The sequence below is a fragment of the Bos indicus genome, chromosome 12 (assembly GCF_029378745.1).
Source record: "Bos indicus isolate NIAB-ARS_2022 breed Sahiwal x Tharparkar chromosome 12, NIAB-ARS_B.indTharparkar_mat_pri_1.0, whole genome shotgun sequence".
Taxonomy (NCBI): Eukaryota; Metazoa; Chordata; class Mammalia; order Artiodactyla; family Bovidae; genus Bos; species Bos indicus.
Window position 1 is genome coordinate 13857279 of NC_091771.1, and position 128190 is coordinate 13985468.

General features: G+C 42.2%; 1 protein-coding gene across 1 annotated transcript; it reads right to left on the reverse strand.

Annotated features, from left to right (window-relative positions):
• Window positions 1-25943: 25943 nt before the first annotated feature.
• On the reverse strand, window positions 25944-96820 carry LOC139186283 (transcription initiation factor TFIID subunit 4-like). Its single transcript, XM_070800564.1, has 3 exons — window positions 96816-96820; window positions 92782-93846; window positions 25944-26103 (listed from the first exon to the last, which is right to left on the reverse strand). The coding sequence occupies exons 1-3, from the start codon at window positions 96818-96820 to the stop codon at window positions 26028-26030; spliced, it is 1146 nt and encodes a 381-aa protein (XP_070656665.1). The 3' UTR covers window positions 25944-26027.
• Between the last annotated feature and the right edge of the window lie 31370 nt (window positions 96821-128190).

The window sequence follows — 128190 nt, forward strand, 5'->3', positions numbered from 1 at the left end:
TATATAGTCCATGGAATTCTCCAGGCCAGAATACTGGATTGGGTAGCCTTTCCCTTCTCCGGGGTATCTTCCCAACCCAGGGATTGAACCCAGGTCTCCCGCATTACAGGCAGATTCTTTACCAGCTGAGCCACAAGGGAAAGCCCAAGAATGCTAGAGTGGGTAGCCTATCCCTTCTCCAGTGGATCTTCCCAACCTAGGAATCAAACCAGGTTCTCCTGCATTGCTGGCAGATTCTTTACCAACTGAGCTATGAGGGAAAAGCTTGGGGACCCCTAATACCACGCTGTGCCTGCAGTGTAGAATGACTTGATGGAGGCATGCCACCTATGGAATGATCAACAAGCCATACAGACCACTTCTTATTTACATGCTGTGGCTTCCCACTCAGGGTTCTGATCCGGGGCTCTACAGAGGAACATATCCACTCCCCTGTTAGGGAAAAGCAATAAAGAGATTCGTTCTCATTCTCAGATGGAGAAAGTGCTCTGGTCCAATAGCAACTGCTTGAGGGGTGACAGTTTCCAGAGCTTTCTTAAAGTGACTCCTTTTCTGAATACTAAATAACTTTTCCCATGCTTTTTGAGTGAGCTGAAAAACCAGTTTTAGAAGATAAGATATTAAACCATTTCTATAGGGAATAAGAACACTGGAGATTATTTACTTTGCTGTAATTACTCCAGCACATAGGGAGATTAGCTTTCAAATACTACCAGGTTTGCATAGAGAGATTTCAATAATGAAGAAAAATTAGTGCATGTTTTGAATATTTAGGGGCTCGAAATATATATTACTGCTAAAGAGTGAACACTGGTTAATACCTGTGCAGTGAATAATAATTACCCAAACCATTCATTGCTCCCAAGTTTCTTTCCCCCCAAATAACAATTTGTTTTTTAAAAGCATCTTGATTTTTATTAGAGCCAACAGTACATTAGTAAATGAAATGTATTTGCACATCCAACAAATGAGTTTGAGCTTCACAAGTCTTGGATTTTAAATCAAGCAGCAAGGCAGTCAACACTCTCATTCAGTAAGGGCAGAAAAAAATCTGCTTTTGACTTAAAAAAAAAAAAAAAAACAATTTTCAGGAAGAGATAAATGGCTTTTAAAATTTCATTATTTACTAGGATATTTGGAGGGGATTTTCAAGATTATTGGTACCATGACTTTAGCTGGCATAAAATGTATTACTGCAAAAGTTCTCATAGCGTTCCCAGCTTTATAAGCTCTATGCAGCTACTTGTTATCTTTCAGGGGAGAAGTTGCTAAGATTAAATGAAAATGTTTACATAACTTTTTTTTTTTTTAACTGTTTACTTTGAAATAGTTATGGACTCACAGAAAATTAAAAAAAAATTTTACAGAGTTCTGTGTACTTTTAGCCCAGGTTCCCCCAAATGGTAACATGTTACATTATAATACAACATCAAATCAGATTTCCTGGTGATCCAGTGGTTTAGAATCCACTTGCCAATGCAGGACCAGGGTTCAATTCCTGGTTCAGGAAGATTCCACATGCCCAGGGGCAACTAATAAGCCCATGGACCATAACTACTGAGCCCATGTGCCGTAACTACTGAAGCCCAAATGCCCTAGAGCCCACGCTCTGCAACACGAAGAGCCACCAAAATGAGAAGGCCACGTACTGTAAATAGAAAGTAGCCCCCATTTGTTGCATCTAGAGAAAGCCCGCTTGCAGCAACTAAGATCCAGCACAGACAAAAAGAAACAATAAACCAATAAAATTTTTAAAAATATACATTAATCCAGGAAACGATATTGGTTCAATACTCTTATAAAAACTACAGGCTTTATTCAGATTTTACCCCTTTTACATGCATTCACGTCTGTGTCTGTGTGTCCACACACATGTATGCACTTCTATGTAATTGTATCCCCTATACAGATTCAGGTAACAACCATTTCAAACGAGAACCTCTCTTACCAAGGAATTCTTTCATGCCACTCCCTGCATCCCATCCCTGTCCTTGGTTACCACTAATGTGTACTTCATCTCTAGAACTCTGTCATTTCAAGAATGTTATACATTATGGAATCACATATTATGAAATCTCTTGAGATTGCCTTTTTTCCTACTCAGCATAATGCCCTTTAGATCTATCCAAGATGTTGCATGTGTTAATAGCTTGCTTGCACCCTTTTGGTGCTCTGAAATATTGCTAGCATTTTCATCATCATACAAATTGACTGGGCTCAAAAATATAATGGTGGATTTTACTGGATCAATAAATAATACTCCTCTCATGTTCCAAACAAAATAAGAAAGCAAATGAAGCAGTCATTCAGGGCCAGAGATATCAGTGTATTACTGTTCAACCTGATTGGAGAATGTGGCTTTTTATCTGCAGCCAAAAGCACTGGCTGACATTCTACTGCAGGATTAAACTTCTTCACTGGCATAAGCTGGAAAACCACTGGTAGATGGATCAGAAAGTTGGGGGCAAGCTCACTTCCTATTCCCCAACTCATCTCTCAAGAAAGTTCAGACACTCCAGAGGCTGAGGAGACACAGTAAAATAGGAAGTGTTCCTTCCATATGCTTCCTTCCTCGGGTGTACCATTCACATTTTCTCTTCCCCACAGAAACACAAAGATTATGGAATAATTATTCCACCCAACAATTTAGCTTTCTTCTCTTGTCCCATTCATAATCTTTTTTGCTTATCCCCTTCATTTATGGGTAACCAGAAATGTGACCATCTCCCTAAGCAGGGACTAGTTTTCAAGACTATAAATCTAGGCAGCTTCAGGCGGCATTTTCAGCTACCTCTTTTAGGACCTCTGGGAATGTCACACATCTATCCTCCTCCTATGATCGAAAGGCCCAGGGATGAGCCTATTCCTAAATTAGTTCTATACCGGGGTCCCCAGCCTCTGAGATCTAATGCCTGATAATCTGAGGTGGAGCTGATATAATAATAATAGAAACAAAGTGCACACTAAATGTAATGCATTTGAATCATCACAAAACCATCCCCTAATCCCTGGTCTGTGGAAAAACTGTCTTCCATGAAATCAGTTCCTGGTGCCAAAAAGGCTGGGGACTATGGCACTACAGACTATCTCAACACTATTTCTCAACAGTGGATTTTCACTCAGGAGCTGAAACAGTCAAGGCGAAATGTATAACCAAAAGGCAATACAGTAGGAGTTCAGAGAACTTAGCATAAATTCTGAATGAAAACTGTGTCTGTTTTGTTTTCCCCTTGTTTTTTCACAAGAAATGGCTAACTATAAAAAATATGCTATATTTACCAATTCTGTAGCAGTCTTCCTTAAGAAGCTATTTCCTTATTAGTGTCTCAAGTTTAACATTTTAAAGAAACAACCTTGTATCTAATGGAATATATTTTATTTTTTAAAATCACATGTGATGGATGGCAAAATGGTAAACTAGAACAGGTTGTTGTATCTCTTACTCGGGCAAAAATCTGGAGAAAATATCCCTTTTTAAAAAATCAAGTATAGTTGATTTACAATATTGTGTTAGTTTCTGGGGTACAGCAAATGATTCAGTTTTATATATATACATATATACATATATAAAATATATATATATATAATTTGAAGAAAATATCCTTAATAAAAAAGAACTAAAATTCTAACACACCCAAACGTCACAGATAAGGAATGACACCAAAGAGAGATGTACTCTTGTACTTTTCTTAATAGTGAAAAGACTGTGTTAAAAGACTATTCATGCTAGGACTAAAGTCAAAACCAAAACAGGCCTACATTAATGAAGCCTTACGCCAAGCCTCCACAAGTTTAATGTGATCACGACATAGTACAACTAGCTGCTACAACACAACACAAATATATTCAGAGCAAAGATAATCTAAAGCATCTACAACATATTATCCACAATATCAGCATGCAATAGAAGTTCACTAGATATAAAAATAGGAAAATGGGACACATAAACAGAAAATTCAGGCAATAGAAACAACTCTGATGTTGGCATTAGCAAACAAAATTATGGTAAAGATGTTATAAAATCTATATGAGAAATTTGGTCTAAAGAATGATTAGCTAGGGGATTTTAGGAAAGGTATAGAAACTGTAAAATTGGACACATGTAAATCCTAAACAGAATACATTATTTGAAATTGGAAATTTTAATGACTGAAACAATCAGCATATTGGCTACAAAAAAGAATCAGTAAACTTGAAGTGAGGTCAACAGAAAGCATCCAAACTAAAGCATAAAAATCAGAGAAATAGTCAAATTTACTATCATTATAGAGTCTCAATAAACTGAAGGATGTTACAAGGTAGTCTAACATACTTATAATTGGATACCTCAGAGGAGCAAAAAAGAAAACACACCCATACATATGCACACATATACATATATGGTTACATATGTTTAACTGAATCACCATATACCTGAAATTAACACAACACTGTAAATCAACTACACTTCAATTTCTAAAATGTCATTAAACATTAAGAAGAAAGTTCCAATAAGTTTAAGAAGGCTGATATATATCAAACACCTTTTCCAAGCACTATAGTATAAAACTAGAAATCAGTTATAAGAATGGAACATTCACAAATCTGTAATTAGACAAAATGCTACTGAACAATCAAAGAGTTAAAGAAAAAATCAAAAGGGAAATCAAAAAAATCTTCAGACAAACAAAAATAGAAACAATAGACCAAAATTTATGGAACATAACAGAACTAGGTTTATGCAGGAAGTTCATAAAAACCTCAAATAAACAACATAATTTTACACCTCAAGGAACTAGAAAAAAAGAACAAATGAAGCCCAAAGTTAATAAAAGAAAGGACATAACAAAGATCAGAGAGGAAATAAATGAAATAGAGACTAAAAAATCAATAGAAAAGATCAATGAAACTAAAAGCTGGTTTTTTGAAAAAAATTAAGCAAAATAGACAACACTTTAGCTAGACTCATCAAAAAGAAAAAGGACTCAAATACATGATAGAGGAGATATTATAACCAATACCACATAAATAAAAGTGTTGTAAGAGACTACTATGTAAAATTATATGTGAATAAATTGAAAAACCTAGAAGAAATGGATAAATTCCTAGAAAGACAACCTACCAAGACTGAATAAAGAAGATACAGAAAATCTAAATAGACCAATTACTAGGAAGAAGATTCAATCAGTAAACAAAGCTTCCCCCAAAACTAAAGTTCAAGACCAATTTCACTGTGAATTCTACCAAATATACAAAGAAAAATTAATATCAATTTTCCAAACCTTTCCAAAAAATAGAAGAGGAAGAAACACTGCCAAACTGACTTCACAAGGCAAGCATTACCCTGACACCAAACCAGACAAGGACACTACCGGAAAAAAATTAAAATTAAAAGCCAGTGTGCCTGATGCACGGACTTCCCTGAGGCTCAGATGGCGAAGAATCTGCCTGCAAATCCTGGTTCAATCTCTGGGTCAAGAAGATCTCCTGGAGAAGGACATGGCAACCCCCTCCAGTATTCTTGCCTGGAGAATTCCATGGACAGAGGGGCCTGGAGGGCTACAGTCCATGGGGTCACAAAGAGTGAGGCATAACTGAGCAACTAATACTATTAACCCGGATGCACACAGATGCAAAGATCTTCAGTGATATGTTAGCAAACTAAATTCAACACTGTATTAGAAAGATTCTATACAAAATGATCAAGAGGGATTCATTCCAGGTTAAAATGGTGGTTCAATATCTGCAAAACAATGCCATACATCACACTGACAAAATGAAGGATAAAAATCATATGATCATCTCAGTAGGTGCAGAAAAACCTGTTGAAAAAATTTAATATCCTTTCATGATTAAAAAAACAAAAACTTTAAACAGACTGAGTGTATCTCAGTATGTGTTATGTGTGCTAAATAGCTTCAGTCATGTCTGACTCTTTGTGACCCCATGGACTGTAGCCTGCCAGGCTCCTCTGTCTATGGGATTCTCTGGGCAAGAATAGGAGACATTCCTCACCCAGGGGTCAAACCTGCATCTCATATCACAGTATAATAAAGGCTATATACAATGAGCCTAAAGCTAACATTATAGTCAACAGTGAAGAGCTTCAAGCTTTTCCTATAAGATTATGTACAAGACAAGGATGCTCACTCTTACCATTTCTATTCAAAATTTTACTGGAAGTCCTAGAGAGAACAATTAAGGAAGAAGAAAAATAAAAGGCATTCAAATTGGAAAGGAAGAAGTAAAAATGCCTCCATCTGCAGGTGATGTAATATTATATATTAAAAAACTAAGGATTCTACCACAAAACTGTTAGAACTAAAAAAGCAAATTCAGCAAATTTCCAGGATACAAAATCAATACATAAAATCAGTGGCCTTTCTATACAGTAACAACAAAATACCAGAAAGATAAATTAAGAAAACAACGTCATTTATAGAACAAATAAAATACTTAGAAATAAACTTTACCAAGGAGATGAAAGATACCTACACTGAAAAGCACAAGATACTCATTAAAGAAACTGAAGAAGATACAAATACATGGTAAGATATTCCAAGCTCATGGAATGGAAGAAATAATATTGTTAAAATATCCATATACCCAAAGCATTCTATAGATTCAGGGCAACCCCTATCAAAATTCCAATGGCATTTTTCACGGAATTTTTTAAGAGTCAAAGTTTATATGGTACATTAAAAGGTTTTCAGCATAATGAATCCTCAGGGAAATGTAAATCAAAACCACACTGTAGTATCACCAAATAATCTTTAAAAAGAAGAACAAAATGGAAAGACAAAAGCTGGTTTTAAATTTTACAAAAATATAGTAATCAAGAAAATAAATACTGATATAACAGATGAATAAATCAAGGGACTAGAAAAAAGAAATGGGAAATATGTATGGACATATATGACCAACTCATTTTCAAAAAAGGCACAAAAATAATCCACTAGAGAAAGTATAATCTTTTAAACAAATGATGCTGAAACAACTGCAAATCTTTAATGATAAAATGTGTGCCTCAAAGCAGACAGAAAAAGTAACCCAAGATGGTTCACAGGCCTGAACATAAAAACTGAAACTGTCAAGCAGCTAGATGAAAACATAGGAAAATGCCTTTCTGTCCTAAAGATGGCAAAGATCTTTCTGCACACAAACCCACTAAGGGCTAGGCCAAAAAAAAAACCCTGATATCATTTGCCAAAATTAAAACTTCTGCTCTTCAAAGACGTCGTTTAGAAAATGAAAAGAAAAGACATAAATAGGAAGAAAATATTTGAAAGATACACACCTGACAAAGGACTTGTATTCACAATACTTTTATTCTATAATCTAATAATAAAGAAATAGAAAATAAAATAAAAAATAAACAAGCGTTAAATAGGACCTTCACACAAGAAGATACAAATGGTCAATTAGCACATGTAAGGATGTTCCATTAGACATCACTAGTTATCTAGGAAACAGAAAATTAAAACCAGAATGAGACCTACCTATCAGAATGGTGACCAAAAAGATGAGAATGTGGAGCATCGAGAGCTCTCAGACATCACTGACAGGAACAAAAAATGATAAGACTGCTTTAGAGAAGCACTGGCAGATTTTCATGTATCTATCCAGTGATGTAATAATTCCATTCCCAGGTATTTACACCTTCTGTCCCCTCATCCACCAAGAAAGGTATTGGACACAAATGTTTACAGCAGCTGTATATATACTAGTCAATTAATCAAAACAACTAAAAATCCCATCAGCTTCTTGATGGATAAACAAAGTGCGGGGTATCCATACAACAAAATTAGGGACGGCAATAAAAGAAATAAGCTGCTGATATTGACAACAATCTGAAGGAAATTTTTAAATATCATGTTATGCTGAAGACACCAGACACAAGTATATAATGTATCAGTTCAGTCCAGTCACTCAGTCGCGTCTGACTCTTTGCGACCCCATGGACCGCAGCACACCAGGCTTCCCTGTCCATCACCATCTCCCAGAGTTTACCCAAACTGATGTCCATTGAGTCAGTGATGCCATCTAACCATCTCATCCTCTGTCATCCCTTTCTCCTCCTGCCTTCAATCTTTCCCAGCATCAGAGTCTTTTCCAGTGAGTCAGTTCTTCACATCAGGTGGCCAAAGAACTGGAGTTTCAGGTTCAACATCAGTCCTTCCAATGAATATTCAGGACTGATTTCCTTTAGGATGGACTGGTTGGATCTCCTTGCAGTCCAAGGGACTCTCAAGAGTCTTCTCCAACACCACAGTTCAAAAGCATCAATTCTTTGGCGCTCAGCTTTCTTTATAGTCCAACTCTCATATCCACACATGACTAAAACCATAGCCTTGACAAGAGGGACCTTTGTTGGCAAGGTAATGTCTCTGCTTTTTAATATGCTGTCTAGGTTGGTCACAACTTTTCTTCCAAGGAGTGAGCGTCTTTTAATTTCATGGCAGCGGCCACCATCTGCAGTGATTTTGGAGCCCCCGAAAATAGTCTGTCATTGTTTCCACTGTTTCCCCATCTATTTCCCATGAAGTGATGGGACCGGATGCCTCAGTTCTCTGAATCTGAGTTTTAAGCCAACTTTTTCATTCTCCTCTTTCACTTTCATTAAGAGGCTCTTGAGTTCTTCTTTGCTTTCTGCCATAAGGGTGGTGTCATCTGCATATCTGAGATTATTGATATTTCCCCCAGCAATGTTGATTACAGCTTGTGCTTCATCCAGCCGAGCATTTCTCATGATGTACTTTGCATATAAGTTGAATAAGCAGAGTGACAATATTCAGCCTTGACGTACTCCTTTCCCGATATAATGGATAATTTAATTTCTATAAATTCCTACAACAGGTCAAACCAAGATGCATTGACAAACATCAGAAAAGCAATTGTATTTGTGCTTCAGAGAAGGATAAGGAAAGTGACTAGAAAAAGGTAAGAGGGCTTAATCTGGGAGATCAAAATTTCCATCCTTTGCTTGGAGTGGTAGTTACATAGGTATATACATTTGACAACTTCATCAAACCATACAGTTAAAATCAGTGCAATTTATACATGTCAGTTATACTGTCCCCGCCCAAAAGATACATATTTCCTAAATGATTCTAAAATGCAAGCAATATCTTGTTAACAAAAATAACATTTTAAAAGGGATATATAAGTACAGAAACAAAAGGATAAGAATATTTATATATCAGATATGAATGAACCAGCAGAGACCTAGCATAGCATTCTTAATAAGTGACAAAAAATAGAATTCAAGGAAAAATCATAAGGGACAAAGAAATCACATGTTAACAAATAGAAGAGGAATTTGAGAATATAAATCTATCATGTACATAAATGCACCTAACAATCTTGTCTCAGAATAAGGAGACAAGTGGATATATCTAAAATTGTAATTATGATATTAACTTACACTCTTGGAAACTGATGGATCACAAAGACAATAAAGTACCAAAACAATAGAATATAATAACACAGCGAATAAACTGAAACTAGTAGCTTTAGATAAGACTTTGCATTAAGGAGAGAAATGTGCTTAGAACACTCCTGAAAAATGATGATGTAACAGGCCATAAGAAACAATAAATTCCAAAGAATCGACATCATATAGAGGGACTTCTTGGTGGTCCAGTGGTTAGGACTCCGCACTTCCACTCCTGGGGGCATGGGATCACTATGGTCAGAGAACTAAGATCCCACGCTCTGCAACAGGGCCAAAAAAAAGTGATATAGAAAATGTCCATTGAAAAAAATGTCCTACGATTATAATACATAATAAACTCAGAAACCGATCACAACAGGGAAGCTAATCAACAACAAAAAGGACCTGTGTCTGGAAAATACATTGTTGTTCAGTCGCTCAGTCGTGTTCGAGTCTTTGCAACCCCACGGACTGCAGCACACCAGGCTTCCCTGTCCTTCACCAACTCCCGGAGCTTGCTCAACCTCAGGTCCATTGAGTCGGTGATGCCATCCAACCATCTCGTTCTCTGTTGCCCTCTTCTCCTCCTGCCTTCCATCTTTCCCATCATCAGGATCTTTTCCAATGAGTCCACTCTTCAAATCAGGTGGCCAAAGTATTGGAGCTTCAGCTTCAGCAGTCCCTCCAATGAACACCCAGGACTGACTTCCCTTAGGATGGACCGATTGGATCTCCTTGCAGTCCAAGGGACTCTAGTCTAGAGTCTTATCCAGCACCACAGTTGGAATGCATCATACCATACCACAAGAACAAAGACCGGGGGTGGGGGGATGTGGGCCAAGTGTGTAAAGGGAATGAAAATTACAAATTTATAACTGAAAAGTTATGAAATAAATAACTCATGGGGATGTAATGTATAACATGTTCACCATAAATAATACTATTATCTATAGCAATATCATATAGTATTTATTATGTTGAAATTTGCTATGAGACTAAAACTTAAAAGTTCTCATTACAAGAAAAATATTTTGTAATTATGTGTGGTGGCAAGTGTTAACCAGACTAATTGGGTGATCATTTCATAATATATAGAAATATCAAGTCATTACATTGTACATCTGAAACTAACATAATGTTATATGTCAGTTACACTTCAATAAATAAATATTAGTTAAAAAATAAAACCAGATACAATTACAAACATAAAATTTTAAATGAGAAAAGAATAACCATTAAACATTCCAAAAAACATTAAATATCAGAATTAAGATGAAGTATGAACCTTCATTAAACACAAAAAATTAGAAATTGTATAATGTATAAAAAATAGAAACTATAATAATGATTGTTTTATTTTGGGTGCACAACATGTGGGATCTTTGTTCCCTGACCAGGCACTGAACCCACACCCCTTGCCCTGGAAGCTTAAGAGTCTTAACCACTGGAGGGCCAAGGAAGTCCCACAGTAATTTACAAAATCTCTTCCACAACAAAAAAGATCAATCTCAGATCATGTTACCATCAAGCTGTACTTTTAAGGAATAGAAAATCCCTATTTCATACTCTTTGCCAACAAAGGTCCATCTAATCAAGGCTATGGTTTTTCCAGTAGTCATGTATGGATCTAAGAGTTGAACTGGGAAGAAAGCTGAGTGCCGAAGAGTTGATGCTTTTGAACTGTGGTGTTGGAGAAGACTCTTGAGAGTCCCTTGGACTGCAAGGAGATCCAACCAGTCCATTCTGAAGGAGATCAGCCCTGGGATTTCTTTGGAAGGAATGATGCTAAAGCTGAAACTCCAGTACTTTGGCCACCTCATGCGAAGAGTTGACTCATTGGAAAAGCCTCTGATGCTGGGAGGGATTGGGGGCAGGAGGAGAAGGGGACGACAGAGGATGAGATGTCTGGATGGCATCACTGACTCGATGGACGTGAGTCTGGGTGAACTCCGGGAGTTGGTGATGGACAGGGAGGCCTGGCATGCTGCAATTCATGGGGTCGCAAAGAGTCAAACATGACTGAGCAACTGAACTGAACTGATCTCATACTCTGACTAGTATACAGGAAAAGAAGAACAGCTGTCTAATATACTGGATGAGAACAGTGGTATCTTAATCATAAATCTTGATAAGGACAATGCAAGAAAATCTTATTAATTAACATAGATGCAAATACCCTAAAGTAAACATTAGCTGAAACTCCAATACTTCGGCCACCTGATGCGAAGAACTGACTCATTTGAAAAGACCCTGATGCTGGGAATGATTGAAGGTGGGAGGAGAAGGGGATGACAGAGGATGGGATGGTTGGATGGCATCACCGACTCGATGGACATGAGTTTGACCAAGCTCCAGGAGTTAGTGAAGGACAGGGAAGCCTGGTATGCTGCAGTCCATGGGGTTGCAAAGAGTCACACACGACTGAGCAACTGAACTGAACTGAACACTGGTGCACACAGGTGCACACACTCATTCACGTACACACGCACACACATGCATCCATGTTCACATGCTCAGAGTTAGGTGTGAGCACTGGTTTCCATGGCTTTGTCTGCTCTAGGCTGCCTCTCTGTCTGGAAGCTGAATTGTTCATGCAGTGACTGAGCATTCCGCCTCCCCCTGAATCCTCCCCAAACCAATGGAAACAACCAGTGGCTGGGAAACTATGAGATAAGGAGATTACAGGTGAAAGGAATGGAAACTATAAATGCTCCAAGTCCTAAGGCATTCATAGGCAAGACACATGATTCAAAACTTCATCTCAACATAAGGAATCAAAAGCAGCACCCACCAGAGAACCCAAATGCCGCTCACCAAGTATGGCCAGCCTTGGAACACGCAGTGGAGCAGCCAGAACTCTGAGAGACCAGCCAGAAAACTAAAAGGGTTTACTACACTATGGCCAGGCTTCCCAGGTGGCGCTAGGGGTAAAGAATTTGCCTGCTGATGCAGGAAATATAAGAGATTGTAGGTTTGATTCCTGGGTCGGGAAGATGCTCTGGAGGAGGGCATGGCAACCCACTCCAGTATTCTTGCCTGAAGAATCCCATGGACAGAGGAGCCTGGTAGGCTACAGTCCAAGGGGTCACAAAGAGTCAGACACAATTGAAGTGACTTAGGAGCAGCAGCAAACCCTTTGACCATGGACCAAATGGACCACATCACCTCCTAACCCCTAGCCTGTCCAGATGAATGGGTATCTTGCCCAATTCTGGCCTCCTGTCTCAGGTTACCAGAGAAGGTATCAGAACCCACAGGCTATCTCTGAGACATGATTAGGGCAATGTCTTTAAATTCACTGGGATTTTCACATATAAGGAAAAGAACTTACAGCCTGTTTACCTAATCCTTTCTTCAAGTACATATACTTGGAAAAAAAGTTCAAGATTTATATCTCTAACTGTAGTCATTTTAAAAGCAAGACAGAGAATTAATAGTGTTTCATTTTGAGGGGAAATTGTCTAAAGCTAATATAAATTACTTACATTATTATTGAAAAATCACATATATAAATCTGATGTTTCTCTCAGGATGATATTTGCAGATTTATAGATCCTATGCAATATAAATGAGAATAAGGAAGCCAGGATCTTATTCACTTTTCCTCATGCCACACAGAGTAAACGTTCTATAAACCTACCACGATGTCCTTGCCCAGGCCGCCCTGGACCATAGCTGTTCCTACACCTAATGGGTCCCTTACCCCATCTTCCATGCCGTGGCACAGGTTTTCCCTCATGTAGAAATCCTTTCAATGACTCTCTTTTTTTTAATTGAGATATAACTGACATGTAACATTGTATTATATTCAGGGATACAACATAATGGTTCAGTAATACAGCTTTTTTCTTGCGATGAGAACTTTTAAGATCTACTACTGTCTACTCCCTTGGTGGGTCAGATGGTAACAGACTCGCCTGCCAATGCAGGAGACCGGGGTTCAACCCCTAGATTAGGAAGATCCCCTGGAGAAGGAACTGGCAACCCACTCCAGTGTTCTTGCCAGGAGAATTCCATGGACAGAGGAGCCTGGTGGGCTACAATCCATGGGGCCTTAAAGAGTAGGACACGACTGAGTGACCAACACTTTCACTGTCTTAGCAGCTTTCAAAGATGCAATACAGCATCATAAACTACAGTCACTGCTTATCTTTATCAACAGCTTCCTCCAACAGCTACTCAACTTTATCTTCCCCTTGAAACTTTCCTGCCAGGCGTCCAAGCCCATAGGGCTGTCCTAATTACCATTCAGCCTTGCATTCAACTGACCTGTTTCTTCGCTGGGCAGGGCTGGCCTCATGGGGTCCCTAGGGGACCCATGAAGTGTGGGAGTTTGACAAGGCTCAAAGCCCAAGATAAGTACATTTATCACTGAGTAGCGAGTAGGTAGAGGCACTGAACGTCCCCAAAGGCCATGCTTTTCATTGGAACCAGAACCTGATCTGACTGCAGAAAGAAGGCAACAGGTCTAAACATTAGTCAACCATTTATGCTGAAAATAATGCCACAGAGAGAAAAAGAACGAGAGGGTAATCCATAGTCTGGTTTCCTCTCAGGACTTCTTTATTTATCAGTAAGAAAAGGTAGAAAGTGTGTTAGGTAGAATATGCACATGAGAAGCAAAATAAGCAACTGAGGTCGTTTTGTGCAGCGTTTCCACTGTTCCGGTAAGAATGAGACACACAGGACTTCTGTTCTTTCAGTGATTCCACATACAAGTTTAGTGCCCTTACATTTATATTTACAACCTGCATTGCATCACCAAAAAATGAATGGTAAAGTTCATGCTGAGTGTCGAAGAACTGATGCTTTTGAACTGTGGTGTTGGAGAAGACTCTTGAGAGTCCCTTGGACTGCAAGGAGATCCAACCAGTCCATCCTAAAGGAGATCAGTCCTGGGTGTTCATTGGAAGGACTGATGTTGAAGCTGAAACTCCAATACTTTGGCCACCTGATGCGAAGAGCTGATTCATCTGAAAAGACCCTGATACTGGGAAAGATTGAGGGCAGGAGGAGAAGGGGACGACAGAGGATGAGATGGTTGGATGGCATCACTGACTCGATGGCCATGGGTTTAGGTGGACTCTGGGAGTTGGTGATGGACAGGCAGGCCTGGCATGCTGCGGTTCATGGGGTCGCAAAGAGTCGGACATGACTGAGCAACTGAACTGAACCGAATAATTTACATTTTCAATTGTTCCTTACGTAGAATGACATTAAATAGCAAGTAAAAAAGAAAGAAAGAAACCACAAAAGAGAGCAAAAAAATTATATTTCATACCTTTAATGGCTTCTTTTTCCCCTGTTTTTGAACAAGCGGCCCCTCGTTTTCAGTTGCTCTGGACCCCGCAGCCAGCCCTGCCTCTAAAACTTACGTTCCCAGAGGGCAATGACTTCTCTTTATCCATGGCTGTATGACTGCAGTACCTCGGCCCCTACTTTTGAGTTCAGTAAGTATCTGTTGGATCTGGAATATGGTGGGTATAATAAAGAAAAAAGACCACAGGGTCCCAAACTAGGATAACAATAATCTGGCTCTCTGCTCTGAGCAGGACAGAACACACCTGGGATGTTAAGCCCAGTTCCAGGGGTCACATGTGAAGGGATCTGCCTGTGATGCTAGAGACCAGGGTTCAATCCCTGGGTTGGGAAGATCCCCTGGAGAAGGGAACTGCAACCCACTCCAGTATTCTGGCCTGGAGAATTCCACGGACAGAGGAGCCTGGCGGGCTACTAAGGTACGTAGGTACTAAGGTACACAGGGTCGCTAAGAGTCAGACACCACTGAGCAATTAACTTTGGTAACATATTACCTGCATGAACCAAAGGAAAATTAATTAACCGTTGGCAGCATCAGTTTTCTCTTTTGCAAAATAAGGATAATAAGGTGTTTTTAAAAAGATAAGAGGGGAACACAACCGCTGACTCCTAACCACTGAACGTCTGCTACTGAGAAAACAGAAGGTTTAAGAGTGACGTGTAAGAGCCCAGTAGAAGCCAACGGAAAGAAGCTTCTAAGAAGGCATAAAACCAATATGAAGAATTTACGAAGGCAAACATGAGCCTGCCTGGGGATACAGTAACTTCCTTGTCCTTTGAGAGAGGAGAGGAGTACTTGACAAAGTTTTAAGAAGCGTGCAATATCAGATAAAGACTAGGACAGAAAATCAGAGAAGGCAATGGCACCCCACTCCAGTACCTCTTGCTTGGAAAATCCCATGGACGGAGGAGCCTGGTAGGCTGCAATCCATGGGGTCGCTAAGAGTCAGACATGACTGAGCGACTTCACTTTCACTTTTCACTTTCATGCACTGGAGAAGGAAATGGCAGCCCACTCCAGTGTTCTTGCCTGGAGAATCCCAGGGACGGGGGAGCCTGGTGGGCTGCCATCTATGGGGTCGCACAGAGTCGGAAACGACTGAAGTGACTTAGCATAGCATAGCATAGGACAGAAAATAGTAACAATGATTACAGTAGACGTGGTTTCCCGGCAGATTCTAAGTGCCAGACGCTACAAGAGGTGCTTTACACATATTACCTTAGTGAATCATAACAAGCAATCCACGAGGTAGGCAATATTCCTCTTATTACTGTTATTCTTAGAGGATAAATAAGAAAATTTAATTAATTTATTCAAGTTCACCAAGCTAGTATATTATGAAGACAGCCACTTACCACCGAATTCTAATTCTGAGACTCCAAAACACTGGACAACATTCACCCACATGCTAAATGAAATAAGAATGATTACAAATCCTGTGTCTGAATGTGAAAGACTCCCCAGATGGTACCCTCAATGTCACACCAATATGACAGCACCCATCTGAATCATTATGAGGGAACCTACAAGATGCAAGAAACCGTCAAGGAGAATTACATCATTCTCAAGCAGAGCTTCAAAAACATCAAGGAGCCAGAAGGCGTTTTCTTCCCTGAACATCCACAGAGTTACTGAGTTTCCAGCCTGCCCCAAACTGTTGCTCCATCTACCAAAACAGCTGAGTGTCTGGAGCTCTATCACTACACATACGATTCCCAACGTTGTCCTCAGCCTCCATCTGCAGAGCAAGTGAGAGCGCAGGTCTGCCAGAAAGCAGCTTTGTCCCATTTTAAGATATGTGCTGCAGCTTTTTATACTCACACATCTTGAAAATCACCCTCGGAAAGCCATATTTGGGTGTTTGGGTACATGGTAGTCTAGCAGGTGTGAAATTACCACTTTGTGGGACATAATTCACTTTATCCGCCTTGTTTCCTACCACGAAAGCCCAGAACGTGGTTGAAACCAACATCTGTCGAAAGCAAAGCGGGGATGCTCATTTAAATGCTTCCCTTTCCAAAACGTGACTCAGGAGCCATGAAAGTGTTCTGGATTCTACCTGTTAGGATTGTTTTGAAATGACATCACCCCAAATTTCAACTGAAAATTCAGAAGTGGAAAACAGCCTACTCTATCTGCTATTCTTAAAAGGACTTTGAACTCCTAATCTTCTTATATTCATTTTTGGTAGTTAACAAAGCACTCTATGGGCTTCCCTGGTGGCTCAGCTGGTAAAGACTCTGCCTGCCATGTGGGAGACCTGGGTTCAATCCCTGGATTGGGAAGATCCCCTGGAGAAGGGAAAGGCTACCCACTCCAGTATTCTGGCCTGGAGGACTGCATGGACTGTATACTCCATGGGATCACAAAGAATCTGACATGACTGAGCGACTTTCACTTCACTTCACTATGAGTACAAGTGCATTTCTGGTGTACTTCTGCAAAAAGGGAAAGCCCACAACGAGAGTCACTGAAAACACTCAGGTTTAGAAGTGAGTTGACAACATAGCTGAAATGGGATCCAAGATTCTTTCTATCCAGGTGTTGCTCTCCATCAAATCGGTGGTAGCATTTTAAAAACCTATACAAATGCCTGAAAGAAAAAAGACAAAAAAAGAAAGAAAAATGTATATGAAAGAAAGAAGTCTTGGACCATATCCTCAAGCTACAAGTAGGAAAAGGGGAAACTAGACACCTGAATGTTTCATTAGGATAAAAATGTCCACATACCCACTCTGCCACTGAAAAGTTAGTCTGTGCTATCTAATCAGCAGTACAACACCTTATCTCTTCACATCACTAGGCTGTTTTTATATCTGAAACTACGCAATATATTACACTGTAATACCTATCTGCTTCAAACCACAGGAGAAAAGTACCTACACAGCATAAATCACACATGACATCACATTAGGACTTTTAAATAATGCTGTGAACACCAGGAAAAGATTCTAGGGGTCCATTTTTCATGTTCTTTTTGCCACTGCCCAAATGGAGGTGCTTACTTTGCCTCTCTACCAGTTCCTTTCAATTCAAGAAATCAAATGTGTACAAAGAACTTTCCATGTGTGAAAGGTACCAAATGCTGCCATACAAATAGGAACGCCACATCCATCCTCCGCAAGACCCAGAACGCTGAGTTCATAAACACCGAGTCTATCTTCGCGCTACCCGTCCTGATGAGTCTGATTCCTGCTTCTCCTTCCGTGCTCCTTTTGACACCTGATTTACCCAGACATCCAACTCATGGAAGGAAAGGGCAGGAGAGGGAATTCCCACAGCATCCACGCCTCCCTCTCTCCTTGGCAGCACGAATGTACCACATGGAGGAAATAATCTACTGTCTGAACCTGGGCTCAAGGACAATTTTATTCACTTGCGTACTTTCCTTGACTAGCACAATAGTGGAAACTCAGTCAACACCAAATGCATATGTAAAGATTAAACAAAGACCAGTCAAGTCTCTCTTTGAATTATAACCCTAGTAACAGGTTTTGGAGGAAATTCAACTAAAGAGTAAAATGAACTTCAAGATTCTGGATGGCTTCCAATCCGTATTTGACTAATTCACCCTTCCTCAAAAGAACACATTTTCTCTTTCTCTCCATCCCCTCCTTTTCTGTCCTTCCCCTTCCCCATCTCTCTGTTTCACACACCCAGCTTCTATTTAAACCTATCAAGAAATATACTTTTATATTATTCAGTTACCCTGCTTCCTCTTGCTGTGAAAGCAGCATATATGAGATAATGACAAAATAAAAATTATCTGACTCTATTATTCTCATCATGAGAGCACAGGGCCATTGAGAGAAAGGGAAGGCCAGAGCATGGCTGGCAGCATTGAATGCTCTGCTATTTAGCAGGACAAAGTGAAGGTAACATTTCTTGCATGTCAGGAATTCAAGCATTATTACATGGAATGTATGTTCCAACTTCCTTGATTATTAGGTTGTAATTCTAAAGCATCTGACCTTGGCAGGAGAGGATAAGCGAAGATTTTCTTGACTGCCATTAAGAAGGAGTGATGACTGCATTTTCAATTTTGTTTTTATGAGGAAACCAAACAGGAGCTCCTTTCCCACTGATTAAGCAATCATCAGCCAATCACTCTGAGCCTGAAAAGTTGACTGTAAACGCCGTTACTTCCCTAAAATGCTTGAATGTTAAGAGGTGAGGGTATGATTAATTGGGCCTTTATAATTACCAGAAATCTAAAGAGTAAGGAGAAAATGGTGATGTCAGAAGATCCTGAGCTTACCTCCTCCAATGGACACAATAAATCTACAACTATATATAGAATAAACCCTATGGAAATGGACCTGAAGACTGGATGAAAAGAAGGTAAAAGTGTCAGTCACTCAGTTTTGTCCAACTGTTTGACAATACATGGACTGTAGCTCACCAGGCTCCTCTGTCCATGGAATTCTCCAAGCAAGAATACTGGACTGGGTTGCCGTTTCCTACTCCAGGGGATCTTCCCCCAACCGCAGGGATCGAACCCAGGTCCTCTGCTTTACAGGCAGATTCTCTACCACCTGAGCCATAGCATTTACTTCCAATAAAAACAACCTCCAAATGAAGAGTAGAAGGACATTGAGATGGGGAGCAGAGGAAGAGAGAGAGTCTTATCAAAGGGAAACACACACCAGCCATGGTGATTCACAATTGGGAGGGATCACAAAGGTACTTTTTTACTCCTTTCCCCTAGGTTTTATACTTTTGATGACGTTTTACATTTTTAAGTTTTATACATACCTTAATAAATCATTGTTATTTTAGTTAATTAATTATGGTACCTTTATCTTTTAAACTTCATACTTGCTTTATAAGTGACTGATCCACTATATTTATTACATATTTCCTTTTCCAGATAAATTTTTAATTTTGTATGTTTTATTATTATTAAATAGTGGCAATTTTTCAGTTTCAGTTCAGTCGCTCACTCATGTTCAGCTCTTTGCGACCTCATGGACTGCAGCACGCCAGGCTTTCCTGTCCATCACCAACTCCCGGAGCTTATTCAAACTCATGTCCATCGAGTCAGTGATGCCATCCAACCATCTCATCCTCTGTCATTGTCGTCCCCTCCTCTTCTCGCCTTCAATCTTTTTCAGCATCAGAATCTTTTCCAATGAGTCAGTTCTTAGCATCAGTCAGTTCAGTTCAGTCGCTCAGTCGTGTCCGACTCTTTGCGACCCCATGAATTGCAGCACTCCAGGCCTCCCTGTCCATCACCAACTCCCGGAGTTCACTCAGACTCATGTCCATCGAGTCAGTGATGCCATCCAGACATCTCATCCTCTGTCGTCCCCTTCTCCTCCTGCCCCCAATCCCTCCCAGCATCAGAGTCTTTTCCAATGAGTCAACTCTTCGCATGAGGTGGCCAAAGTACTGGAGTTTCAGCTTTAGCATCATTCCTTCCAAAGGAATCCCAGGGCTGATCTCCTTCAGAATGGACTGGTTGGATCTCCTTGCAGTCCAAGGGACTCTCAAGAGTCTTCTCCAACACCACAGTTCAAAAGCATCAATTCTTCAGCGCTCAGCTTTCTTCACAGTCCAACTCTCACATCCATACACGACCACTGCAAAAACCACAGCTCTGACTAGACAGACCTTTGCTGGCAAAGTAATGTCTTTGGCTTTTAGCATCCTGTCTAGCTTGGTCATAGATTTTCTTCCAAGGAGCAAGTATCTTTTAATTTCATGGCTGCAGCCACCATCTGCAGTGATTTTGGAGCCCAACAAATAATCTCTCACTGTTTCCATTGTTTTTCCATCTATTTACCAGGAAGTGATGGAACCGAATGCCATGATCTTAGTTTTCTGAATACTGAGTTTTAAGCCAACTTTTTCACTCTCCTCTTTCACTTTCATCAAGAGCCTTTTTAGTTCTTCTTCTCTTTTTGCCATAAGGTGGTGTCTTTTGCATATCTGAGGTTATTGATATTTTTCCCAGCAATCTTGATTCCAGCTTATGCTTCATCCAGTCCGGCATTTCACATGATGTGCTCCACAAATAAGTTAAAAAGCAGGGTGACAATTTAGGTAAGTCCAATGAACATTTCTTGTAGTGATGGTTTAGTGATGATGAACCTCTCTATCTTTTGCTTATTTGAGCAAATCTTGATCTCTCCTGCATTTTGAGTGGTTATCTTTGCTGGGTAGAGAATTCTTAGTTGGAAGACTTTTTTTTTCTTCTTTTAGCACTTTGAATATTTAATGCCAGTGCCTTCTGGCCCACAAAGTTTTGCTGAGAGCGATGGCAAAAGGTAGTAAGATCAAGTTTTGGAATGTGTTCAAATTTAATTTGCTACCAACTTAAAACACCCTGCTATTTACATAGGATGCTATATTTGAACCTCACACTAACCACAAGAGAAAAACTTATAGTAAATCACAAAAGACAATGAGAAAGGAATCTAAAGATGACACTAAATAAAATCATTAGAAAACAAGGGAGGAGAGAAAGAAAAGAAAAACAGGAATTACAAAAATGCCTAGAAAACAATTAACATACTAGCAACAAGCATATACCTATCAATAATCAAAGTAAATGGACCATATTCACCAATCACAAGACACAGAGTGGCTCAATGGATACAAAAACAAGATCCATATATATCTGCCTACAAGAAGCTTATTTCAGGAGAAAAAAAAACACAGACTGAAAGTGAAGGGGTTAAAAAAGACACGCCATTCAAATGGAAATGAAAAGAAGGCTGGAGTATCTATATTCATATCAGAGAAAAAAGACTTTAAAGCAAGGACTGTACAGAAGACAAAGAAGGGCATTACATAAATGATAATAAGAGGAATCCAGCAAGAAGATAGAATGCTTATAAATGTACATGCACCCAGCACAGGAGTGCCAAGACATATAAAGTAATTGTTAGTGAACTGAAAGGGAGAAGTTGAAAGCAATACCTTAATGGTAAGGGATTTCAACATCCCACTTACATAAATGGATAGATCATCCAGACATAAAATCAATAAGGAAACACTGGCCTTAAATGACACATTAGGTTGGATAGATTTAATAGATATATGCAGAACATTCCATGCAAAATCGATAGAAAAGACATTCTTCTCAAGTGCACAGGAAATAGTCTCCTAGATAGGCTGCATGCTGGGACACAAAACAAGTCTCAGTCAATTCAGGAAAACTGAAACAATGCCATCCTCTCCAAATACAAAGGTACGAAAACTAAAAATCATCCACGAGGAAAAAACAGGAAAAAGCACAAAAGTATGGAGATTAAACAACGTTCTACTGAACAACCAGTGAGCCATATAAGAAAGAGAAACTTTTAAAATACCTAATGAGAAATGAAAACAGAAATGAAGTACAACATACAAAAAATTATAGGATGTAGCAAAGTCTTTTCTAAGATAGATATTCACAGAGACACAGGCCTACCTCAAAAAAAAATAAACAAAAAATCCCAAATAAACAATCTAACTTCATACTTAAAACACCAAGAAACAGAAGAACAAGTGCAGTGTAAAACTAATCAAGAGAAAGTAGATAATAAACATTAGAGAGGAAATAAATAGAGGCAACAGGAAAGACTGATGAAACTAAGAGCTGCTTCTTTGAAAAGAAATTAAATCAACAAAACTTTGGCTAGACTAACCAAGAAAAAGAATCAAAGAGGACTCAAAAATCAGAAATCAAAGAAAAAATGTATAACAGATAACACAAAAATACAAAGGATAAGAGACTACAACAAATAATTATACACAAACAAAATAGACAACTGATAAAAATGGTTAAAGTTCTACAAATGTACAATCTTCCAAGAATGAATCAGGAAGAAATAAAAAATCTGAATAGACTGAATACTAGCAAGGAGCTTAAGACCCCAAAATCTCCCAACAAACAAATGCCAGGACTAGATGGATTCACTTTTGAATTCTACAGATCACTCAAAGATCATCTATGGATCACTCTACAGATCATTTTCAAACTCTTCAAAAAATTGAAGAGGAATGAAGCCTTCCAAACATTTCATGAACCAGAATTTTCCTGATACCAAACCAGACAAGGACAATATAAGAAAAGAGAATTATAGGCAATATTCCTAATGAAAATAGACACAAAAATTTTCAACAAAATATTAGTAAACTGAATATAACAATATTTTAAAAGGATCATATATCATGATCATGTAGTATTTATTAGAGGGATGTGAAGATGGTTCAATATACACAAATCAATCAATATGATATTGTCACATTAACAAAAAGAAAGATAAAAATCATAAGATTATTTCAAGAGGTGCATAAGAAGCTTTAAAGAAAATTCAACATCCATTTATGATAAAAATTCTCAACAGTGCAGGTATAGAGCAGAATGTACCTCAATATAATAAAGGCCATATGTGATAAGCCCATAGTTAACATCATACTTAACAGTTAAAAGCTTAAAGCTTTTCCTCTAAGATCAGGAAGAAGACAGGGATGCCCATTCTCACCAGTTTTATTGAATATTGTATTGGAATTCCTAACCACAACAATTAGAGAAGAAAAAAATAGTAGGCATTCAAATTGGAAAGGAAGAAATAAAACTGTCACTAATTGCAGATGACCTGATACTGTATATATAAAACCCCAAAGATTTCATCAAAAACTGTTAGAAATAATAAATGAATTCAGTAAAGTAACAGGATAAAAAATTAATATAGAGTAAACTGTGACGTTTCTATGAGTGAGTGATGAGTGAGTGACGTCACTCAGTCATGTCCAACTCTTTGAGACCCCATGGACTGTAGCCTACCAGGCTTCTCCATCCATGGGATTTTCCAGGCAAGAGTACTGGAGTGGGTTGCCACTGCCTTCTCCAGAGGATCTTCCTGACCCAGGGATTGAACCCGGGTCTTCTGTATTGTAGGCAGACGCTTTTACCATCTGAGCTACCAGGGACATCCAGGATACAAAATTAATACAGAGTAATCTGTGATGTTACTACATACCAATAACAAACTAGCAGAAAGAGAAATTAAGAAAACAATCTCATTTTCAATTACACTGAAAAGAATAAAATATCTGGGAATAAATTTAACCAAGGAGGTGAAGGACATATACTTTGAAAACTGTAAGACACTGATGATAGAAACTGAAGAAGATACAAATAAATGGAAAGATGTTCTATGTTCATGGACTGAAAGAATATTGTTAAAATGTCCCTAGTACCCAAAACAAAGCAATCCAACACAATCCATATCAAAAATCTAATGGCATATTCCACAAAACTAAAACACATAATTATAAAATTTGTATGGAAATGCCAATGACCCCAAATAGTCAAAACTATTTAAGAAAGAACAAATCTGAAGTCACATTTCCTGATTTCAAACCAGAGCACAAAACTATGATAATGAAAATGGTATAGTACTAGCATAAAAGTGGACATACAGATCAGTGGACCAGAATTTAGAGCCCAGAAATAAACTCACACATACATGGACAAAGGATTTATGATAAAAGAGCAAAGAACATATAATGAAGAATGGATAGTTTCTTCAAAATATAGTTCTGGGAAAAGTGGACAGCCACATGCAAAAAATGAATCTAGATCACTATCATATACCATGCACAAAAATTAACTCAAAATGGAACACTTCAATGTAAGACCTGAAACCACAGGTGTCAGAAGAAAACATAGGTAGTAACCTCACTGTCATCAACCTTAGTGATGCTTTTGTGGATCTAACTCTGAGGACCAGGGAAACGAAAACAAATAGTACTATATCAAACTAAAAAGCTTCTGCACAGTGAAGGAAGATATCAAAATGAAAAGGAAACTATGGAATGTGAGAAGAAATTCTCAAACTATATATCCAGTATGGGGTTAATATCCAACATATGTGAAGAACTCATAGAACTCAACAGTAAAAAAATTAAAACCGCATTAAAAACAGGCAGGGGATTTGAATACACATATTTCCAAAGAAGACCTATGGATGAACAACAGGCAGAGGAAAAGGTATTCCACATCACTAATTATAAGGAAAATGCAAATCAAAACTACAATGAGATCACACCTGCTAAAATGGTTATTATCAAGAAGACAAGAACAAAATAATGTGGAGAAAAAGGACCCATCATACACCACTGGTGTGACTGTATATTGATACACCCACTGGAAAACAGTATGGAGGGTCATCAAAAACATTAAGACTAGAACTACCACATGGCCAATGTATCTACCCAAAGAATATGTAAACGTTAACTCAAAAAGATATCTGCACCCCTATGCTCACTGCAGCATTATTTACAGTAACCGATATATGGAAATAACCTGAGTGCCCATCAACAGACAAATGGATAAAGAAAATGTGAGACAGACATGGACACAATGGAATATTACTTAGCCGTAAAAAGAACGAAACCCTGCCATTTGCGATAACCTGGACAAAGGTATGCTATATGAAATAAGTCACACAGAGAAAGACAAATACCATGTGATTTCATTCATATGTGAAATCTAACAACAACAACAACAAAAAAACACATTAACAAACAAAAGAAAAGAAGAGATCAGGTACAGAGATCATGTACAGGTACAGAGATCAGGTTACTGGTTACCAGAGGGGAAGGGGCTGGCTGTGGGTAAAAACTGGGATAGGAGGAAAGCTGTGTTGTGATGAATGGCAACTAGACTGATGACGGTGATCGCCTGGCACTACATACAGGCATCAAACTAAAACACTGTATATGCAGTGCTGTGCTCAGTCCCTAAGTCCTGTCCAACTCTTTGGAACCCTTTGGACTGTAGCCCACCAGGCTCCTCTGTCCATGGGGGTTTCCAGGCAAGAATACTGGAGAGGGTTGCCATTTCCTCCTTCAGGGGATCTTCCTGACCCAGGGCTCAAATCTGGGTCTCTCTCGTCTCCTGCACTGCAGGTGGATCCTTTGCCACTGAGCCATCAGGAAAGCCCCGTGATGAACATGTAAAATATCATGTAAGAAACGAGTTGCCAGTCCAGGTTCGATGCACGATACTGGATGCTTGGGGCTAGTGCACTAGGACGACCCAGAGGGATGGTATGGGGAGGGAGGAGGGAGGAGGGTTCAGGATGGGGAACACATGTATACCTATGGCGGATTCATTTTGATATTTGGCAAAACTAATACAATTATGTAAAGTTTAAAAATAAAATTAAAAAAATAAATAAAACATATAAATGATAATAGTAATAATAAGTGAAGTATATGGAGGCTCACCAACTAGAGATGCTCTTCTCTTGCTCTGACGTGTCCCAATCAGAAGAGCTAACACATCGGCAGTCAAAGTCACGCTTCTCTCCCTGAGACCAGGCCAGACTCTTTGTCTCCAAGGTCAGGTTTACTTTCCACCAGTAAGAAATGCCTGCAGGAGCAGTAACTGCTGGTCACTGTTGCTGCATATTTTTACAGCCACCTTCTGCTCCGGGCCACCTATGAGCCACTTAAAGATAGTTTTGATGCTCCTAACTTTTTTGGTAACCAGACATGATCCAAAGAGGGCATGATGACATATTAGTTTTCAAAGCAAGCCACGTATTTACACAACAAGGGAACGGAAAAAAATGGTCATGCAACTGAAAAAAAAATGTAAAACCACAGAAAGGCACACACGGAAGGACAGAGAAGATCTCAAGCTTTTAACTCTACCTTTCATTATGCAACTCACGGTTCCAACTTTACTCATCCAGTGACCATCCCATCATCCGCATGAGATTAAAAAATGAACTACTAGGGAACACTAGAATCCGCCCCCAAAAAATATTCTTATGCTTTAAACAATCAAGGACAAGGCGAAGACCAGCCTTAATGGAGGAAGTAGAAATTCTCCTCTGGTCAGAATTCAGCTCCAAAGAGACTAAAGAAAACATATTGCTTCTTTTAGGCAAAAGCATTGGAACTTTGGCCTCAAGGGCAAAGTCTTACACCAAGAACATCCTGAATATTGTCTCAGTCCTTTCTTTCCTCTGTGCAAATGTTGGTTGTTGTTGCTGTTGAGTCACTAAGTCGTATCTGACTCTTTGCAACCCCACGAACTGCAGCACACCAGGATTCCCTGTCCTTCACTATCTCCCGGAGTTTGCTCAAACTCATGTGCACTGCAGAGAAGGCAATGGCAACCCCCTCCAGTACTCTTGCCTGGAAAATCCCACAGATGGAGGAGCCTGGTAGGCTGCCATCCATGGGGTCGCGAAGAGTCAGACACGACTGAAGCGACTTAGCAGCAGCAGCAGCAGCGTCCATTGAGTTGGCAATGCCATCCAACCATCTCATCCTCTGTCGCCCCTTTCTCCTACTGCCCTCAATCTTGCCCAGCATCAGAGTCTCTTCTAGTGAGCTGGCTCTTCACATCAGGTGGCCAAAGGATTGGTGCTTCAGCTTCAGCATCAGTCCTTCCAATGAATACTCACGCTTGACTTCCTTTAGCATTGACCAGTTTGACCTCCTCGCTGTCCAAGGGACCCTCCAGAGTCTTCTCCAGCACCACAGTTCTAAAGCATCTACTCTTTGGCTCTCAGCCTTCTTTATGGTCCAATTCCTACAGCCATACACGACTACTGATACTGACACCCCATCTCTTTCCTGGGGTCCTTCTTGCCATCTCAGACTCCAGAGTACAGGCTGAAGTCCCCCAGAGCACTTTCTGTTGTTGCTGTCGTTAATCTTGACAATGTTGTGCTGGTTTCTGCCATACAACAAAGCGAATCAGCCATAATGACACATATATCCCCTCCCTCCAGGTCATCACAGAGCATCACACTGGGCTCCCTGGGCTCCACAGTATGTTCTCACCAGCTACTTTAACAAACTCAAGTTACGTGGCTTTTTATGATCATTCTGTGGCTAATTTCTCACTACACATGTTCAACTGGATGGAAGTAAAGGAGTAACACCCACCTTCAGATCCAGCAATCATCCCCCTGCACACACACAACCAGTACAGGTCCTGCTTTGCAAGTGTGTTCATGGCTAGCTTTGCGACCCCATGGACTGTGGCCCACCAGTCTCCCCCGTCCATGGAAATCTCCAGGCAAGAATACTGGAGTGGGCTGCTATTTCCTTCTCGAGGGGATCTTCCTTACCCAGGGATCGAACCCAGGTCTCGAGCATTGCAGGTGGATTCTATACCATCTGAGCCACCACGGAAGCCCCAGAATTTTGCTTCCCTCACTCTTGGTAGACAATGTAGACGTAGATTAAAATTACTTCAATCTACGTCCTTTTCTATCCTTGGCTGGCAGGCAACCTAAGTAGACTGTCATTAAACAGTGGTTCTAGAAAGTTTGTGTTAGGCACGGGGTTCCCTGAAGTCAGGGGGCTCACCACAGGGACGGTGAAAGATGGTGGTGGAGTCCACGTGTGGCTGCTGCGGAGGAAGAGGGGAGGGAGAAGAGATCAGGCAGAAGTGTGCAGAAGCGCTGATCTGAATTAAACGCTGTGCGGCACAGCCAAGGGAAAGGCAGGATTCAACAGCCTCCCTCCCCCTCCTCCCCACCCCACCCTTTAGTCGAATGTAGGGAGCCATCTGAAAAACAGTATCAACTTTGAAGGTTTGTTTAATGCTAAAATCATTACCCTTATTTTAGGCATTTGATTACTGATTCTTTCATTTTAAAGAAATCAAATTTTCAGGTAAGCTGTAGGTACAAATTAGGCATTTTTGCACATCTGGTATAGACACTAGTATCACCAATCCACAGCAAGAAATCATTCTAGATTTAAAACAAAAGCCCCCGCTTAGCCTCCTTTCTATCACAGGAAATGTACAATAGTCTAAAATAGTCAAGGCCCTGCAACCAGCTGTGCGAATTTAGTACCCCTTGGGCTTTCATAAAACCAATTTCCCCTCCTTTTATTTCCCTTTACTTTTTTCTTTTGATCTTTTTTTTCTTCTTCCTTGAAGAGGTATGAAGAGACAAAAATGAGGTGGGGATGGGGCAAGAGACCTATGAATCAAACCAGACTGGATTTCACGAGTCAAGAGCACATTCTTTTCCTCGGGTAGTCCTCAGAATAAAAGAAAAAAGGGAAAACCTCAAATTCGTAAGTTTCAGTTCAATGCTATTGCTTCATGTGGAATTAAATACAATCCTAAGGGACATTAACCCTGAATACTCATTGGAAGGACTAACACTGAAGCTGAAGCTCCAATATTTTGGCCACCGGATGCGAATGGCTGACTCACTGGGAAAGACCCTGATGCTGGCAAAGACTGAGGGCAAGAGGAGAAGGGGGCGACAGAGGATGAGATGGTTGGATGGCATCACCGACTCAATGGATATGAACTTGGGCAAACTCCAGGAGATAGCAAAGGACAGGGAGGCCTGGCGTGCTGCAGTTCACGGGGTTGCAAAGAGTCGGACACGACTCAGCGACTGAACAACAGCAATGACAAAATACAGTCTGAACAAAATAGTATCATTTGTCAAGTTAAAGACTTTGAGGGGGTCAAAAGCATTTTGCTTATTTCTTCCTGTAGCTATTTGCCAGGCCATCTTAGATCGCAAGACTTCATGAGGTGGCGACATCCATCTGGGTCTAGTGTAGTGGCTCATCTCTCCAGCATTTAACACTCTGTCCCTTCAGTGGACATCTGGAGAGCTTGGGCAAATGCATCATTTTTTCCCATAAAGTGCACTGAGATCAAGGGCTCTCTGGGATGGTAACAGAGGCTGAGTAAAATAAGAATTTAATACATTCGTTTGAGAACATGAGTACTGGGTTAAGGGGGAAAAAAAGAAAAACTTCAACACATTTGCTCACAGCAGAACTTGCTGCAGAATGTGAGACGCAGTGGGAATTGCTAAGTGAGAGATACAGTGAGCCATATTTCCCAAGACTTACCTGGCCACTAAAACTCCTCGGGGCTGCATGTGTGCTAAGTTGCCTAGTCGTGTCTGACTCTTTGTAACCTTATGAACTGTAGCCCGCCAGGCTCCTCTGTCCATGAGATTCTCTAGGCAAGAATACTGGGGTGGGTTTCCATGCTCTCCTCCAGGGGATCTTCCCAACCCAGGGATCGAACCTGCATCTTTTACAACACCTGCATTGGCAAGTGGGTTCTTTATGACTAGTGCCACCTGGGAAGCCTCTTCTTGGGGTTACATGTCACTAATCAATGTTCTATAAAACATAAGTAGAAGGTAGAAAATGGACTACATATTTGCAACCCAATCATACATATTTACAAAATGGTTTGCCTAAGTTCGTAAACAGCAGCTGGAGGTGTGTGGATACCAAGAACCTGAGTGCCTGGGAGAGGAGGGTGGAGAGCAAGTTTCTGCCCTTTCTTTGGTCAGGTAAGCTGGGCACCCAGTTACCTTCCAACGCAAACCTGAGTCCCTCTCTCAGCTTTATTCATTCTTAGTTGTGGCATGGGGGATCCTTTTTTATTTTTCTCTTTAGTAGTAGGATGTGGGGTCCAGTTCCCCCAAAAGGGACTGAACCTGGGCCTCCTGCACTGGGAGTACAGGGTCTTAGCCACTAGACCACCAGGGAAGTCCCTCCCCTTCCCTGAATTTGCAGTCCCCTCTATCCACGGGAGTAGGGAATCTTTTCCACTCTCACAATTTTACCTACCATCCGTATGCCATGTGTTTACTCACTCAGTCATGCCCAATTCTTTGCAACCCTTTGGACTGTAGCCCACCAATTTCCTCTGTCCATAGGATTTTCCAAGCAAGAATACTGGTGTGGGTTACCATTTTCCTTTTTCAGGGGATCTTCCTGACCCAGGGATTGAACCCGTGTCTCTTGTGTCTCCTGCATTGCAGGCGGATTCTTTACCTGCTGATCCATCAGGGAAGAGCTGTATGCTAATGGATCCAAAATTGATAACTAGAGTTAGCCACCTTAAACACTTCTGAAGCAAAGAGAAGAAAAGAAAGGAAAAAAAAAAAAAACAGGGAGACAAAAGGAGAGAAGAGTGGACTCTCCAGGGCTGGCCGTGCAGCAGAGAAACTGTTCCTGTCCCATGGAACATCAAATCGGGCCTTGCCTCTTCCTTCTCCATAAACCTGATCCTCCACTTCTGCTCCCAGTTTCCTCTGTAGATGCCAGCACTCCTCTAGCTGCCCAAAGAAGAAATCTCAGACTCATTCTAGTTTCCACCGTTGCCCTCAGAACCTTCCATCCAGTTAAACTCCAAGCTGGGCTGCTTTTACCAACAAGATTCCAATTCTCCCTTTTAGCCTGGATAACCCCCAAAAATCTCCCTTTAAATAGTGTGCATGCCTCTGGCCATGTTCCACCCTCAAACCCATCCCCAGAGAACCTGGTGAAACACAAAACCGACTCCATCGAGTGTGTGTGCTCAGTCACTTCAGTCGTGTCTGACTCTTCGCAACCCCATGGACTGTAGCCCGCCAGGCTCCTCTGTCCATGGGATTCTCCAGGCGAGACTTCTGGAGTGGGTTGCCAGCTCACTCTCCAGGGGATCCTCCTGACCCAGGGACTGAACCTGAGTCTCTTACGCCTCCTGCATGGGCAGGCAGGTTCTTCACCACTAGCGCCCCCTGGGAAGCCCTGTCTCCATCACATCTGTAATCAAAACCCTTCATCAGCACCGTATCATCTAGAGGCCAAAGCCCCAACTCCCTAACTCAGGCTCCCATGTAGCCTCTGCCCAACGCCCAGCCTCACCATCAGGGGCCCGTACTTCACGTGGTCTGGAAACTGCTCCTGACTTCCTGCTGTGCCTGAGTTATTTCTGACCTTGGTACTTCTGTCCATGCTGTTCCCTCATCCTCAGCTTCACCCTGAAGCATTCAGCTCAGGCACCCTCTCCTCCAGGAAGCCTTCCCTGGCCCCAGCGAGTCTGGCAATCCATTCCCAGTACTTCTGTGATACTCTGTAACCTGCTACCTTCATAGGCTGCCTCACTCTTACTTATATATTTATTTTAAACTGAAGTATAGCTGATATATTTATTTTTAAGTGTTTTTAAATCTGGACCATTTCTAAAGTCTTCACTGAATTGGTTACTGTGGGAAAAAGTAATTATCTTATAATTAAAATAAATAACTTTTTTAGACGTGAAAGTAAAAATGTTAGTTGCTCAGTCATGTCTGACTGATTCTTTGTGACCCCATGGACTGCAGCCTGCCAGGCTCCTCTGTCCATGGGATTTGCCAGGCAAGAATACTAGAGTGGGAAGATTAGTATACTACCCAAAGCAATCTATAGATTCAATGCAATCCCTATCAAGCTACCAACGGTATTTTTCACAGAACTAGAACAAACAATTTTGCAATTTGTATGGAAATACAAAAAATCCTCGAATAGCCAAAGCAATCTTGAGAAAGAAGAATGGAACTAGAGGAATCAATGTGCCTGACTTCAGACTACACTACAAAGCTACAGTCATCAAGACAGTATGGTACTGGCACAGAGGCAGAAATATAGATGAATGGAACAAAACAGAAAGCCCAGAGATAAATCCACATACCTATGGACACCTTATCTTTGATAAAGAAGGCAAAAATATACAATGGAGAAAAGACAATCTCTTTAACAAATGGTGCTGGGAAAACTGGTCAAACGCCTGTAAAAGAATGAAACTAGAACACTTTCTAACACCATACACAAAAATAAACTCAAAATGGATTAAAGATCTAAATGTAAGACCAGAAACTATAAAACTCCTAGAGGAAAACATAGGCAGAACACCCTCTGACATAAATCACAGCAGGATCCTCTATGACCCACCTCCCAGAGTAATGGAAATAAAAGCAAAAATAAACAAATGGGATCTAATTAAACTTAAAAGCTTTTGCTCAATGAAGGAAACTATAAGCAAGGTGAAAAGACAGCCTTCAGAATGGGAGAAAATAATAGCAAACAAAGCAACTGACAAAGAATTAATCTCAAAAATACACTAGCAGATCATGCAGCTCAATACCAAAAAAATAAACAACCCAATCAAAAAATGGGCCAAAGAAGTAAACAGACATTTCTCCAAAAAAGACATACAGATGGCTAACAAACACATGAAAATCACTCAACATCACTCATTATCAGAGAAATACAAATCAAAACCACACTGAGGTACCATCTCACGCTGGTCAGAATGGCTTCGATCCAAAAGTCTACAAACAATACATGCTGGAGAGGGTGTGGAGCAAAGGAAACCCTCTTACACTATTGGTGGGAATGCAAACTAGTACAGCCACTGTAGAGAACAGTGTGGAGATTCCTTGAAAAAACTGGAAATAGAACTGCCATATGACCCAGCAATCCCACTGCTGGGCATACACATCGAGGAAACCAGAACTGAAAGAGACACGTGTACCCCAATGTTCATTGCAGCACTGTTTATAATAGCCAGGACATGGAAGCAACCTAGATGTCCATCAGCAGATGAATGGATAAGAAAGCTGTGGTACATATACACAATGGAGTATTACTCAACTATTAAAAAGAATACATTTGAATCAGTTTTAATGAGTTGAATGAAACTGGAGCCTATTATACAGAGTGAAGTAAGTCAGAAAGAGAAACGCCAGTATATTAACAGTATATATATTACAGTATATTAACACATATATATGGAATTTAGAAAGATGGTGATGATGACCCTATACGCAAGACAGCAAAAGAGACACAGATGTAAAGAACAGACTTTTGGACTCTGTGGGAAAAGGCAAGGGTGGGATGATTTGAAAGAATAGCATTGAAACATGTATATTGCCATATGTGAAATAGGAACAACAAAAAAAAAGAATACTATAGTGGGTTGCCATTTCCTCCTCCAGGGGATCTTCCTGACCCAGAGATCAAACCTGGGTCTCCTGCACTGGCAGATGGATTCTTTACCACTGAGCCACCAGGGAAGCCCTAGTTACTATATTGCTCCTGTTTTGTGTTTTGGTTTGCTGGCTAAGAGTTATATAGGACCTTAGCTCACTGACCAGGAATCAAACCTGCACCCCAAGCACTGGAAGGCGAAGTCTTAACCACAGGACCACCAGGGAAGTCCCCTTACTCTTCCTTGAGGGTGTGTCTCGTCCTTGAGGGCAGAAGCAATGTATTACCTCTGTATACTGTCACCCTGCTTATTTAACTTATGCAGAGTACATCATGCAAAAAGCTGAGCTGGATAAATTACAAGCTGGAATCAAGATTTCAGGGAGAAATATCAACAACCTCAGATATGTGGATGATGCCACTTTAATGGCAGAAAGTGAAGAGGAAGTAAAGAGCCTCTTAATGAGGGTGAAAGAAGAGAGTGAAAAAGCTGGCTTAAAACTCAACATTCAAAAAACTAAGATCATGGCATCGGGTCCCATCACTTCATGGCAAATAGATGGGGAAAAAGTGGACACAATGACAGATTTTATTTTCCTGGGCTCCAACATCACTGGGAATGATGACTGCAGCCATGAAATTAAAAGGCACTTGCTTCTTGAAAGGAAAACTATGACCAACCTAGACAGCATATTAAAAAGCAGAGACATTACTTTGTGATAAAGGTCTGTATAGTTAAAGCTATAGTTTTTCCAATAGTCATGTACAGATGTGAGAATTGGACCATAAAGAAGGCTGAGTGTCAAAGAATTGATGCTTTTGAACTGTGGTGTTAGAGAAGACTCTTGAGAGTCCCTTGGACAGTGAGGAGATCAAACCAGTCAATCCTAAAGGAAAAAAACCCTAATACTCAGTGTGAGGACTGATCATGAAGCTGAAGCTCCAATACTTTGGCCACTTGATATGAAGAGCCGACTCACTGGAAAAAACCCTGATGCTGGGAAAGATTGAAGGCGAAAGCAGAAGCGGGCAGCTGAAGATGAGATGGTTAGATAGCACCACTGACTCAATGGATATGAATCTGAGCAAACTCCAGGAGACAGCGAAGGAAGGGGAGCCTGGTGTGCTGCAGTCCGTGACGTCACAGAGAGTTGGACATGACTTAGCAAATGAACAACAGCAACAACCAAGTTCCGAGCACCGTGCCGATTACGTAAGAGGCGACCAACGACATGCCCACACCATAAGCAGCTATGACAAGCACAGACCCACTCACCCGACCTTGTCCCTGAGTTCCCGCCCACCTCTAAGAACCATGGCCAAGCTCTAGGTAAGAGCCATGGTAAGTCATATCAATTTGCCATACACAAGAGAGTACTCCAATATAAACGTCACTAATCTGGCTGGCCTTTCCAAGCTAGTCTTAACTAATGAAGTTTTATCTGTTGAGATGCTTCATAAAGAGCTTTTTGGACTGAATTATTCTGACGTGTGCCCCAGTTCTCTGTCACTTTTCATGGATGTAGCCTTCCATAAGAAATGACAGAGTTTACAATTTTTTCAAAGTTTGTGTTGAGGATATTTCTAGGCAGAATATTAGAGCCACCTGTTTTCACTCAATCATAACTCCCTTCCTCAGCCAAACTTATTTAAGCTTGGTCCCAGTCCTATTTTTTTTTTTTCTTTCTTTGGGAATAATTTGAGGGGGAAAAAAAAACCCATTTAGCCATTCTGGAGTGAGAGGAGATTTAAAATGATTAAAACATACTTTACATTGAAGGTGTAACTGCTTTTGGCTCAGAATAACCAACATAATTCAAAAATGCATTCCAACTACCTTTCAATTTAGTATCTAGCTTACTCTTCCTGATGAAATCACCGTCTAACCAGCTTAAAGCAAAATAAAATACTTTTCAGTTAAAAAAGGACTAAAGCTATCACTTCTGAGTGAAGGCAATCAGCATAGTATTTTAGCAGAACATCATGATTATTATAATACATAATAAAAATAAACACTTCTGCCATTGGGGTCCTTGACTCTGCAGAGGAAAGAACAGAGCTTGACCCATGGGCTTGAAATGTAAATTAAAAACACAATATGAGCCACACAAGTTTCACAGGTTAAAGTTAATTAACATTTTATCCCAAGCAAAGGAGGAAAAGGGAAAGAAAAATAAAATCAATATTAAGAGAATCAAAAATCACTTCCAACCTTATAGGAGGCATCTGTAATGTGAGTATAACTGAAAAGACATCACCAAGCCCTATCTGATACCCCCTCCTCCTGCCCCTACTCAGCCAACCCTTAACAACAGCATACGTGTGGTTGATTCAGCCTCACGAAGCCAATGGCAGACGTGCCAAGAGACACCAGATGGATCAGATGAATTCCAGGGACTCATCCCTGTTTTATGGCTGACTCTTCTCTCTTTTGCCTTCCCTTTATGACTAGGCATCCCAGGTCGGGCAGTGGTAAAGAATCCACCTGCCAATTCAGGAGATCAAAGGTTTGATCCCTGAATCTGGAAGATCTCCTGGAGGAGGAAATGGAAACCCACTCCAGTATTTTTACCTGGAAAATTCCATGGATAGAGGAACCTGGCAGGCTACAGTCCATAGAATCACAGAGAGTCAGACACAACTGAATGACTAAGTACACATGTACTCCTTAAAAGTATCTGATGACAGAAAATACACTGAACCTAGATTTATCACACACCGCATTTATCCTCTTTTTTTTAAATTGAAGTATAGTTGATTTATAGTATATTAGCTATAGGTATATGACATATGATTCAATATTTTTATAGATTAATTATACTCCATTTAAAGTTATTAAAAGTAAAGTCTATATTTCCTTGTTCTATGCAAGGATCCTTCTATGCAAGGATCCTTGTTGCTTATCTATTCCACACATGTACCTCAATGTTCACAGTCGCACTGCTTACAACAGACAAGAGATGGATGTAACCTGAGAGTCTACCGACAGATGAATGGATAAAGAAGATGTGGGATATACGCACATGGGATATTACTTAACATAAAAAATCAAATTTTGTCATTTGCAACAATATGGATGGACCTAGAGGATATTACACCCAGGGAAGTAAGTCAGAGAAAAACAAATACTCCATATTATCACTTACATATGGAATCTAAAAAGTAAAACGAATGTATGTAATGGAATAGAACAGACAGACTCACAGACAGAGAAAACAAACTGCTGCTGCTGCTGCTAAGTCGCTTCAGTCGTGTTTGTGCGACCCCATAGATGGCAGCCCACGAGGCTCCCCCGTCCCTGGGATTCTCCAGGCAAGAACACTGGAGTGGGTTGCCATTTCCTTCTCAAACAAAAAACCAAACTAGTGGTTATAAAACAAACTAGTGGTTACTAACAGGTAGAGAGAAGCAGAGAGGGGCAAGACAGGAATATGGGATGAAGAGATACACCATAGTTATTTTTATGTATGCACCCTCAATTCCTTTCAACCAAAGACCATTTGAAATTGATGTATAAACAATCCAGGGCTTCCCAAGTGGTGCTAGTGGTAAAGAACCCACCTGCAGGAGACATAAGAGACTTGGGTTCGAACCCCGGGGTCAGGAAGATCCCCTGGAGGTGGACATGGTGACCCACTCCAGTATTCTTGCCTGGAGAATCCCATGGACAGAGGAGCCTGGCGGGCTGTAGGGGTCGCAGAGAGCCAGACATGACTGAAGCAACTTAGCAAGCACACATAAACAACTTAGGCTTCTAGAATACACTTCTGTCCTCATAAAAATTAGCTATATCTTCTACCAAGTCACTGAAATACACATGCCAAATCAAGAATCAGGCCCTGTCAGCCTCCTACTATTTAAAAACATGCTTTTAAGTGAACTATCTGCTCCATACTGAAGAACTAATGAATGGAGTTAAAAAAAAAAGTGAAAAGAAGACAAAGTGCTAGTAAGTGAAAGAGTAATAAGATACATGTCTCTTAAACCTTGCTCCAAGATTTTCCTAAATGAGAATCCCCACAAGCATTAAGTTGGCAGATTCTAAAAGCTCAGACAGTGGAGCACGATTTGGGCATCACTACCTATGAACACTTTGGGCTCACTCACCACATTCTCTCTGGCCTTTCAGTCCCCCCCCCCAGGGAAGCAAGACAAAGCAAGCTCTCCACCTGCCCATCAGACTGCTCCGGGTGCGACAGAGGCCAGGCTGTACACGGTGACGGCTCACACCACAGACACAAATTACAACTAATCGCTCAGGGGCACACGCACAAAGTAAAAGACAGCCCGTGTCTGAGAGACCAGGCCCGTCCTAAGAGGCAGCTCAGTGTTATCAGTCCCTTTCCTGGAACCTTCCCTCCATCCCTGGTGTGGAGGGTAAAACTCTATCCAGGACATGCCTTCCCACCTGGATGTTCAGGCCCCATTTCTCACAAAAAGTGTATGTATCATGGGCGATGGGGAATAAAAATATAAGGATTTTACGTATCCAAAGTCAATCCTAAAGGAAATCAACCCTGAATATTCACTGGGAGGACTGCTGGCAAAGCTGAAGCTCCAATACTTTGACCACCTGATGTGAAAAGCCGATTCACTGGAAAAGACCCTGATGCTGGGAAACACTGAGAGCAAAGAGAAGCGGGCAACAGAGGATGAGATGGTTGAATAGCATTATTGATTAAATGGACGTGAGTTTGAGCAAACTCAGGGAGATAATGAAGGACAGGGAAACCAGTGTGAGGCAGTCCCTGGGGTTGCGAAGAGTCAGACATGACTTAGCGATTAAGCAACAAATAATCTTATATGATTCTTATTGGGGAACAGTAACAAACAGACACACACACACGTGTGTGTGTATTACAACACTGTATTTTATATAAATGGTACATAAAATACCTTCTACAGCAAGAGAAAAGACAAAGTGGTAATTGCTATGTGAAAGGCCCCATAACCATGTGAAGAACAGCATCGGCTCAGTTATTTCCCACACAAAGAACTGGAAGATAATAACCTCTATGCACAAACGAATCCGGGGCTTTACAAACATGTCAGAAGCATCAAAAGGCATTAACGTAAGCCACATCCAACGTGGCAATTTATCCTTAGACTTTGTCTCAATGCTCCCAAGTACCAAGACCCAGTTTCTCAATATACCAAAAGCACTGTCCTTTAAAAAGCTTTTTCATCTCTCTTTGTACCAGAGACTTGTTTTCTAAACACATCGTTCAGATTGCTGACCTGCAGGTTCAACCCCTCAAGAGGCTCCCTGCATCTTAGACATGGAAGGAAAAAAAGAGCTTTAGGGTTATGTCGGGGGGAACTGTGTCCCCCAAAATGGGACACTGAAGCCTCAAATCCAGTATTTGTGGATCCAAACTTATTTGGAAATAGATGTAATCAAGTGAAGATGAGACCATTACGGTGAGTCCTAATCCGATCTGACTGATAGATACCTTTATAGGAAGAAGGGAACAGATATTGACACACAAGTGTCCCCTGAGGACCAAGGCAGAGACTGAAGTGCCGCAACCCAGGCTAAGGGGCGCCAAGGTCTGCCTTCCGCTGTTGCCAGCAAGCCGCCGGAAACCAAGAAGGGACAAGGAAGGGCCACAACCCCCCAGCCCTGGCACCTGAGATGTCGGGGGAGCACGGCCCTGCCAAAACTTTAATTTCAGACTTCCGGACTTCAGAACTAGGAGCCAACAAGTTTGTGTTGATTTAAGTGATACTGTTTGTGGCACTTTCTTATGGCAACCCTTGGAAGCTAACACAAGGCACATCTTTCTTTTACCTCCCAAGCAGGACTTCATGAAAATTAATCCTGATAGGGGTCTAAGTCGAGCCCATAGAAGCTCCCTCCATAACCTACGCAAGTGTTAGTCGCTCAGTCGTGTCCGACCAACTGTTTGAGACTCACCAGGCTCCACTGTCCATGGAATTCTCCAGACAAGGATCCTGGAGTGGGCAGCTGATCCCTTCTCCAGGAGATCTTCCCAACTCAGGGATCGAACCCAGGTCTCCCAGATTGCCGGCAGATTCTTTACCACCTGGGCCACCAGGGGAGCTCCATAACCTATACCAGTGGATAAAACCCCCTGACACTAGAAATTCGTGTCTGTAACTAAGAGAGAAACTTGCTGCAAGCTGCCACCTTCAAGCCTGAAAGAATCTTTGGAAACTGCTGAGGTCACCCTGCCTTCCTATCCCCAGGGGACTCATCCTGGACCAGGCGATGAAGCAGATCTGGCAATCAACTTGTCACCTGTCATTTGCTTCTTCAGAACACCCAGCTCTAAAGAGCCCCTAGCAACCTGATGTTTTAACAGCCACAGGTATGAGCGCATAGAGGATGACAGCCCTGGATTATTCAATGAGATCACAGCGTGTAACACTAGCAAACGGGAACACTGAGCACTCGTGTTGGAGAGACGGTAATACTGTGTGATATGAAGGGGATGCCAGTTTGCTCTGTGTGGAACAAAGGCATGTGGGATGTATTCATTAGGACAGAGGACAGCTCCGGAGACACAGAAGCAGAGAACTCACTACGAGAGCCAGTTATGCTTTTAGAGGTCGCATCCTGTAATTTTACAGACGAGAAAAACCACGCTCAAGACACATCCTGAGGACTCCACTGCCAACCCTAGGCAGGCCTTGTGCCAGACTACTGTCTGTCTGCTTCTCAATCTCCAAAGAGTGGGGTGATGATGTCTTTTTTTTTGCAGGGGGGTGATGATGTCTCTCCATAATGTGCCTTTTTTTCCCCCTCCTTTTGAGTTTTTTAAAGCCTCAAACATATGCTTTGGTTTCTTTTAAGTTGGAAGATAATTGCTTTACAGTGATGTGCCGTTTCTGCTAGACAACAATGCAAATCAGCCATAAGTGTGTGTGTGTGTATTTACATATACACGTGTGTATACATATTTACATATACACGTGTGTGTATATTTACATATATGTGTTTGTGTGTATATTTATATATACATGTGTGTATATATATTTACATATGCGCGTGTGTTTACATATACACGTGTGTGTTTACATATACATGGGTGCGTGTGTTTTTACATATACACGTGTGTGTATATTTACGTATACATGTGTATATATTTACCTATACACGTGTGTGTTTACATATACACGTATGTGTGTTTACATATACACGTGTGTGTGTGTGTGTGTGTGTGTGTGTGTGTGTGTGTGTGTCCCCTCTCTCGAGTCCCCTCCCACCAGGTCAATACAGAGCACCAGGCTGGCGTACCTGTTATATAGCAACCTCCCACCTGCTGTCTGTCCTCTACATGGTAGCCTATATATGTCAGCACTGCTCTCTCAGTCTGCCCCACCCTCTCCTTCCCCTGCTGGGTCCACAAGTCAGTCCTCGACGTCTGTGTCTCTACTCCTGCCTGCAAATAGGTTCATCGGTACCATTTTAGATGCCCCAGTTAAAGCCAATTCTGTGCCCACAAAAAAAAAGGCAAAAACTCTTAATATTTTTAAGTGGAAAGTGGATTTGGGAAAATGGAAAAGATATTCCTATACAGTAAGTGTTAATCAAAATTCTCAGTGTTTAAACATATCAGAAAGCATGACATTTAAGGTAATAATCTAGTAGTTGGGGCTTTAAAGATCACAATTACAACTTGGCTTTTCTGAACAGACATTTAAAAAAAAGTCCTTTCTGCTACATGTTAAAAAATAATAATAATAATGTAATCAATAAACCACATTACAGTATTTACCAAATTGAAACAGGTGATATTTATTACCACTCTTCTTCAACCACACAAAGTACTCGGAGAATTAGGAAGGCGAATGAAAAAGGCAAATGTGGGGCAAAAAAAATCAAATGTGAAAGACGAAAGGCCACAGAGAAAAATAAGTCAAAAGCTAAGGATGGTTAACACACACAGATCGCATCAGACCAGAAGGCTGGTCAAGGTGAAGGCTTAAAACAACCCGGACCTCCCATTCAGCACTGACCACAGCACAATGATGGGAAGACGCCACGCTTCCTCAGATTTCCCATAAAAGGGCAACAGCAGAAGGAAAAGTGAGCAAAACACAATGACGACCAAAACCCATCTTCAGGACTAACTCCTTCCGTTTTCCTCCTTTTATTGATTTTTTTTTAAGCCTACTTTGCACTCTCCCAGGCAGCTTGGTTGCAGGGAACACCATTTAATGCATCTATTGATTCGATCGTACACATTTATACGTGTGTAGAAACTTCTGCTACAGTGCCTTTATTGATCTTTTAATTGGTAATTGAGGCCAAACAACCTGACAAGAGCCTTACTGCAAATATTTTTTATTTTCTCAAGTGAGGGCAAGAAAATCATCAAAAATGTTCAACAAATGAAGCACTGTGCTTTGCTTACCTTGGGTTATGTCTTAGAGATGCTGTCACTAAGAATTTTTTTTTTCTAAAGTCAAAATTACGTAAGACTGACTGAACAACTCATTTGGATGGAAATGTCTTTTTTTTTTTTTCAATTTCTAGAAATATTCCTGCTACTGCTGCTGCTAAGTTGCTTCAGTCGTGTCCGACTCTGTATGACCCCATAGATGGCAGCCCACCAGGCTTCCCTATCCCCGGGATTCTCCAGGCAAGAACACTGGAGTGGGTTGCCATTTCCTTCTCCAACGCATGAAAGTGAAAGTGAACTCGCTCAGTCGTGTCCGACTCTTAGCGACCCCATGGACTGCAGCCCACCAGGCTCCTCCGTCCATGGGATTTTCCAGGCAAGAGTACTGGAGTAGGGTGCCATTGCCTTCTCCATTCTGACCTGACTGGTCATTAATATTAACAGAGGGTCTACATATCTTGAGGTTTCTGGGCTGGCTCAGTGGTAAAGAATCCACCTGCTAATGCAGGAGATGCAGGTTCGCTCCCTGGCTTGAGAAGATCCTCTGGAGGAGGAAATGGCAACCCATTTCAGTATTCTTGCCTGCGAAGTTCCATAGAGAGAGGAGCCTGGAGGGCTACAGTTCATGGAGTTGCAAAAGAGTCCGACAGAACTACTGAACAACTTCGACACATATCCTGAAGTTCTTCTGGTAACTACCAGACAGCCTGGGCATGCGTCTGGTGCCTGATGCAGATTTCCTCCAGCAAACGATCTCTGGGAAATCTCTGCCTGTCTCAGCAGCGGCAGTGAACTGAACACGTGAACAGGCTGACAGGCTCCACTGTCTCCCACGCTCCCCGTTCCCGAGCATGACATGCTTCTTCCGTGTGGTTCAGATCTTCACTGAGTTCTTCTGGATAGATGGGAGCTCTTCCCCAGCACTGATCTCACTGACCAAGGACACCACCCAAACTTCTGCAAGTTATACACGTTGCCCAGAACGCCTAGTTAATGCACTTATATATCAACAGTGCACAGCAGAATAACATAGTCAAACAAGGAAGGAGACGAGGCCTGACCTTCCAGAGAGGCCCACCTGATTTAAGGCCTGGTATTCACAAATACCAGTGCTATTGAGCAAGGCGTAATTTGTGAACATCGCGACTATACCTTGACGTTTATTATTTAAAATTCATGTATAGCTAATTTGCCAATCTCACTGAACACACAACGGGCCCTCACATGGCAAACAGAACTAATAATATGGAATCTAATTCTTATGCAGCCCCACATCCCACACAGGGGATCAACCTCACTTGAACCAATTCTGACAGGAGAACAGGGGCTGTGATTTTAGGCCATTTTCCTCTTTTATTTTCTGCAGAATTCTTACTTTAAATTAAACCTATATCCATAACTGTAATTCGTTCCCTTGAAAATCTTCAGGATTTTTGAATTAAAATGTGTAGGAAAATATGATTATTCATAAGATGGTATTGTCCAAATATTATAAAGCATTGGAAATGCCATATTTTTTATTTTGTGATATGAAAACTTTCAAAAGCCCTTTTTATCCAGGCTCAAAGAGCACACAGTATATGATAAAACCTAGAGGAAAAGAATTTTATAAACTAATCATAGTTTTTTAAATATAATCTCTAATCAGTTTTTCAACATAACAAAATGTAGTTTTTACAGTCAAACGATCTAGTAATTTAAGGAAAAGCTCTGTGACATTAAGTGAAAAAAACAAAAAGATCTTACACCAAAAACATTCATTCTATAGTTAACTGCCTTTCTCTAGTGCAATGTATAGAATTACAATGGAATTAGTTCTTAAGTTATCAATTAAAAAGGTTAATTGGTAAAGATAATATTAACCCATTCTATTTAAATGGTCCATCTCTCATCCACATTTAAATACAAACAGTGCTTTCATTTGCTGCTTTTCAAAAAGAAGTGCCTTCCAAATAATAATCCTTTAATGGCATATCATTAGAGATGTTTCAAAAAAATAATAAAGACAGTTAATGTCTAATAGGCATACCAAGATGGCAACTGATTCCTCTTGGGTTATATTTGCTCAGTCCCTTTTCCTGTTACCTGACCATAACAAGCATCCTAAGCATAGATTAACAATTTTTGCCTAAAAAACTCTGAAACCATCTCATTTACTCATACTAGCTTTTTGTTGTTCAGTTGCTCAGTCGTGTCTCACTCTTTGCAACCCCACAGACCGCAGCCCGCCAAGCTCCTCTGTCTATGGGGATTTTTCAGGCAAGAATAGAGAAGTGGGTTGCCATTTCCTTCTACAAGGGATCTTCCTGACCCAGGAATCAAACCCACATCACCTGTGTCTCCTACATCGCAGGTGGATTCTTCACCGCTGAGCTACTGGGGAAGCCTTTGCTAATCAGCAACTCATTTTTACGAAGGCCCAACACCACCCTAACTAAAGCTGCAGAAGAGGCACTTTCTTTAACCCAGTCCTTTTGTGCTCTGGAGGTCATCCCATACCATGTCCTTGCTGAATCTTCTCAACTAGCAGCCGAGACCCTCACCCTCAACTATTCATGACTTCATAGGGTAGCCTCTTTATGGACAGTATTCCCAAATCTGGCCAATCTGCAAAGGCACAGTTTCTAAAAACCTATCCTTTCTCTCCTTTCTTCTGTCCGCTACCGTTTCCTAGGTTCCAACCATCTAATCAGATTGATGGCAATTTTTCACTAAGAATCTTGTACTGATCCATTCATTCAACAAGTGTCCACTGAGCACCAACTATGTGTCAGCATTCTTCTAGGTGCTAGGGGTATATCGATGGGTGGGATCAGATCAGGACGTTCACCTTCATGAGAGGCTAACACAATACATATGCGAATTAACTGATAATAAAGATAGATGTAGGTATGTATATATATATATTCCGTTAGATGTTTCTCAGAGAAATAAAGGAAAAGAACATAAAAGAAGAGCTGTGGTTGTGGGACTGCATTTTAAATAAGATGGTTACACAGGCGATTAGCTGCATAAAGGCCTGAAGAGGGGAGAAAGTCCCGTGGAGGGACATGGGGAAAGCGTTCCAGGCAAAGGACAGCAGACTCCTAAGTATCAAGTCTAATATTTCTGAGCAACAGAAAGGAGGCCAATGCGTCTCAACTGGGGTACATGAGGCGAAGTGTAGTTAGGGCAGGCACCAAGGACCGCTGTAAAGACTCTGCTTTTACTCTGAACGGGGAGGGAAGCTACTGGAGGGTTCTCAGCAAAGGAATACCATCACTTACTATTTTCAAAACATCTATACAGGAAGTCCCCGACATACAAACCTTCATTCAAGTCACGAGCTTTCAAGGATGCAGACCTGTGTTCCGTCGACGTCCTGCGGGATGAGACTGCCGCTCGCCCTCCGGGTCTATCACTGACGACTCTCAGCTGTATCATCTCCCGCTGCCTCTCTCGCCTCCACCCAGAAGCTCTTGCCTGTTCCCTCAGGGCCAGCACCTGGATGCCGGCTGCTGTCCTGCACAACTGTACTTTTCAAGGCACCGCACTGTCAGATTAAACACATTTCTTTATTTCTATGTTTGTTTTTATGTATTATTTGTATGGGAAGTATTATAAACCTATTATAGAACAGAATGATACGTTGAGTGCATTAGTTGGGTACCTAGGCTAACACTGCTGGACTTACAAACAAACTGGATTTAACAAATGTGCTCTCGGAATGGAACTCGCTTGTATGCGGGGAACTTACTGTATTGAGATACAACTGACAAACCATATGTTCTTCCATTTGTAAAGTGTACAATTCACTGGTCTTTAGTATATTCATGGAATTATGAAACCATCACCACAATCAACCCTAGAACATTTGCATCTCTCCAAAAAGAAACGCCATGCCCCTCAGCAGCACTCCCCAAGCCTCAAGCTCCTAGCCTAGGCAACTCCTCCGTAGACTTGCCTATTCCAGACACATCATATAAATGGCATCATGCAACACGTGCTCTTTTGTCACTGGCTTCTTTCACTTAGCATAATGTTTTTAAGGGTCGCTCTGGTTGTAGCATATACCAGTACTTCATTTCTTTTCACTGCGAAATAGCATTCCATTAAATGGATATACCACACATGGTTTATCCAGTCATCAGTTGACGGACATTTGGGTTGCTTCCATTGGGTAACTGTCACAAATAATGCTTTTAAGAACATTTGTATTGTAGTTTTTATACAGATGTGCGTGTGTGCTAAGTCACTTCAGTTGTGTTTGACTCTTCAAAAAGCTATGGCGTGAGCCCGCCAGGCTCCTCTGTCCATGGTATCTCCAGGCAAGAATACTGGAGTGGGTTGCCATGCCCTCTGCCAGTTTTATACAGACATGCATTGTCAGCTATCTTGGGTAAATATAATGCCTAAAAGTACACTTGCTGGGTCATATGCTTAACCTTTTGAGGAACTGCAAAGCTGTTTTCCAAAGTGGTTGAAATATTTTTACTTTCTACCAGTAGTGTGTGAGAGTTCCAACTTCTCCATATTCTCAACACTTGTAATTGTACCTGTCTTTTTGATCACAGCCACCTAAGCTGGTATAAAGTAGCATCTCATTGTGGTTTTCATTTGCATTTCACAGATGGCCAATAATATTGAGCATCTTTTTCTTCTTACAGGTCATTTGTACATCCTCTTTGGAAAATGCATATTCAGATCCTCCATTGTTTTTTTTTTTTTAATAGGGAAAGTCTTTTTATTACTGAGTTGTGAGAGTTCACTACATATTCTAGATAAAGGTCCCTCATCAAATATATGGTTTGCAAATACTTCCTATCATTTTTGTAAGCTGTCATTTCATTTTTTTATGATTTGCCATAAAACATTAGAGTTTTTAATTTTGATGAAATTCAAATTATCTATTTTTTCTTTCATTTTCTTGTGCTTTGGGGGGTCATATCTCAGATGACCCCATTGCTTAATCCAAGATTGTGAATTTTTATACTTTTGTCTCTTTCTCAGAGATTTATCATTTTAGCTCTTATTTTTACATCTTTAATTAATTTTTGTATACCGTGTGAGAGAAGGGTGTCTAACTTTATTCTTTTGTATGTAGAAACCACGTTTGTTTCAGCATCTTTTGAAAAGACTGTTGGTTCTCCACTTAATTACTGGCTCCCATGTCAAACTAAACTATACTTTAACAGGATTTGTCTGTTGCCCTTAAATTGGCCAGGTAAGAGATGATGGTGGCTCAACAAGGAGGGTGACATGGCAATGCTGAGAAGTGGTCAAATTCTGGATACGTTTTGAAAATTGAGCTGATGAGACTTGCTTAGAGATTGGATGTGGGTGCAAAAGGAAAAGAGGACTTAAAGTCAGCTCCAATATGTTTGCCTTGATGTCACACAGACTGTAATTCTGGTTTGGAAAAGAGTCACATGATCATCCAGGCTCCTCTGGCCATGGAATTCTCTGGGCAAGAATGCTGGAGAGGGCTGCCATTCCCTTCTCCAGGGGATCTTCCACACTAAGGACAGAACCCGGGTGTCCTGCATCTTCTGCATCACAGGTGGATTCTTTACTGCTGAGCCCCCGGGGAAGCCCCTTTATGAGAAAAGAGGTGGCTTAAATGCCCCTGTTCCGGATGAGAGCAGATGGACCATTCAGAAGGCTACAGTGATAATCCCTCTTTGAGGATTTATCTGAATTGTCCCTAGTCCTTCCTAGAGACACAGTGACTGACCTCTGACAAATAATTAGTTGTGAGAACTACAACTCTCACCATGGGGCAATGCAGAAGACGGTACAGGCTAGAAGGGATTTTTAGGCATCCTTCAAGTCACACTCCTGCAGAAAGTATCCACTGGAAGACAGGAGAGTTTCATTTCCTATTAACTCAAGCAGCTCTTGTAGCAGACCTGCTAATAGGCCCAGCCCTGCGGGTTCTCAGGCATTAATCTTCAAGTTCTATGAAAGCCCCTTGAGAAGATGGTCAAGGCACAACTCACACAGCTCACGTCTCCACACTGGTGAAAATAAGCAGCACATCTCTAGCGTTCCTTAAAGGGACTCGATCTCCCTCCCCTGGCCTCTGGAGCAGCAGGTCAAGCAGGACAAGGATGTGACACGCAGGGAGGGAGCAGGGGCATTTAAATCACCTCTTTCCTCATAAAGGGGATTCTCCGGGGGCTCAGCAGTAAAGAATCCACCTGCCATGCAGAAGACACAGGAGACCTGGGTTCGAGCCCTGGTCGGGAAGATCACTGAAGAAGGGAATGGGAACCCACGCCAGCATTCTTTCCTGGACAATTCCATGGACAGAGGAGCCTGTCGGGCTACAGTCCATGGGGTCACAGAGTCAGACACGACTAAAGTGACTTAGCACGCATGCACGTTCTTATTAAAAAAAAAAAAAAGGTGATTTTCTTCTGGATTTAGCATCCCTCCTCTCCCCTCTAGCCTAGCCAAGGTTTCCATTTCAGTGAAACTCTATGGAGTGCGGAGGGCACGAGGAAGAGCTAGTGCTCCTTTCAAGGGAAGGCTGGGAGGCATCTCTGAAAACCGGCTCTGGACAACCTTGAACTAGATCTGAGAACCTGCTCTACAGACAGACAAAGAGCCTCTGTTCAGGACCCTAATAAGTCCCTCAAGTCATTCCTTGTCAGTGAAGCAACAGCTAATGAGCAAGCAGTGCCTCTCAGCACTAGACACACTCAGAGGGAAGGAGGCCAGGCTAGCACGTCAAGGATTTCCAAGGCACACAAAGGAAAATGTAAATCTGTCCCCGGGCCTGGAGACAAGACAAAGACCAAATGGAATCGGAGAGGAGGTTGTTAAGCAGTTCGTTACAGATGCATGGGAGGCTTTCGATGGACCCCTCCAAGACGGACGTTAAAACAAACAACCCAAATGTAAATATGAAGACTGTTTGCTTCAATTAAGTCTAAGCTACAGGAGAGTGAACTTTCCTATTGCCTCCGTGCACCACTCTGCCAGTGCCTTCACCATTATTAAAGTGTGTTTACACAGGGTTTGGCTTTTCATCTATTATGGAAAAATTACATCTTGCCCACAGCACTACAGGGGCCTGAGCACAGTAAATCCCCCACTGACCTTGAACCCAAGCTACAACAAACAGTCACTCTCCTTGGTGCTGAACTGCCTAAATAATGCACTGCATACATGCCTATGAATATAAATTACAACTACAAGTCATCTTACCAACAGGGTTTTCCAGAATCCAGTGTTTGTAGAGGCACTTGGATGTAGACAAAATCCTTGGGGAGATAACTGGGAAGACGTTCCCTGGCAGAAGATGATCATGTATGTACTGAACACTAAGACTCTTGAGAGTCCCTTGGACTGCAAGGACATCAAACCAGTCCGTCCTAAAGGAGATAAGTCCTGAATACACACTGGAAGGGCTGATGCTGAAGCTGAAGCTCCAATACTTTGGCCACCTGATGCAAAGAACTGACTCATCAGAAAAGACCCTGATGCTGGAAAAGATTGAAGGTGGGAGGAGAAGGGGACAGCAGATGGTTGGATGGCATCACCAGCTTGAGGAGTTGGTGACAGACAGGGAGGCCTGGAGTGCTGCAGTCCATGCGGTTGCAAAGAGTCGGACACAACTGAGCAACGGAACTGAACTGAACTGAGGAGTGCTCAGTCATGTCCAACTCTTTGTGACCCCAGGGACTGTAGCCCGCCAGGCTCCTCTGTCCATGGAATTCTCCAGGCAAGAATACTGGAGAGGGTAGCTGTTCCTGTCTCCAGGGGATCTTCCCAACCCAGGGATCGAACCTGGGTCTCCTGCATTGCAGGCAGATTCTTTACCGTCTGAGCCACCAGGAAGCCCAAACACACACAAGAGTGTGCTGGGGTTGGAGCCCCACCAAGGAGGTGGTAAGACTGCAGCAGCCTCTGGTCAGAAGGCTTCACAACGGTGGAGGAAGAAGAAGTTGCAAGAGCAGAGGTAATTGCAAGGAAAAACTCAAACTGGCAAAGCATCGTGAGACGGGTAACAGGAAGCAAGAGTGAAAGAAGACAAAAAACATCAACCAGAATGTCAATCTCATGGAAAATGGCATTTCCATTAGAACCACCAAGAAAATGCATCCACACGGAAAAGTGCTTCTAAAATAACGTTAAATGAGAAAAGCAAGATATAAAACAGTGAATGCACTATGGTTGCAATCACGTATACAAAAGGTTGAAAGGTGGACGGGAATCTATCAATAGAAAATTCAAAACGACCAAACGACAGTGGTAGAATTATGGACAGATCAGTTTTCTTTTAAAATGACTTCTAATCTTATGGTAAAGACACATGTGTATACACTCACCATATTTTTATAGGCAATTAGAGTGTACGTAAATATTCACTGCAGGCCTGTAATGGTTTAAAAAATGGGAAGCGATTCAAACATCCGTCTATCAGGGACAGATCAAATAAATTCTGGCATATACAGAAAATGACTTCCTATGCCACTTAAAAACAGAGGTATATCTGTCTGTACTGACGTGCAGCTAAGTCTGTGAGATACAGCCAAGTAAAATTTTTAAAAGGCAAGATGCAGAAAAAGATGCATGATATAATAATATTTTTATTAAAATAAATAACTGCATTAGTATATGCTGGTATATATACAGGAAAGAAAGAGTTTGGAGTAACAGACATAAATGCAGGGAAAATTATGGGACTGCATGTTTTCATTTCCTACATTAATGTATGTCTCTGATGCTTTCACTTTTCACTTTCATGCATTGGAGAAGGAAATGGCAACCCACTCCAGTGTTCTTGCCTGGAGAATCCCAGAGATGGGGGAGCCTGGTGGGCTGCCGTCTATGGGGCTGCACAGAGTCGGACACGACTAAAGTGACTTAGCAGCAGCAGCAGCAGCTGATGCTTGAATTTTGTACAATATAAACTTATATGGGTCACAGTTTTAAAGAGTGAAAACTGAACCAAAATTTTTGACATCGACTAGCATCTGTGGGCTTCCCTTGTGGTTCAGTGTTAGAGAATCCGCCTGCAATTCAGGAGACACAGGAGATGCAGGTTCGATCCCTGGGTCAGGAAGATCCCTTGGAGAAGGAAATGGCAACCCACCCCAGTATTCTTGCCTGGAGAATCACCATGGACAGAGGAGCTGGCGGGCTACAGTCCATGGGGTCACGAGGAGTAGGACATGACTGAGCAACTAACACTTTTCACTACAACTTGAGAGTCCATGTGCTAAGATCTCACATCATGCAGCAAAGATCCCACGTGCTGCAACTAAGCCCCGATGCAGCCAAATAAATAAATAAATAACAAAGATATAAATTTCTTAAAAAAAGAAAAAAAAGAAGTCTATCCCAGGGTAATAAGTGGTAAAATCTAAGCACAGCTTTGAAGAGCAGAGGGTGGGTAGGGCTGCGGTGGCGCAGGGTACAGAGAGGCAGTGTAACTAAGGGAATGAAAAGCGGTGGTCACACTGAGCTCTGACCTGGGCAGGGAGCTAACCAGTTGCCCTGAGTTGAAGGGTAGGAGGAACGAGAAAACCCCCTGAACCAAAGGAGAAGGTACTTCACAGGGTACGAAGATCCACTGACCATTCACAGAGTCCCAAGGGGAAAAAAATGACAGGGAATTTCTGAAACGCAGAAGGAGGTGGCAAAAACATGGAAAAAGCAAGGCTGAGAATGACTGGGTAACAGTGAGTAAAACAGCTCAAAAGAATATCAAGAGGCGAGGAAACAGAATTTATGCGGGGACTCATAACATATGGCTGATTTACCAAAAGCTGGTCAGGCACCCAGTAAGCTGGCTGCAAACCCATGAACCTGAAATCTTCTTTCTTGCTTTCAAAAAGCAATCAGAACTTCAAAATGCAGTTTGTCTGCCCTTAACAAGTTCAGCAAATTTCAGCTGAAAATCACTGTTCCTTACAGATCCTGTTAGTCCGTGTCACCATGTCCCAGATGTTCCTAGGAATCGAAACAGCTAATTTGTTCAGTTACCAAGCCCTCCCATCCAGTAGGCGAGGAGAACTGACAAGAGGAAGCAGCATCCCTCAGTATAAACAGTAAAATGATAGGCTCGGCTCTACCTCTCACAGGCACATCTAAACCACCAGGTGCCTCAGGCTCCCAGTCTGAAAAATGGGTACACAGAATTGTGAGATTCAAATGATAGAAAAATGATAACTCAGTGTCCTGGACATAGCACAACACTCAAATGTTACTGAATGAACACATGAACCGAGGTAGCTTGGTGCTACAGGTACTATTATCTTGCGTAAAACAAAGGTATGGGAAAGGGTAACATTCTAGTGAATTCTCTCTTACTGAAGTAAGGACAAGTCACTTCCTTTTAACATCCAAGTCTTCCATCTACTGCTTCTACTACTGTTACTGCCCTTCCTGGGCATTTATAACACATCCTCAACATTGCAAAGGATTATTTCTGTGCTTTTTGGCTTTCCTCTTTAGAACCGTAAGATCTCAGATGGCGAGGGATGTGACTTCAGGATTCATGAGCAGGCAAATTACCAACGAACATTATAAAGCCACGCAGAGAAGTATGCATGTCCAAGCCTTCCTCAGGCCCAGGGCGGACCCTACGGTGCAAAGGTTTATGTGGTGGCAGTGAAGGGGACCCCAGATCCTTTGGCAACGCTGAGGTGAGGCAGTCTTCAGAGCACATCAAATGGGGTACCTTTCACTTGAAGGGCATTAGGATTAAGCAATACTCTCTAGGTTACGGGTTGTTAACTCTAGGTCCTTGGATTCCGAAGGGACTCACAGATGGAATTCACAGAGGTGCTGATACTCAACTGGGGAAAAAAGTCAGATCTTTATTTTTGCCAAAATAAACAACAAACAATTGATTAGCCACTAAGCTGCGGCTGACTCTTTAGCGACCCCATGGACTATACAGTCTGCCAGGTTCCTCCATCCATGGGATTTCCAGGCAAGAATACTGGAGCGGGTTACCATTTCCTTCTCCAGGGGATCTTTCTGACCCAGGGACTGAATCCATGTCTCCTGCATTGGCAGGCGGATTCTTTACCACTGAGCCACCTGGGAAGCATTTTTTATTTTTTCTTACCAATATCCAATTGAAATTTAGCATTTGCTTCAATTATGGATCTAGGCAACAAATCACAGTAGCATTAATGGGACTTGTACATTTGTCACCAACGGAAGCCATCAATGTTTTCAGATCTCATTGTAACTGACACCGATACCTGAAAACATCATGTACATTTACAATCAGCTTGAAATTACAGCAGTTACTATTCCCTCTGCCAGATCTAATATAAGCAAAGAGCACATGTGATATTACTACAAAACAGATTTGACTTAATACTTGATAACTATAATTAACATAATTGGTTCCTTATTATTCTATGTATTTCCTCTTACGTCTTTACATACTTTGCTCTGAGAAGCAAAAATAAATTCTGCCGTACTACCAAAGATGTCCATGACACTGAAAAAGTATAAGGAGCCCTGGACTGCACCGCCCAACAACTGCAAACACCATGCAGGCTTGAAACGATGCAAATGCAAAGGTGGAAACGTCTGAGACCTGTAATTATTCTGAGATGCGTGAGTTGCTTATGTTGACGAGAAAGTTCGAAATTGATGACAAGACTTACATAATAGAGCAGCCCATGCATGAGACAGTCCAATCTGAGTTCTTTTTATAACCTTTTTCCCTTTGGGTTAAAAAAAAAAAAAAAAACAAGCATCTGAGTCAAGCGCTTGGCTTTGAATTCTATCTCAAATTTACTGTCTGGCCTTGGGCAAGCCAGTAAACCTCTCTAAGCCTCATTTTTTCTCATCTATAAAATGTGAATGATAATACCTGTCTCAAAGCATTATTAAGAGGATTAAATAATACATGCAAAACACTAAATAATACATGCAAAGTACTTAGCACAGTACCTCACATAGTAAGTACTCAATAAATCAGAGCAATATCACTGCTTTGTCATTAATGGCATTTGAATCATAACTTATATTGAGACTTAAGATGATATCTTTAAAAGATTATACAATCAAGAGGCAATATAATACACTGCCTCAGAACACAGACTCTAAAGATAGACTGCTCACGTTTGAATGCTCCTCCACCACTTACAAGCTGTGTAATTCTGAGTAAGCACCTCAGTTTTTTTGAGATTGAGTTTCTAGATCTGTAAAATAGGGAAAATGGTCATATCCGCTTCATAGGATTGTTACAAAGGCCAAGTTACAGCCATATGCGAAGCCCACTACAAAGTGCCTGCTGCTGCTGCTAAGTCGCGTCAGTCGTGTCCGACTCTGTGCGACCCCATAGACGGCAGCCCACCAGGCTCCCCCGTCCCTGGGATTCTCCAGGCAAGAACACTGGAGTGGGTTGCCATTTCCTTCTCCAATGCATGAAAGTGAAAAGTGAAAGTGAAGTCATTCAGTCGTGCCCGACTCTGAGCGACCCCATGGACTGCAGCCTACCAGGCTCCTCCGTCTGTGGGATTTTCCAGGCAAGGGTACTGGAGTGGGGTGCCATTGCCTTCTCCGACAAAGCGCCTGGCAAACGGTAAATACTTGGTGATCATCAGCTATTGCTACATCATCAATAGTCATTATATAATGGTTTCACAACAGGCGACACAGAACTCTCTCTTCTTCCTCTCATCTTCATTTCAGTGATGAATGACCATAAATGAAGTGGAGAAGTCCCATTTCAACAAAACTATTTCCTGGAGAAGGGAATAGCAAGCCAGTCCAGTATTCTTGCCTGAAGAATTGCATGGACAGAGGAATTCAGCTGTAAACCTGGAGGGCTGCAGTCCGCAGGGTCACAAAGATGCGACTGAGACTAACACATTTACATGAATATATTTGGATGCTAATAAGAACAAGGCAGGGAGGAAATTCAGCTGCAGTTATTTCCTAGGAGGGATCAGAAAGGCCCCACTTCTCAGGGCTTTGTAACCAAGGCCAAGCTCACATAGAAAGATACTTTAAAAAGAAATGCTTCCCTCATGACCACAGATCTGTGTCGAAGAGGGACAAGCACAACTCTGCTTCTGTTCCTTTAAATAGGCACCGAGGGGGCCTCTGTGGCCCGGGCTGGAGCTCACCTTGGAGAAAGGAGCCATGGAGACTCGGGGCTCGGTGACAGCGAGGGCCACGTCAGCATCACGGGACAGAGGTGCACCTGTGCTCAGCAGGGGGCCGGCCCTACTCCTCACCCCGCAATTAGGAGGGTTTGGCTTAATTTAAAACCTGCACCTACCACTCATCTCTCAGAATGGGACTGAGGCTGTTTTCTGAACTGAGGGTCACAGTAAAAACAATAATCATGATGATAATAAACACATTCACTTCTCCTCATCTTTTAAGGGAGCTGAGTAATCAGTAACCCAGCAATTCACCATCACGGCAAAATCAGGAAACAAAACTATCCTCACCATCACTGTATTTCCTTGCTTTTTATTCATAAAAATCAAAAACTTTTACTCATAAGCTTTAGGAATTCAGGGTTCTCTGCTGTCTGTAATATTAACACTCTCGGCATATAGGGAGTAAATATTAAAATCAAATGATGATACGTAAGTACCATAATCCTGATAGATGATAAAATGAATGCTCATCGATCTCCCCAGTATGCCACAAAAATGCAAGGGTTGGATCTGCTTTTTATTACAAAATAACAATTAAAAGATTCCTAAGTCACCAGTTTGAAAGTCAGAAGCAGGAAATCTTTAGGTTTTCCCCAGCTGCATGCAGCGGTATTCCCTGGAGATTGAGTTTTCCAACACATATAGCTAAAGGTCCACACCAAGAAGGAAGGAAAACAAGAAGCTTTTCATACCAGGAAAGCAAAATTTGGCATACTCTGGGCTCAGTGGCCAAAGGTTATCGGGGAGTAAAAATATTTACAATGGAATCGGGGTCAGTTGGTAATTAGAGGGCTCTCCTCTTCGGGCTCAAGTCGTGCCAGTATTATTATTTCCAGCATCCCTTAACAGGAGCCACAGTAAAACATTCCAACTGAGGGATTAACAGTGCCCTTTCCATGCTGGCTTTCAGCACTGCAGGGGCGCTGCCAAGCACCCAGGGAGACGCAAGTCTGGGCTTCAGCGCCTGGACCACTGGAGCTCAATCACACCGAGATGCTTTCCAAATCTCCAGGCTGCTGAGTTTGGTTCTCAGCTCCGGGCTGATGCGATTCTGCGGCAGAGCAGGTTCACAATGAGGATTAAGGCAACATCTCGGATCTGGAATCTTCTGACAAAGCAGCCTTGGACCAAGACTGGCACATGTGCACTGTCAACAGATGGGGTGAGGGGAAGACAGGAGAGAAATCCAGGAATGGACGTCCACGGGTATGTGTCTGCAGAGTTGGCATTAAGTGCCAAATTTTCCACAGGACCCCGTTTTGGGGTGGGGGCCATTCAAAACACAATACCTATCCCAGGAAGTGATCATATGGGACCTTCATCAATGGAAATTTTTCTTATTTAGCTAAAATCCTGCATATCCTTAATTATCAGAGTTAAGCATTCATTCTAGGGTAAAAATAATCTTCCTTAAACACAGCCTCCTCCTCCCTCCTGCCCTAAATGTGAAGGAAATCTAAAAAAGAGGGGATATATGTATTCATACAGCAAGAAGACTAACATAACATTGTAAAGCAACTACACTCTAATAAAATTCATTAAAAAAAACACATGGCCTATTACTGCCCAGATTAAACAGCTTTGGTGGCTTTCCTGTACCTAGGAGCTAAAAATCCTAACACTGCAGAATGATGAGCAAGACCTCTATGGTCTGGTCCCTATCTACTTCTCTGCACCGCCTTTACCTCCAGGCTGCCAGGATGCTAAACCTCCCTGTGAGTCCTCAAAACTTCTGCCGCGCTCCTTCACACCTCCCAGCCCTCAATGAGCCCCTGTACTCTGTTCTGTCTTTGCAGCATTTCTGACAAATGCGTATCCACCTTTCCCAGCTCGGCGAAGATCACCTTCCCAGGAAAGACTGACCACCCCTTTCTTCGCACCCACGCCATGCCCTGTAACCTCCTGCCTGCCACAGCCCTGCACTACACTGGTTCTTCCTAGTTTTACGGAGGAGTAACTCAAATTCACTGCACATTTTAAGTGTACAGTTTCGTAAGGTTTAGCATAGGCTGTACCTGTGAAAATATGACCGCAATCAAGATCATGAACATAGCCCACACTAGCTTCAAAAGCTTTTCACGCCCTGCTGCCATCTCTCCCTGTCACCCGCTCCTGGCCTTTTCTCATCCTCAGGAAAAACTGATTTGCTTTCAGACACTATAAATTCACTCTCATTTTTAACAGTTTTAAATATACGGAGCTATACGGTATGTATTCTTTCAGTTGAGGACAGAGGACTTGTTCCTTTCATTCAGCATAATTACACTGAGATTCATCCATGCTGTTGCACGAATCAATAGTTCATGACCTTTTATTCCTGCGTCATTTCAGCACAGATAGGGAGACCCAGATTCGATCCCTGGGACAGGAAGATTCCCTGGAGAAGGAAATGGCAACCCACTACTCCAGTATTCTTGCCTGGGAAATCCCATGACAGAGGAGCCTGGAGGGCTAGACTCCCTGGGGTCACAAAAGAGTCAGACACAACTTGGCTACTGAACAGCAGCAGGAACAAAGGGCTGTGCTACAGTGAGCCTGCTCTCTCACCTACTGATGACCATTTGAGTTGTTTCAACATTTTGGCTATTGCAAACTCCACTGCTATGAACCATTCATCCGTAAGTCTCTGAGCAGACACATGTTGTTATTTTTTTCTCTTGAGTAAACATTTAGAAGTGGGAATGGATGAATCATACGCAAGATGTTTAATTTTCTTAAGGAACTATTTTAAGGAACCGCCAAACTATTTTCCCTAGTGGCTATTCCATTTTATATTCCCAGGAACAAAGTATGAAAGTTCATTTCCTCCAAAGCCTCATGGACATTTGATATGGTTAGCTGTTTTAATTATAGCCATTCTAATATGTCTTTGTGTTATTTCATTGGAGTTTTAATTTGCACTTTCCTCGTGATTCATGATGTTGAGCATCTTTCCATGTATTTATTTCTATTTCTTCCTTGGTGAAATATCTGTTCGTGTCACATGTCCATTATTTTAGTCGGTTGCTTATTTTCTTATTATTAAGTTTTGAGAATAATTCATATATTCTGGATACAAGTCCATTATCATATGTATTTGGAAATATTTTCTCCCAATCTGTTGCATTTTCTTAACAGTATCTTTTGAAGAGCAGAATTTTTAATTTTAGATGAAGTCTAATTTATCAATTTGTTCTTTTATGGATTGTAGTTTCTGATCTAAGAGCTAAGAAATCTTTTTGTTTTTTTCATGACTGTATTAAGTTTAATGTGTATTAAGCACAATGGTTTGATTTACATGTATTATGAAATGATGACAATAGATTTAACTAACATCCATAAAATCTAAGAAATCTTTGTCGATCCCAATGTCACAAAGACTTTTCCCTATGCTTTCTTCTATAAGATTTATAGTTTTATGTTCTCCTCATATGTCTATAATCTATTCTGTGTTCATTTTAATACATACTACAAGGCATTCTTCAGCGTTCATTTTTTCGCTTTTGGATGCTGAATGGTTTCAGAGTCATTTGTTGAAGAAACAATCCTAGAGTCAGTGAATGAATCTAGGATTCCTTTGTCTATAACACACATGCACGTGTAACTCTTTCTGTCTCTTTCTGCTGTTCTAGCACTCTATACGTTTACTAAATTAACAGCACCACACTCTCGGTTTCTAAGCTTTATAAGTCATTAAATCACCTAGTTTTTGTCTTTCAGTTTTGCTCATCTCTTCCAGAGTTGTTTTGGCTAGCTAGTCTAGTATCTCTGCATTTCTCTGTGACTTTTTAAGTTCATCTTTGCAATTTCAAAAACTACCAGCATTTTGATTGTGGGTGAATCTACAGATCAGTTTGGGGAAAATGGACATCATAACAATATTGAGACTTCTGACCATGTACAAAAACACACCTCTCCATTTATTTAGGTCTTCTTTAGTTTTTCTCAGTAACAACGTGTGCATTTTTAGCGTCTAGGTTTTGCACATCTCTCATCAGGTTTATTCATAAGTATTTCTGTCTTTGATGCTATTGTAAATGGCATTTATTTCAATTTCTGATTGCTCAGTGTTAGTATAAAACAACTATTTTTATGTATTGATATTGTATCCTAGAATCTTGATCACTGGAATTAAGTTGCCATCTCAATGCCTCAGGGGAGAAAGAAAGTTGATCACAACCACATTCAGGAAACTGTATGCTGTGGAGATATATTTCCTAGGGGAAAATAAAGGAAGTCAAATATCTCCTCAACATTCCTGTTTCTATATTTCTGACCTAGATGGTTCGAATGAGTCCTTGAGATCATGAGCCAAGTGCTTCGGAAAGAGTTCTAAGATTAAATGCACATGGTCCTTCCTAAACTGTTTCTGAAATGAGCAACAGTATAATCCCTCAGCACAGAAAAGGAACTCCAGGGAGCCCGTAATAGTAGAGCTTCACCAACCTATTGGCCCTGATTCCTTCAGGGTGGTTTCTGCTCTTTTCCTCACCCTTTTATGACCAGGTTTTCTCAGTGGGAATCTAGCCCTTCCATTTCAGAACTGGGCCATAAATTGGAGGTTTTCCTCTATGAATCTACTTGCATGATGAATGATTAGTCTTGAGTTCCTGATTCTGAATTCTACGTATGAATACACGTCTACAGCCTGTGTAACTGAATCCACTTACGTGCTTATTGACCCCGCATCCATAAATAGGATGCCTGCTTCCCAGTGCAACATATCCTGTTTGCTGCATTGATTCTCCACAAGAGAAAATTCTGAGGTCACGTGTTCTACCATCCTTCACATCCCCAGAATTCTATCTGCTTGGGGCATAAAAGAAAGGACACCATTGTTACAAACCCCAGAACACAAAACCACTTCTCCATCCCACACTGCACAGGGAACGTCAAAGCATGCTCCTGAACTGAAAGGATGGGGGGTAGAATGCGAGCATCTCCAGCTATATCCACGTCTCCAGATGGCTATCACTGTCAGAAGCAGCACCCTTGAGTATGAATGGCACAAGCTATGAACACTAGAGCTCAATGGAGACGCCCGGGGAGAAACATACAGAATTAACATCAAAGAACGAAATCTGGTCAAAACTCCCTCAACCTGCTTCCTATCTTTCTGCGTTAATGTAACAGTTATTCAGGAGGCCTCTGCTGCTGTCTTAATCAGGGTCTCGCATACCTGGGAAGCTCTAATGCCTGTCCCTCCCATTCTCTTTTTCTGGTTATAAAGCATTACCTGTGGGCCATGAATTTCTCTCATATTAAAAAAAAAAAAACAAACTTTGTACAACCATCATACACTTTACAGTATAAATTACAAAACACAATGAAGCCAAAATAAGAAAACAAATCATCATTAAACTAGCCAGCAAGAAATCACCACTCCTAACATCTGGTATATATTCTCTCAAACTTTTCTTCCTTGTTACAACATTTTCAAAACAAATGAAATCAGAAAGCTATCCACAGTGATCTTCTAAGTTGTCGAGGAGGTAAGCATGGCAGGAACACATGTTGATTATTTTTTGCTGCGATTTTACCGAGAGAAGTAAACGTCACAGAGAGTGTTAAAACCTCCAACAAAAGCCGTAAAATAATTATGGTGTGACGCCTGTACTCCCTCCGGCCACCTGTGGTTCATTACTAAAATGAGCAGAATTAACTAGCAAATGGAGAAATCCCTCACTAATTAGAACACCGTACTCGGAACACTGTCACTCAGCCAGGTAGCACAGACAGAGCTCTGGACAGCCCGGGTGCGTAGGACCGCACACTGGGGGGCGGGAAATGGGGAAAAGATGAGGGCCATGTCGCTGCTGCTGAGAAGGAAAGAAATTTAATAAATGCAAGAGACCCAAAAAAAAAAAAAGTGTATATGAAGTGGGAGATACAAGCTGCTACTTGGCACTGTTCTGTACACCCATTTCTCTCACTGGGCTGGAAGTCCTCAGCAGGTGTGTGTATATATATACACTTTTTATATATGAAGTGTATACATATATTTGGCTATACCCCTTAGCATGCAGGAGCTTAGTCCCCTAACCAAGGAGGGGATCCAAGTCCCTGGCAGTGCAAGCACCAAGTCTTAACCACTGGAATGCTGGGGAAGTCCCCTTAGCAGGTATATTAATCGTCTTTTTTGTATCCCTCATGCATGGCCCTTAGTTAAGATTTGCTAGATGAATTTAGGACTGCCCTAGAAGCAGCTGAGTTAAAACTGGAAGGGAAGAAATTAGCCTACAAAACATACTACAAAAAAAGATGAAGATATAATCTTCTTTAATTATAACTGTCCCATTCTGATTTTGGCAGAAGTCAACCCTGCATGTGTTAAAGGTAAATGCTTATAAATAAGCTGGATAAAATTAAGGCCCTAGGCATCTTTAATCCAATTTCTTAACACACACATACACACACACACACAGGTTTTCCAACTCCTAGGCAAATATACAGGGCTTCCCAAGTGGCTCGGTGGTAAAGAATCCACCTGCGAATGCAGGAGACTCGCATTTGATTCCGGTGTTGGGAAGATCCCCTGGGGAAGGAAATGGCAACCCACTCCAGTATTCTTGCCTGGAAAATCCCATGGACAGAAGAGCCTGGCAGGCAACAGTCCATGGGGTCACAAAGAGTCAGACACAACTGAGCGACTTAGCATGATGACTAGTCAAATATACTTTCACAAGTACACTACTTGTGTATTATAAAATAAAAATGAGAGTTGGACCATAAAGAAGGCTGAGAACTGAAGAACTGATGCTTTCAAACTGTGGTGCTGGAGAAGACTCTTGAGAGTCCCTTGGACTGCAAGGAGATCAAACCAGTCCATCCTAAAGGAAATCAGTCCTGATTAGTCATTGGAAGGACTGATTCTGAAGTTGAAGCTCCAATGCTTTGGCCACCTGATGCGAAGAACTGAATCTTGGAAAAGACCCTGATGCTGTGCAAGACTAAAGGCACCAGGTGAAGGGGATGACAGAGGATGAGGTGGTTGGATGGCATCACCAACTCAATGGATATGAGTTTGAGCAAGCTCTGGGGAGTTGTTGATGGACAGGGAAGTCTGGCATGCTACAGTCCATGGGGTCGCAAAGATCCAGACATGAATGAGCAACTGAACTGAACCGAAAATAAAAATGGGTGGAAGATAATTATACAAGATACCTGATGTGGTATGTTAATTGCAAAATGGCCCTCAATTCTCTGTTACTCTCTGTATCCATACTCTTGGATATTTGATTTTGCAATTTCTCCCTTCAAGAGGTAGATGGTCTATTTTCTTGCTTCTCGAGTCATGGCTGGCCTTGTGACTTGCTGTGATTAATATAATACAAGGGAAGTGAAGGTGTGCCAGGTCCAAGTTGTTGTCTTGTTGTTCAGTAGCTAAGTCACGTCTGACTCTTTGTGACCTCATGGACTGCAGCATGTCAGGCCTCCCTGTCCTTCACCATTTCCCAGAGCTTGCTCAAACTCATGTCCATTGAGTTGATGATGCCATCCAACCATCTCATCCTCTGGCGCCCTCTTCTCCTTCTGCCTTCAATCTTTCCCAGCATCAGGGCCTTTCCCAAAGAGTCGGCTGTTCGCATCAGGTGGTAAAGTATTGGAGCTTAGACTTATGACTCAAAAGACCTGGAGGACCTCCACTCTCTCAGAACCCTGCCCGGTCACCAGACTGGCCTGTTGGATGAAGGCAGACAAGAGGGATGTGGCCCCATCACTCCTGCCGACAGAGAGCCGACCACCAGACTTGGGGCTGCCCAGGCCTGAGCCATGTGGCAATGTGCAGACAGAGGCAGATGAAACCCACCCTGAGATAACACTAAAAACCCACCAAGGTGGCTAAATAAAAAATAAGGATCACACCACGTGTTGGTAAGGAGGCAGCAAAACTGGATCACACAATTGTCGCTGGTGAGGGTGTGAAATGGGATAGCCATTGTGGAAAATAGTTTGGCAGTTTCTTATAAAACGAAGGCTCAGATGGTAAAGAATCTGCTTGCAATGTGGGAGATCCAGGTTCGATTCTTGGGTCAGGAAGATTCCCTGAAGAAGGAAATGGCAACACACTCCAGTATTCTGGCCTAGAGAATCCCATGGACAGGGGAACCTGGTGGGCTACAGTCCCTAGGGTCACAAAGAGTCAGACATGTCTGAGTGACTAATACTTTCATTTTCCGCTATAAAAAGAAACATGAGGGAATTCCCTAGTGGTCTGGTGTTTGGGAGGCTGCCTGCTATTGAAGGGGGTGAAGGTTCAATCCCTGATCAGGAAATTAAGATCCCACATGCTGCAGGGTATGGCCAAAAATTAAAATAAATAAAACCTGAAAAAAATCCTTTAAAAAAAAAATGAAACTACCCACCACTCATACTCTTGGGCATTTATCCTAGAGAAGTAATATGTTCAAAACAAAAAACCTACACACATGTCCACAGCAATTTTATTCTTAGCAGCTGAAAACCTGAAACAACCGTTTTTTAACATGCTTAAAAGCAGTCCAGTTTTTTAACATGCTTAAAAAACTGGACTGCTCCTCAACAACGAGTGTGCTAAGTCGCTTCAGTTGTGTCCAACTTTGTGCGACCCCATGGACTGTAGCTGTAGCCTGCCAGGCTCCTCCGTCCATGGGATTTTCCCAGGCAAGAATATTGGAGTGGGTTGCCATTTCCTGCTCCAACTATAAGACGTAACAAACTCTTGGCACACATCAATTCATGTGGTCAAGGTGCTCACTAGTGAACAGAGCCTACAGCAAGGCAAAGGAGACCTTATCTGCTCAAGGACCGGGAAACTTAGCTAACTCCATTTAGAAAAAGCTGTAGAATGGAACAAAGAAAATGTGTGTCAAACAGCTGGGTAAATGAAAACCTAGGCTGGAAATGGATAAGTCGCTATAATACACCTAAAGAGATGTAATTAAACACATATCCTGAGAGTCACAAGATCTTGCAGTCAAACTTATTTCCTTTTAAACTTTCAACCCCTCAAGCTATGATCCACAATGCCTAATGAGAAAGTATCTCCCTTTAAAAAAAAAGTAAAGGAGATGCTGACCAGGCCAGTATCTTTCAGAGTTGAACGTTAACTGTAACACTCTAAATCAGAGCTTGGCGTAGGCATCCCAAGCTGCACATCAGAGTCATCGGGATAAGCATTTTGAAAATGAGAATTAATGGCCTCCATCTTCTATCACCTTGGAATGATAGAGAGTGATGTCACTTCTGGGTGTAGATAAAGGCAACAGTTTAAGACACTTACTTCTTTGATGGCATCTGAATCCAGCCGAGGTTCAGGCTCATCAAGCTGCACTGCGTTTAAGGGCATCCATTCATCCATCCATTCATTCAACAGGTAATCACCGGGCATCTCCTTTGTGTTAGGTACCACATCAGATGCTGCAGCTACAACTGTGAGCAAGGGTGACATGATCTCTGCCTTCATGAGACTGCTATTCCACGAGGCAAGGAACTTAATTTTTTTTTCTTTCTTTTCAAACATGTTATTTTGTGTTGGAGTATAGCCAACTGACAATGCTGTGATCGTTTCAGGTGAACAGAAAAAGGACTCAGCCATACATCCACAGGTATCCACTCTTCCCCAACACCCCCTGCCACCCAGGCTGCCACGTAATACAGAGCAGAGTTCCATGTGCTATCCAGTAGGTCCTTGTTGTTATCCATTTTGAATACAGCAGTGTGTACATGCCCGTCCCAAACTCCCTAACTATCCCTTTCCGGGGGGCAACCATAAGTTTGTTCTCTAAGTCTGTAAGTAGGAGAGGAGCTTAACTACTTGTTGATAACAAAATGTACAATAATGGGGATTACAGAGGGGCTTAAGACTTCACCGGATGCAGAAGAATCTACTCGTCTGAAAAGTTATCATCAACAGTAAGTTGATCTCTTCCACACAATGTAAAAATAGCTCAATTTTTTTTTTTTTTTTTTTGCCATTTAAGTAATGAAAACAAATACTTCATTTTGCCTGCCATTATCAAAGAGTATTCTGGTCTGGCTGAGTGTATTTTCTAGAAAGCTGTAAAGTATCACCCTGTGGTAACATTTTATTTAAAATTTCAAAAAACTACCAGTGACCCAGTGAAGTTGCTCACTCGTGTCCGACTCTTTTGCAATCCCATGGACTGTAGCCTACAGGGCTCCTCCATCTATGGGATTTTCCAGGCAAGAGTATTGGAGTGGGCTGCCATTCCCTTCTCCAGGGGATCTTCCTGACCCAGGGATCGAACCCAGGTCTCCTACACTGCAGGCGGACCCTTTACCGTCTGAGCCACCAGGGAAGCCTAAAAAACTACAATCCTTCTACAATGCAACAAGTTATTCACACTTCTGTATCAGTACACTGCACAGGCAACTGGAATTTACTCTCCTTTCGATGGTGACACTGAGAATTCTGCCCAAGAGGACTGGATCTCTGGCCTGCTGTCTGCCCAGACCTGCCTACTGCCTCTCCAGGAGGACATCAGCATTGGGCCGCATCACACAGCCAGGGCAGCGCCGTGGTCTGTCTCCCGTACGGCCCACTCACTCCAGGGGCATAAGTCCCTGCCACCTGCCTCCACCACCACTCCTCACTTCTCACCTGCTTTCTTCAGCTTTTATTCTCCTTGTATTTTCTAAGCTAGATCAAAAATGAAAATTTCCAAGGGAACCCAAACAGCAGGCACAGTATTCAAATTTAAAGTAAAAAGACTCTTTGCCTACAACAGAATTCAAATGCATGGGATTTGTGAAAAGTCTTTTTGGGGTGTGTGTGTGTCTGGGGAGGGTGCTGAGGGATACTGTGCTTTCCTGCCTTCGCTTCAGAATCACAGCTATTCCAGAGCAGAAAAGTGGAAGAAAACAAAGAAAGAAACACCACCTGCCTGGCAGTGAGAACTATGTCAATTCATATTACTACAGCATTTTTCCCTCAGAGGAGATTTGCACTATTATCTTGCTTATTTTCCCCAAATGCATGAGATACAGAAAAAAACCAAGTACAGCTATTAATACTTGGAGAGGGAGGTTGTGGTGATCAAGACTGTGAGTTGTCCAAAGTCACAGGAAGAGACCTGAGGGTCTTCCTGCCTTGTGGTCTTCATTTTCATCCCAAAAAACAATGTTTCCCAAGGCTTCCAGAGACGAGCTTCCCACAAGATACCTGATTTTCTGCTCAGATATAGAGACACTGGAATTAAAAAAAAAAAAAAAAGGAAGTTCCTCAAAACTAAGATCAGTAAATTTTTCTAATAGATGTTTTCAATCATGAAAACCACCATTATTTCACACAAAGATTTATGGATAGTACCTAAAACTTATAGGAAAATACTCATTTTTCTACACCATCAGATGGACTTGTCACTTTGAAACTGCTGAGATAAATGCAAAAACTCTCAGAGTACTTGTCATACAGTGAAGAAAAAAAAAAAGCAACAGCATGCTATGACAGCATGTAAAACTACACACTTTCACAAGACTTTGCATTAGAAAGTTACAAATATTAACCACCCGCCCACTCTCTTTGGCTGTCCTCTCAGGCACTAGACCGGATTGTTTTCAGATGAATTTCACTATGGGGACCCACCTCTACTGGCTATTCAACTAGAGGGACTCCGGCGCCTCTTCTTTCTCCTCATTAGTGTCTGCGGAATCTCCCAGGATGCTTGTTATATGATATAAGTGTTCACAATGGTCTCGTTGCTTTAAGCCAAATTTGTGTCACTTCCCAGCCTCAATGAGTAAAATACTACCAACTTCTACAGCAGAGGAGTTGGAAATAGCATTCCGGGCAGTCAGCAGCACATCAGGAAGAGAAACAAAAATGGTAAAATAAAAGCGTGAGTCCGTGTCCTTCTTGAGGTCACTGCTGCCTCCTCCTGTAAATCTAATCACTGCACATCCTCCTCCTCCACTTTTTCTGCACCAGATGTCAAATAAAGCTGGACCTCCCACTCCAGTACCCTTGCCTGGGAAATCCCGTGGGCAGAGGAGCCTGGCACACTACACTAAGAGTCAGGCACGACTTCGAGATTAAACAACAACTAGCGGGCACAGAGGAATCACATTTAAAGAGCCCAGGTGAGCGTGAGGCGGCCAGGACCGCCGAGATGCATCTTGAGGGACAGCTCAGCGCTGGCGGGAGTCCGGAGAATTCCTCTGACAACATCTCCATCAGGCGAGAGGCTCATAAATTAAAGCCGCCCGGGGGCAGTTTAAACTCTGTTACCAGCCTGGTCTCTCCTTCCACACTGCCCCTTCTGTTTGCAGCTCCCAGATAAGGGTGAGCTCAGGGTGTGGCCACTGCCAGTCCTTCTGTGCAAACCTCCTTCCAACCTTCCCCTTCCTCCCCAGGCTGATGTTGAGAAGAGAGAAGCAAAGCTGTGCAGGTAGGGCGTCGTCATTTACTCTATGGGGAAAGCCAGGCCTCCGTTCTCTGTGATAATTGGGAAGTTACCTCCCTTTTAATGCTCCAATTGGAGTTTCTTGCTTATCAACTTCCTCTGCTGTTTACTCAACCAGGGGATAAAATTTGCATTTAACTCCCTACAACTGCTGCTGTATGTCTTTTAAGTCAGGTCCCCAGCCTCCAGGATCTAGGGCCTGATGACCTGAGGTGGAGCTGATGTAATAATAATAGAAATAAAGTGTACATAAATGTAATGCATTTGAATCATCACAAAACCATCCCCTAATCCCTGGTCTGTGGAAAAACTGTCTTCCGCAAAACCCGTCCCATGGTACCGAAAAGGTTGGGGACTGCTGCTCTAAGCGGTACTGCTACCAGTTAAGTACTGAACCAGACAAAACAAAATATAGAAAGAAAAGAAGAAGCTGGATCTCTTGCCTCCAAGAAGAGTCAGCCAGTGGTACCCATGTTCACCAGGAAGACGTCAAGAATCTGGGACACTCATTCACTTGGATCCTACAGTCCCAAGGAAAGGCACTTGGGATAGCCAACTGTGAAAGTTAGGCAGGATATCTTCTCTTACTTTTCATCATGCAAAACGATATTTATTCTACCTGAAATCAGAAAGCATTTTAAGAAAAAAAAAGGGGGGTCACACTATATGAAGCCCATATTTATGGACTATTTACATTTTTTGTTAATGTAATTAAGAGGATGTCTAAATGATTCAATCAATTCTCAATTATTCCTACTAATGGAGTGGATCAATACAGTTGGAGAGCCTGAAATGGCAGCCCACGAAGTTTAATGATGGCTCATAAATCCCGTCTCTTTATTATTGGTAGATGGGTGCGTTGAATATTCTTCCGGTTTAATAGAATTCATCAATTCACAGTGCTTGGGACTCTTAGAGGGTCGTTCTGTTCAACCTTCTTTTGCACACAAGGGAAACCTGGCTTAAATGCTGAAGGCACCACCACTGTAAACGGAAGGTGGGGCGGGGCTCAGTGTAACCATGGCAACTGACACTGCGCCGTAGAGCCCTGTGGCCTATATTTTAAAAGAAGTCTTAAAAACAACTAGTTGCTTCAGTTAGTGTCTTTCACCTCCAGCCCCATCCTTAGTAGACTTCCCAAAACACTAGTAACAAATACCACCTACTGAGAACCTCCTCAGTACAAGTTTCAGATGGATTTAATACTCCAGCATACATAGGACTTAATGTCCTTCCATCATGCCATGGCTATGGATTGACATCTTCCTCGAGGAAATAAGCAATTAGCAATTTTGATTTTAAAAATGGATCATTGAAATTTTCGCTAGCCTGGAAGCAGCAAAAGGCTTCTGTAGATCAATTATGCAAGAGGGGTAACATAGCAACTTACTTAAAAATAAAATGTGAGCGCAGGCTGGAAATAGAGTTACATGCATCCGCATGGAGACGGAAGACTCACAGAGCATCTGGATCCTCAACACGTGAGGATGTAGCCTGTTCCAGAAGAATTCTGAAGGCGACTCCAGACTTCCCACAACCTTCCCTGGCAGCACATGTTCCCGTCTGCCTCTCTCAGCACCGTCAGGAATGAGACACCAATTTCAAAGCTGTCTGTGTCCATGAGTGGCTGAGTCGCGTTAGCCATGTCCGACTCTGTGTGACTCCATAGGCTGTAGCCCACCAGGCTCCTCTGTCCCTGGGATTCTCCAGGAAAGAATACTGGAGTGGGCCACCAAACATTCCTCCAGAGGATCTTTCTGACCCAGGGATCAAACCCAGGTCTCATGTTTGCTGCGCTGGCAGGCAGGTTCTTTACCACTAGTGCCACCTGGGAAGTCCCTAAAACCTGCCTACTGCAATTTAATGGGGCTTCCCTGGTGGCTCAGATGGTAGAGAATCCGCCTGCAACGCAAGAGACTCAGGAGCAGGAGACCCAGGTTTGATCCCTGGGGTGGGAAGATCCCCTGGAGGAGGAAATGGCAACCCACTCTAGTCTTCTTGACTGGGAAATTCCATGAACAGAGGAGCCTGGTGGGCTACAGTCCATGGGGTCACAAGAGTTGGACAGGACTTAGTGACTAAACAACTGTCATTGAATAGGTGTGTGTTTTTGCCTAAATTTGCCAAAATGAGGTCGCTGACAACATAAACAAGGGGATATGGTGCCGCTCACGTGTCGGTGCTACAGAGGAAAAGGTGCCTCAACCTACCTCTCCCCCGTCCCAGCCCACACCCCAAACATCTATGCAAACATTTCTAAACGTACAAAAAAAGTGAACACGAGGGAGTTCGAGAAATCCTTGAGAGGTCTGTGAACGAGAACACTGCTGGAACAGAAGGTCTTATGTTCCACAAGGAAACATCCTCATAAACCCAGCTGAGAAATGAGCCCACTTGTAACCACACAACCCGGCGCCGGGATAATTACAATAGAAACACTTTATTTCAAATCATGAAAAGAGTTACACTTGATCTTCTTGTTAGCAGGGGCTGTGCAGACAGCAACATTAACTGTGAAATGTAAGGGCAGATAACAGCTGATTTGAAAGGGGATTGTGTAAATCTAGTTAAGGAGCAACTTTAGAAGATTATTTTCAATTACTGAGATAGCATCATGGTTCTCAGGAAAAAAAAATGGAAAGGTTTGTTCTTTACACCACATACAGTGTACTGAGTCTAACAAAACCACCTGCTTTCAGGCAATAATATCAGCCAGCAGCTAATACGCCTTGCTTCCACTTTACCCTCCCCTTCTTCAAGTCATTTTCAATTATTGCTAGCACTCACTCAGCTCTGTGACCAAAAAGTCATTTCCGCAGGAGAAACAGCTTTAAAAAAAAGATCCCCTTCAGAATAATTACTAAAAGCTTTTAGATTTCCAAGTGCCAAATATACATAGCCTGGGAGACCTCTAAACTAGGGCCGAGGTCAGGCAGGTAAAGAAAGGGTGCCTGATCGTTGATGGAGTGGCAATTGCTTCACCTGTCGGAACATTTAACCCAGAACGTCTGGGCCTTGGCCCCCAGTCACCCCAGCTCATATACAGGAATGCACGCAGACTCATACGTTGCCCAAAATGCAAGCTACATTGCTAGCTACATGAGATAACCTTGTCAAGTGAAATCCCCATTTGTCATTTGCTTTAACGTGGCTTGTGTAGGGGGTGCTAATGCTACAAAGAATCTAGCCTAAGAGCTTCCCTGGTGGCTCAGTGGTAGAGAGCCTGCCTGGCGGGTTCAAATCCTGGGTTGGGAAGATCCCCTGGAGAAGGAAATGGCAACTCACTCCAGTATTCTTGCCTGGAGAATCCTGTGGACAGAGGAGCCTGGTGGCTACAGTCCATGGGGTTGCAAAGAGTCGGACACGACTGAGTGACTGACACTCTCACTGAATTTGTTTCCTCACCTTTAAAACTGGGACAATAATAATTACCCAGTTCATTCAGAAGTCACAATGATCAAAAGATAAGATGGTACTTTGCACACTATTAGATGCTGTATAAATGCAAGTAATGATTAATATCTCAGTGTACAAATATAGTATGATATCTCCACATGCAGCAAAAATGTTATTATTCCCCATGTGCACCACATGCCTATGCTCGATTTCCATATTCTTTTCCCAAAAGTGAAAATCGCTCAGTCATATCCAACTCTTTGCAACCCCATGGACTTATATATATACAGCCCATGGAATTCTCCAGGCCAGAACACTAGAGTGGGTAGCCTTTCTCTTCTCCAGGAGATCTTCCCAACCCAGGGATCGAACCCAGGTCTCCTGCATTGCAGGCGGATTCTTTACCAGCTGAGCCACCAGGGAAGCCCGAGAATCCTGGAGTGGGTAGCCTATCCCTTCTCCAATGGATCTGCTGAACCCAGGAACCAAACTGGGGTCTCCTGAATTGCTGGCGGATTTTTTACCAACTGAGCCATCAGGGAAGCCTAATCAGAAAGAGAAATTAAAAATTTAGCAGAAGAGCACACTTCACTGTCTTTAAAAAAATGTTCTTCTGACACTGAAACTAAATATTTAAAAGTCAGAGAATCATTAAAGTCACTTTACATGCACTTCTCCTCCCATTCAAGGGCTTCCCTGGTGGCTCAGATGGTAAAGAATCCACTTGCCAATGCAGGAGACCCAGGTTTGATCCCTGAGTCATGAAGATCCCCTGGAGGAGGGCATGGCATCCTGGAAAATCCCCATGGACAGAGGAGCCTGGGGGGCTGCAGTCCATAGCGTTGCAAAGAGTTGGACACGACTGTGGCTGAAGAGCAACAACTCTTCCCTTTAATTAGCCACAATTTTCTGTGCAGATGTGTGACTACAGATGCCACCAAATCCTGCAGATTCCGCCATCAGGCTGTCACCTCAAAAGCAAAACGGCACCTCTCTAGAAGCACAGGTCCACAACATCCTGGAGGACTGGGGCAGCTCTCTGAAGAGGCAAAGCAAACCAAGAGATGATGTCACTCTTCAGCTGGTGGGAACTGAGGACTGTGTGCTCAAGGTTTCTCTTCAAATACCTCTGCTCTTCCTAACCAAAATGCTCCCTTGTCACAGAAACAGAAAGAATTCTCTCAGTTGATCAAGACCACCGCTGCACAGTAGGAAATCCTAAAGCAGTTCTCTGAGCTTGAGGAAGCACAGCATCCTAGCCTCATCCAAGCCACAACCACGCCCTCTGAGGCCCCAGGACAACAGGGCATTGTCTTCGCAACGTCTCAGTGGCAGAAGGACGGGCTTGATACAATGACGCCTCAAAGCCCGTATGCTCCCAACTGTCCCATTATGGATTTGTCATCGTTTTAAGGTGACAAAAAAAAACTCTAAAATGACGTTTACAGTCCACTGCTCCCTTCCTACAGAAGAACTGAATGGGGACTTCCCTGGGGGCCCAGAGGTTGAGACGTCAACTTCCAACGCAGCGGCTGCGGGGCTGATCCCTGGTCCAGGGGAACCGGGGTCCTGCATGCCTCCTGGCCAAAAAGCCAGAAGAGAAACAACAGGGGCAATACTGCAACAAATTCAGTCAAGACTTTAAAAATGGTCCACATCAGGGCATCCCTGGTGGTCCAGTGGTTAAGAATCCGCCTTGCAATGCAGGGAACCCCAGCTCGATCCCTGGTCTGGGAAGCTCCCTCATGACCGGGGCAACTAAGCCCCTGTGTCACAACTGCTGAAGTCCGAACACAAGCCTGCCCTCGGCAGCAAGGGAAGCCGCTTCGATGAGAAGCCCACGCGCCACAACTAGAGAAAGTCCTTGTGTAGCAAAGAGCGCCCAGTGTGGCCAAAAATAAATCAATAAAAAATAAATACACAATTTTAAAAAATAGCCCACATCAAAAGAAGAAGAATGAAACAGACATAGTTTCTAAACATGCAGATATATTCAAGGTCAAGCTACGGCTAGTCAAAATCCTGCAAAACAGCTAAACAAATCTCATCATTGGCTGGGAGGCTGGGAACATTCGAGTCCTCACTAAAGGGATGGATGAAAAGCCTGTCCCAGCTGCAAGTGATCATAAGCGACTTGATCATCAGCTGCCCGCTACAGCTGTATGCACCGCTCAGCTCACCCAAAGAGATTCACGCTCTCGTGGTGCCAAAATAAATGTCTCTCGTCAAAAAAAAAAAAAAAAAAAAATCGCCCATTTGAAAATAACTCTCTAATCTGCATCCTTTCAATAGAACTGAAGTGCACTTCACCAACACAGAGGACGGGCATCTTGAATTAGCAGAGAACTATTTTTAACACATGAAGGATAAGATATGAAATTAGTTTCACGGGGAATGAGAACCTCGGAGATTATTTACTTTGCCTTAATTACTTTGACTCACCATTAATTTAGCTTTCCTAGGGTACTCAATATTTCACGCTAAGATTTGGAGACCAAAGAGACGGGAGCACAAGTCTCGAGCTCCGGGTCGGGCGGAGGCGCGGATGGTCGAAGCCCAGTCACAGTGTGTGCCGCTCGAGAACACGTTCAGGGGCCCGTTTCTGTTGTTTTTCCACCCCGGGACCAGGAGCTGTGCCCTGAAGGATGCACAGAGCCAAACTTTATTCAGCTTCTGTTCAACTCCTCGGCCAATAACATCACTAGTGCTCATAGCTACTCAGGCGACTGCCAAATAGGGCAAGCCGCGACTGCCTGGAGCCTAGGGGAAGTGAGCTGGGGCTGCACGCTTCAAGAAGTTGTTAATGATCGGTGCAGCTGGGCGATGCAGTGATTCCCAGGAAAGGAGACAGAGGAGCCAGCCTAGCAGACAGTCCACGATGGCTGCATTCGAGCATCCGTGGGTCAGGAGGCGCTCAGCTCCCAGTAAAGCACTCACGATGCCCGGGGGCTGCTGTGTGCAGCTGGGCACTGACTGAAGTCCTGCAACGCACCCCCGGGGCCCAAATCGCCTGCCCGCCGGCAGACGCCGCGGACAAGGGCTGCGCCCGGCAGCGGACAGCAATGCACAGGTTCCCGGATGCAGGAGGGGACTTGCTGGGATCACTCAACCTGCTGGTGCTTCCCCCATCCTCCTGCTCCACGTGGCCTTCAGCAGTTGGGGGGCTTGGGAGAGGGGTGCAGTGGGCAGAGACCCTGAGACCCACGATCTTTCTGACCCACAATCGAAAGGACTCTCCCTTACTCTCAAGGTCAGAAGAACTGACCGTGTGTTACGTAATCCCATTCCTGAGACTTCAAGCCCTTCTTTTTCTCCAGGAGGCACGCTACACCCTGACATTCTCTTTTCCCCTATAAAGGTATTTTTCACTCCGACACAGCTGTGCTTTATTTGGAAGTTGCCCTTTTGCTTCTTTCTCTTGATGAGGATATTGTTTGACTTCACCGAGCTGTAGCCTTCGAGCATGCTGAACCCATATCAACAACGGAGCAGCGAGGTTCACACATCTCCAGAACTCTGCAACTTCTCTATTGGTGATAAAATAGCTCTCATGGAAATATGCTTCCACGATAAACATTTCTAATTTAGCAATAATAATTTATATTTCTGTAGCACATGCATAGCTTTGAAACATGCTCACATATATTATGAAAGAGAAAGTGTGAAAGTGTTAGTCGCTCAATTGTGTCCTGACTTAGTAACCCAACAGACTGTAGCCCACCAGGCTTCTCTGTCCATGGGATTCTCCAGGCAAGAATACTGGAGTAGGGTGCCATCGCCTTCCCTCCTGACCCAGGGATCGAACCCGGAGCTCCTGCACTGCAGGCAGATTCTTTACCATCTGAGCCACCAGGGAAGCCTATGCTTCATCTTAGCTACTTTTCCCCACCTGGCCCCTTTCCACCAGGCTCCTGCTCATGAAACTGCCACCATGCAGTCATGTCCCACAGGGAACTCTGTCCTCTTTGTCACTGCCGACGCAACAACAGTGGATGTCACTGCAGCTTTCTGGGTCACACACCTCATTTGTGCCATTCGCACTTTCAGTCCCTTTTATCATTTACAATTCTCCGGTGACTCTCCTCACTGCCATATCTTAATTTTAATACTAGACATTACATTCATTCCTTGGCATCATCAGAGAAAACAAAGCACAATGCCATTAATCATTTCCACTGGGCAGAAAAGGAGCCTCAAAACACAGTGTGGTGGAAGACAGGGTTCAAACTTCCTACCTCTTCCTCCTACCGGCTGTGACAGTGGACCAGGTGCTCAATCTTCTGGAGCTTTGCTTTCCTCTGGCCACTGACATAAGAAAAGGTTGCCATGAGGATTAAACTGGACGGCATGTCAACTGTGCCTGCAAATACACAAGAGACGCCAACTGCAATCCTCCTGCTGGGTCCCCACTCACGCAACTGTCATTCACACCAGCAAAGGTGATCCCGCAAGCAGCACCTCTGCACCCTTGGGTCCCCAAAGCGTGTCTTCACAGGAGCCTCGCCACTCACTTCCTCCAAAGGATGACCACGGCACACGAGATCCTGTCGTCCCAAAGATCACTGGTTTCCAAGCTTTTTTCTACAAAATTCAACTGCAAGACGTTCCAACGTACTACAGTGGAAACTGCAGGGTACATGCATGAATGGCCATCCTCTCCTGGCGTTTCCAATCCCATCTGGCCTGTCTTCGTACCACCCTGAGACGGGAGTCGACAGCAACAAAGTGGATGCAGAGCACGTGCTGATGGCAATTTGCAGGTGGCCACTCAGGGCACCCAAAGAGCCATCCCTGAGCCGCCGCCCACCAAGCACGAGACTTGCAGCTGGCAGAATCTGTCCTTTTTGCCTGCCTGGTGAAACATTTTTACACCACAGAAGCTTTGATTAATCTTAAATTCTGTCACATCAAATTTGTCTTGCTCAGAAAAATTGTGACATCTGAAATTCTGCTGTAAATCTGAAGTCTCTGCTTAATGATTCAAAAACTTAAAAAAAAAAAAAAAAGGCTCCCAACAGGCAGTTGAGGGATTTCAACATGTAACTGGCAAAAGGGTGGTTTTAGAGCTTGGATGGTGGGTGGCTAACGGCTATTAGATGGAAAGTGGACATACTTTTTGATCCAGCAACTCTTCTAATAAGAATTTACCCCAGTGAGGTCACTGCGCAGGTGTAAAATGGTGTACATACAAGCATGCTTAGAGTGGCAATGATTTTTCAATAGAAAAATCAGAAACAACTTAAACGTCCATCAGTAAAGCCTGGAGTAGGGGCTTCCCAGGCGGCTCAGCGGTAAAAATCCGCCTGCCAAGCAGGTAATGTGGGTTCAGTCCCTGGGTCAGGAAGATCCCTTTGAGAAGGAAATGGCAACCCACTCCAGTATTCTTGCCTGGAGAATCCCATGGACAGAGGAGCCTGGAGGGCTACAAAAGGGTCACAAAAGAGTCAGACACGGCTGAGTGACTAAACAACAACAAAGTCTGGAGTCAAGCCTAAGAGACGGCATTAGCTGCCTCCTCAGCAAGCTGCCTCCTCAGCAAGCTGTTTCCGGTATTTTCTAGCAGAACTCTGGATGTGTGTATGCACTGAGATTGGGTCAGATTAGCACAAACTTCTACCCAAATCTGAAGCAATCAGTGCATGCCACTTCCCTGGTAGCTTTACCTATGATGGTTCAAGCAGAAGGAAGCCAGGATTTCCGTTTTTTGGTTTTTTTTTTTTTGATGACGATGATGATTTGTTTATTTGATGATTAAGAGCAGCTATCTTTCACTGGACAGTGAATGGATCCCTAGAACTTCAACTGTTTTGCCATCATGAGGAGCAAGGAAAAAAGCAAGTTCTAAAGAAAGAAATCCTGAATCCTGATTAAATCATGCCTGCAGCCCCAGCCCACAGGATTTTTCAGTATGTTCTATTATTTAAGCTAGTTTGCCCTGGGATTTGCATTACTCACAATGAAAAGCATCCAGTACAACTATTCAGTCATTAAAAAGATAATATATATTTGTTGACATGGAAGGATGCCCAGCACACGTCAGTAGAACAACAGAGTAGATTACAGAATAGCATGCACAGCAAAATCCCTTTTATTTAGAATTTCATCTGTATATCATGTATACATGTACATGTGCAGATACATACATATATATATATAGAGAGAGAGAGAGACAGAGACAGAGAGATATGCCTGGAAGAACTTTACTAAAATGTCAGCAAAGGTTAGCTCCAATATTTCTGAAGACTTTAACCTTCCTCTTTGTATTCTTCTAAAGTGTTTGCTCTCATATAACAACATGTATTTGGGCAGGGCACAGAAAAATCAAGCTTTAAGGAAAGTTATTTACTGATTCTGTGTATCTTGAGCGTAAAATAAGTGGACAGTTTTACCTCCTATCCCTCACAAATCCGAAGTATTTCAAGATTTAAAAAAATGAAGATGCTAGCCAGACACTCAAAATATTATTTCTTTATAAAATTCCATGATGAAGCAGTGAAACCACTTTAAGATCTGAGTTTGTACACTGGTGAAAAAGAAACACAGCCCGAGGTGCCTAAGCGTCTTTCTAGGAGAGTGGAAATAATATTAATCAAAATGAAACATCTTCTTAAAGAAGCTGAGCACCTCATTTTCCCAAAAGGGAAAGCGGGAGTAGGGGGAGGGCAGGAGGGGCAGAGAGAGGGCAACCCACAGCTGCTTCCAGAAAGAGCAGTGCCAGTGGGCAGGAAAAGGGCACAGGGCGGGCTGCTGTGGGATGCTGCCATGCTGGGGTGCAGACAGCTTAACCCCTTGGCTGCTGGCGGACAGCTGCACCCTTTTCTCATGGGGACAGTTCCCCCAGCAAACCTAACCCCACTCCCCAGCAGCGAGGACTGTGACAGTCCCTTCAAGCTCTCCAAAAGTGATCGCTTCAAGCAGACTAGAAAGCTAGATGCTCTCCATGAGCTATCTCAGTTCTAAAGGTATAATTCAACCAAACGTATTATCTAAACTGTTGGGAGGAAGAGGATTATTTGAAAGATCCAAACACCATTAGGACAGAATCATCTGAGTGGCTTAGACGTGGCGGGAAATTCTGTCTGTAAGAGGTAGCACTGGGTTAGAAAAACATACCAAAGGCAAGTGGAAAAGAGAAGTCAAAGACAAAAATCTCCATCTCTTTGTTGGTGATTTTTACTACAGCTTGTAGGATTTTCTGACTATGAAGTCTCAAAAACTTTGGCTCTAAAGTCAGTTATTTTGAGGACATACCTCTTTAAAGTTGTAAGAATCTTGTAACTAGAAGGTAACTCCAAAAATACCAAGATGGTTTTCTTTACAAGTTAATTTCCTGCAGTTGTTGGCTTTTTTTTTTTTTTTTTTTTTAACAATAAATTAGGCTTCCCAGGTGGCTCAGTGGTAAAGAATCTGCCTGCCAAGCAGGAGATGCTGGTTCGATCCCCAGGTTGGGCAGATCTCTGCAGAAGGAAATGGCAACTCACTCCATGGTTCTTGCCAGGAGAATCCCATAGACACAGGAGCCTGGCGGGCTACAGCCCATGTGGTCACAAGAGTCAGACGTGATTTAGCGACTAAACATCAACACGATAAATTACTACACAGTACCTACACTGTATTTCATGATAATGCCATTGCTCACAAGTCACTCGGGGAGAGGCAGGACACTCCCCAAGGGAAAAGAATCAAAAACAAACACCACCCATAGAATTATCTACATTACACATCCCAGTCCGCCTTCAGGATTAAGTCAAAGATACATCTCGGAAAAGCATCTCTCCCACTCAGTCACAAGCACGCGCTAGGCAATCCGTTTGTCTATCCTGTGTCTCATTCTGATTCATCCCTCTTGGATGGACTGCTGGCGACCTTCAACCTGAAAGGGCATCGGAATGAGAAGACCGTAAGTGGTTCTCAAACCGCAGTTCCCGTAAGAATCCCTTAGGGAACCCGCCTCATTCCTTCTGCTTCGGTATCTGGGGGTGGGCTTAAGAAGCTGTACCTCCAACAAGCATCCTCCACACGTCTGTCTCAACGGGGTGTGGATCACCCTTTGGGAAACACTGACGTAGGCTATTACAAGGTGACCAAGCCACTTGCAGATCATCGCACGTGACGGTCCGACGCTCACGCGGCTCACCGCACCCTTCTCCACATCTCGGGTGACTCCTCTGGCCCCCCTGGTCCAGGAGCCACGCCACCACCTCTCCCTGCAGTCAACTCTAATTTCCCAGTTGCTTGTCTTGCTTCCACTCTTGCCCTCTCTAATTCCGTCTCCAAAAGCTTGCCAGAAAGATGTTACGCAATAAAATCGCACCACGTGACTCCCTAAAACCCACGACTGCTGCGTGGGTCGGGGGTTTCCATTCCGGGTGGTGAAAATGTTTTAGGATGGACATGGGTGGCAACTGCACAACGCTGTGAACACACAAAACGCCGATTTGTTCACTTTAAAATGCTTCGGCTTGTGTTGTATAAATTTCACCCCGATTAAAAAGAAAGAAAGAAAAACAAAACAAAAACCTTTTCTGTGATGCCCCAGGGTGTTTGGGCTAAAATCCAAAGTTCTCAGCTTGGCCTGGCAGGTCCTGCACCACCAGACCCCAGCCTACCCTCAGCAGCCTCATGCCAGCCACGGTCACCCTCATTCTGCCCTGAAGCCACACCGCCTCTTCCAGGGACTCCCGCTCACACACAGACCCTCCCCACCACCGCGCCCTGCAACAACCCCAACCAATCTCCAGGTCTTGAATGACTCTCCCACACAGGCCTTCCCTAACCACCCTCACGGTATCTTTTCAGAGAAACCTGGTCTTTTCCAAGAACTTCTCATAAGCTTCAGTTACATCATGCTTTTTGTTTTACTTGATATTCTTTCCAGTAAACTATGGACTCCCCGGAGGACAGGACCGGGACTTTCTGTCCGCTCCTGTGTTCCCAGCACCCAGTGGGAACCTGGCAACCATAAAATCATTTGGCACAAACGTTTGTGTAGTGTGCCTTCCTCCAAAACCATTAACCCTTTGCTACAAACAGAGTAGAGAGCTGGGTCACAATATGACGGGAGATTTAAAATATACATGTCAACATTATAAATAACTAGATGAGAAACGTCACAGACCACTGAGGGCCGACTCAGCACAGTACAGAGACACCCACCTGGCGCAGAAAGCAAGCTCTCTGCCTTCTGCAGCACCTGCTTTGTTTCTGGGCAGTGTCAAGTCCCTGATGCCCAAGAAAACTCCAGATCCAGACTGTCTCCTCGTGCCACTGCCCATCGCTGAGGAATACGGGAAGAAACAGAGACTGTATCTCTGCAGAGAGATACACCTGAGCCAGGTGCAAGACCAACCTTCGGAAGGATGTCAGGGGAACCCGTGGGCTGGCTCTCTCGTGGGTACCAATTCCTCAAAGGAAACTGCGGAGAGCCTGACCTGGGAAGAGAGGATGCTGAACTCAGTCTGTTCTGAGGGATATTTCTTTGCAAGAGAAATAGAGGAGAAACTCACATAAGAGCAGACATAATTGGTGTTTTGTTACTAAACAAATTGTTCTTTGGTGATTATAGGTGTGCAACTGACTTATTCTTTTCAATCTTGCATTTGTATTAACTAGAACCCTAATTTGTAAGTGTGTCTTAATTAACTTCCTTCAAAGCTTCTGCCCATTGAAAACAAGCTTATTTCTTTTCCATTGTTGGCTCACTCAGAGCCTCTAATCCACAGTCCTTGGGCCCAGCTCTCACCACTTGAGCTCACCGTGGAGAGCAGAGACTAGCAAGTGACCCAGCTCCAAGTAGACCCATCTGTGCAAAACTCTGCATGAGCTCTGTTCCCCCCACAACGGCAGGAGAACATCAGACATTTACTACCCATGTCATCAGTTATTTCTCAATACTTAAATTGTCCTTTAGCCAAAGCTCTTGACTTCCCTAAGCCCCAGTCCTTAGACCTGGTGGTGATTTGCATGACTGGGAATTTAGGGTATCTCCCTGTATACTGAGGGCTCCCCATGTTGCTCAGTAGTAAAGAATCCACCTGCTAATACAAGAGACGCAAGAGACGCAGTCCGATCCTTGGGTCAGGAAGATCCCTTGGAGAAGGGAATGGCAACTCACTCCAGTCAGGTCTTGCCTGGAGAATCCCATGGACAGAGGAGCCTGAGGGCTATAGTCCATGGGGTTGCCAAGAGTCAGACAGCTGAACACTTGTGTGCTGCAACACCAAAAGGTTCTGCTCCGGGCACCTGAGGATGGGGCACCTACAACTGGGCTGTGTGTGCAAGCTCTTGGACCTCTTGGTCGAAGACAACTTGAAGGCTTTCTCCTCGCTCCAATTCCCAGCTCTCTGTGCTCAACTGGAGACCCCCTGGAGAAGGGACAGAGCTGCCCCTGTGGCCAACTATGGGCCCTTTATGGAAGCAACCAACAAGACTTGCCCTCCAGCAGGAGAGGAGCCTGGGCACAGTCCTTATGGCAGAAGCACAAGACGACCGTGCCAGCTGGCCACCAGCATGGCTTCCTCTGATGCAGCTCCTAAGTTAGCTTTATACTGGAAGATGCCACTTGAGTCCTACCTCCTTCTTCCCAAAGCATCCTTATTAACGTTCTTACCAATGGTTTACTACAAAACCACATACACTTCTACAGGAGATGAGGGGGTGAGGAGCCTGGTAACACATTTTGAAAGCATCTCAGTATGGGAAAGTGAAGTGCCTGCAAACCCAGGGTTGTTGTTTAGTCGCTAAGTCATGTCCAACTCTTTTGTGACCCCATGGACTGTAGCCTGTCAGGCTCCTCTGTCCATGGGATTCACCAGGCAAGAATACTGGAGTGGGTTGCCATTCCCTTCTCCAGGGGATCTTCCTGACCCAGGGATAGAACCTGAGTCTGCTGCATTGCAGGCAGATTCTTTACCACTGAGCCACCAGGGAAGTCCAGCATAGATACAACTGTAAACCAAAGCACAATCAGGAGTGAGTCGTGAGACCAACACACTAATATAGGCTATAAGGACATTACACACAGGAGATGGAGCCAGCCAGAAAAACCACTTGCAGAAAATAATGCAGGGATGGTTAGACAAAGAGAAGCTCAAGGACAGATTACAAGGACATCAGGGGAGGTTGCCAAAATGCAGAATATATTTGACAAAGAGAAATTAGCGCTTTGGAAACCAGAGCCTAGGAGAAGATGAATAGTCACTAAAAGGAAGGAGACTCCTAGTGGGAGGCGGTGACATTAAAAATGCAGGTACTTTCTGCCAGGACTGGAGCTGGCCAGATTCTTGCGGTGGAAGAAGCCAGCATGTCACAAAGAGGAAAATCTCATCAGATGTTTATCATTCCCACGCTTTGAGGACCTGGGGACTGTCTAACTAAGGAAACAGGAATCTCTACAAGTATATTTCACAGAGGAAATGTACAGGCGAGAATCGGTGACTCGGGTGATGGGAGGAGCAGAGTGCCTACACCAGTATAGTTAGATAATCCAGAGACTAGCTCAAAGCAGGAAGCTGCCGCCTCCCCAGGGCTGACAGGGGACAACAGACAAGAAGAGGAGGTAGGGCTGCAGGCGTCCAAGGTCACTTGTGAGCAGCTGGAACCACAGAAGTCCCGTCAGGCATGAGTGGTGCTACGGGGAGGGACTCCCACTGCCAGGGCTGCCCCAGGAAGCTGGAGGAAAGAAAAAATATACCCTCCCTGGCTGGGCCCTTCTCCCTGCTGCCTCCTACGTGCCTCCAGAGGGCTGAGGACAGCAAAAGCCAGAAGACCCAGAAACCTCAGAGAGCAGCCTGCAAGGGTGAGCCCCCAGGACCCGGAGGGGAGGGGGAGACCAGGAGCGCTAGGACGCTGGAGGGGCCGCGCGCTGTAGCAAACAAGCTTCCCTTCCAACAGGCGCACTTTTAAAAGAGTCCCTTACCGGGGCCTCCCTGGTGGCGCGGGGTAGAGAATCCGTCTGCCAGCGCAGGAGACACAGGTTCGGACTCTGCAACCACTGGAGACAGGGGTTCGAACTCTGCAACCACTGAAGCCCGTGCCCTAGAGCCCGTGGTCCGCAGCCAAAGGAGCCCCTGCAAGGAGGAGCCCAAGCACCGAAACGAGAGCAGGCCCCGCTCGCCGCGACTAGAGAAAGGCCGGCGCAGCGACAATGACCGAGCGCGAGCCAAACTGAGTAACAAGGGTTGGGGAATTTATTCTGTCCTTTATAGTTTATTCTATAATTTATATAATACCCTTTCTTCAGTTACAATTACTCCGGGACTAGTCTTAACAAGCGCATTTCCCCCCCAAAATCCTAGGGGGAAAAAAGGCTCTTTGAAAAAATATAGGTATCGAATAGGAGAAAATATACATGAGCAAGGCTGAGCGCACACCTCCAAATAAGTCCAAGTGAAACGGGAAATCTGAGGAAGACTGGCCTGCAGCCATCCAGGTTGGTCATGATGCCGTCCTACAGGTCTGAAAGATGTTACCAGGGGCAGGGGGTGGGGGTGGGGTGGGAAATGTTACCAGACACAGGCTCACGACTTCCCGGCAGTCTTTGGAAGTCTATTGGAAGGCCACACTTCCAATAGAGAGAGCTTGGGTTCGATCTCTGGTCGGGAACTAAGATCCTGGCATGCCACCCAGCCAAAAAAATTAAGTGTACAACTTGAAAAGTTTCAAACTGATTTACACATTAAAAAAAAAAAAAAAAAAGTACAGAGGTTCTGTGTTACTTCTTACAACTGCACAAGAATCTATAACCATCTCCAAATTAAAATTTTAATTAAAAAATATCATAAGTATGTGCATGCATGCTAATTCATTTCAGTCGTGTCTGACTTTTGAGATCCCATGGACTGTAGCCAGCCAGGCTCCTCTGTCCATGGAGTGTTCCAGGCAACAATACTGGAGTGGGTGCATTCCTTTCTCCAGGGGATCTTCCCCAACCCAGGGATTGAACCTCATCTGTCTCCTGCATTGGCAGGCAGGTACTTTACCACTAGCGCCACCTGGGAAGCTCAGACATACCTGCAGCTCTTCTCAATTATTAAGCCTTCTTCCTTTCCACCGTGTTTCCCCCGTAAGTGTCTCCAGTTTGTATACTCACAAACACAGCATCTCTGCTCTCAGGACTCTGATCTGCCTGTGCAGCGAGGCTCAGGAAGGTCTGAGCTGGCCCCATCTGCAGCTCCTCCAAATTCTGTCTATTCTGTGTTATTGGCTCAGGGCTACTTTTGCAGAAATATGATGGTGTCGCTTACTCGTGTTTGATTCTTCAGCCTTGGCCTTTCTGACTGAAGACGGAAGCCAGGACATTAGTATTCACGCACAGGACAATTAGGAGGCTGCCTGATCTTAGTACAGATTAGCTAACAAGCCTTAACCTGCTCATTTCACAATGAAGTATTCATTTCAAAACTGCTCTCTTTCTGGAATGCATGCTTTCCTTCCCGCACCCTCTGGTCTCCTGTGAGAGCTGGCGGCCTAAGAACCAGTGGGAGAAGCTGCGTTGGGAGAGCCTGGCACTTTGACAGATCAAGAGGCAAGAGCCAGCCCACCCCAGCCACCACTCATCCACTTAGCTAAAATACAGGCTCCGGGAGAGGCAGGGAAAACAATAGACAGAAGTGCATGCTAGGTCTTCCGGAAACTGATGCTGGATGAAAATCCCTTCTTAGCCAAGAGTATGAGGGTGGGGGGAAAAAAATCACTATTCATCACAAAATGGACACACACCACGGACATCTCCCCAACTCTCCTTCTCTACCACTCCACAAATCCTGCCTGTGAAATATAACTTTCTTCCTTTAATGATCTGGTGGTGAATTATTTATATGCTTCAATTTATCTTTCTGTCTTCTTTTATTTATGCCCAGAATTGTACTACTTAACTCCAAGACAGCCTGACCAGGACTGCAAGCAAGGCAGAGGCAACCCAGCCCTTTAGGGGGTCACTGAGCCGGAGGGACAGAGCAGGCGGAGCTGTGGGGAGGGGACCAAGGTCTCAGTCTAGGGACGTGCTAAGTGAGCCCGCGTCTCAGGCCTTTGCATCATGCTGACTTTTCCAGCCAGCTTTCCATCCAAATCCATCTTGTATCCCGTCCCTATCTCCAGCCCCCCAGCTACTATCTTCACTATTTGTCTGGGCAGCACCACCTCGGAGCTGGTCTCCATGCCCCCAATTCTATCAATCCCTCCCCCCCAACACCTGTTATCAAGAGTAACAATGCCATCATCACAATTCTTTAGCAGCTCTCTATCACCTGAAGCCAGAGCTCCCAAATCTCCCTCATTAGTGAAACCTGTGTGGTAGTGATTCAGTCACTAAATCATGTCCGACTCTTGCAACCCCATGGACTGTAGCCCGCCAGGCTCCTCTGTCCATGGGATTTCCCAGGCAAGAATACTAGAGTGGGTTGCCATTTCCTTCTTCAGGGGATCTTCCCTCCCAGATCAGGAATCACACTCAAGTCTCCTGCACTGCAGGCAGATTCTTTACTGCTGAGCCAGTGGGGGGCATTACTTTTAAAATAAATAAATCAAGCAGATTCTTCAGTGTCTTATGTTGGGTTTCTCTTGAAACAGACCTTGAGACAGAGGTCTCTTAAATGCAAGTTATTCAACTGAGAGAGGATCCTGGGCAGGACTAGTTCCTGGGGAGGAAGGAAGCCAAGTAAGCCCATATGCTGCAGGAGACGGCCACCACGGGCAGCACCGTCAGTCTCACTAGGGGATCCTAGGACATTGTGCAGGACACGGGTCAGTCTCTGCATGGGCTGGGTCAGGAGGCCAGGGCACTGCCTCCCTGCTCTCTTTGGTCATCAGCTGAGGTCCACTTCTGGGGTCACTTAGCTTCGCTGTCCCACGGCTGCCCCACAAGTCAGAGAGAAAGCCCTCAGGTGGAGAACAGTAGATGCTTGCAGAAGAATTCTGCAGAAGTGTACAAGAGCGTGAGTGTCTGGGTGTATGAATGCATCTACCTGACCTGGCCATGTCCCTGAAGATTCTGATTCGGGAGGCTGGGGGGTGGGACCCAGGAATCAGCGCTGTGGCAAGCACTGCTGCTGCTGCTGCTGCTAAGTCGCTTCAGTCGTGTCCGACTCTGTGCAACCCCATGATGGCAGCCCACCAGGCTCCGCCATCCCTGGGATTCTCCAGGCAAGAATACTGGAGTGGGTTGCCATTTCCTTCTCCAATGCATGAAAGTGAAAAGTGAAAGGGAAGTCGCTCAGTCGTGTCCAACTCTTAGTGACCCCATGGCACTGAGTGGGACTCTTTTGCACAGGCAGATTGTGAAACACTGACCCATATCATGAAGTGCAAAACCTTCAGTAGCAGCTCCCAGCTGTCACCTGTAAACCACACAGAACTTGTGCCCTTTCCACAAGTCTTCCTTTAGGCGGCATACTCTTCTACAAGCAGGAAATGTGCTGTAAGAATGTCTGTGATCCCCAGAGCCAAATACCAGTCATACAGTAAATGCTCAATAAATGTGTATTGATGAAACCACCCTGAAAAGAAACAGTATGGTACTAGGTACCTCGGCTCCCTGGACAAAACTATCTTCCAAATCTCTCAAAATAGTAGTAAAATGAAAAAATACTATCGAGCACCTAATCTATGCAAGACACTCAGGAGTTCCTCCTGAGATGCTCCATAACTGCTGATCCGCGTGCATCTTAACAGAGACTTGCTGCTATAACACAACACGGTGAATTAATCCCTACAAGGCAGACAAAAGACTGAGGTCATGGTAGGAAGGTGAGGGATGCTTTCCAAGGAACTGGAAGCCTTTGGGCTTGACCCTACCTGGTCATTCTGCGGGGGTTGTCCCCAGAAACACGGTCGCCCTCCTCCTACTTCACAGAGATGGAGCGGGATGAAGAGGAAAGTCGTATTTCAGCAGCAGGCGCTGATGTCTCAGGATGAAGGCTTCTTCCGAAGACCAGAAATTTGGTACCTGGGGCCTCGATAGGAACTCTGGGCTCCACCCTCAGAGGCACAACAGTTTCTGCGATTTTCAAGGACCTCTCTCGCAAACGAGACCAAAGCAGAGGCCTGGGCACTCGGAGTCACTACAGACCTCATCGGTGGCTTTTCTCCCCAGTCTGGGATGTTAAACCACAGCGCGGTGGCCACGCTCCAGTCTGGATAAGCAGGCTGGGGCTAGCAGACTTCCCCCTCCCGCTGCAGCTAAATAAAGTATTCCTTCAGACCAGCTGCCCTAACCTTTGTTAAGCTGCTGTGGGCTATTAAAGAGTTCTTCTGTACTTACGATGGCTGTGTGTGTGAAAAATCAACACCCCTGGTATAACTGTCTACACCAACAAGAAGTACGTTCCAAAACATCACTGGCTACATTAGTGCTTTTGATATGCTTTTATACAGGGCTGGAAACAATTCGAAAAGTATTTCTTCTCCATTTGCCAGGCTTTTGCTGTTCATGAAAATACAGACCAAAATATGTGCAACATGACAAAAAGGAGGTGGCAGGTGCATACTTCACAAAACACAGTCTGCTGCAAGCCAAGCGCTGCTGCAGGTACCGGGTGCTGACGGAGGGGCCACAGGTTATGCGGTCAGCACAAACGTGACATTTTTCCAAGGGGAATAATTCAATTTAATTCTTCCTCTTCTGCTGCATTTCTGAAAATCTGAATCCATCGACTTCGCTTAAAATCTATCAAACACAGGTAGCCCCATTCAATACTATTTCTGTCCACCCTTAAAATTAGAACCACCTAAAGAAGAATACGTAAGACCTTAAACTCAGTATGTGGGTGTGTGTGGAAGTGTATATGTGTCAAAGAATGAGAAAATATGCTTTCTTGGCCAGCCTGTAGGGCAGCAAATGGGATGCTGTTTAGATAAATATTTATTTGTTTGCTTGTTTTTAGCAATCATCCTATTTGTGTGGGTGAGAGTTTACAGCTTATAATAGCAGAAGCTGACATAAGGAAGTAGAAAACATAAATATCTCTTGCTTAAAGATTCTCTTTACTGTATGAAAAAAAAAATACAAATCAGGCCCTTTGGCATTCTATTGTTAGGACAAAAACAACAAAAAGGAAAAAAAAAAGCCAACACATATGTATGCATACACACACATTATCTTGAACATGAAGATAGAAGAAGGAGGTTAATTAAATTTCAAGATTCCAGTGGACTAAATTAAATGTATGAACTACAGAATATTTAACACCATGCCACAAAAAGACAGTTCTGATTTTTTTAAATAATAATAACTTTAAATTTTAGATTACTCCTAGAAGACCCAGAGCAAGTGCTTGTCCTGAACTACAGACTATGAAAAATAACTCTAAAAATCAGCCAAGTTCACTTGAAATCTGCCAAATTATTCTGCTTGGAAATCCTTCTAGCTAGAACAAGTTAACACCAGGCTTCTAACACTAGGTGAAACTCGTTGTAAATCAATTTATTCCCCCCGACCAATCTGCTAAAGTGCATGCTTTTCTGGTGAAAATGATTCTTCAATGATACTTAATACTGTCACTATGTTGTTTCTCCAACCAGTCCGATCCAAGTTCTTCTTCCAGTTAAGGTGTATTAAAGTTAAATGCCTACCTTTGTCAGAACACAGATCTTCAAAGTATTTATGGCAGAAGGAAACTCAAAATGTATCGCCCATGCAATACATGTCTAAGCTTAAAAAGAAGGCTGAATAAAGCACATGTGATTCACGTTCCCATCCAATACTCCATTCATTAGCATCTCAGGGTTCAGAAACAATCTATGCCATTGTCATCTCTCACAGATAGATGACTATCCTCCACAAGCAGGCTTCAGGTGACACCTTTGGCAAAACAGTTTTGTAAAGGACCAAAAGTAGGGTTATGCAGCAACATAGTCTGTCCTGGGTACTTTATTTTAAAAAATTGTTTTTATTCTATACTGGAGCACAGCTGATTAACAATGTTGTATTAGAGTCAGGTGTACAGCAAAGTGACTCAGTTATACATACACGTGCATCTATTCTTTTTCAAATCATTTTCCCATTTAGCTTATTCCAGAATATCGAGCAGCATTCCCTGTGCTACACAGTAGGTCCTTGTTGGCTAACTGTTTTAAATATAGCATGTGTACATGTCAATCCCAATCCCCAATCTTGCCTCTCACCAACTCATCCCCCGGGTAACCATAAATTCAGTTCTCTAAGTCTGTGAGTCTGTGTCTGTTTTCTAAATAAGTTCTTTTTTTTTTTTTTGAAGCCCTGATCATTAGACCAACAATATGTCTATCCCTTGCAGACAGAAGACCACGAGTGATTAATTAGCTGTAATGGTTAAACTCTTACAGGTATACCCGCTGACCAACACAATCCTCAATCTGATCCCCATTTTAAATTCATATAGAGAAAAGGAGAACATTAAAAACTCTCCAAAGATGTAAACAATTAACAAAGCAAGCGAAAGGGCATCCCCAGTTTGAGGAAAGAGGTGGGAGTCCCAGGACTTTCTGAGACTGAAGGCTGTACACAAGGTATCTAAAACCAAACAGAGACTGGTGTCAACACTGAATTTTGACTCCCAAATACTACTGTGTTCTTCTAATGATCTTTATCAGGGTAAAAATCCTGATTATAAATTATGTGTAAATAAAGAACAAAGAAAGAATGATTTGGGGGAGGAAACGGGGTTGGGGGGTGGATTTTCAAGTGTGACCCAAGGCAAGACCTCCTGGAGAGGGCTCAGTCACCAGGTCTGAGTCACAACATTTCCCTGGGCCTCAGTGTCCCTTAAAACTAAAGGCTTAGGCCACAGCATCCATCTCTAACTCCCTCCTGGCAGTAAAACCCAGTCACCTATTTAGATATCAGAGAGAACTCAAGTGTTTGTAAAATCCTAAGAGCATCTGAGAGCGGCAGAAAATGTGCTTATGGTGTTTACAAAGGGGAGAATGAGGAGGGTCTAAACAATCCTCCCAGCCTTGCATTTTTCAGTTTCTACAGGGCTTAAGAGGGCAATTGAAATTAGATGCTTCATTTCATCCCACAATAACAATGTAATTCTGATTGTAACAAAATGTTGAAATGTTCTTTTTAAAAACATCCCCCTCCAAAGGAAACAGCTTCACCTTCCTCAAATGCAACTTGGTAGAGCTGTCTCCTCCGGAGGGCTACACACTGTAGCTTGGGCTGCAATGCCCAAGCTACAGTGTGTGTCAGGATGTGGAAGCAGCTGTCACCGCTTTGTTTTTCATTCACAGTAGGTGGTTGCCAAGCAACAAAATACTATTGTCTGTTTCCATGATCTATTGGCCAATTCTACCGGTGATAATGCTTTCCACAGTTTAAAATAGGGCCACCTTTTAGACAAGAAGAAAGGCGAAAAAATTCTAAGAACAATAAACATATATATAAGCAAACACAATGAAGGTATCCCTAAATTATGTTTATAAACATACAGCTGTGTGCGGATATGCATACATACGTTTTGCATGTGTATGTATGTGTGTGTGTGACTATTTATTATACATTCTCCTCCTACCTACCTCCAAACTCATCTAAATTGAATAGGCCAAAAACTAGATCTAAATCCCAGAGGGCAAATTAAAGCATGACCTGGAGAGACGAAAACACAGTCAGAATTATTTTCTCAACAATAGCAATAACTTCCAACTTGCCAGATGTATCAAATTCTGTCTCTTGAATACAAAGTTCTCCAGTCAGGAAAGCAATTCTACTGATATAAAAATAATAAATGGAATGCCTTTACTATCTACTTTGGAATCACTGATCATTTGTTGTTTTACTTCATGTCATCATCTGCTACCCCTGTGTACAAAGATAATAATTCAAATGGGAAAATTCTGTTTTTCTTTACACCCAAGAATATTAACATATATTCACTTTTAAAATAATTGAATTGTTCTCTCTGGAATAGCCTCATGTGATTCCCCACTTTGTTCTGATATTAGTCCCTCAGGAATAGCAGTCATGCTATGTTACTCTTGCATATTTCACTAGCTTACAAATAAAATAACGCAGTGTACTCAATATAAAGCTGTCAACATTCGCTTGCATCAGTTGCTGTTTGTTTTCCATTGACAAGGCTTCTAAAGATAAGAATTACAATATTCTTAGATGTACAGACACAACATCAAAACAGCCTGAAGGAATTAAAGCTGGAAACTGCTAGAGGCAATCATGCTTTGAAATGAAGAGAAATCAGTATCACTTATGCACACGCATATATTTCTGCAAAGACCCTAAATAATGCCAGAACAGTCTTTGCATTTTATGCAACGCTCATCCATCTTCCTTCACAATATTTCCAAACCACTTTAACTATTTAGTTCAATTCTCTAAACAAGCCTTTGAAATTCACCTTTTGAAATTCACCACAACTTGTAAATCTACACGTTGTAAGAAACTGGTAATAAGCAAAACTCATTACGTGGGTTGACGTTATTACTGTAAAATCTGCTATCAAAAGGGCAACTTTAGCAAAACAGAAACAGAGTGTGTTAAATTATTAACTGAATACTAGTCAAATGATCACTTTTCCGGACAGAACCATCCTCAGCAGACCGCTCCTGGGAGGGAGCGCCCAATCCAGGTTTCTCCTTCAGGTCTCACCCCACACATGACCCACTTCCTTCTCCCGCAGCTTCTCAAGCTTGTTCACCTGTATCCCGACCTCACCAAGAAATATGCTCTCCCCACTTTCTCCACCTTTTCCGTATTCCTTAGACACTCATTACTTTCTGCAAACCACCGGACTCAAACCTGCAGTTTGCCACGAACCTCCCCATAAACACTTGTCTTCCCGATTCTTCTAGATCTGCTTTAAAAATCTCCGCCACCGAACAAATACAATATTAATAAAAGAAAGGCTACAAGCCAGTTGATTTTTTAATGTCATAGGAGCAAAATGTTGGGGGGAAAAAAGACAGAAAGGAGACATGCAGGCGTGTACTTGGAGGAAAGCGGGTGGGAGTGTAGCTCTGCACAGTGGGTCGCGGGGACTCAAGGGGCCTCGCTTCCCCTACCTGTCGACCCCACTTCCCCCATGTGCGCACCGCGGCTGACAACCACAACACTCCCGGACCACCCCCTCCGGAAAGGGGGCGGGGTTACGCCTTCGGCCAATCAGAACCCGCAAGCCCCGGGTGTCCAACCTATGGGGTGGCCCTGGCCATGCAGGGGGAGGACGCAGGGTGGTCGGGGAGGGGCCGCGTCCGTGGGAGGCGCGCACGTGTCCGGTCCGGGGAGGCGGGGAGGCTGCGAGGCGGCGGGCGTCCGGGTCCCGAGGCGTGGGCTCTGCACCCCGGCATCCCCCGAGTCCCGCTGCCCAGTTCCTCTTTTGCCTTGGCCCGTTCGGGCGGGACATGCTCCCGCCGAAAAAAAAAAAAGACCAGTCCACAACGTCGGACTTCCCCCCTACCCCGCCCCCGAGTAAGGGGACAGTCACAGATAACAGTAGTACCCGGCTCAGACAAGACCGGGAGGAAAGTTTCAGGCCCGCACCCGACGAAGTCCTCCAGGGCTGGGAGGAGGACGGAGGCTGGGCGGGAGGGTGACGACCTGGAAAGCAGAGGGCAGCGGGAGGGCTGCGCGAGCCGGGCGCGGACCGGGGCGCGGTGCTTGGGGGACGCTAGCGGCGGGGTGCGCTGTCCAAGGTGTACGGGAGGTGGTGGGCGCGCGGCGGGCGCGGATCCCGGAGCCAACACTGGCTGGCGGCGGCGGGGGAGAGAGCTCGGAACGGCTGTCCGGGGGCGCCAGGCACCACCCACCCCCCCCCCCCCCACCCCGCCACCCAGGCTTGTAAAAGTGAGCCTAGTGGAGCTGAGACAGGAAAGGGAAGGGCGCGGGCGGCTGCGCCGAAGCCCCTCACGCTCCCCTGCACCCCTCCCTCCCGGCCGCACCTCGAGCTCCTTTCCTTTCTCCCCTTCCCCCGCCCCGAGCCCACTCCTCTCCGTGCCTCGATCCCGGTACCGCGGCAGGGGCGGGACCGCGAAACCCCCGCTCTAAGCCCGGACGCCCCAGGGATGCTGCGGGCCCCCCGGAGCTGCTTACCTGGGGCCGCGGCACCAGGAGCGGGCGCGGCGCGGCTCCTCCTCGCCTCCGCGCCCTCCTTCTCCGCTTCTCCCCGGACTCTGTCCTGGGCGCCGAGCTCTGAGACCGGGCCGGGCTGCAGCCGCCTTCCCCGCCGTCGCCTCGGCCGCCGCTGCTGCAGACAGAGGACGCCCAGTGGCGGCTGGAAGCCCGTGTGAGTAGCGGCGCCGGAGATTCCGCGGCTCCGGGCGCGCGGCCGTGCGCACGCGCGCCGGCGAGTGTGAGTGTGTGTGTGAGTGTGCGCGCGCGCGCCCACGGGGAGGCGGGGGGGAAGAGGCCGAGAGATGCTCGTAGGGACCGAGGCAAAATTCTCCTGCCTCGGGAATCCGTAAACCGGGGAAGGAGGCTCGAACGCGCGTCTCGCCGCGGGGAGGAGCTGCCCGCCGGGCGACGCCGAGGAGGAGGGGGCGGCCGCGCCGGACGCGCAGGTTCCGGATCCGAGCGGGGCTGAACCGAGCGGGACGCGCAGCCACGGACGCAGCGGAGGCGGCGCCCGCAGCCCACGGTCGCGCTGCCCGCTCTGGGGAGGGGCCGGGCCGCTCGCTCCCGCCGCCGCCGTCCGCACTTCTTGGCTGGGCGCGGAGGCCAGGGATCGAGACCCCCACCGCTGCCACCTCGACCGTGGAAGCGCCCCGGGCCGAGCCGGGGAACCCGCGCGCACGTGGCCGATTACCGGCTGCAGCCGGCGTGCGCAAGGGCTCCAGGCGTGCGGTGGGCGGTGGACCCCGGGCGGCGCGGCCCGCCGCCTCCGCTGGGTGGAGGAAGCCGGGCGGGGGAGCGGGGGTGAGGTCGGTCCAGGGTGCGGTCGGCAGGCAGAGTCGAGGGTTGTGGGGGGCTTCCGCTCCGGGCGGAACGTTGCCTGTTTTCCCCTTCGGGGGGCACTTTTCCTCAAAGTTATCCACTGCCCAGGTAAAAGTGCTGGGTTCCTCTTTGTTCGGAGCCAGCTTACTGTGTAAGGCATCTGAACACTGTGCTGCTTTGAAGTCCGGCTTCTCCAAGAACCAGCCAGCCTGGCGCCTCTTAAACCTTTTAAACCGCTACTCTCTCACTCATCCAGGCTACACTTTATATCACAGAAATAAAATGTCCCAGTACATTTACATGCCTTTTCTCCTAAAAGATTTGTCGTCCTAGCGGTATTCTTTTCCCTGCTTATTTTAAATTCGGAGTGCACTGTTATTCACTCAAGAATTTCTTAAAAGGTCATAAGGTCTGTTTGATACTTGAAATAACCCGTCTGAGTCCGCCGGCAGGGGTTGTGTTCCGCGTACTTTTGCATGTCCTCCAGTACTGAGCCCAGCACCGAGCACTCTGTGTGTTCTCTATAAACATTAAATGAATGACATTGTTTTCTAGCTTCACATGTCCTGAAGGCAAAGGCTTGGATGCTGGGAAAGTCATTACCACCCCACCAGGCTTGCTTGATTTTCACTTAGGCCTTTACCCTGTGTGTGTGTGACTATTTCCCCTCTGGCGGCCTGAGCCCCAATGCAAAGAAAGATAGCAGAGAATACTGACCCTTAGTGCTGTCTCGCCAAGGTGCAGGTAGAGTGCACTCTGCAGGGAACCCCAGAGGACACCCCGGGTGAGAAGGCTAAAGAGTGCTTCATTTCAGTCCTGGGGGAATCCGGTCTCTCAGTCGGAAAGTCACATTTCATTAGCAGTTTATAATGTCTTTTTTTTCGTGCAGGACAGGAAGAGAATTTTAAGAGAAATGCACGCTTCTAATAGCTTGTCAGGTACAAGCTTTTTCTTGTAAAAAGCATTACTTCATGGCTACTTGCCAATCTATGCAGGGTCATCTCAGATTTCTAATTCTGCTGTAGCACCGAGCCCACACAGTTCCACGCTGGTATTTCCACAATTATCCTCTGAGAAGCAGAAGTCCTCGATTTTACATTGCATACTAAATTTCAGTGCGTTTGAACTCGGGCTGTTCTATGAGCTGCTTCTCTCTCCACTCATGATATCACAGCTTTGAAGCAGAACGGAAATAAAGTGAAAATTAAAATGGATTTATTTGGGTGCTGCCTTGTGTTCTCTAGTGGGAGTCCCTTTAAATGACTTGTCTTCTGTCACTCAATTTACAATCATTTTGGAAGCCATTTGTTGTGCTATGGAATTCATGTGCTTTTTTGTTAAGTTAAAAGCGTGGATATTTAAATTTTTTACTTGAAAGGAAGCTCTAGAACTTGCAGGAGCAGAAAATCTCTGACACTCCAAATGGACTCTTGACAGCCAACCTTTAAAATGGGTATGAGTCAAAGTCTTCCAGTGTAATTGTAAAGCTTTATTTTGCTTACAAAGATGCCTTAAGGGTTTCATTCAACAGCTTCCCAAGAGCTTGCTCATTTGGTAGGATGGAGGAATGGAACAAAGCCATAACTTCTCTGATGAGCACCAAAGGGAACAGACTTGGCCTTGTAAAAACAAAAACATTTACAAGAAGCCAAAATTTAAAAACAAGAATGTAGGCTTGCAGCAGTCCTAATAAATGTTAATTTAAAAGATAAACAATAGAAAACAATCACAACATAAGAGTTAAAAGTGCTTCTGACCCACTTAACGTTTGGAGGAGGAGCTAGGATTAAAATGCTATAAACCATGGCTCTTCATGCTAGCTAAACACTAAATAATAATAAAATGTTCTACTGAAAGATCCATTTTCATATGTTATTATCAGTTAAACTGAGAATTAATAGCATAATTATAAAGGTTTGATTTTTCTTCCTTAAAAGGGAATGCTCCTTAACATAACTGCCTTTTTAAAAAATTCGCAGCAGTGCAATAAACCGAGTTAAACGTTAACTTAGAAATACAGGACTGGAAAAGGGTAGAGTGTGTAGAGAAACACTTTAAACTGATTTGACCACAACTAACTAACCTATTCTGTCCATCTACAGAAACAACAAAAGCTTTCTAACTCTGAAGCCTGGTAAATTTAGGCTGTGAGATGTACCATGAATTCGAAAATCAACTCCTCATGCTGGGAGCCGATTGCCCCAAATTCTTTCAAGTGAGAAGACAGGGACCGTTAGCTGAAATGCCGCTGTTGAGTTTAGTGGTGTGAGCGTGCATAAGGATACAGGTAATTTCCCCCATAATTAGGTCGCAGATCACTTCGTGCATTAGAGTTTTAAATAATAAAAAATACCTTGACTTGCACATGGACCCAAATGCCAGCTCAGTAAAGAGTGCAGCCTGGGAACAAGAAGAAGTTTCAATTACCCTGTCTTCATGCTTTATACACTGGTTTATTCCAGATATTATTAAATGCTTAGGGCAACTTAATTCTAACTGGAGATCAGGCATGTTTAGGAAAGTAAAAGATCAGAAAAAAAGGTTATAGTGTATTCCAAGCAAGTGTAGATGAGCCTCCAGAGTTATCAGTGCTGATATTCGAGATGCAGGAGAAAATATTAAATACCACTTGTTCTTAATAGTTTATGGAATGATGGATTTCCTGGGAGTGAAGAACATTCTAGATCCTCTCCCCAGCTAAGTGAACATATGAACACAAAAAAAAAAACTGAATAAAATTTCAGAGAGTTAAGGGAACACCCTCTGAAGCTCAGGGTAAGAACCCCCATATAACATAGATCCTTTACACATTGATATTTATGGCTAAAGGGAACTGAATTGGTAGATACACTACTATCCTTACATCTGTTTTTAATCTAATAAGTTATTTAACTGCCAAAGCCAAGAAGGTGCAGAAGAAAATCAGTAAACCCCACAAGTCACTATTGAGTACCTACTTCATCAGTTCAGTTCAGTTCTGTCGCTCAGCCGAGTCCGACTCTTGGCGACCCCATGGATGGCAGCACGCCAGGCTTCCCTGTCCATCACCAACTCCCGGAACTTGCCCAAACTCAGGCCTATCAAGTCAGTGATGCCATCCAACCATCTCATCCTCTGTTGTCGTCTTCTCCTTGTCTTCAGTCTTTCCCAGCATCAGTGTCTTAACCTACTTCATAATCAGTACTACTCCTCACGCCATGATTGTTACCAATAAAGTATAAAATGCAATCTATCACTGCCTCTAAGGAGCCTACAATCCAGCTATCATTATTCTTGGAAACAAAAAAGTAAACATAAGCATACTTTATCACTTGACAACAAACTTAAACTTGAATCACCAATGTGACTTAGTGAGCCACTGGTTTCAGTAAACCAACTGAAAACTGATTAGTGGCCAAGGTATATATACATATTTCATATTCATATTTCCTAGTAGTGATCACTTAGATTATCACATGATGTATAAGGTGAAAAGCTCATCTGATGCTGAATTCTGAATTTTAAATTGGGGACAAGAAGAAAATTAAGGACAAGAAAAAATCAACCATATTGGCAACGGCAGCTGTGAATTGCCTATCATTGGGGATCCTTGGGCAGAATTGAATTGATTAGAATATGCTAATCAATTTTATAGACTTTATATTTCAACTGATTCATAAGTTAGTAGGGCTACCCGTGTATTTTGAAGTTTCCATATCTACAAAGACCCTTTAGTCTATTCTTGGATAATGTTATTATAATACTTTATTATCACTCTCCTTAAAATTTCTTAGTTTTGCCCTATGTTCTTTTCACTTATTAACATGATTTTTAAAAATTTATTTAATTTTAATTGGAGGATAACTGCTTTACAATATTGTGTTGGTTTCTGCCACACATCAACATGAATCAGTCATAAGTATACCTAGGTCCCCTCCAACACGACTTAGTTTTGGCTAATAGAGCTTTTGAAACTACAACTCTTCACTCAATTCATGAAAAACTTATAAATAGGAAAAGCAATAATCCAAGGAAACAAGAAGCTTTCAGGTGAAGGCAGTGTTAAGGGGAAGTCCCCTGCCACTTACAGGGTGGCACAAACATAAAATCAGACATGTGATTCAGTTCAGTTCACTCGCTCAGTCATGTCCACCTCTTTGCAACCCCATGGACTGCAGCATGCCAGGCTTCCCTGTCCATCACCAACTCCCGGAGCTTCCTCAAACTCATGTCCATTGAGTCGGTGATGCCATCCAACCATCTCATCCTCTGTCGTCCCCTTCTCTTCCTGCCTTCAATCTTTCCCAGCATCAGGGTCTTTTCCAAGGAGTCAGTTCTTTGCATCAGGTGGCCAAAGTATTGGACAGCTTCAGCATCAGTCCTTCCAATGACTATTAGGACTGATTTCCTTTCGGATGGACTGGTTGGATCTCCTTGCAGTCCAAGGAACTCTCAAGAGTCTTCTCCAACACCAGAGTTCAAAATGTGATTAGAGCTGTGGAAAGCTCACCCATCCATGTGTTGACCATTTAGATAACCTGCCTCACCAAGTACCAGGACTACCAGTCACATCTTTTTACTTTTCCAGCGGTAGTCTTGATGTCATATAAAAATGGCACTGAGCACCAAGTGTATGATCCAAGGTCAATCCCAGCCTAGTTTTAACCTTTTTAAAGGTGCCGGGAGACCTTGGCAACTCACTTTCTAAGCTTCAGTTGACCTTGCTGTGTAATCCGGACAATAATAACTACCTCATTGGTTAAGAACATTACAACGTGAGAAAGGGTTTCTCATGTAGGAGCTTAGTAACTCTTGCACAGTCTTGGATCTAAATCAAGTGTGTGGCAGAAAATTGGAACATGTACATGAATGGGCAGCTCCCATAGAAATGCTGGAGCCTTTGTAAGACTATAACTTAGAGAACGTTGAACTGATTTGATGATTTCTTGGAGTCCCTTCCAAGGATATTTTAAGAAAACCACAGACAACCAGAAGTTGGCAGAAACAGACACATTGCAGGAAATTGTGGGCTCCATAATTCTAGAGGTGCTGTAATTCTATAAATTCTGCTGCTGTTGCAAAACCCAAGCTTTTGTGTTCATTTGTTTTTAATTAGTCTCTGTTTTTCCTGCCACATAGATCCTGCTTCTCCAGTGGTGCTCTGAGTAGCTAACTTAGCTATAGGAACGTTTATTTTACAGATTAAGGCCAACCATAAAATTTCTTTTGTTTTTAAACAAAAATAATTCACTGTTTATCCCTCCTTAATTGTGAAAGCAGTGTGTGTGCTCACTGGGGGAAAAAGGGCAATACAGAAATGTATAAAGAAGAAAACAATTGTTGTTTAACATGCCTTCTCAGGGAACAACCAACATTCCTACTTTGGTGTGGATCCTTCCAGACATTTTCTTTGCATCATTTTATTCTTTTAAAATGTCATTCAAGTCAACATATCAGCCACTTAAATATATGCCACCAGCATTTTAGCAAAAATAATTAGACTCTTTCACAAAAAGGTTCAAAAGTGTTTTCATATTTTTTTCTTCCTTTCATACCCTTTCTTATCAGGATGGTTTCTTTGCTCAGCAAGTCCTTTAAATGGGATTTTACCAAGTCATCCTTGAAAACTTTCCTTTGTACTTCCCCACTTTGAACACATCTAACAATGAGCACTTTTTAGTGACCCTTTAAAAACTTCATCTCACCTTGAGCTGACGTATTCTGGAGTCACAAGCCCTGCTCCTTGGCCTCTAGCCATTCTGTGGATGCTTTGCATTACTTAACCCCCAACCCCAAGATGTGGTCCAGCACTGACCTTGGATCTGGTACTGAATTCCCTGATGGAACAGGAAAGATTCTTGATTTCAATAAGTAACCAAAATGTTCACTGGAGTGACCATCTACTGGTTATACAGAAGGTTGGCCAGGAGGTAAATTATTTGAGTTCATGTTTTGCGTCAACTGCTGCAGGCAAAATTTGGGAAGTATGTTTTATTTTGTTTTCAGGGTCCATAAACAGTCCTTCAAGACACAAATGCTGACTGTAATTCCAAAAGAATCTCCTGCTTTTGCAACTGAGCATACTCATTATTTTACCTAGGAAGCTATCATTGTTAATGAAACATGTAACAATGCTTATAATTTTGCTGATTTGTTAATTGTACAGAGCACAAGTTCCCAAAGTAAAACAACTCCAACTCAGCCTATCCCACTCTGCCAATCCAAGAGACCAGGACGTCTGGCATCACTCTTGAAATCTAAAGAACTGACAGGAAGAAGGAAGGAAAGAAAACAAGGTGAGATTAATTATCTATAGGAGCTTTCTAAGGAATATACACTCTATACTGTGAATTATGAAAGTTTTAAGTAAGTTACCACCCTCTATGTGCATATAAGAAAATATGCATATAAGAAAGATATGAAAAATATAAGAAAATAATGAGATAATAAAATGCAACATATGAGATAAGCTAAAATCTTAGAAATTGCATACATGGCATAGCAGTATGCATTAAAAAGTTTTAGAGAATTGATAACATGTCTCTGGCATTCATCAGAGCCACCATGTTTGGAAAATCAGAGAATTTCAGCAACTGGAAAGGTATACTTGAGTTGTGCAGGATCATTTATCCTGCTTCTTTCCTGTCCTAGATGCTGCAAGTTTATGTCTATAGATCCACCTTGGACTGAGAAGGTGTCTTAGGCAGGAAAAGGTACCATGTGTACAGCACTGACTCTGAAAGGTGAGGTGAGAGAAGAAACAGCAAGTCTGAAACCTGGAGACAGGACGCGGCTGCTGCTCTGGAACCAAGTCCATGAGAACTGGGTAGCCATGGGATGCGTCTCGTGTGTGGGACTTGGCTTGGTTAAAGCGCGAAGGGGTCAATGTGCTCCACTTTGATTTCTTTTGACCCCAATTCTCAGAAGTCAGCCTTTATTTCAACTAATATAACAAGGCCATATTTGACCAGAATAATTAAGAAAAGTACCAAAATATTTTTTAATTTAATTAGTAAATACTTTATAGAATTATGCTAAAATATACTATATTGTATATCCTTTAATCTTCACAAATTAAAATCAGTGGTATAAATATAATATTTAATAGTAAGATAAAGAGCATAGAACAGTAAAAATATTATAGGATTTAAGATCAGATTGAGCTAAATTTAAATCATACTTCTGTCACTCTCTGAGTGAATATGGGTGAGTTTTTCAGGTTTTTTTTTTTTTTCAAGATCAGTAAAATGAACTTTTTAAAAAATTGGAATATAATCAACTGATTTAAAATGTATGAGTTGAGTTCGCGGGGAAACTGTCATGGCCGCGCCTGTCTACAATCACAGGCTTCTACTCTAAGGAAAATGACGGCGGACATGAGTTTTTTAAAAAAAATAAATAAATAAAATAAAATAAAATGTATGAGTTTCAAGTGTACAGCAAAGTGATTCAGATATCTATACACACACACATATATACCTACATATGCATATGTGTGTGTATATATGTATGTGTGTATATGTGTGTGTGTGTGTGTGTGTGTGTATATATATATATATATTCAGTCCTGGGGTCACGAAGATCTCCTGGAGGAGGATGGCAACCCACTCCAGCATTTTGCCTGGAGATCCACATGGACAGAGGAACCTGGCGGGCTACAGTCCATGGAGTCGAAAAGAGTGGGACACGACTGAGCAACTGATCTGATCTGATCTGATCTGATCAGCTAGCATGAATCATTTGCTCGGGGCCAGACCACTCCTCAATTTATTGAAACTGTAAAACTGTGGACCGAGGCCCAGACCGTGAAAATTTCATTAAGAGTCACAACATGTGTGATCCAGCCTGAAACATTCAGTGATTTTCATATCATAAAAATCACAAGTTTTTGGAAGTAAATTAACTTAAGTTCTTTTCTATATTTAAGATAGTCCAAGAGTCAAATTTTCAAATGCAAATATTCAGTCTCTATATTTCTTAATCTGTGGTAAGGGATTAAATCAGTATAAAGGAGAGTTTTGAGACAAAGAAAGTGATTGCATTGTAATTCAGTTAAGAAAGATGATGGGATTGTCCTCTCTGAAACTCTTAAAGTGAAAGTGAAGTTGCTCAGTCGTGTCCGACTCTTTGCGACCCCGTGGACTGTTTGCCTACCAGGCTCCTTTGTCCATGGGATTTTCCAGGCAATAGTACTGGAGTTTTGCCATTTCCTTCTCCAGGGGATCTTCCCGACCCAGGGATCGAACCCAGGTCTCCTGCATTGTAGACAGATGCTTTACCATCTAAATAGGTCCAAATGAAAGTATTTATACACAGTACTTCCTAAAGGCAGACACTGATAATCAACCAAGTACTCTTCTAGTCATATGATTCTCTGATACTATAGAACAGAAAATTCAGAGTAGGATGATATGTTTCGATAGTTTTATTACATGACAATTATAGAAGGAAAAATTAAAAGAAAGGGAAATTGGCCTTCAGCATGTGTTTTAGTAAGACAATTTTTATTTCAGATTTCTGAAATGGAGACAACAGTCTGGGAGAGAAGAAACAAGATTTTTTTATTGTGATAAAAGATGTTTAGTTAAAGATTTTGTTTTTATTGTATGTGTGTTTGTGGGAGAGAGACCTAAGCTACCTGCTATGGACTGAATGTTTGCGTCCCCCCAAAAATTCATATGTGGAAGACTAATCCCCAAATTGATAGTATTGGTATTAGGAGATGGGGCCTTTGGGAGGTAATTAGGTCATGAGGATGGAGCCCTCATGAATGGGATTAGTGCCCTTACAAGAAGAGACAAGAGAACTTGTTCTTTGCCATGTGAGACTAAGACAAGAAGATAGCCATCTGCAAGCCATGAAGGGAGTCTTCACAAGACCCTGGATCTACCAACACCTTGATCGTGGACCTCCCAGCCTTCGTAACTGTGCAAATAAATGTTTTTGTTTAAGTCACCAAGTCTGTGGTATTCTGTTATATGAGCCTTAACTATAGCACTACCTCAGGAGTTACTGTAGTGGTGGTTGTCTTTTACCCCAACTTTGGCAAAGGGGCCATGCTGTAATCTGTTCTTGTACTAGAAGACTATTAGGATTTCCAGGAAATCATTAAAGTTTTGCTACAACCATGCATAATTATGTGATTGTGTATGTGTTTTACTTATACAGTCTTCTCATTAATTAGACATTTAACTAGAATCTTATTTCATTCTTTAGAAAAGAGATGTCAATTATGACTTTATATTTGGGTTATGTTTCTCTAAAGCTATTTTCACTCTCTTTTTAGATTTCATGTTACATAGACTACCTGTAACTAATGAAAATAAACTAAAGGCTTTATGCTTTAAACTTTTTTGGTGAATCTCACATCAGGGCTCTTTTGCTTTTTTTGGAGAATTCTAACCATGTTATAAAGGAAAATGTCATAAAACTATGCAGAACCACAATCCACAATTAAATCTTCACAGTGGCATTCCTTAAGGCAGAGTTTGCCCCAAACAACCATTTCATGAAATTCTACTAATAACTGCATTACTCTAGAAACCAATGGAATGGACTTGTAAATCCTACAGATGGAATAAGATGAGTGTAAAAGGTACAAGGCTTCCAAGTTCAAGCCATGCTTTAAGTTTCCTTTTAAATTTATTTACCAGGTTTTTCTTTTTCCAGCACATTTTAACAGCAACTTATTTTAGAATGTTGACTTATTTTTATGTGACATGAAGATGGAAAACACATCTAAGAGTCAGAAAATCTGGGTTCAAGCCACGAGTCTCTCTCTCACTGTCTTACTTCCAGTAAATTATTTTAACAACTCCTGCCCAGCTTTTTCATCTGTAAATTAGAGATAATGGTGATGCCCATCTCATGAAGTTATTATGAAGATTAAATTTAATTGTTCATGTAAAATATTTGTAAAACCTAAGGCATCATATAGATACTAAAATACCTGGGGGAGTAGTATTAAAATTGTTACTACTTAAAAATACTAATATTTTCAAAGCTAACTGTAGGATCACAGTCAACTATGAGTTTAACTACTCAGTATAGTTTCTAGAGCAAAATAAAGAATCTCCTTGATGTTCATTGCATACCAACATCGATGTTTCCCCCATTGAGGGCTCAAAGTAGTATAAAGCATAGAGCATCTTGTTGGATTCAACTGCCCCATGTTATTTATTCCTTTCTGTTTTTTTTAATCGACATATAATCTTTTTTTAAATTGACATATAGTTGATTTACAAAATTTCAAGTGTACAGCAAGGTGATGCAGTTGTATATGAATATGTGTATCTTTTTCACATTCTTTTCCATTTTAAGTCATTACAAGATACTGAAAATAGTTCCTTGTGCTGTACAGTAGGTCCTCATTGTTTATCTATTTTATATATAGTAGTATGTATCTGTTAATCCCAAGTTCCTCATTTATCCCTCCTCCTACTTAACTCTTTCCACTTTGGTAACTAAGTTTTTTTTTGTTTTTTTTTTTTTAATCTCTATGAGTCTATTTTTGTTCTGTAAATAAGTTCATTTGTTTCATAGTTTTAGACTCCACATATATGTGGTATCATATGATGTTTGTCTTTGTCTGACTTATTCCCTACTTTTTACTCAATTTCTTTTCAGTCCTCCTATAGCTTTCTTTTTATTTTGCATTATGTGGATTATTTTTTCACAGGAAACAAATATCCTAAGGGCTATGCAAAAATGCCGTTAACCCTTGCCATCTAAGAAATTCACAGGCCTTTTATAAACATGTTAATGATCATCACACAATACTGTCTACCTTGAATGTTTTCTCATCGTTCTGTCACGCATGTCTGCCTAGTTTAAAATCACAGGGCAGGAACTCTAATTCTGTCTGTAAACCAGGGAGCGAGCATTGTTGTTCGATAAATGCCACAAAGCAACAGCATGCATGTGAGGTGAATAGGTGGAAATTATTATTTCTGTCTATTGCACGGTGAAAATGGGCACTTTACAATTTTCAAAGCATTCTCCTATCGATTGCCTGGTTTGTCCATCATACCGACACTGTGAAGAAGCTGGATGGGGCACGTTGACTGTTGGCCTCCATGTGTGAAAGCAGAGAGTGAGACTAAAAGCTTAAGTGCCCGCTCTCAGGTTCCTTGGCAAGTCAGCAGCACAGCCAGGGCAGAACCTCTGCCCATCTCCTCTTAACTGATACCCCAGGAACTTCACAGCTGTCACTGGGGCTGTCTGTGAACACATCAGGAAGCATATCTATCCTCTTTCCTTTGAAACTCAGCACTGAACTCTGACTGGGGCCCACAGCAAGTGCTCAATATACAGTTGTTTGATTAATTAATTAATACTATGGATGTCCTGTCGGCAAGATTCAAGAAATAATTATTGAATCCATAGTGAGGCCTGTATCTCTGCCATCAAGGCTGTTGCTCAGCCCACAGAAAATCATGATATATTTCTAATTTTCTGTTTCATTTAGGGCAACTTGTGAGGCCAGTTGTCAATCCCACTTTCCAGTCATATCGTTCTCTCAACAAGTTGATACCCCTGTTCAGTAGCCCAGTCATACAGCCATCACTCTGATAGACTCAACTATAACCTATAAAACACATTAGAAGAGCCCTTAAAAGTTTCACTTCTCATCTCATTAAGAAAATGTGTGACTTGTTACTGCCAGAATCTTCTGTGTTGTCCAGAAGTCAGACACTGATACCAGGACACATGTGACCGAGTATCTGCTGTGAAGGTCCTCTGTTTCTGCTAGTGGCATACAAGAGTTCTGAGACATTGGTGCTTAGACTGAGCGCTGGAAAGTGCTGGGCATGCAAGCTGGGTTGTGCAATAAGGGAGCTGGGGACTGTAGAGAGTAAGGAAGGGAAGGCTATGAGAATGGCTTTCCATTTCCCAGCAATGCTTTTCTTAGATGTGCCAGAAACAGTGAGGGATCTTCTCACCTAGATGAGACTGAGCTGAAGGGGCTGGTTGCTCACGCGTTAGTTGCTAGCGTGATCATCAACCCTTGGTGGTACCAGAATCAAAGACAAGGCAAGTGTTTGAATGTGCACTAGTGTAGGGACAAAGTCGACATCCTCCACCGCCTTTCTATGTATGCTTTCGTTTTGCAGAAGCATTTTAGTGTGTTAGTAGCATTTGGCCTAATTATCTTTTCAAAATGGTTCAAGGAAGTCAGTGGTTGAACTTATTTTCTTTTAATCATAATCAATTCTGATTACAATCCAAGAGACTGCCAACACTTTCTCACCCACACAGCCTTTGTTAGACAGACATATTGGTGAATTCAGCTAACTCTGCATCCTCAGTCCAGTTTTTCAATTTCTAGTAAACTGACAAAACATCCATCAAACTATTTCTCTTGGAAGAAAATCTTATTTAAAATGAAGACCTTATGATAAAATGTTCTAATAACATTTTGAGAAATTGTAGAATATATAACCCTGGATTCTTGAGCGCCAATATCATGTGGTAGTTCAATTTTAATATCCCTTCCATAAAACCATCTGAGATTTTAAGTACTTTTTCAACTTTTTATATCAAATGAGAGATCTGAGAGACACACAGAGAAAAGGACAGAGGAGAGTGGGTCCAAACTCCCTATTTCTTGATCCTTATGTCTTCTTTATGTTCATTTTGCTTAACCTTTTCACATCCTGACTAGGCACATATTAACGAATATCTCTGAATATCACAAAATAATACACACATACACACACAGAAAATATCTAAGTTAACAAACCTAAACATCTAAATATCAACCAGTCCTCCTATTTAAATTAAACTATAGACAAATACTTGTCGGGTGTTTCCCTACTCTTCAAGTAGGGAAGCTAATTTCCATTAATAGGAGTCAACAAATGAATGACTTAGAAACAACAGTGTCTTCCTTTTGGTGTCCTGTTATTCCACAATTTCACTGTACTTAATAACATTTTTACAGTGTCATTTTTGTTAAATTTTGAATGAACTAATAGATGCTTTTATGGTAATTCTATTATTATTTACTTTTAAAATTGTTTTAAAATAATTATCAACAAACTAATTTTTTGTAGTTGCAAATCCAGGTTTTCATATATCCAATTATTTAAGGGTCCACCTATGCTCTGAGTTAATTTTTAAGCAAATATTGAGCTACTCCTATATTTCAGGCACTGTGACAAAATACTGCAATCACTTCCTATGGGGCATGTATTATTATCCTCATTTTTTATAGATGACAAGTTCTGCTTCAGAAAGGTTAAATAAGTTCTCAAGGTAAGAAAACAAATAAATAGAGTCAGACATGACTGAGAGACTTCACTTTCACTTTTCACTTTCATGCACTGGAGAAGGAAATGGCAACCCACTCCAGTGTTCTTGCCTGGAGAATCTCAGGGACGGGGCAGCCTGGTGGGCTGCCGTCTATGGGGTCGCACAGAGTCCGATACGACTGAAGCGACTTAGCAGTAGCAGCAGCATCTATCTATGAATCCAGATCTGTCTTTCTCCAAGGCCTGTGTTCTTTTCAGTATATCATATGGTTTCTCAAATCTCAGAACCACCAAGGTTTATATAGATACAACAACACAAAAATACACACAAGAACAGCAGGATTCTCTTTTTTAAAAATAATCTTGACATCCAAAAAACAACTGCACTGAAAAGACATGAGTATCAGTAGTGAACTTCTGACATCTTGGTATATACCTGCCTTGGCTTTAACCTGGATAAAATCTTTTTTTTTTTTAATTGAAGGATAATTGCTTTACAGAATCTTTTTGTTTTCTGTCAAACTGCAACATGAATCAGCCATAGGTGTACATATATCTCCTCCCTTTTGAACTTCCCTCCCATCTCCCTCCCCATCCCACCCCTCTAAGTGCATACAGAGCCCCTGTTTGAGTTCCCTGAGCCATACAGCAAATTCCCATTGGCTATCCATTTTAAATATGGTGATGTAAGTTTCCATGTTACTCTCTCCATACATCTCACCTCTCCTCCCCCTCCCCATGTCCAAAGTCTTAATTAACACTGGACCAACCTTGAGGAATCAACCTTGCTTTTAGTAAATATGGTTTGTGAGGGAGATACTTTGCCATTTTCTGCACTTCTAAACAGTTGTGTCACCAGGTATAAAGACTAACAGCAGATTTAATAAGCTATTTATTTCTATAAAGAGAGACTCTTATTATTCACCAAGAATAGACTGCATTTGGGGATACTATAATAGGTGGCCGAAATAACAACTGAAATTCTGAATACATTAGAACCCCCACCATGTTGCCAACCAATTAAAATTGACAACCAAGTAGAGCAAATACACATGGATAAATAAAATTCAAAATGTTTCTAAGGTGATCCCCCTCTTACCTCTTTACTAGTTGGTATTTTTCTTCCCTCTGAACATTCCAGTTTCAATTTGTTAATATTTTTCTGCTTGGCTTCTGAATTTTAATCAAATTGAATACAGACAGACATCAAATTTTAATTCGCAGGAGAATACCTTGGCACTTTGATGTATTTAGTGCTCTGATGTTGGGAAACTATCACTAACTAGAAATACTAGCTTTTGTAGACAATATATAATTTTCATAATCTTAAACCAGGATGGGGAAAAATAGATACTATACTAAACGTTTCAGCCATGTGTTCACCTCTCTGCATTAAATTAGTATTGGCAGCTGAGTAGGAGATTACAGGGTACAGCTGCTTTAACCTTCAACAGTAAATGATGCTTGCTGAATTGCCTCTGTGTGCCTGCCTCTAAAGCCCAAGAAGCTTAAAAATATAGGCTTGATGCTAATGATGAGAAAACACAGTAAATTAGTATCCTGTAGGTTGGGGGAGGGGAGAAGGCAATGGCACCCCAGTCCAGTACTCTTGCCTGGAAAATCCCATGGAAGGAGGAGCCTGGTGGGCTGCAGTCCATGGGGTCGCAAAGAGTCGGACACGACTGAGTGACTTCACTTTCACTTTTCACTTTCATGCATTGGAGAAGGAAATGGCAACCCACTCCAGTGTTCTTGCCTGGAGAATCCCAGGGATGGGGGAGCCTGGTGGGCTGCCGTCTATGGGGTCGCACAGAGTCGGACACGACTGACGCGACTTAGCAGCAGCAGCAGCAGGTTGGAGGAGGGTTACAACTAAATATACTGCTGATAGAAATTATGGAATTTATTTTTCTGAAGTTTTTAGAAAGTTTTGTATCAAGCTTGACTGATTCTGGGAGATTAAGTTTGATATAAGAGCATAAACAACAGATAGCATTACTTGATTATCTGCTGTGGATGCTGCACTGTATGGATGCTTATACTATCTGGTTTCATTTTCATAGTATCCTTATGGAATAGGCATTGCTATCACAATTATACACACGGTAAAAATGATGCTCAGACAAGTTAAATACTGGACCCAGGGTCCTATGATTAGAGCTGGGGCTGGAACCCCCAGAGCTCACACCAGTGCTCCATCTGGTCTCAGTGACCTACCCACAAGGATTACACCTTGTTTCTCTCATCAAGAGACACAACGAGAGGTTTGTTCATAAATGTATTATAGCATTTTTTAAAAAATGATGTTCGAGAACAGCTAAGTATAATCCCAATACAAACAATTTCATTTTAGCACAAGTGCAGTTCTGGCCTAAAATTGATTTTGAGCCTACATCTTTTTTGAAGAGGGAGCATCTGTAGAGTGGATGGGGGTGGGTGGCAGAGAAGAAATATATCTGTCTCAGCAGCACTGAAGGAAAAGGGACAAGCTAAATGCGTTCTACGCTCAGACAAGATTAATAATCCTTAAGTACTTTTCTATTTAATAAATTGTGACAGAGTTACTCAGTGTAGGTCCAGAAGAGGACATAATGATTGGGCTTTTTGTAAGGAACGCTTTTTTTAAAACAGAGCTTGGATTTATATTATTGTAAAAACAAATAGATTTGGGGGCAAGGGGAATGTTTCCTTGCTGAATTCATTTGTAAAAAGTAGCAGACAGTGCCATCTACTGGGCTTTAATTTTCTGTTTGTCAGAAGTTTTTCTAACAGCTGTGTACATGTATCAGAGAAGGCAATGGCATCCCACTCTAGGACATGTATATTCAATATACATACACAAGATAAATAAAACAATAAAATAAGAAAAAATGTGTTACCTGTCATGAAGATATTTTAAAGTGGCTGTTTGTTTGTTTATGAATACATTCTAGGTTACTTTACTAATGGTATTAACAGAAATATTCAATAAAAACAGAAATCTATTTTGATAATAGGGATTCCCAGGTGGTACAGTAGTGAAGAATCCACCTGCCAATGTGGGAAATGCAAGAGATGTGGGTTTGATCCCTGGGTTGGGAAGATCCCCTGGAGGAGGAAATGGCAACCTACTCCAGTATTCTTGCCTGGGAAATCCCATGGACAGGGGAGCCTGGTGGGCTACAGTCCATGGGGTCATGAAGAGTCAGACATGACTGAGTGGCTGGGCACACAAGGCACTGTGATGTTTAAAAAGATCTTTCTAGAAAGAAACTTAAATTACCCTACATGGAAGCATCATCAGGTAAAATTTGAGTGAAACCTCCACAGGTTATGAGATAACCCATCTCCTCTGCTCAGCTGACAACTCTCCAACCTCAGTCTGATCTACCTCAGAGGCTAACATATTACCTTCTCTACAGAGAAGAGGAGGAATAAAATAACTTATCCTGGGAAGGAGACCAGGGCCTATGTGGTGTGCACGATGCTGGTTCTATGCTTCCCATATGGTGGGAAAAGATGGCTGGAAGTGTTGTCCTATCTCTTCCCAGGAGGACTCAGGGCACTGCGTCACCTGGCTTGCATACCAGTCAGTGTGCAAGGTGGTTCGTGATCTACCGCCTGGCAACATCCTGCACAGTGTTTCACAAACTGAGGTCCTCGAACCACCCACATAGGAATTACCTGGGGAGCTTGCAAAAGACTGAGGTTCCCAGTCTGAACCTAAGATGTGCTTAATCATAAACCCCTGGTTCCGGCACCCAGACATTTTCATTTAACAAGATGTGCTTATGCATGTTGAGGTTTGATGACCACAGTCCAGCACCTTGGGATTCTTGACTCTGTAGCCTCTGTGGTGCCTAAGACCACACTGCAGGCGGGTAGGCCTCCAAGCATCCATCTAGGCCTTCCCCGATTGGGCTGTTCTGGAACACTGTGTGTCTGCACATTAGCACCATCTGTGGCATTTAAAAAGCTGTGCGTCATTCACCCATAAAAAAGAATGAAATTATGCCATCTGCAGCAACATGGATGGACCTAGGGTTTATGAAACTAAGTGAAGTAAGCAGGAGAAAGACAGATATCATGTATCACTTATATGTGGAATTCAAAAACTTTTAAATGAACTTATCTACAAAACAGAAAGACTCACAGACATAAAAAACAATCTTACAGTTATCAAAGAAAGCAGGGGAGAGGATGAATTGGGAATTTGGGATTAACAGATGCGCTCTCCTTAAAAATAATGGATAAAGACCTACTGTATAGCACAGGGAACTATATTCAATATCTTGTAATAACTTACAATGAAAAAGGATATATATAACTGAAACACTTTGCTGTACACCTGAAATCTTGTAAATCAAGTATATTTCAATAAAAAAGTTGCTGAAGGCATACAAAAAAAGTCTTTCACAACATAGATTTACTTGAAATACATTTTAAGAAATTATCCATTCTTGGGTCCTAGCTCAGTGATCTCGATTAACTGGGTGTCTCCCTAGGTCACACCAATGTACAGCCAGTCTTGGTAAGGTGCAGCTCTGGGGAGACTCCAGGCCTACCCCAACAAAGGCAGTCTTCAGGAAAACTATGGAGCAGACGGGAAGCATCTGCTGGCCATCTCCTGCTGCTTTGTGAATGTCCCCTCCTTCGTCTTGGCACCTGTCTCTCCATGTGGGCTGCTCCTCTCTTACTCCCGACACTCAGATTCCTTTCATTTATCCCATTCTTTATCAGTCTCATTAATGGCAATTTACCTCTCCCAGAACATTAACTTCTAATGAACTTCAGTGCTCAGCAGGTGGCCTATAAACATAAAATATTACTTTGTCATACACTGTAACAGGATATCAATAGATTATTTATTCTTTTCCCAATTATGTCCTCAGATTGGTGCTCCTTCTTCAGATCAGGTGTCAAACACTTTGGCCTGGTAAAGGCTCTCTGATGTGATGGTGACACATGTGTGTGGTCCACAGAGTGTGTGAAGTGTGTGGCAGTGTAGACAGGGGTTCACTCACCCGGCCTTTTGTGGAAGTCGGCTCATGTGTGGTGTCACCTCTCCTGGACATGCTGGTGCAGTAAGGCCACCTGACTGTCAGTAAATCAGACCTTCTCTCACTCTCCCTGAGGACAACAGTGACACCAGGGAAATGCAACCCCAGGACTGACAACACCCTCGTGTCAGTTAACTACAGCCAGTTCAGCCATCAAACCCAGCTCGGGTTCAAGTCCCCCTGTGAAGTCTTCTCCTAGGTCAGCTCTGTCTGCAGTGATCTCTTCTTGTTTAAAGCCACAGCACTTACAGCTCGACACTTTCCGTGACAACTAGTCACTGGTTTAAAATACTTCAGTTGTGTTGAAGAAGACCTTGAAGAAAGATGATTTGAAAGTGAACATTTGCAATAATGTGGAGCATGGGTATTGGTGTTACAATTCTTGAAAATATTCTCATAAGAGGCAGGGACCATGTATTTATTATCTTTGATATCACGCTCATAGTATCTCCTATCTCATTAAATAGTGGCTCATTTAATGTAACTTTTTCTTTCCTACCTGTCCTAGGGGCTAAGATGCAAATAGCAATTTTTGAAGTGTTCAAAAGCTCCTTTAATGCAGGACTTGCTGAGTATTCAGCAGATTGGAGGTTACAGTCAACAGAGTAGAATTATGTCTGAGGTTGAGACCCTCTGAAAATCACTGTCATGAAATTTTGATTCAGTCTCTTCCATACCAATTCCTTCTTCACGTGGTGAGCTTAGAAGTCTACTTATTTCATTTCATCCAGCTCTAATGGGCTCTCCAGCTTGTCTCTTCATGCAGAACTCCTCCCAGTGCAATTCCATTATGCTCTAAGCACAACTTTTGCCCTGTTTCCCCAGACACTTCCATAGCCATAAAACACTTCCTCTTCTTACTGGTTGTTGGTTATCCTTTTCCAGAGGATCTTAACTTTGGCAACAAATCAGAAACATTGGAATAACTCTGTCAAATGCTGATGCCCAGGTCTCTTAAGCAAGTCTGATTTCATTGGTTTGGAGTGGACTCAAGGGGTCAGTATTTTAAAAAATCTCTGAGGTGATTTTTACGGAGCTTTCCTGGTTGCTCTGATGGTAAAGAATCTGCCTGGAATGCAGGAGACCTGGGTTTGATCCCTGGGTCGGGAAGATCCCCTGGAGAAGGGAATGGCAACCCATTCCAGTATTCTTGCCTGGAGAATTCCACGGACAGAGGAGCCTGGAGGGCTACAGTCCATGGGTTTGCAGAGTCAGACACTACTGAGCGACTAATATTTTCACTTTCAGGTGATTTTAATATGAGATTTGAGAACACTACTTTTCTTATGCTCAGCTAGGAAGCTCCTATTCTGTCTTTCTCATCAAATTTAAGTCAAAACTCCTGACTTAAGATGTAACTATTAAAATTAATATATGAAAATATTGACATTTACAGAAAGTAGGCAGACAGTGGTATACACTGTATAAATCTGAATATAATTGTATAAATACAATGTATTTGAAGTGTTGTACTCTACCTTATTTCCATCAGCTTATGTAGCTAACTAAAATCCTCAGATATTTTAAAGGTTTTAAGGCTAGGGATTCTCCCAAATGTGTTTAAGAACCACCGAGTTAATATATTAATTATAAATGGGTATGAAATGGAAAGCTCTGGTAAAATAAGACCTTGGAAATCTTCACCAGTGTTCTCTCTTCCCAAGCATTTCTCTTTAGTGCTGGAGAAATTAAAGGGTTGAGAGGTATGTTTGCTTTAAGGACTGCCTTGAATGGAATTTAGAAACACGACTCCCACTCAAATGTGCTGCCCAGTAGATGATGTTGCCAGCCATCGTGTCTAACCCGGTTTACTGCCCACTCAGTGCACTGTTTCCAGGATTTATTTGTTAATTACCTTTGAGGACAATAGCACAGGATACTTCTCAGCCCGTCTCTATGTTTTGCATGGCACGTCAGTATCCAGGGGATATGTGAATGGCTAATAAATATATGTGTGTCATAGGTTTCACTAAAATAGAATGATTCACATTAGGACAAAATGCCCTCCTCCATCCATTTGAAATTGTTTTATTTAACTGCATTCCACATTATTTTGGGCTGCCATCTATGGGGTCGCACAGAGTCGGACACGACTGAAGCGACTTAGCAGCAGCAGCAGCAGCAGCCACATTATTAGATCCCTACTCTTTCTGTCAGTAACCAATGGAGATGACAATGGTATAAAGTCTGCATGTCTAACCATCTATTTTATCAGCAAATATTAGCTGATCTGAAATACATAATTCATTTATAAAGTGTGTTTTTGAACACATTTGAAGAATGAGAGTATTTTTAATCTGCCAATTTTGCTGAATAGGTATTTATGGGTATATGGGAACTCCAAGGAAAATTATGAAAGAATTCACAACCAATTGAGGGATGAGCCTTAGAAGGGTACTGAGATTGTTATGAAACCATGCCATCCTTCCAAAAACATATTCTGTTCTGTGAGCTGAAAACAGCCGTTTCTGTTTCTTTTTAAAGAACTTTAACAGATTTTTCTACGTTTGGGTTCAGAGATGCGTAATTGAAAAATCAAAAGACTTGACAAGTCAGAAAGCCAGACTGAGAAGAAGCAGAACACACAGGTGTGCAATACTTGACAGCCCCCCAACCATGCTGCCTCCTTTTTTTAACTGCAGACCCATTATGTAGGTTTATTTTCTTTGTTCTGTTTTACTCGTTAACTAAGCATGTCAAAGTTGACCCAGCAGCATCTAAAAGCTTTGTAGAAGTAAAGTGGAATCTAGTGACACAGTAGCATCACATATTTTTAAGTATGAAATATGTCCTTTTAGAATGATTATTAACATTGGATAAATGCCCAGGTAATGAATATTTTTGCTATCTTAGACATTAACAGAGAAGATCAATAGAATAGCAAATTGTCAGAACATGATGGTCCCCTGCTGCCACAACAAGGACAAGCTAAAATCTAGAAAGGAGAGAGTGAAAAGAAGCCAACTTTGTGACAATTAGCAATTAGCAGTGACTTGTGGCTTTTGGCTACTATTGATCAACTGACAAAAGAAGAAAGAGGGAGGGTGAAGGGGAAGAGAGGAGAGAAAGGAATGTCTTCTTCACATTGTTCTACTAAAGAAAACTATCAATGTTTGTAAAATTTTGAATTAGAAACCAGAAGGCACTCCTCACTGGATACCATGATTTACACGGTTACACATTGATTACAGAGCAAATCATTCCTTCAGCCTCCTATATGATAATGGCAGTTGACTTCACCTCCTCTTCAACCATTCCAAGAAAATTTGTTTCAATGAGCAAAAACCTGGCCTACATTAGTAGATCATTGCTTCCCTGGTAGCTCAGCTGGTAAAGAATCTGCCTGCAGTGCAGGAGACCCCGGTTTGATTCCTGAGTCAGGAAGATCCCCTGGAGAAGGGATAGGCTACCCACTCCAGTGTTCTTGGGCTTCCCTCGTGGCTCAGATGGTAAAGAATCCGCCTGCAATGCAGGAGATCTGGATTCAATCCCTGGGTTTGGAAAATCCCATGGAGGAGGGCATGGCAACCCACTCCAGTATTCTTGCCTGGAGAATCCCTATGGACAGAGGAGCCTGGTGGGCTACAGTCCATAGAGTCTCAGAGTCAGACACAGCTGAGCAACTAAGCCCAGCACAGGGCCATGTGACACATAAATCCAGGAACAATATTCTAGAGGATACTTACTGATTTAGCAGGTATGACTTTCAAATCACAAACACAACTGTGCGAAAAATATCTATTTACTTTCTAAAATGCACCTTAATTTCTGACTCCAGACTTCCTATCACTCCTGCCAGGAAATCTTAATTTCCTGCTTCTCTTGGAAGCCTCCTTGGCCCCCCAAACGTCTCATCATTCCTGGACTTTGCACATCCCAACCAGTGGACACCAGAGAGGTGCCAGGTTTGAGCCAGCTCCTGAGGCTGCCCATTGAAGTGGAAGGATCCCAGCATAAGGAGACTGTGGGTGCACGACAGAGGCTGGGAGCTGCAGGGGATGGTAGGAGGCCATATGGAAGGTATTCTATGAGAGAACGGTGCAGACTAGAGTTCCCTGACTGGGAGGGATTTAAATCACAAGCACAAACACCTAGACAGAGAGTCTACATCTGACAGAAGACAAACGGCAAAGCTAAGTACATAGGCTTTTGCTCTTCCCTCTCAGCCCTCCTCCTTGACCTTGGGGTGTGGAAAGGAGGTCGTGGTGTTGCGAGTTGGAGATTGGAAGAAGACGGCAGTAGAAGCAGCCTGCACTTCTTAATCCTGGCACCCAAACAAAAGCAGGAGTCAGACCTCAGCTGAGAGAAGAGAAGTCTTATTGTAAGCAGGGAATTAGAGTTACATTTATGCCTGCCTGAAGACAGGACTGTCTTTTAATTGTGATTTGAAAAGACAGTCTTGTCTCCTTGGAAGGAAAGTTATGACCAACCTAGATGGCATATTAAAAAGCAGAGACATTACTTTGCCAACAAAGGTCTGTCTAGTCAAGGCTATGGTTTTTCCAGTAGTCATGTATGGATGTGAGAGTTGGACTATAAAGAAAGCTGAGCACCAAAGAATTGATGCTTTTGACTGTGGTGTTGGAGAAGACTCTTGAGAGTCCCTTGGACTGCAAGGAGATCCAACCAGTCCATCCTAAAGGAGATCAGTCCTGAATATTCATTGGAAGGACTGATGTTGAAGCTGAAACTCCAATACTTTGGCCACCTGATGCGAAGAACTGACTCATTGGAAAAGACCCTGATGCTGGGAAAGATTGAAGGTGGGAGCAGAAGGGGACAACAGAGGAAGAGATGGTTGGATGGCATCATCAACTCAATGGACATGAGTTTGAGTAAACTCTGGGAATTGGTAATGGACAGAAAGGTCTGCTGTGCTGTAGTCCATAGGGTTGCAAAGAGTTGGACACAACTGAGTGACTGAACTGAACTGCCCTGCTCAGTTATGAGTTCTGTAACTAAACTGACTCCTGAGATACCTTAGAATTCACACAACTGTCTGGGCTTTCTGATTCAGAGTCAACCTGGTGTTATATATGATCTGCTATAGGTTTGGGAGTTATAGGATATATTCCAGCAAGTTTTGTTCAAGCATTTGTTAAAATAAAAATTTACTTTCTTTTAAAAATGGAAGTATAGTCGATTTATAATATTGTGTTAGTTTCAGGTGTATAGCAAAGTAATTCAGTTACACATATTTTTTTCTGATTCTTTCCATTATAGACTTTTACAATATATTGAATGTAGTTCCCTGTGCTATACAATAAATCCTTTTTGTTTATCTCGGTTATATATAGTGTTGTTTATCTGTTAATCCTACTCTTCAAGTTCATCCCTCCCCTGTCTTTTACCCCTTTGGTAACTGTAAGTTTGTTTTCTAACATCTGTGAGTCTGTTTCTGTTTTGTAAATAAGTTTACTTGTATTATTTTTAGATTCCACATATAAGTGATATCATATAAACAATTTACTTTGCAGAGATAGGATAAAATGGCATCAACCTACTAGCTGGTTTTAGAGCTATAACGAAGAAAAACATCTGGGCTTAGTTTTTTACTTTAAAGGAGAAATCAGAAAATTTAAACTGCTACCTCTTCGTATTTATTTGGTATATTTTGAGACTTTAAAAAGAAAAAAGTGTAGGTTGCTTAAAGGCCTTGTGGCTTGCTCCAAAATTGTTAGTTTCCAATTTAACTTAGACTACTGAGTTGGTTAGCTGAGGACTGCTTGCAGGAGAGGGACTTACTTAATGATGACAGAGAACACTGACATATATAAACTTCATGTTTTGAAAATCATTATGCTGGATTTATGGTAAGTTATAATATTCACAGAACACTATGTGGATAACATACCATAGTAATGACTCCACAGCCAAAACAACCTAGAGACTAAGATCCAGCAGAGAAGCCAGTGATGTAGATATATGCTCAGAGATGTGGTTCTCTTCTCTCCCTCCATGAAGCAGCCCTCCCAACCCTACCCGGCCTCAAAGTCAGTATATCTGATTCAAATATGTTCTTTCACTCTCTCCCGCATAGTAACTAGACCTGTGTGCTATGGGTATCCCAGCACACAATGGCTGTAGTTTGAAATATCCAATTTTTTTCCCTTTCCTTTTCATCCAAATCCTATCCATCATCACAAAGATAGTTCATATTGTTCATTCCTCTGAAAATTTGTAAAATATGTTGGTAGTTCATTACAATTACTCTTCCAGTGTTGCTGAACTGATTCATCTGTTTCATATCTTATTGGAAGGCACACTTGGGTATAAGATAAAGGAGAAAAAGGATTATGCATTGTACTTTATATTACATTGCAGAGAGATGCAGTTAGTAGATGTACAATTCTTGAATAAATGATCCAGAACCTTGGAATGCTTAATTAAATCAAGTTACATATTTGTGTGGTGCCCTAGCAAATATTGAGCATTTCTTAGGTATCTCATAAATATTAGCACTCCACTTGTAATCTGAGATGTCAAATTTAATTTTAAAATAAACCAACAAGTCACGCAAACTACTTCCCAGGTATGAGTTCAACCTTCTTTTTTACAACTTTTATATTTACCGCCATACTAGCAAATGGAGAGAACAGACATTTAAAATGACTTCCCTCTGGTAAAAGTCCATAATTTTTTAAGAAAATTAAAAAGTGTTTGACACACTGAAGTTATTTAATCCAATTTCCATCCCATCTTTTGCTATGCTTGCTGACCCTGGACAAGAGAACTTCGCTGAATAAACACTGCAAAGTTGAAATTAGTAGGTTCACCACGGATTTACACCAACCATGGATTTACTCTAATCAGCACCATTTAGATCATTTTAATGGTCCCATCCCTTTCTTTTCTAGCTTTGTGGCAGCTCACATAATTCCCCTTTTCCTCTAATGCGCTAACACTACACTCTCACCCTCAGCTGTTTCCTTACCCTCTAATAATCAAGAACTCCTTTGATTTCCCATTTTATTTCAGTTGTCCTATTCCTTTATTCATTTTTTTTTTCCATCCTGATTCAGGAGTGCTCTTTCTTCTCAAGGCTACTCCCTTCCTTTCTGCCCTGGAACCTGTCCCCTCCTGGCTTCCAGGAGCAGCATCCATGAATCAGCTTTCACTCTCTTATATCTTCAATGCTGCCCTTTTCAAGAGCCCTGCAAGCCTGGTCACCCTTTTATTTACCCTGTAAGTCATCTTGCATTTCTATAGAACGGTCAATATATGCTATCTCAATTTACCCACTTCTTGAGTTGGATGTATGGCGTCCCTCTGGTCCTCATACCTAGGGCCACAAATCCCAGTCCTAAGGGGTAGTAAGCTTGTGCTGAGATTCTATGACAAAACTAGTGACAAGGGAGCAACTGTCACCCCTTAGATTTAGTTTTTAATCTCTAGGTCAGGTGCTCCTACCAGAACTAGATGCTGCCTGCGTGTGTGCACACTCAGTCACCTCACTCAGTAACGTCTGACTCTTTGCAGCCCTATGGACTGTAGCCTGCCAGGCTCCTCTGCGCAAAGGATGCTCCAGGCAAGAATACTGGAGTGGGCTGCCACGCCCTCCTCCAGAGGATAGTCCTGATCAATCCAGGAATCGAATCCACATCTCCTGTGGTTCCTACTTTGCAGGCGGATTCTTTACCACCGAGCCTCCTGGGAAGCCAAGATGCTGCCTGTTGTCACTGCTACTAGAACTTACAGAAGCTAGCCACCTACTGGCTTCAATTTCTGCCTACTACTAACTCCCAATGCATTCTTTTCTTCCCGCTTCACATTTGGACAGACCTCAGAACGTTGACTTTACTATTGATAAAGCTAATTGGTAAATGTATCTTAGATATTTAGGCTAATAATTTTATTAAATTGGATTTTCTCCTGTAAGAGCAGACTAGAATGCACCCTTTCTGCACTTGCTTTGCAGTCTGGCTTACAAGAAAAAGGATCAGAGGCTAAGCATGATTCTAAATCAACAAAAGGTAAGTCACTCATCTACTGGGACAAGTGGAAGATCAGAGATTAGCTGAAAACATTCCTACCATAATTTTCCATTCCTGGAGAGTAGATTGGACATTCTTTTCCCTTTATGGAAATATGAGTCATGGGGAATAAATGTTCTACACTATCCATCCTCTGCCTCCTTGCTAAGGCTTTTCCTAACTGCTCCTCTGTGCCAGAAAGCCTCTAATCTTAGCCATCATGGGAGCCCTGCGGCTGCTGGAATACACTCACTCCTTAACCCTATATGCCATTTTCTGGCTCAAAGATCAACTGTAAGACTGTAACTACTCAATCCAGTGACACCTTCCCAGTCTCAAATTCTCAGCCCTCAAATTCTGATCACTTCCCATCTGACTGTGGAAAAAGAGACAAAGGTCATGGGGTCATGCAATACGGTTTTGTATACTGCTTCTTATATGATCACCAATGTTTCCAATCAGAAGGGATCTCTCTTCATAACTAAGGTCCTCTAAAATTAACATTCCTACTGATGTAGTGAGGAATGGGAGCTCTGGAGTAAAGTCAGATCACAGGTTACATTTGAGTCCAAAATCTGACACATACTAGTTAAATGACTTCATCTAACTTTCCACTGCTTCAGTAATTTCATTCATAAATTGAGAATTTTATTAAGTAATAGTAATACTAATTATATTAACAGTAGTTAGTATGTACTGAATATTTCATTCTAATCACTAAGGACTTTATATGCATTATCTTATGTAATCTACAACAACTTCCTGAAGCAAATAGTATTATTATTCCCATTCTACAGATTTTAAAACTGAGACTTAATAAATATAGAAACTTGCCCCTAATCACACCACAAATGGATAATAGCTTGGACTAGTAAAATCTAGTAAAACAGGTATCAGAACTCAAGTTTATATAACTGTAAAGTTAAAGCTCTTAACCACTGTATTTTTCTACTTTCCCTATACTTAACTGTATGTAAAGATCTTCTACAGGGCCTCGTACAGAATATGAAGCCATTAGATAGTCAGCTGGCATCATCATGATGGTGTTGTCATCGTTATTATTGAACAAAGGATTACATTCTAACTTGGACAACAGTCTTTGTGTAGTCTTTTCTCAACTTGTTTTTATATCATTTGAGGAAAGGAGTCAGTCTTTTTTCTCTGAAAATGTTATAGTGTTATTCATGTACTAGAAGAAAACATAGGTACGTTCCTTTATAAGTTAGGTACAGTGAAAACTGTCCTGTGACACCAAATATAGAAGTAATAAAAAAAATTGATAAATTTAACTACATAAAAATGAAATGATGTTTGCATGGAAAAATGTACTATAAGCAAAGTAAAAAGACAAGCTCAGGGCTGGTGCACTGGGATGACCCTGAGGAATGGGATGGGGAGGGGGAACACATGTGCACCCGCAGCTGATTCATGTCAATGTTTGGCAAAAACCACTACGATATTGTAATTAGCCTCCAATTAAAATAAATTAATTAATTTTTAAAAAAGGACAAGCAACAAACTGGAATAAATATTTGCTAATTGTATCACAAATAAAAGATTCTTCTGTCATCGAGATAGATGTGTTGAGCAATGAAATAAAATACAGAGCCCAGAAATAAACCCTCCCATGTGTGGTCAAACAATTCTTGACAAGAGTGCCAAGACCATCCAATGGGGAGAGGACAGTCTATTCAGCACATAAAGCTAGAACTCCAGATATCCACACACAAAAAAATGATGTTGGACCCGTACCTTCTATTATGCACAAAATTAACTCAAAACAGATGAAAGACCTAAATGTAAGAATCCAAACAATAAAACTCTTAGAAAAAAACAAAAAGGAAAAGCTTCATGACACTGGATTTGGCAAGAATTTTAGGGGTATGATACAAAAGCACAATCAAAAAGAAAAACTAAATAAAAGGCTTTCATCAAAATTTTCTGCATATCAAAGGATGTACTCAACAGAGCAGAAAGGAAATTCATGGAGTGGGAAAATATTTGTAAATACATATATGATAAACAATTACTATCTAGAATATATAAATGACAAAAATAAAAGCCCACTTAAAAATGGAGAAAGGTTTTGAGTACACATTTCTCCAAAGAAGATATACAAATGGCCAATAACCAAATGAAATGATGCTCTACACCACTCATCATTAGGGAAGCACATCTCAAAACCAAAGTGAGATATCAATTTGTATCTATCATTTTATATCCATCACTTTATATCTAATTATAAAAACAAAATATGAGTTGGTACGATGTTGAGAAATTGGAATGAGTGTGCATTGCTGTCTCTCAGGTTTGGGAATGAGTTCAGCGTAAGTGATCGATATAATATATGGCTACCATAAAAGCCTCTGTAAACTTAAGTTGCATTAACAGAAAACTAAGCCCCAAGAATGGGATGAAATAGGTCTCTTCTACAAGGACTGGTCAGACTACACTTTAAGTGTCATTTTCTGCTTTGCATCTTTCAGAGGACAATGTCAGGGCAGAGGACATCCAGAGGGATGTGACTACGATGATGGAGGAGCACAAACTAAAGTCACATGAGTTGCTACAAAAGAACTGGGAATATTTAGCTCAGAGAAAACAATTCTTGGGCTAGACATGAGCTACATATTCCCAGCTCTTTGAAACCAAGTTCATAGCCACTTTAAAAACTACGTAATTACAATATATATCTCCTAATTTTTACAATCTACTTTTCCTCTTAATTCATTCAGCAAATTTATACTCAGTAATATTCATATTAATAAGGTATTTTTATCATTGTTTTTAATAAGGTATATTTGGCTTTTCATTTTTTTTATTCACTCCATTCCAGGGTCCATCATATTAAATAGTGCTGCAATTTTTATTCAGATTCAAAGAATGCTTACAATTTCAAGGACTTTGGTTTTCTTTGAATTTATTCACCTAAATTGTGATGTATTAGCAATTACAATAGTTAATATCACAGAATACACATTGTCCTTTTGTATATGGGATGTTAAACTGTGTTACCATTGTCATTTATTTATCAGCTACTCAGTGCTGTTCTCAAACAGCCCTGGTTAAAGCAGCCATAATTATACTAAGCTATAGCTGAAATGAAAGTATCTGGGAAGCATCCTAATGAAGGCTCAAAACCCCCTTTCTACAAGAAAATTAGCACTCTTAAAGGCCTAATAAGCATGGTTAAGGATACTTCTGATGCCAAAACTGAAAAGCACTCAAAACTCCCATGCCATCAGCTTGTGGAAGATCGCCATTCAAGGGGGAAAAAGCAAAGACTATTTGAAAATGATTAAAAGAGAGGCTATTTTGATATAAAGAATAATATAATAGACATGGAAAGCTGGTTTTTTGAAAATGATTGTGCTACAGATGTAATTAGGAAAGCTATAAAGTGTGTCATTGAAAAAATATATTAGAAATATGGTTAAACTCCATAATTATGCATAACCCATATAGAAACAATAAAACAAAGTGAAATTGCCCCAAATCATCCTGAATAGGCATTATATTTATGAGTAATATATGATATGCCATTCAGAGAAATGTTACGGTTTCCATTTTTAAGAAAGATTTTCTTTCTATTTCCATACAGGCCCCTTGTTTATATTTTCATGAAACTTTTACAGATTTCCTCTTTAAAATATAGAGTATTTTATACAGTTTTTCAATACATAAAACTCTTTTAAAAAGCATGGTGCAAACTGTTTATAATTGAAGAACACAAAAGCATATTTCTTGTGGCTTGTTAGACATGTTTATTTTCATTAGGGTTACCTAAAAGTTTCATTTCATTTTCTAGAAAACTGTTTAAAGAAAAGTTTTGGTCTTAATAAATATTCACATATTTTGGCTTAAAACCATAAAAGTAAATTTTGGAAGTAATCTTCATGTTCTTTTATAAATTATAAATGAATTATCTGTTATTTGGAATCATTCAATGTCAGTCAAATGATTCCATGCTGGACTCTCCATAATTAAGCCAAACATTTAAAAGCTTAAAGTTATTTTAACCTATTTTAAACAAGGAACTCTACATAAGTTCTCTAAATTGTAAACCAATATCTATTTTGAGTCAGAATTCATGATGTAGATTTCTTAGTACTTCTAAGCTATTATAGAGAAATACTTCTAAGTTCATTACAGAGAAACTAAGGCATTTGATTTTATTTTCCTTTTTAAATTTATTTTAGTTGGAGGCTAATTACTTCACAATATTTTGGTAGGTTTTTGCCATACATTCACATGAATCAGCCATGAGTGTACATGTGTTTAAATGTAGTTCAAGCTTTATAGTAGCTGAACCTGGTTCTGATGCTGTATTAGTATTGACTCGTAGGTGACAGAACTTGAGGCAAAGGGAATATGTGAAAATATGTGCCTACAGAAGAGTTAGAATTTTGCTTTCGCTGGAATACAGGGTTCAATGTTAAGCAGAGCAGAAAACAAAAATTGACAAGTGGATTAATAGGCAGGTTGGGACAGATTTTTAAGTGTTTACTGTTTAGTCCTAAAGTGGATTTTGTGTTTTGGAAAGGTTTTCTTTTTTTCAGAAAAAGTGTTTCATGCTCAGTTTTTACTCAAAGACGATAACTCAAGCACTAACATTAACAATAAGATTAGAGGTGGGAGCGACTGAAAATAGGGGTATTGGGAGATATTGATCACAAGAGTAATGGTCGATCATTTTATTCACTAATTCATTCAACGTAAAGCTGAGCATCTATTATGCAGGCCAGATATTTGCTTGCTAATGGAAATGAAAAAACAGAATAAAATAGAAACTTTCAGAGTGTGATGAGTGAAAACAATCATGAGAACTTAATAACTGCTTTGTAGTCCATCTCAAACGTCACCTCTTCTTTTAAACTCTCCCACCCTCGTCTGGAAATAATTGCACCTTATTTTGTGTTTCCACAGGGCTTGGTTTATGTTTCTATTACAGACGTTTTATGTTGTATTTGACCCTTACACACACACACACACACACATACATACATGTATCTATATCTATATCTATATCTATATCTATATATATATATATATCTTGCCAACTAAATTGATCTAGATAGAAAGAACCATGTCATATTCACTGAACAGAGAAGGTAGAACATAAAATTTTTTCTTTGTCATCATCAGCTGGTTCTAACTCATACCAGTCAGCTTCTTTTTAATATTATGTTACAAAATGAAAGCCATTGTTCAAATTTTGTTCATACCACTGGGCCCTACTTCCATAAATATCTGACATTTTTCAGAGTTTTAAATTATTTACATCAGCTTAAAGTTTTGAGGACTAGCAATATTAATGTTTTTAAGTGTTTGAAGGCCTAGAGCAAAAAGTCTAAAATTTACTTTAGCCTAGGTTAAAACCATTTTCACAACAGTAATAATGGTTTTTCGTAACTGTTACTAATTTTACATTTTTCAGTGTTTCTAAAGTAAAAAAAAAATCATAAAGATATTATAAAATACCCTTAGCAATAAATACTTTTACAATGACTGTAAATTTTCTGAAGCCATGATGACAGGTGCTATGACTCTGACTCTTTACAATGTTCTGTCTTCTAGACCCGCATTTCTTTGTAATATTCTGAGCTAATTACTCTTGATCTGCAGCAGGCTGTTACTGTAGTATTTTGAGCTGTAGTGAAATAATGAATGATTAAAAGGGAGAACAGCTAATTTTAAGAAATGGATAAGATTAGGAAGGATCGTTGAAAGAAAAAAGAAACAGGATGACTGTACAAAACAGTAACTGATTGAGTATACTTGAAGGCTCATAGTATTTTTACTGTTGTACTAAATATCGGGAGTAAGGTTTGTGCCTTTTGGCTTGCCTTTTTAACTTAAACACAAATATTAAAATTATACTAAATGAAAAAGCAAGGGAGTTCCAGAAAAACATCTGTTTCTGCTTTATTGACTATGCCAAAGCCTTTGACTGTGTGGATCACAATAAACTGTGGAAAATTTAGAAAGAGATGGGAATACCAGACCACCTGACCTGCCTCTTGAGAAATCTGTATGCAGGTCAGGAAGCAACAGTTAGAACTGGACATGGAACAGCAGACTGGTTCCAAATAGGAAAAGGAGTACGTCAAGGCTGTATATTATCACCCTGCTTATTTAACTTATATGCAGAGTACATCATGAGAAACACTGGACTGGAAGAAACACAAGCTGGAATCAAGATTGCCGGGAGAAATATCAATAACCTCAGATATGCAGATGACACCACCCTTATGGCAGAAAGTGAAGAGGAACTAAAAAGCCTCTTGATGAAAGTGAAAGTGGAGAGTGAAAAAGTTGGCTTAAAGCTCAACATTTAGAAAACGAAGATCATGGCATCTGGTCCCATCACTTCATGGCAAATAGATGGGGAAACAGTGGAAACAGTGTCAGACTGTATTTTTTTGGGCTCCAAAATCACTGCAGATGGTGATTGCAGCCATGAAATTAAAAGACACTTACTCCTTGGAAGGAAAGTTATGACCAACCTAGATAGCGTATTCAAAAGCAGAGACATTACTTTGCCAACAAAGGTCCATCTAGTCAAGGCTATGGTTTTTCCAGTGGTCATGTATGGATGTGAGAGTTGGACTGTGAAGAAGGCTGAACACCGAAGAATTGATGCTTTTGAACTGTGGTGTTGGAGAAGACTCTTGAGAGTCCCTTGGACTGCAAGGATATCCAACCAGTCCATTCTGAAAGAAATCAGCCCTGGGATTTCTTTGGAGGGAATGATGCTGAAGCTGAAACTCCAGTACTTTGGCCATCTCATGCGAAGAGTTGACTCATTGGAAAAGAGTCTGATGCTGGGAGGGATTGGGGACAGGAGGAGAAGGGGACGACAGAGGATGAGATGGCTGGATGGCATCACCGCCTCGATGGACGTGAGTCTGAGTGAACTCCGGGAGTTGGTGATGGACAGGGAGGCCTGGTGTGCTGCGATTCATGGGGTCGCAAAGAGTCGGACGCGACTGAGCCACTGAACTGAACTGAACTGAAATGGAATAGTGATTGGATTTCAAAGGTGCTAAGTTTCTTGCTTTTTAAAAAATTATTTTTATTTTCTGTTGCTGCTGCAGCTGGAAGCAGAATGGATCTGCAATGAGGAACAGGAGTAAAGTAATACTCATCTCTTGAAAATAGAGATTTTGGTGTGTAATTATTTTTGCAAGGTGACTTAGTTTGGGATCCCCAGAAGCAGACTCTGAGAAAGTAGTTTATCCCAGTTTCTCCTGGGAGAGTGAAGTTCTGGGAGAGTAAGGGATGCAAGAATGGAAAGAAGAAGCCAAGTGAGGCTGTTGTATTGGGCAAAGTCCTTTTGAGGGTAGCAAACCTCCCACAGACAGTATTAGGTGAGAGCTAGTGGAAGTAAAATTATGGCTCACTCGGGAGAGGGGTGCTCAACAGGATTTTAAAAAAAGATCTGAGAGGATCTGGGCAGAGCACTGACTGTGTAGTGTTTTGCATAAAATTTATCTTTGTGACGCATTTCGAAGTAAAGATGGAGCTTCCTGCATAAGACAGTTGCAAATTAAAGATTGTCTTCAGTGTTCAGGATCTGTATTTAGGCCAGTGAATTAAACTTTGAATTACAACAAAAATGGGAACTGGAGCTTAAAGATCATACAACTGGAGCTGTTCAGGGAGTGAGAAAAGGAAAGCTCTGAAGGTGGAAATGCTATTTTTTGATGGAAAGAAAAAGAAAAGTGGGAGAATTAGACTAATTATTAGGAAACTGTGCATGAGTAATTACATTGACAGATTAATTGAGATTGAAAGGCATAGAGGATGAATAATCTAAATTGGTGAAAGATTAGAAAAAGAATGCACTCTTTTGAGAATTGAGTGCTTTATATAAACTTGTATGAACCACAGATAAAATAGCAACATTTTCTAACTTCCCAACCAAGTCAATATCACATCCAATGGATGGAGGCGTCCTCAAAGCAGCATCCCTCTAAGGAGCAACAGACACTTGACAATGGCTGTGCACTGTCCGCGTGGAAAGATGGCTGAGAAGAGATCTATGTGATGTTTTCAGCCCAGGGATACATCTGGCTGGCTCACTGGGCGTGAATTAGTTAACACTATGGGGTCGCACAGACAGGACTGAAGCCACTTAGCAGCAGCAGCAGCAGCAGCAGTCTCTAAAGACAAAACAACTCGGTTCTGCAGGATTGTTGGCTTTCTCTCACATCACACACACAATGAGGCACTATGCAATCAAGGAAAAATAAGTCTTGAGAGCACCTTGAGGAAGCTTCTCCGATATGGGCACAGGCATTACAAATTTCTATTCTACATAAA

Coding starts and splice junctions, on each gene's coding strand:
- LOC139186283 (XM_070800564.1), bottom strand. Junction 26,104..92,781: donor TCCTGGTGCCGCGGCCCCAG/GTAAGCAGCTCC, acceptor CTGCTCCTGCAG/GCATTTCTTACTGGTGGAAA.